This window comes from Hemiscyllium ocellatum, chromosome 34 (genome assembly GCF_020745735.1).
Source record: "Hemiscyllium ocellatum isolate sHemOce1 chromosome 34, sHemOce1.pat.X.cur, whole genome shotgun sequence".
NCBI lineage: Eukaryota > Metazoa > Chordata > Chondrichthyes > Orectolobiformes > Hemiscylliidae > Hemiscyllium > Hemiscyllium ocellatum.
The window spans coordinates 17,063,508-17,207,686 of NC_083434.1; the positions used below are offsets into that span (position 1 = coordinate 17,063,508).

The 144,179-nt window shown below is 40.1% G+C and overlaps 1 protein-coding gene across 2 annotated transcripts; it reads left to right on the forward strand.

Annotated features, from left to right (window-relative positions):
- Nucleotides 1-2,876: 2,876 nt before the first annotated feature.
- anln (anillin, actin binding protein) lies at nucleotides 2,877-103,058 on the forward strand. Of its 2 annotated transcripts, none has more exons than XM_060850058.1 (24): nucleotides 2,877-3,017; nucleotides 16,831-16,978; nucleotides 21,607-21,849; nucleotides 29,929-30,269; nucleotides 32,643-32,874; nucleotides 34,655-34,848; nucleotides 38,593-38,694; nucleotides 39,750-39,936; nucleotides 46,067-46,201; nucleotides 55,919-56,175; nucleotides 60,186-60,343; nucleotides 64,396-64,540; nucleotides 64,853-64,988; nucleotides 65,797-65,985; nucleotides 66,267-66,393; nucleotides 67,732-67,780; nucleotides 68,151-68,207; nucleotides 76,648-76,683; nucleotides 81,236-81,257; nucleotides 84,654-84,766; nucleotides 88,733-88,819; nucleotides 97,325-97,432; nucleotides 99,233-99,405; nucleotides 101,512-103,058. In XM_060850058.1, exons 1-24 carry the CDS (start codon nucleotides 3,000-3,002, stop codon nucleotides 101,654-101,656), a joined length of 3,402 nt encoding a protein of 1,133 aa, XP_060706041.1. In that variant the 5' UTR covers nucleotides 2,877-2,999; the 3' UTR covers nucleotides 101,657-103,058. The 2 variants fall into 2 exon arrangements, with proteins under 2 accessions (XP_060706041.1, XP_060706042.1); XM_060850059.1 differs by lacking the exon at nucleotides 2,877-3,017 and adding an exon at nucleotides 4,348-4,363.
- The last annotated feature ends 41,121 nt before the right edge of the window (nucleotides 103,059-144,179 follow it).

Below are 144,179 nucleotides of genomic sequence, written 5' to 3' on the forward strand. Positions count from 1 at the left end.
AATGCATCTCATGGCGGGTATGGATAGGATAAATAGACAAAGTCTTTTCCCTGGGGTGGGGAAATCTAGAACTAGAGGGTATAGATTTAGGGTGAGAGGGGAAAGATATAAAAGAGACCTAAGGGGTAACTTTTTCACACAGGGGGTGGTACATGTATGGAATGAGCTGCCAGAGGAAGTGGTGGAGGCTAGTGCAATTGCAATATTTAAAAGGCATCTGGATGGGTATACGAATAGGAAAGGTTTGGAGGGATATGGGCCGGGTGTTGGCAGGTGGGATTAGATTGGGTTGGGATATCTGGTTTGCATGGACAATGTTTAAGAAGGGCGGTAAGGACAAGCCAGGCAACTATAGACCTGTGAGCCTGACATTGGGGGTGGGCAAGTTGTTGGAGGGAATCCTAAGGGACAGGATGTACATGTATTTGGAAAGGCAAGGACTGATTAGGGATTGTCAACATGGCTTTGTGCATGGGATATCATGTCTCACAAGCTTGATTGAGTTTTTTGAGGAAGTAACATAGAGGATAGAGGATTGATGAAGGCAGAGTGAAGATGTGATCTATATTTACTTCAGTAAGGCATTCGACAAGTTTCCCCATGGAAGACTGATTAGCAAGGTTAGATCTCAGGGAATACAGGGAGAACTAGCTATTTGGATACAGAACTGGATCAAAGGTAGAAGGCAGAGGGAGGTGGTGGAGGGTTGTTTTTCAGACTGGAGGCCTGTGACCAGTGGAGTGCCACAAGGATCGGTGCTGGGTCCTCTACTTTTTGTCATTTACATAAATGATTTGGACGCGAGCGTAAGAGGAACAGTTAGTAAGTTTGCAGATGACACCAAAATTGGAGGTGTAATGGACCGGGAAGAGGATTATCTCAGATTACACCAGGATTTTGACCAGATGGGCCAATGGGCTGAGAAGTGGCAAAAGGAGTTTAATTCAGATAAATGCAAGGTGCTGCATTTTGGGAAAACAAATCTTAGCAGGACTTATACACTTAATGGTAAGGTCCTAGGGAGTGTTGTTGAACAAAGAGACCTTGGAGTGCAGGTTTAAAGCTCCTTGAAAGTGGAGTCACAGGTAGCTAGGATAGTGAAGAAGGCTTTTGTTATGCTTTCTTTTATTGGTCAGAGTATTGAGTACAGGAGTTGGGAGGTCATGTTGCGGTTGAACAGAACATTGGTTTGGCAGCTTTTGGAATATTGCGTGCAATTCTGGTCTCCTTCCTATCGGAAAGATGTTGTGAAACGTGAAAGGGTTCAGAGATTTACAAGGATGTTGCCAGGGTTGAAGGATTTGTGCTATAGGGAGAGACTGGACAGGCTGGGACTGTTTTCCATGGAGCGTCGGAGGCTGAGGGGTGACTTTATAGAGGTTTGCAAAATTATGAGGGGCATGGATTGGGTAAATAGGCAGTCTTTTCTCTGAGGTTGGGGAGTCCAGAACTAGAGGGTATGGGTTTAGGGTGAGAACGGAAAGATATAAAAGAGACCTACGAGACAACTTTTTCATGCAGAAGGTGGTATGTGTATGGAATGAGCTGCCAGAGAAAGTGGTGGAGGCTGGTACAGTTGCAACATTTAAGAGGCAGTTGGATGGGTATATAAATAGGAAGGTTTGGAGGGATATGGGCCGGGTGCTGGCAGGTGAGACTAGATTGGATTGGAGTATCTGGTCGACATGGACAAGTTGGATTGAAGGGTCTGTTTCCATGCTGTACATCCTTATGGCTCTAAGTTGGACCGAAGGGTCTGTGTCCGTGCTATACATCTCAATGACTATATCGTGATTCTTCCTTTACAAAGGCACATTTGATGAAGGCCTGGGCAAAACTCAAGGCATAAAGGAATTTATCTGATAAGAAGGGCCTTTGTCAGCCTGAAACTTATTGGTCTTATGATATCAAGGGTTATCCTTTGCCAAATGTTGCAAACTGGCATTTAGTCATTCCTCAGCACATCGCTGGACCTCAAATTTGGGCAGCCAAAACTGAGGCACAACTGGGAAAGGTCACTGTCTAGGGTTTTAAAACCATTTCACACCAAGGCGCTAAAATTTGTAGAATCCCTTAAATTGTATGTTTGAAATTGAACACTCTTGATTTTAAAATGTACATTCCAAGTGTTTTGAAGTATCCCTGAACAGAACATTGTGCATGGAGAAAAGTTTTTCTATTTCGCTTTCAGTGAATTTCAATTTGAAACGTAGGTAGTATGCCTTGACACGAAATACACATTAAAATTATTTCATTCACATTGAAACACCGAACAGTCGAACGTGCTGTCTGAAGCCAAATGTTTAGTTTCTGTAATTTTCAAGTCTAGAAGTTTTGCAACGTACTTTTACAAACTTTATGAACGAATCAGATTTTTGGAAAACACCGACCAGCCATTTACAGACAGACTCTCACCTCAATAATGAGATTTTTAACTCAATAATAAAGGGTGGGAATGGAAACACACAATCTACACCATGTTGCAGACCAAAAAATAAACATGCACCCCGCCCCCTCCAAATCGCAGCATCCCACAAAAAAATATAGCGTTAATATTTGGAAACGTAATGAGAAGATTGCAAACACAAGCCAAAGGGCGTTGGACGTGAACATTTTCTTCTTTGACACTGATAAGACAATCCATTAGCTCTGAGCCCGCCTTGTCCGAAACATTTCCGGGTGGGGGAGGGGAATGGGCAGCTCTCGATATTTGATTGGTTACTTGGTCTGTTCATCAAGCTGCAAGCTGCGTCGTTTGCCGTTTTCAATTGGTTTCTATTATTGTTCGTCAAGTGACGTCCGGCCTGACCGTTGTCACACGGCCTCATGCCATTTCCCCCAGTCTCGCGATCCCAGCCTGTACCGTTGGCGGCGCCGAATTTGAAATTTTGAATGCAGTTGGGCGCAGTTCGAGATCGTGGAGGTAGCAGCACGAGAAGAGCTTGAAGAAGCAGGTTGTTTGACACGGGCTGATTTGGCTGGCGTGTCACTCGGAAAGCATGGACCCGTTCACTGAGGTAAGGGGCTCCCTGTCAGGAGGCTCGGGTGTCGAAAGGGGGAGTTTCGGCGGTTGTAATTCAGGGGAGAACGAGAGCATGAGGAGTGTGTGCAAGTTGTCCAGGTCACCCTAATCATGTCAGATCTGTTATTCATCGAGGTTCAGCTGTTGCTGCTGTACCCTGCTCCCGGGATCTTCCAAGGTTCAGCATCCAAAGAGCGACTTTCCGTCATAACTCGCTGCACTTTGTTTCCACGCTGCCACTTGTGTTTTTGGTTACGTGTAAAAGATTACGGGCGAGGACTCTCTCCACACCACCCCCAAATTTTCTGATGAGAGGTCGAGAGTCCTAAAACGTTAATACAGTTGAAATTAATAAACGCTGCCCTAGTTGCTGAGTTTTATTTCCAGCATTTTTGTTGTTAAAATCAAAATTGTTATCTTTCAATTATGCAGGATGGTATCCTTTACCCCCTCAAAAGGAATTTTGTCCTATTAACCAAACAGTAAAAGCAAACTTTCTCTTGGTTTTAAGATAACCAGTAAGCCCAGCGGGCGAGACAGTTATGTCAACTCAATTTTGTTTTCGTTAATTTTGCTTCAGCTCTCTCCCCTCTTCCCTTGTTTTGAAAGGCTTTCAGAATGATACGTGGCACATTTCAGAATTATGTGATACCTGCTCGCTCTATTATTACGAATCCAATGTAACGCGATTGACGAATTGGCATTGTTTCTACAGCGCGAAACTTTGTGCGTTGGCTGTAAACGCGATTCCAACACCAACACTTCAACCACTGTTTCTAAAGCGCGATTTTCTATAACGCGGGGTTGTACAAGAACGAACCATCGTGTCATAGGAGAACTGAAGTTCTGATATGTAGTATCAGAGGGAGTGATTATTGCTTGGCAATGTTGCTCCTTTGTAACTTGGACGAGTGAGTTGCCTTTGATGATTAGGTGTACCTGTAATCAGAACTGAACACCCTTAATCCTGTTTTTCTCTTGTCTCAGATGCTGACTGAGCTACCAGTTTCGAACATTTGCTGTAATTGTTCTGATCTCTCTTATTTGTTATTCTTCTAAACCACCTCGATTTGAAATGCTACTTGAGTTTATACGTAATCTGTTTGGAATGCTTTCCACTGAGTTCACATTCCTCCAACATCCACTCTGTGCCCGCCTTTTTATAACGCAGAAAAGAAATAAGGAACTATTCAGATAAAATGCGTGACTATTTCTAATTAGGACTTGGGGACAACATCTTTTAATTCTGTAAACTAAAAGTATTAATTTGTTTAAAGCTTCATAGAAATTAAATTAAAACTTAAACTTGATTTTGCAACTGATCAGCTGATGTGCTGTACAGTAAGTAGCTGCTTGTGAGATTGTCATAATTTCCTTACATGGATAGAGGGTAAATATGGGATCACAATTTGGTTTATACTTGGGGTCAAACAGAAACTTCAGTAATGCCTTGTGTCTGTGTATGACTGGGATCTTATCCAGAAGAGGTAATTTGAAACAAAAAAAATTGTTGAGACTATTCTACATTACAATTTTTAACTGACTCACTGATACTGTAGGAAAGAGAAGCTAGTTTGAACATAAACAGTTTATTTGATTGCCAATCTGATAGTGTACCGGTTTTTAATTTAGTGCTAGACATGCGGCATGTATTAGAGCAATTAAAAACTAAAATACAGATATCTGAAAAGGTAGAAAAGTGCTTCAATCAATTTTGACAATAGACATTTCGCTCTACTCTGGCTATGTTTATTCTTCCAAATGTTTTCTAAACAAAATAGAAAAAGCAAATCAGCTATCTTATTGCTTGCATATAAAAGATAGTATTTTCAGTTAAATTTTGTTTCCTTTGTTCACTTTATTTGTACAACAATGATTTGCAATACAACAATCATTTTATTAATTGGCAGCTATGGGATCAGGAGTGTACCGGTTGATCAAATATTTCATTTGATCAAGGGGTTCACATAATCAATGCAAAAATATACATGACATAATGAAAATGTAATGCAGGGGTATACACATCACTGTTTTAATGAAACATTTTTTTCAATTAAATGCTAACCCTACGGCAATTCTTTCAACTTGAGTTTACTGTATGTAGCAATAAAATCTACAATTCTGATGTAAAGCTACAAATTAAATCATGTTTGCTATGCATTTATGTTAGCCCATCCTAACAATTGGTCTCAAAGTTTGTAATGTTTTAAACTTAAACACCTAGAAACATGTGAAGTTTCTCATCTGTAGCTGTATCTACAGTGAAACTTAATTTTGAGGAATAGTTAAGAAAGTGTACCTGTCATTTTGAATACGTTGTGGCAGGACATGTAATAAGTCAAACATATATTTATTTCTGAAGAAAAAATATTTTTGTTGGAGGTAGAGCTTTCTGCTGAAATCATATAATGTTCCACTTTAAGCCTTCATAATTTTCAAACTTTGTGTGATATAAAGGAGAAGCAAAACTGACAAGTTTCCTCAAAATTAGATTGGGGGAAACAGAACCAGCTAACAACTTTAAACTAACAACTATTTTCTCTTGAGAGTCGTGTTCCAGTATTTTGTTTGAGGCTTAGTGCTTTGGTACCAGTGGTTAGATTAGCAGGCTGTTACTAGTGGGGTACAATAAGAGTCAAGGCTTGAGTTCCAGCTATTCACAAGCTATTATCAATAATTTGGATGCTGGGACCAAGTATTTCCAAGTTTGCAGATGACATGCAACTAAGTGGGAATGTATATTGCAAGGATAAACCAGAGGCTTCCAAGAGGATTTCAACAGTCTGTGTGAGTGATGGGACACGTAGAAGTTGGAATATGAATATGAATACATGTGAGGTCATCAGTTGATGACAACCTGAGGTGCAGGTTATTTCTTAAATGATAAGGGACTGGGAAGTGATCATGTCTAAAAGGACTTGAACATCCTTTTTCTTCAGTTACTGAAAGGTAATATGCCATGCAGTAAACAATTAGAAAGCTTAAAATTGTGTTGTCTTTGATAGCAAGAGGATTTGAGTAAAGAGCAAAGTTATTTTGCTTCAGTAATGCTATAGTTGTTGTGAATGCTTCTCATGTATTGCATACATTTTTGGCTCTCGCTGTTTTGAAGTCATGGACAGGGTAATAGCGTTGGGGAACTTCCTCCTGACTGACTGCAGTGGTGCAAGAAAGCAACTTGCCACCACTTTCCCAAGGGTAAATGGGGATGGTCAATAATTAGTCTCAGCAGCGATACTTACATTCTGGGAATGAATATTTAAAAAGGTAAATGCAGAAAGGATGTTTCTCTAACTTTGAGTCTGCAGTATAAGGGGGAAACCATTTAGGACTGAGGTGAGGAGGGATTTCTTCACTCAGATGATGGTGAATCATTGGAATTATCTAACCGGAGTGCAGTGGAAACTCTGATCAATAAAGTTCAAGACTAAGATCAATGGAATTCTAGTTAGAATTGACATCAAAAGATATGGGGATAATTTGGGAAAATAGTATTGAAGTAGGTGATCAGCCACAATCTTGAATGGCTGAGCAGGTTTGAGGGCTGAATGGCCCAGTCCTGCTCCTTTATTGCTGTCTATAAAGAAAAGTTGCCTAGGTGTTAACTATGAATTATCTCTTTTTTTTTAAACTTCTGATTATTTCTGCCACTTGTAACCCAGTGATAAACGGCTCAAAATACTTTCCACAGGTACAACCCAATTGAGAAAAAACAAAAATGTACTTGAAAAACATACAACAATCATAAGAATAATATGGACATTTTACATGCCTTTTGCAGTATTGAATTCCTGATGAAACTTATTTGTGTTTTTATGCACAACACTTTAAAAAATAATAATTTAACAAGTATTTGGGAGAAAAATATATAATATATCTGTCCTGGAATGCTATATATCCATTCCTGCAGAATGATCATTATTATTCTTTCATCTCCCTGCCTCTGTTGAATATTTTTAATCTAAAATTGACTCTAAAAACCAAGAACCCTTTAACTCTAGCAAATTAAATATACTACTTTTTAATCTACCCTGAATTTAAACTGAGACCTGACCATATGTTATATCAAAGCATATGTTATATCAAAGCATATCAAAGCATTTCCTATTATTTCCATCCATTGCTATTTCTTGTAAACTGGCTGTTAATAGCACTGCAAATTTTTTGTTTCCTGAGAGTTTCATTGTCCAGATGTACAGAATAGATATACTTTCTGATAAGTAAATATTTTAGGCTTTGAGAAATACCTCTTGTCAGGGCTTTTGCAACTATAGGACTGTAGCTAGCAGGTTTTCCCCTTGTCTAAGACCAGGTCATTACTGGATACTTTTGTACAGAAATATTTTACTACTTTACATGTATATATTACTTCTATAAGCTTCTTGTAAACCATTCAATAGGTTTAATTTTATTTCCACTGCACAAATTTAGTACTAATTTATCTGCTCCTCATCAAATTCTATTCTTGTGTTTCCCTTCCAAAAATGTACATGGTTCAATGAGTGCTGGTTGTGCTCAACTGCTGTAATTTGCTATTCTATTCAATCTTTGTTTCAATGAATTCTAGCTGAAGCTTTCTGGCTTCACCTGAAATCTATGATTTCTATGTAAGTCCAGCAGATAGAGGGGGAGCATTTGTTTGTTTTAACGTTTTTTTTTAAATTAACAAAATGGCATTGAGCCCAATTATAACGGTCATCCTGCCATACTTGGACTGCCATCACAATCAGGGGTCAGACTTGTAGTCTACATGGTTTATCTATATTTTGGCTTTCCTGAATTATGTTGTAATATCAGTGAGTTGTAATTTTTATAATTTGTTTTCACTTTCCTCTTTCTGTTCTAACGTTTTGGGTAAAGAAGCAGTAATTTCGTTTCAAAACATCTTGTATTTCCAGTAATAGTATCTTTTGATATATAATTGTGAATTAAAGGCCACCTAAAAAAACTAAGATACTACTTCAATCTTTAAGGGGCAGGAGACACTGCTGCAAATGAAACATTTCAATTCATACATATCTCTCACCTAGTAGTTTGAATTAATGGGACAGTGCGTCAGTTTCTCCAATAGAATTTGAACTTTGAGTCACATGCCAAATTGTGCATATTTGAGAAATGAGATTCAGCTGCTTAAATGAAATATTCTGCTGCAATGCTGATTAGTAGACTTGGTATGTGTTTCAAGATATACAAATTCTATGAAGGCAGCTGATTGTTAACTGCCAAATTGCACAGTTGGAAAGTTTCAAATATCAGCTTGGACGTTTCAGAAGTGATTTTATCTATACTTTGTACCTTTTGAGAGTGTAAGAGTCATTAATTTTTTTTTGTAGATATTTTTATTGAAATTTAACATTTTTGCAAATTTACAAAAATAAACAAAACTCTCAAATACAAACATTGATGTACAATTAAATCATATATACAATAGTCATAATTTAACAAAGAAAAGAGAAAGAAAACAAAAAAAAAAGAAACGAAAAAAGAAAGAAAAAAAAACTCAACTTTCTACTAATCTAACCTATAACTAACCAGAGTGTATACCTAAGTCTCTTACATGCTCGGAATGTATAAACATCAAATATAATAAAACCCGTATTCGCGCAGGATTCCTCTCCCAAGGGGCCCCGGAGCAGCCCGGTCTGAAATCTTCACTAAATAAAAGCCCTTGTTAGGATAGCCGAAATATCTGCATTTATATAATTCAAAAAGGGCTGCCATATTTTATAAAATAATTCAGTCTTTCGGTGCACCATATTTGTGAGGAAGTCAAGGGGGATATATTCCATAATTAATCTGTGCCAATTTGAAAGTCCAGGGGGGCCCTCAGCCACCCAGTTCACCAAAATATTTTTCCTTGCACAGAAAGAGAGAATAGAAAATAGTCTCTTCCCATGCATATCCAGAGATGAGAGGTTCGAAAAGCCCAAAAGGAGAGATACAGGGTCCACCCTAATTTCCGTTCCTAAAATTTCTGTCAGGGTATTTGCCACTTTAGTCCAGTATCTGCGGATTTTCTGACAAGTCCACAGACAATGTACAAGAGTACCCACCTCTATTTTGCATTTGGGACACATTGGAGATGCTCCTGCCTTAAATTTTGCCAGTCGAGCCGGAGCTATATGGGCCCTATGAAGTATCTTTAGTTGGATAGCCTGAGTTCTGTTACAGATAGCAATTCTTCTAGCATTTTCCCAAATGTCATTCCACATATCCTCAGAGATTTCTAGCCCCAAGTCCTGCTCCCATGTTTTAAGCAGGTCATCCATGTCTCCTGAGACTCCATCATGTAGCAAATGGTATATAGTACTAACGGAGGATGCCCCCGCTGGTCGTAAGACATTACGTTCTCTGTCTGATTTATAAAGACTATCTATTAATGTAGTCTTCCTCTGTATATAATCTCGAACTTGGAAGTATCGAAAGAGATCCCCATTAGGTATTCCGAATTTCAGACGCAGCTGCTCAAAGGACATCAGGATCCCATCTTTAAATAGGTCCCCTAAGCATGAGATGCCCCTGGATCTCCAGAGTTTAAAGGTGGCATCTGTAATCCCCGGTTGGAATCCCCATGCGCCTACTATTGGTGCATGGGGGGATGTTTTATGTGAGTTACCCTCATTTTGCCGCATTATATTCCAGGCCTTAATTGTGTTTAATATTATGGGATTTTTACAGTGGTCTGTAATGATTTTCCTCTTATCTGAAAATAAAAGGTTAATAAGTGGGTATTTTACTTGGGAGGCTTCGATATCCAGCCAAATTGATTGTGGATCAGATGAAACCCAATCAGCTATGTAACTTAGTAGGGAGCTTAACTGATATTTCCTAAAGTCTGGGAAGTCCAGTCCTCCCCTTGCCTGTGGAAGCTGTAGCTTCTTCAGCTTAATAAGGGGCCGTCTATGGTTCCAAATAAAGGAGCCCAACCAGCCATATAATTTACGTAGGGCTAGCCTTGGCAGCATCAGCGGGAGCATTCTCATAGGATATAAGAGACGGGGCAGAACATTCATTTTAATTAATGCTATTCTCCCTAGCCAGGAAATCGGAAGGTCTCTCCATCGCTGGAGGTCCTGCCTTATCCTTTCCATTAATTGTACAAAATTAGCCCTATACAGCTGATCAAATACTGGCGTGATAAAAATACCTAAATATAAGAAGCCCTCCAGGGACCAACGGAAGGGAAAAGGGGATCCGTCCATTAAGTGGGGTATCATAGCCAGACCACCCATTGGCATGGCTTCCGATTTTGAAAAATTAATTTTATAGCCTGAGAATGCACTAAATGTATTAATAACTTGAATTAGACGAGGCACTGACATTAAAGGATTACTGAGGAATAAGAGAACGTCATCTGCATAGAGGGTAATTTTGTGTTTACCTGTACCAATCCTCGGGGCCGTTATATTAGGATCAGTCCGGATGGCTTCTGCTAATGGTTCGATTATCAGTGTAAACAACAATGGTGAGAGAGGACATCCTTGACGGCAGCCCCTACCCACACTGAAGCCATCCGATCTTAACCCATTAGTAATAACAGCTGCTTTGGGGTCATTATACAATGTTGAAACCCATTTGGTAAACACCTGTCCAACGCCAAACCTTTCCAATGTGTAAAATAAATATGACCATTCAACCCTATCGAATGCCTTTTCCGCATCCAATGAAATTACTACTCCTGGTATCTTTCCCTGATGACAGGCTTGGATCATATTCAAGACCCTTCTGATATTATTGGATGATCTGCGGCCCTTAATAAATCCCGTCTGGTCCTCCTTTATAATATATGGCAGTACCCTTTCTAGTCTTAGTGCTAACATTTTTGAGAGAATTTTAAAGTCTACATTTAGTAAGGATATTGGTCTGTAAGATGCACAATCTTCTGGGTCTTTTCCTTTTTTGAGGATAAGAGAAATATTTGCTTCTTTCAGCGTGGGCGGGAGACAGACCTGACTATGAGCAAAATTATACATATCCATAAGTGGGTCAACCAATATTCCTGTAAATTCTTTATAGAATTCAGCTTGAAAACCATCCGGGCCCGGTGCTTTTCCGCTCTGAAGTTGCCTAATTGCCTCAAGTATTTCTTGGACTGTTAAAGGGGTATTTAGGGCCGACACCTGTTCCGGAGTCAGGCCCGGGAAGGTCAAATTTTTTAAAAATGACTGCATCCTCCTAATCCTATCTTCACAATCCTGCGATCTATATAGTTCAGAATAAAATTCTTTAAAGGTCGCATTGATCTTTTTATGATCATGAGTCAGGGTACCTATACTTTCCTTGATGGTCGGAATAGTTTGAGGGGCTTTCTTTTTCTTTGCAAGAAATGCTAAGTATCTACCCGGTTTGTCGCCATATTCATATAATCTTTGTTTCGCAAATAATATTTCCCTTTTAGCCGTTTGAGTAAGCGCGGTGTTTAAAGCTGTCCTAAGAGCTGTAATCCTCTGCAATTTTGTGATAGAAGGTCTATCAGCGTATGTTGTTTCGGCTGCTTTTAGACGAGCTTCGAGCAGACGCTGTTGCTCTCCCTTCATTTTCCTCTGGGTCGTTGAATAGGAGATGATCAAACCTCGTGCATAAGCTTTGATGGTCTCCCACATCATTGACGGATTGCTAGCCGTACCAGTATTAATTTCTAAAAAAGTTTTAAGTTCTTGGGAGAAGTACTTTAAAAATTTGCTATCTTTTATCAGGAAGGGGTCCATACGCCAATGCCGAGCAGATGTCCCATTGTTCTTTACCTTAGTTTCCATGTATACAGCGGCATGGTCAGAGATTGCTATAGTACCTATTTTACAGGTTGCTATAGAGTTTAGAAAAATCGATGGGGCAAAAAACATATCAATTCTTGTGTGACATTTATGTGGATTAGAGTAGAAAGAAAAATCTCTACCCTGTGGATGGAGACATCTCCATACATCTACCAATCCTAATTCTTTATTCAGGTCCGCCAGTTGTCTAGATCTGGGAGACACTCCAGCGGCACTCTTGGGAATCCTGTCTATTTCCGGATCCATAATACAATTAAAGTCTCCCCCTATAATTGTATGACGGGCACCAAAGGCCATCAGTTTTGAAAAAGCTTCCGTTATGAATTTAAAGGGGTGTGCCGGGGGGCAGTATACATTTAAGATCCCATATTCCTCTCCATTTATGAGGGCTTTAATCAAAATATATCGTCCAGATTCGTCTTTTATCTGATTTAGAATTTTCAAAGGTAAGTTCTTCCGGACAAGGATAACGACTCCCCTGCTTTTTGAATTAAAAGAGGAAAAAAAGGCCTGATCAAATCCGCCCTGTCGTAATTTTAAGTGTTCTTTATCCGACAGGTGTGTCTCCTGTAGGAGAGCTATATCAACTCTCTCCTTCTTAAGATTTGATAATATTTTCTTCCTTTTAACTGGCGAATTACTCCCCCTGACATTCCAGGTGCACCACTTAACCGACTGTTCAGCCATAATCATCTGGACAGATCCGAGACCCCTCGGGAGGGGAAACCCTATCTAGAACATCCCGAGCATGGAGCATACAAGATTTACAAAAGTAAAGATTCTCTGATACACTCAAAACAATATAACAAAAAACTCTTTCTAAGTATAAAAAATATAAAACATTCCGAATTGGAGATTTTCTCCCTTGTTCCCAGGGAGCGTCACTTCCTCTCCCACAGTCCATCTTACCCTCTTCCAACCAGTGCCCCACCCTTGACCCAGGTGTTCCTCAATAAAATGAGGAGAATTCAAATATAATATAAAGCTAGAGTTAACAGTGAACACCCCACCCCCACCCACACCCACATCTAAATATATTTGGGAATATTAATACCATATATAACTATAAGATTACAATCTCAACACGTAATACTTAAATATAATACCACAAAATAACAGGGGAAAGAAAAACAACCCCGCTCCTAAAAACAAAAGTAAAATAAAATAAGGTAACCACCTCCCCCCATCAACATTAACCAAACACCCCAACATATATATATACATACACACATAGGGGGAAAGATAAGAAAAGATGAAGGGATGTAAACCAAAATAATGGGAAAGGCAGACCAGCGTCCACAATCTCTTACAGTTTATTTAAGAGAGTCCAAGAATTCCTTAGCCTTCTCCGGTGATCCGAAGTTATATATGGATCCTTCGTGGCTAAGGCGTAGCGTCGCTGGATATCGTAAGGAGTACTGGATATTTAAGTCCCTTAAACGCTTCTTCGCCTCATCGAATGCCTTCCTCTTTCGGACCAAAGCTGGGGAGAAGTCCTGGAACAGCATGATCCTGGATCCTTTGTGGGTCATAGCTTGGGGATCTTTTCCCAGATTTCTTGAGGCTTCCAGGAGCATCTGCCTCTCCCTATAGCTCTGCAGCTGGAACAGGACCGGGCGTGGGCGCTGGGTTGAGCCGGGCCCACGTACTGTGACCCGGTAGGCCCATTCTACCCTTACCTGGCCTGATCCAGCAGGCAGATTTAAAAGTTGTGGCAGCCAATGCTCTAAGAATGCTGTCAGCTGACCTCCCTCTTCCTGCTCGAGCAGGCCCAACAACCGAATATTTTTTCTACGACATCGATTTTCGAGGTCATCAATGTGGTTTTCTAGGTTCTGGACTCGATTCTCGAGAAAACGGATGTGGTCGGCTGTTGATTTTATCCCAGTCTCTGAGGCTGCGGCCTTCGACTCCACCTCTCTGACTCGGCACTCCAATTCCTGAATGTCTCTGCCCTGCTTCTGCAGCTCGGCTGATAGTGCTTCTCTGCTCTGCCGAGACTCATCGATAAAAGCATCAATCTTCGCCTCCCACCTGGCAAACATCTCCTCAAAGCTCATCTTCATTGGTAAATCTCCTGAAGTAGCTGAAGACACCTTTGTTGCAGCTGAAGAGGGAGAGGGTGGGGGAGGGGTCCCTGCTTTCTTAGAGCCGCCTGTTCCCTTCCCTTTACTCATTTTCCAGCTAGTATTAGACTATTTAAATGTACTAATAGGTAACTACTTAAGGTTAACAACTATTATAAATGGTTTAGTGAGTGTGGTGGGGGTGGATAGCCCACTTTTCCCAAGTTTTGGGTAGAGCACTGTGGACTCAGTCTTGCTGGGTCGCCGCCATCTTGGATCCCCCGTAAGAGTCATTAATAAAGGATTAGTAACTAGTAACAGGTTCATGAAAAGCATCTTTACACCAATATTGCAGACAATGTGGAGCTTGCTAACACACTGGAAATGACTAAGTGAATTAAAAAAGTACGTGAGGGAGAAAATATTGGGTATATTGATAAAATGCTCAGAAACGGTAACATACAACTAACTAATTTAATGAGCCTCTCTGACCATTTTTCTTTGCTGACAAGTTCGTCATTAGATTCTTGGGATTGCCTGAAGTTAATTTTTCCAAATTTTTTTAGGACACGAAAACAATTTTAGTACATGAAGAGTTTCAAATATAACAGGTTGTTATCAAATAGATTCTAAGCCAGTTAGATAATATACCTTTTTAAGATGGTCATGTGATATTATGACAACTAACATTACAACTACCTGTATTCTGTAGTGCCACTAGACTGGTAATCTAGTGGTTCTGAGCACATGGATTAGAATCCACCTTGGCAAATGGTGAAACTTGAATTCAATAAAAAGCTAGCCTGTTGATGACTGTGAAATCATTATTGTTTGTTGTAAATATCCATCAGTCTGACTAATGTTGCTTAGTGAAGGAATAAATCAGCTATTCTTATCTGGTTTGGACTGCATATGACTCCAGATCTACTGTTTAGGAAGAGGGAAACCGAAACCTATTATGTAAAAAATGTTGCTAATAGTCTACATTTGACCTTGTACTGTGATTTCAGGGAGCTTTAAAGCCATGCTTTAAGAGCCTTCCAATTAGTCTGCCAAGCTCAGCCCTCGACACCTGAAATATCTGTTTTTTTGAAAATTATCTAACTGAAATTCAAGTTTGCTGATGTTGGCAATCCTGGGTTTCTTAGACAGTTGTTTCATGACCAGATGAAGAGTAGGACTCTAGGCTGAATTGGCAGTCTTTCTCAGACCCTCCATCTGTAGTTCTTTTAAAAAGAAGTTATTAGATGGTAAGAAGCCTATGTTTTGCAAGAAAGAAAACTACTGGGCCCAACTCTGAGGAAGTGATCAATTAGTCACCTCTGTGCAGCTGTGACTCTCTTGAAATGGTATTTAATGTCTTTTGGATTAATCAAAACTACCTGACTGCCTGTGCATGTGTGGATGGAGGGGCAAAGCAACACCTCCACATTTTGTGTATTTTTAATAAACACTATATTTACTCCTTTTTGCTGTGGGTTCATTTTCAGAAATTGGAGCTCAAAACCTTGGTTTTGGTGAGCACCTTTTTTTTGATTAGATTACGTACAGTGTGGAAACAGGCCCTTCGGCCGAACATGTCTATACCGACCCGCCGAAGTGCAACCCACCCTACATTTACCCCTTTTAGCATGGCCAATTCACCTAACCTGTACATCTTTGGACTGTGGGAGGAAACCGGAGCACCCGGAGGAAACCCACGCAGACACAGGGAGAATGTTCAAACTCCACATAGTCAGTCGCCTGAGTTGGGAATTGAACCCGGGTCTCCAGCGCTGTGAGGCAGCGGTGCTAACCACTGTGCCACCGTGCCACCCATGGTTTGCCTTTCATGGGATTTTAAAGAAAGGAAAATGTGTAAATCAAACAATATCTTGTTGTCTTGGGCTTAACTGGAGAAAAGTAACCATAATTTGAATTCACCTCCACTCCAAGTTTCAGTAAGATCCTGGGATGATCTTCTATTTCAAGTCCCTGAACCTACTCTATCACCATTATTTGTCGTCTTTTTTTTAATCTATCATTCTGTTATAAGTATGTTCAGTGAACATCCATGTCCTCCTGAGTGGCAAATATCAAATGCTGCCAAGTACTGTTTTTATGTCTTATTTTGAACTTTACTATTATCCTTTCCGTATCCCTCATTTTATTACTATGATTTGTGAGATGTGATTTGATTTGACTATTTTCAGCATTTTTAATCTGGCAGAGTTTTTCTATTTTGTTCTAAATTCAGAGACAGAATGTTTTGTTTTATTTTCTACAATAAAACTTCTTGTGATAAAGCAAACTTGCTTTTATGAATATAAGTTGATGTGCGTTAGCAGATCGACAGGAGCTGGAAGTTCTAGATGATATTTTTCATTGGACCATGCATGTATCCATTGTTCCCACTTAGCCTTTTTGTTGTTTTGGTGCCAACATGATACAATAAAAACAACATTGAAGGCAGCCAGATATGCTGTTGCATTTCAAAAGCAAATACTTTATATATTGGAAATTTAAACTTTGAAAGCAAAATATGCAGGAACTATTCAGTTTGCTAGAGATCTGTGGCATGATAATATAACTTGATGACCTTTTCATCTGAGATTACTTTTCACTTATTTTCACTGCTATAACTACTTGTAATATAAATAACATCGATAATGAAATTACTATATTTTGGAGAATTTACTAATACTCACCAAGCTATAGTAAATAAGTGACTTGACCAATGATGTGATTTTATACTTGTAATTCCTGATGTGCTTGAAAATGGTTTTTCAAACCCATATTCATGCTTTAGCCAAGCACATCTTGACTTTAGAAATAATGCAGTTTTTGTGCTTCACTTGTCTTTCCTCAATAAAAGCTTATTGTTTTAATTGAATGAAGTGATGCAATTTTTTGCTCAGTGTTTACATTATGTAATCTGTCATTTTTATACAAGACTGTGGACAATACCAAGAATTGTTACCTATTCTAGAAATTACTTGAGCGAACTCGGGCTCGGCGAGAGAATCTGCAGAAGAAGATGGCTGAGAGGCCCACAGCAGCTGCTCGACAAATTGTAAAAAGATCCAGGGAACCTTTGTCTGAGGCTAGCAATCAACCATTGGAAGTTACTGAGGAAGGTAAAAGATTTCTTACTGTGTTTGGTTCTGACCAAAAAATGTTCTATAGTACACAAGTGAATAGAAACAGTAATCTTCTATTATGAAGAAGCAATAATATTTCTTGTTGAGCTAGGTGTCCTACATACCTGGTGTTTGTGAATGCTTATCTAGCCAAATATCTAAAATTTAAAATCTAAACTAAAACGTGATATTTGAAGATGTTTTCCATATAATATGCATGCCATTGCCTAAACTGCTGAAAGATGGCTTAATTTTAATGCATTTGAATTGAGGTAGTATTAATCACCACCTGATATTTATATATGTAATTATGAAAATGTTGATTTAATATTGAAGTTGTGATGTGTGAAGGAAGTCTTACTAAAGGGCTGACCATTTAATCTTAAAAGGACTAATTTTACCTAAATAAAGGAACAATTGAACACATTGGGGTAGAGTTCCAGCAAAATTGGTCTATTCAGGACAAAGTTGGCTGAGCCAGCTCAAAACATCACTACGTTAAGTAGAATAGGAAGTCATTAGAGGGCAAAATGCCGGCAACTGGGGTTAGGTCACATTTGGGATGTCTGTTCAGTGCAAATGATTCTATAAATTATGCCAATAACTCTTGTGTTCAAACTTCTGCGATCTTTGCTGTTTCATGGCATGGTAGATCTGGCCAATTATCCATGTCATCATTGAATTTCCACCATTTCTGCATATGAAAAGTTACATTTTTTAAGAACCTGTTGAATTGAGGCACCATCAGAAGTAGCTCGGCTCTTATAGATTTCCCATCTTGACAATTACAGTTATAAACCTGTGAATGGTTGTGTAGTTAAACCATTTTTGATGATATTAACTGTGGCTGCTCACAGGTTGAGTACTGCATACTAATCAATTTAATTTTTAATGATAAACTATTTCTTTAGGGTGTAGCTTTGCTCACTGATGTGTAGGTTTGATATCCAGATGTTTCATTACCTGGCTAGCTAACATCATCAGTGGTGACCTCCAAGTGAAGTAAAGCTGTTGTCTCCTGCTTTTTATTTATATGTTCGTCCTGGATGGGGTTCCTGGGGTTTGTGGTGATGTCATTTCCTGTTCGTTTTCTGAGGGGTTGATAGATGGTATCTAGATCTATGTGTTTGTTTATGGTGTTATGTTTGGAGTGCCAGGCCTCTAGGAATTCTCTGGCATGTCTTTGCTTAGCCTGTCCCAGGATAGATGTGTTGTCCCAGTCGAATTGGTGGGTTTTTTTTCATCCGTGTGTAGGGCTACGAGGGAGAGAGGGTAGTGCCTTTTTGTGGCTAGCTAGTGTTCGTGTATCCTGATGGCTAACTTTCTTCCTGTTTGTCCTATGTAGCGTTTGTGGCAGTCTTTGCATGGAATTTTGTAGATGACGTTGGTTTTGTCCATGGGTTGTACTGGGTCTTTTAAGTTTGTTAGTTTTTGTTTGAGAGTGTTGGTAGGTTTGTGTGTTACTAAGATTCTGAGGGGTCTTGTAGTCTGGCTGTCATTTCTGAAACTTCTTTGATTATTGTAAGGTGGTTAGGGTTTCTGGCTGTGTTTGGTCTGCTTGTCGAGGTTTGTTCTTGAGGAATCTGCGGACCGTATTTTTTTGAGTATCCGTTCTTCTCGAATACGTTGTATAGGTGGTTTTCCTCTGTTTTCCGAAGTTCGTTTGTGCTGCAGTGTGTGGTGGCTTGTTGGAATAGTGTTCTGATACAGCTTTGTTTGTGTGTTGGTATGGTTGCTGGTGTAGTTAAGTATTTGGTCAGTGTTTATCGGTTTTCTGTATACGCAGGTTTGTAGTTCTCCGTTGTCCTTTCTTTTGACTGTGAGTCCAGGAATGTGAGTTTGTTGTCGGTTTCTTCCTCCTTGGTGAACTTTATGCCTGTGAGGGTGGTGTTGATGATGATAAATGTCTCTTCTATTTTGTTTCGTTTCGTGATGACAAGGTGTCATCTATGGGGCGGACCCAGATTTTCGGTTTGATGGTTGGTAGGGCTGTTCTAGTCTTTGCATTACCACTTCTGCTATGAATCCTGATAGCGGAGAACCCATGGGTGTGCCTTTGGTTTGTTTGTAGATTATGTTGTTGAAGGTGAAGTGGATGGTGAGGCACAGCTCCACTAGCTTCATGATTTTATTTTAATGAAAATATTAAGCTACAATCTAATTAAGGCACTCGTATAATGATTACACCCAAGTGTAATTGAGGCAGGCTGTTCAATGATACTTCGCTAGGGAATAAGAGGAACGTTGTAAAGGAGGGCTGTTGACATGCTGTGGTACTCTTCCCTGCTGCTGAGCAAGAAGACCTGGATTCAAGAGTCACCCAATCTAGAAGTATGTCTTAACAACATATCTGGATAAAATGCTTAAAATATCTTGGTGGAACACTTTAATTTAGGGCTGTTGAGATGCATTAATTAGATAGTGTCTCTACCTCTGGGCCAGAAGGCCTGGCTTCGAATCCCAGAGGTATGTGATATCATGACTGAACAGGTTGGTTAAAAATACAATGTTGAGTATGCAAGACAAGTAAGAAGCAAAGTAAGATTTTTTAAAAAATTGTAAATGAATTAATAAGCAAATTGAAAATGATTTAGTGAGAAAATAACCTCCATAAATCCTGTAAGTAAAAAGTGAATGGTGTTTTAAGATACATGCAAGAATATGTCACAGGGTGATGAAAGAAAGAGCAATCTCTTTCTTTTGTTTTTTTTTGTCTAGCAACCGAGATGAGGTATAACATATGAAGATAGTCACTGATAAGAATCTTCAAAGATATAAACATTCTGGACATTCACAAGAAAAGACCTGATAACATACCCTCCTCAAATAACAATGTTATGATGTTGATCCAACTGAGAAGGAAGCTTGAAAGAACTAAGAATAGAAGTTTTTTAAAAAAATATCACAGATTACTTAAGGAAATGAGGAAAGAAACCTTGATGTATTAATAGTAAATTGAGGCATTTGGTAAGTTACCAATGTTGGGGAAAATAGGTTTTTGTAGTACTTTTTTATTAAACAGGATGATGAATGAGCCACTAGTAATTTTAAGGACTGTTAGTTTTATTTTACTTCCATCTTAAGTAATCAAACTGGTTTTGAGTCATAAACCTAAAGGTTAACAATACAAGTATAACTTGATGGATAGTTTCCAAGATGAGTTCAGAAGGGAAAAGGTCCCCTCTGAACAAGCTCCATCACAGCTTTGATATAGTAGTGAGCTGTGGTAGATGTGATATTGTACTTAGACTTCAAAACATATTTTTCCAGGTTCTAAATGAAAGATGATTACTTCAGGCTAATGCAATGGGTTATTGGGGTATATACTTTGTGTTGATCAGAAATCAATTGACAAGTAAAGAACAGTTTGCACTCACTGCAGTAGTTGAGTCAGTGGAAGGAAAGTTGCAGGAGTCCTCTGGTTTAGTTTTGAACCACTACTGTTGCCAGTTTATATTGGACTTAGAAACCCAAGGCAATGTGATCATCAAAACTCCTAATTGTCATTTTGGATTTAACAATACAACCTATTGTACCACATGCAGATGTATCGGATAAAATTATGCCTCTAAAGCTCTGAGCCAATTGACTGAATGATCTGCTTGTCTTTTTTTCCATTTTTAAGTGGAAATTCTGATGTGCTGGATGCTCAGTGGCATAACATGTTGATGCAGTGTACTGCAGCATAGTAGAATGTACATTTAGTTAAATAGTGTATTTAAATGTAATGTCTAACCATTGATTAACTTTATCTGATCTTTTCAGATAAAATGAATCAGTGGTTAGGTATTAGATTTAAATATGATGTTTTCAAGAAATATCAGAAGAATAGAGATTTCTGGAGCAAAAAGTTGGAAGAGTTTAAAGCAATTAAGAAGGCAGAACGGAATGGATAGAAGTAAACTGTTCCCAGTCCATGATGTATCAAGAGTGAGAGGCCATGGTTACAACATAAAATGTAATATATTTAGAACAGAAAATAGGAACAACTTTCTTTGAACCAAAAGTTATTGGGATATGGAATTCACTTTAAAGGTCAATGTCAACACTTAATGATCCAAATTGGACAGATGAGTGAAGATGCATGTGTTAAAGGAAAATGGAATCAGGATAGGTGACACTGGTTACAGCTGTATGATGGCATGGACGGTAAAGTGGACAGCTCTCCCACAGGGTGAGACAATCCTTTGGGCAAATTTGAAGGTGGGAGAAGGTAGTCTGGTAAAGTAGTTTAGGGAGAGAATCCTAGAAGGAAAAGTCACAAAAACAAGATTGGCCTTTGGATGAAAAGCAGGAATCAAGCATGATTTTGAGCACTGAGTTCAATTGAGGCATTCAGGAGAGCTCTGATTATGATTATTTTGATTTTTTTTTAAAGTGCAAGAGTTTGGCAATAAAGCAGGAGATTGGCACTAGGAAATGGTGCTTAGTTAACCCATTTTTGCAGGCAAAATGGGCCAAATGGCACCTTTTATGGGCTGTAATCTAATCTTGTGATTAAAAGTTAACTCAATTTTAAATATATATCCTCTCCTCTTGTTGCATTTCCCAATTGATGGTATTTATTCTCCTTTAAGTGGCAGAGTTCTTCACTTTTTTAAAATTTTGTTTTTTTTTTAATGTAGTAAAAATGTCAACCAAGCCTTCTCCATCCAAACGACGCTGTTCAGATAAAATGGAAACTCCCATCCCTGAGGCAGAGAATGAAGAGCTGGAAATTCCTCTTTTACAACATCCTCCAAGTCAACCTGTTACATTAATTGGGGTTCAGGACCAGCAAAGTGTGAATCAGAATACACTTCCAGTATCCTCTGTGAAGAATCGAATGCAAGCATTGGTCGAACAACGACTCCAATGGGACAGTTATGGTATGGCCTAATTACACATTATATTTCACATATATTTCGATGTGATTTACTTTTTTGGAGAACAACTATCCCTTTCTGAATATTCCAGCAACAAGTGGCATGTTATCAACTTTAGTGTTGCATAATCTTCTGGCTGCCTCACTTATTCAAACAAAATATAGAAATAATTATAGACCAGTGAGCCTTACTTCTGTTGGAGGGAAGGTTTTGGAAAGGATTATAAGAGGATTTATAATCACCTAATAAGCAATAATTTGATTTCAGATAGTCAACATGGTTTTGTCAAGGGCAGGTCATGTCTCACAAACCTCATTGAGATTTTTGAGAAGGTGACCAAGCATGTCGATGAGGGTAGGCCTGTTGATGTGGTATATGTGGACTTTTCAGTAAAGCTTTTGATATGGTTCCACATGGTAGGCTGTTGGAGAAAATGCAGAGGCATGGGATTGAGAGTGATTTTAGCAGTTTGGATTACAAACTGGCTTTCTGAAGGAAGGCAGGAATGGTGGTTGATGGAAAATGTTCATCCTGGAGTCCGGTTACTAGTGGTGTGCCACAAGGATGTGTTTTGGGACCACTGCTGTTTGTCATTTTTATAAAGGACTTAGACGCAGGCATTGGTGGATGGATTAGTAAATTTGCAGATGATGCTAAAGTCGGTGGAGTAGTGGACAGTTTGGAAGAATGTTACAGGTTGCAGGGGGACTTGGATAAACTGCAGAATTGGGCTGAGAGGTGCATCTAAATGTGAGGTGATGCACTTTGGGAAGGATAACAGGAAGGCAGAGTACTGAGTCAATGGAAAGATTCTTAGTCGTGTGAATGTGTAGAGGGATCTGGGAGTCCATGTACATAGATCCCTGAAAGTTGCCACCCAGGTTGATAGTGCTGTTAAGAAGGCATAAGGTGTGTTAGTTTTCACTGGTAGAGGGATTGAGTTCCAGAGGTGCAATATCATGCTGCAAATATACAAAATGCTTGTGTGGCTGCACTTGGAATATTGTGTACAGTTCTGGTCACCATATTGCAAGAAGGATGTGGAAGCTTTGGAAAAGGTGCAGAGGAGATTTACCAGGATGTTGCTTGGCCTGGAGGGAAGGTCTTATGAGGAAAGGCTGCAAGACTTGGGTCTGTTCTCATTGGAAAGAAGAAGGCTAAGAGGGGATTTGATAGAGACATACAAGATGACCAGAGGATTAAATAGGGTAGACAGTAAAAGGCTTTTTCTTCGGATGATGTCAGCTTATATGAGGGGCATAACTATAAATTGAGAGGTGATAGATTTAAGACCGATGTCAGAGGCAGGTTCTTTACTCAGGGAGTGGTAAGGTTGTGGAATGCCCTACGTGCCAATGTAGTTAACTCAGCCACATTATGGAGAATTTAACAATGCTTGGATAAGCACGTGGATGATGATGGGATAGTGTAGGTGGACGAGCTGAGAATTATTCGCAGGTTGGCTCAACATTGAGGGCTAATTTTCTGCCATCCCTCCCACCCCGATTAATTCCATGATGGATGTTCAATGAACATTTGTCTCTTCTAGTTACCAGTTAAGGCCTTTAAGTGGGAAATTAATGGTAGTATTAATCCAGTGAATGATGAGTCATGACATCGTCTTATAATGAACTGTGATAAGTATGGGTAAGGGAGCTGTTGAGAGTGACATTGTTGACTCCTCTTCCTTACAATCCCCAACACTTAACCTCTTTTCTCTGTCACTTGCATCTAGCCTCGCATCCAGCTATAATCCTTCGCTTTCAGTGAATGTCATATCTGCAGCAGTCACTGCTTAACCGTGACACTGGTTTCAATAGAGCTGCCAGCAGCAATGCTTTGCAAGGTCATGGAAGGTCATTGTATTATTCTGATTGCTATCCTTTCTCTCAAAGAAATAAACCAAAGAAATCAATGGATTACTTAATATTAAAAATAAAGTCAATTGCTTTCCTTTAAAGCTCCATTAGCCAGACTGTGCTGATTATATTTCAAGCTCTTAAGGGAATAGAAAAGAGAATGCTTAATGTTTCACAAGCTTTTGTATAGGTAAAGAACTTGCCTATTGGTGTGACTTGATCATGTTTGAACGAAGGGGAAAATAAAAACTTGCATTGATAATGTATTTTCCGTGACCTTAGGACATCACAATGCCTTTTATCAGCTGAAATATTCTTTTGTGGTTTAGTCTAAATAGAAATGTAGGAAATGAGAATTTGCATACAACAAGGTACTATAACTAATAGAAATCTTTTTCGACATTAGTTGAGGGATAAGTTTTGGGTGCGTTACCAGAATAATTCCTTTTCCTTTATTTTGAAAACTGGATGTTTTACATCCCTTGTGGACTGAAAAGGATGTTTTTTATTGTCTTATGAAAAACCAGACCTCTGACTGTCCTTCAATTAGGTCTTGTGACACAGTGTTAGTGTCCCTACCTCTGATCCAGAAGCTCCATGTTCATATCCTACTTGATGACCACAAAAGGTGTCATAATGTGGCAAATGGGTTAATTTTCAATTCTTCGATTTCCTCCAATATGCTTATGGCAGGTCTTAAACGGAAAAAAATCCTGATCATCCAGAATGGTGTAGTAACTACAGTGGAAAAGTTTCCATGCTAAAAGATCACACATTTTCTTTATTCTAAGCAACTGGCACGTGCGACTTCATCACTTCACCGATATGCTAACCCTGGAAGATGCATTCAAGATTTTGAAATAGGGCCGTCCATAAAGCCCTGCGTACTTATAATTTATGTCATTGAAGGATTATTGTTTCAAAATATACATCTTAAACTCTACAAATATGAGAACAAGAAAATTGATGCAAGTTTATGATTTGAGTGAAACTGCATGACTGTTTATTGTGAAAGATACACAAGTGACAAATGAGTCCAAAGCAAAAGTATGACCCAGCCTTATTTTCAAAGATAGTAATTATTAATTTTTGACAGCAGAGGGCAGTGTCCATAATTGCAACTATGAACTGAATAACAGTTTTCACTTGAAAGTTCTCTCATAGAATCATACAACACGGAAACAGACCTTTCTGTCTAACCATTCCATGCTGAACGTAATCCCAAACTAAACTAGTCCCACTTGCCTACTCCTGGCTCATATCCCTCCAAACCTTTCCTATTCATGTACTTGCCCAACTGTCTTTTAAAAATTGTAATTGAACCCACATCCTCCACTTCCTCCGGAAGCTCATTCCACATTTGAACCAACCTCTGTGTAAAAATTTGCCCCTTTTAAATCTCTCTCCTCTCACCTTAAATGCTCCCCACCCCATTGTTGAAATCCCCCATCCTAGGTAAAAGAAAACTATCATTAACTTTAGCTATACCCCTCATTATTTTATACATTTCTGTATAGTTGCCTCTCAACCTCCTCCGCTCCAGTGAAAAACGTCCCAGCCTTTCTTTATAACTCAAACCTTCCATACCCAGAATTATCCTGGCAAATGTCTTTTGAAACCTCTCCAGCTTAATACTATCCTTCCTTCTGATAACTGGGCGACCAGATCTGGATGTTGGATAGTGATTGAAATCTCCTGAGTGAATAGAAACTTTGAGAGATGAGTGAGGGGGGAGGTGGGGGGAAGGGGGAAGAGGAGGTGTGGGAAGTGAGAAAGTTGCACTCCAATGTAAAAAGCTTGCAAGGACAGTTTAAAGGAGAGTTTTACATTTGAAAGAGCACAATCTGATGAACAACAATTGCTTGACTGTAAGGGGAGAACTGGGCACTGTAATCCCCCACTTCACTATTATTGTCCAGGTGGGGGATTAACCCATGTGCAGTGAAGATTCCAGGAGCAGCAAGCATGCTTCAAAATGAGTCATCAAGCGGATTAATCTATAATGCAAGACTGCTTGCATCCTAAGCAGTAGAGCTAGCATGAGATCTTGTAGTTAACAGTTTTGTAACTACCCTTTGCAGTCCTGTCACATATCGCTGTGTATTGTGATAATAAAGTGTCTAAATGGAGGAGGTTTCACTTGCGAAGAAATAACCTGCTTGCTAATATTCTGTTTGAGTTCCATTAGGGCCATTCAGATCTTAATCTCATTGCAACTTTAATTCAGACAATGACAAAAGAGTTGAACTTTGGAGCAGTGGTTAGAGTGCCTTCAATGTTAAGGCATAATTTGATTAAGTATGACATTAAGGAACCACAGAAAAATAGTCACTGGGGGAAAGCTCTCCATTGGTTGGAGTCATAAGTAACCGAAGTTAAGATAACTACGGTTGTTGCATAACAATTGTGTCAGTCTCAGTAAATCACTGCAGGATATATTGGAAATTTTCTAATAAACCTGTTCAGAGATGTTACTCCACATTTCTGCAGCAGCTGTGACTTGAACCTGGACCTCCTACCTCAAAGGTTACAGACACCACTGTATCACAATAACTCAAATATCTTTGTTGTATTTTTGATCGACTTCAGCCTTGGACTGGTAAATAGCATATAACATCGCCTTGCCCTTGTAAATAACATTCTTCGCCAAGACCGAGTCCAACCACTCACCTTGATCTTTAATGACTTAGCTTTATTGTAATGTACTCAAATGGGTACAGTGAAAAGTTTATAAGTCGCCACTTACACCGCCACTTACAAGTTACCTAGGTACAGCTTCAGTTACAGATTATTTACAGTGTAACAATGTCATCAACATTGCGCCAATCTTTGGGTACAAAGTACCTAGATACAATCCTCAACCACAGATGAGAGAAATGAAGAAAATAGTTGTAGCTGTACACTTTATAACTTTGGGCCAGAAAAACAAGAAGCAAGTTGAAAAGACAGGCATCACAGTCTCTCTCCAAGGGCTGTCTGCAGCAGACCAGTTTAGGAGTCCTCCATGTAGTCTGACCGCTGGCTGTGGCCACTCTATCCTTAGCTGTTGCGGCCGCGCCCTGCTCAGAGCCACTTGTCACTGGCATCCCCACTTTGGGGTCAGATGTCTGATGCCAAGAGAAGGGAGGGTCAAAGAAATGGGCTGGGTGGATGAGCTCTAGTTGGAGCGTCCTACCATGCAGTCATCTTGCGTTCAATGAAGTTGTCCTCATTGAATCCCACTAATAACATTCTCTGGGATAGCATTGATCAGAAACTGAATTGGAGCCAACAATACAAATAATTTGCAACCTAACTCCCCAAAGTATGTCCAATATACATATTACAAGTTAGGTTTGAGATGGAATATTCTTTACTTGCCTTGATGACTACAGCTACAACAATTCTTGAAGCTTGACACAACTCCCAGAACCAAGCTATCCATGAGAAATGGTGACAGAATTGTGCCTTTTGGCTTATCAAATTTGCTCCAGTGTTCAATGAGATCATAGCTGATCTTTCCTGCTTTATCCCAAAACCCTTGGTTCCCTTACTGATTAGAAATCAAACTATCTCAGCCATGTATATGCTTGGCAACCCAGTCTCGACAGGCATTACCCTCCGAGAGAAAATATTTCTGCTCCTCTGTCTTAAATAGGTGACTCCCACAATGACAGTGTATTCTCTGGTCCTTGACTGTCCCACAAGGGGAAACAACACTCTTTCTACCATCTTTACTCAGTGACAGCAGTGTGTACCATCTACAAGATGTATTGCAGCAACTCACCAAGGCTCCTTTGGCACTTTCCAATTCACAACCTGTACCATCACATGGGAAAGTAACCAACTACAAGCAACATGCTGTCTTGATTTGAATTTTTTTTTGCTGTCTCCTCACTGTCATTGGATCAAAGTCATCAAACTCACTTCCTGAAAGCACAATTGGTGTATCTAGTTCATATTTTCTCCAGTGATTCCAGAAGGTGGCTTGCAGACATGGCCTCTGTTAATGGTCTGGAGACAGAGTTTTAAATCTCTGCAGAAGGTGGGTAAATAAATCTGAAATTGGAAGCTAATTTCAGCCCACATACAAGGATATATGGCATTTGTGATTTACAAATGTCTGAATTGCAAATGCTTGTATCTGGAATGCAATCCCATACAGGTGTCTAATTTTAAAGATCTGACATACAAGTGTTTCCTATATTTAAGAATGGCTGTTCTATGTTGTTCTGCATTGTTCTGAGTTGCATACAAACTGACTTGTGAACAGGCTCAAGAATGGAATCCATTCACAATTTATATTTAAAACCTGAATTTACAACACCAGCAGTAAAAACTTTGATTTGGAGAGCACGTTCAATATAGCAAAACATCCCAATTCATTTCAAAGTCAGGAATCAAATACTATCCTGAAGTAAGATAATAATAATAATTTGAAGCATTTTGAATGTGTTGGTTAAGAGGTAAATTTTCAGGAGACTTTCAAAGATGCATTTGTTGACTTGGAGCAAGGTCAAGTTCTTAAGGGTCTGCTAAAAGCTTTGGCATCTGGCAGCGCAGAAGGGCATTCACTGCATAAACCAGGGTTAGAAGAGCAGTGGCATAGAACTGCTGTCCACAGGAGATCATAGGAATTCATGGAAGTGAGAGAATATAGAGACTGGAAACTGCAGTTAAGATTTTGAAGACATACGCTAGGGCCAGTAGCATGTATTCCCAATAGGGTTTGGTGAGGACAAATGATGGGCTATGTGATGCTTTATGTATATGTGATGTTTTTTGTTAGTTTAATGTAAGATATGACCATTGTTTGTGAGGCAAGTTCGTATTGTCTGTCCATCGGTCGACCATGAGAATATGGTGGTAAACCATCTTGAACCTCTGTAGTGAAGAGAGTGATGTGTATCCAAATCGAAATCCAAGTAATTTTGGAGTATGACTTATTTGGGAATTTGGTACTGCCTCAGTAACCTGGGGAGTAGAATTCTGGTTATCATTAGAACCCATGTGGGGTCAAATTTACTCAGCTGCTGAAGAGGACTATACCAAAGTTGATTCTGGAACTGAAATGCAAAAAGCTAGATTTAGTGGGTGAAGGTATGACGTGCAAATTGACATAGTCTTTATTTCACTCCTGAAATATCAACTGGGTATGGAGTTTGAATATTAATTTAGTTCCAAAAAACAGTACAAGCAAAATTTCTATACTTTGATTGTTGCGAGAACTAATAACAAGTTGGTTGCTTGCAGAGGCCCACATAGAAGGTTTAACTTTTGAACTCCATCAAATCTGACTTATCATGTTTAAAGCATGTATGTAATAAGTTCAGTGATTCTGCACCCTCCTTTCAACCCCTGAAGCACAATTGTTAACGTAATATAGTTTGATAAGTTAGTTTCCTTTGCCTGTATTGAGTACTTTGGCAGCCTGAGAAATAGCGACAATTGGATTTTAATTAGAGTGAAAATGGTGTTTTGAAACTGTGTTTTCAACTGGGTTAATTTTACTTGCATTCATGCAATTTTTGGAAAAGATGGTGCCTTTGTGAGAAGCAGATGAAATTTTAAAAATCAATGAACAAAGCTTAACTAAAGGCTAGCATATGTACATCTATATTTCTTAGCTACTTGGTGAGGTAGAACAGATTTCAAACTGTTGAATTGTTTGCTGGTTTATCTGTATGGTGTAATTTCTGGATTGGGTAATCTTTTGAAGTTTATACTGTACAAAGTGATTAATAATAAAATGCTGGCTTGACAGGGCAGAATACCCTGGAGATGCTGGCGCTGTAATGGTTAAAGGATAATTACTAAGAGAATATTTACAGCTTAAAGCGTAGCAGCTCCTTGAAATGACAAGTCTCTGTGGAACAAAAGAAATTACTTTAAATTGCAAATATTTCCTGACCTAGAAGGCTTAGCATTCATTGAATAGATGTGGTTTATATGAGAAACATTCCTTTTTTTTTTAAATTTTAGACACTGGTAGCATGCTGGTCATACAAGTGTGCTGTCAATAGCCTTTTTAAAACATTTCAGTGTAATGTGAGAAAAAAATATTTTTGAATAGTTTATTATATTATTTATTATACTAACTCTTTAATGCTAGAATATTTTAACATTTGTTAAATGCTTATTGTAAGCACTACTGTTTAAATAAACCTGCATCTATTATAAAATTAAATTTGAACATCTAATGTAATTTCTTTTTGCCTTTGTTTGTGTTTCTTTTCTTAAACAGGTAATGATATTGATCCACCTGTATTGCCTGCACATTCATGGAAACCGGCGTCCCCACCACCTCTGCAGACAGTGAGCACTGTCGAGTCTAAAACTCCAGCTGGAAGGAGAGAACGTTTTGCAAACCTTGCTGCAACAATTAGCTCCTGGGACGATGACTTGAGCCATCCGACGATAAAGCAAAACAAACCGCCAGGACAGCCTGGTACTGCTTGTTTACCAGTTGTTTCCGCAGCAAACAGAGCTGCAGACTGCAGTAGCAGTGTTAAACAGCAAGATATAACGAATCCTCAAAGAACTGTAGAAAGCACCGTTAATAAAGCTATCGTTACAGTGTCACAGGTAGGTGAAGATATTAAACAAAAGACTCAAAATTACTAATAATGAACTGTTTCTCATCCTTTTTATTATTTTGAATATATTCTAATTTGCTAATCCTGTGTAGTTTCCCATTAACTGTTATCCTGTAAAATCAAAGTACATATTTCTACCTTTTAAGAAAAGATACAGGCTTATTAGCTAATGTCCTCATGAGAATTTTTATAGACAGTTTATTTTTTTTGAATACCACTGGTATGTTGTGTTATTTTCTTGGTCAGGGAACATCTTATAGTTTGTTTCTTCTCTGCCCCCTTCAAATTTCTACCACGACTGTCATGCCTCCTGCTGAAGCACGATTTCATTGGTATAAAAACAGAAGATACTGGAAATATACAGCAGGTCAGGCAACAAAGATCAACCAAGTTAATGTTTTAAGTCAGTGACCCTTCTAAAGAAATTAGTTGCTGCAAATGGCCTTCCAGCCCACTGCCTAAAATAGTCTTTTTCTTTTGAAGTATGTATCCCTAGCAAATGAGCGTAGAGTGTCTTTAAGTAGGGTTGGGTTACCCACTTTATTGAAACTGAAATTATCCTCTCCAAAATACTGACCGGAAACATTAGATAGTGATCAAGGTTGACGTTTGAGTTTTTAAATTTAATAGTTTATTTGTGACTGCCACGTTTAAGTTCATAACTTGAATGTGGTCTGTTGTTATCATGCTAGGGCTGGTTTCCATGGTGACTTCAGTGAATCAGATACTAGTAGACTGCGAGTATAATCTTAAAAGTGCAGAATGACTTAGAATGTTGGTGCAGATTATTGGATATCTGATACTTTCTAAAAATGTATTCATTCATGGGATGTGAATGGCTAGATTGTCATTTATTACCCATCTCTAATTGCTCTTGAGAAAGTGTTGCAGAGTACTGTTCTGCCCGTGGTGCTCTTAAGGATAGTATTCCAGAATTTTGACCCAGTACCCAGAAAGAATGGTAATACTGTTCCAAGTCAGGATGGTGTATCTATTGAGCAAAGATATTCCAATCTATCTGCTGCCCTGGGTTTGGAAGGTACTGCCTAAGGTACCTTGGTGAGTTGCTGCAGTGCATCTTGTAATGCTGCTACAATATAACAGTGGTGGCATGATAGCTGATGTTAATCAGTGAAGTAATGCCATTGAATTTCAAGAGAGGATGGTTAGATTTTCTCTTCTACAAGTCAATAATAATCTCAAGAATGTAGAATGAATGTTACTTATCACTTAAGTCAAGATCCATATGGACATTTGTGTCAGTATCTGAGGAAATTATGGTGAACATTGTACAATCATCCTTCTGGACTTTGATGGAGGAAAAATCATTCATGAAGGTGGTTGGGTCTTGGACACTGCTCCTGAGAATCGGCTACAATGATATCCTGGAAATGAGATGATTGACCTTCAATAATCACAATTATCAGACCATGGAGTTATCCCTATTTCTCTTTGACTTCAGTTTCTTGATGCTATACCCAGTAATGCTTGCCTCACCCCTTAAAAACAGCTCTCTTGTCTATGTTTAGTCAAAGACTGTAGTAAGATCAGGAGGCAAATGATCCTGCAGAATCCAAACTGCCTCAGGGAGTAAGTCATTGTGGAGCAAGTACAACTAGATAGAAGGAATTGTCAACGATACTATCAATTTGCTGATGAGAGTAGATTGATGGATGATAATTGGCTGCGTTAAATTAATCATTCTTTTAGTCAATGGGGCGTATCTGGGAAACTTTCCAAATTGCCACGGAGATACATATTGTAGCTGCACTGGAACAGCTTACTTAACGTCATAGCTAATCCTGGAGTACGTATCTTTAGGATTATTGCTGAAATTTCTTTAAGGGCCCATGACTGTTGCAGAAGCCAGTGCCTTTAGCTTTTTCTTGATATTATGTGATGATTATGAACACTTCAACCCTGTCTTTTCCACTGATGTATGGTGCTCCTCTTTTTCTGTTGGAGTCTTTTTCTGTTAATTGTCCCGTTCATTGTGATGTATAAGTTTGGAAAGTGCGGTACAAGTTCAGGTTGCTATATGGTCAGTTCCTGGTCTGAAGCAAAGCACTGGTGCCTTTCTTTTTTAGAAAAAAATATTAGGTTTTTGGCTGAGGTCTGGCACATTGAGTTTAATTAGAGCAGATCTCCAGAGATTTTTGTGATGTGGGAAACGTAAGTGAAAAAGAAAATCAATTTATTGACAAACCCATATTAAAAAGTTACAACCATTTATTTGGGCACAATTGCAATTTAAAGTTTGTTTTGTAAATCAAGTTTGAAGAAAGATTCTGATAGGTTTGCATTTCAGATTGTGCATTTACATAAATTCTGCTGACTTATTCTGATTAATCTGTTTTATCAGGGAGTAGATAATTTGCCCAAAGAGCTCAGTCCAAAGATAATTGAGGAGCCCAAGTCACCAGTACCTGAAAAGACACTTGCCCAAGAAAAAGTCCAGCTTAGTCCAAAGAAAACTGAAGCCAAATCAATATCAGCAAAAGGGGCAATTACTCCGCATCAGATCCAGTATAAAAATCAACAAACCAAACTGTCAGCATCCCAGGTTCAATCTAGAGACACTCTCACTACTCCAGGTAAGCTTCACAAGAATTATTACGATGTAGATGAGCAGGACAATGTTGATGGAGCAAATCTCTCCAGTTATTTTAACCTTATTTTAACCCTTTTTTGGCACTTGAGTACTTAAAATAGGTTTCTGCTACTTAACTGATCTTAACATTCCCCATCTGCAGAAAACCATTTAAATTGCCCCAGTTGCTCTCCTGCATTTTTTTCAGCACAGCTGGAGATCACATCTAGGATCTGCCAATCCATTGAACATTGAATAGAAACTTTGCTTGCAGTCATTTTGGTCTGGGCCAAACTGGCTATTGGAGAAAGATAGACTTAGTGCCTTATTTAATTCAAGTTCTTTATTCGTATAGTTCCATGCATTGATAAATTCAGGATTGATACTGCAAATTTCTCATAATAAATGAACAATCATTTGTTTAAAAAATGCATGACTTGTAATCTCAATGCTTTTCTTTCTAAAACAAAAAAATGATTCCTGCACTTGTTGTTAAATTATCCCTTATCAAAATTGTTATTGCTGTGGAAAACAATGTTTGAGACAAACCAAACATTTGGGAGATTGCATGTACTTGGACAATTGAGCCTCTCATTTTAATGTACAACACAGTACAGGCCCTTTCGCCCTTGATGTTGCGCCGATCTGTGGAGCCTACCTAACGGTTTCAAACTTTTGTTTATCCAATGACCATTTAAATGACCTTAAAGTTGGTGAGTCTACTCCTGTTGCAAGCAGTGCATTCCATGACCCTACTACTCTGAAGAAACTACCTCTAACATCTGTCCTATTTCTATCACCCCTCAATTTAAAGCTATGTCCCCTTGTGCTAGCCATCACCATCCAAGGAAAAAGGCTCTTGCTGTCTACCCTATCTAACCCTCTGATTATCTTATATGTCTCAATTAAGTCACTTCTCAACCACCTTCTCTCTAATGAAAACAACCTCAAATCCCTCAGCCTTTCCTCATAAGACCTTTCCTCTTTACCAGGCAACTAGTAGATCTTCTCTGCACCCTTTCCAAACCTTCCACATCTTTCCTGTAATGCAGTGATCAGAACTGTACGCAATATTCCAAGTGTGGCCACACCAGAGCTTTGTACAGCTGCAGCATGACCTCCTGGTTCCGACATTTAATCCCTCTACCAATAAAAGCTAGTACGTCATATGCCTTAACAACCCAATCAACCTGGATGGCGACAAACAGCAGTGGCCCCAAAACAGATACACCTCTAGTATCTGAACTCCAGGATTAACATTTCCCTCAACCACCAACCTTTTGTCTTTCAGCAAACCAATTTCTGATCCACACTGCTAAATCCCCCTCAATCCCATGCCTCTGTATTTTGTGCAATAGCCTACCATGGGGAACCTTATCGAACACTTTACTGAAATCCATATAAGTCAAATCAGCTGCTTTACCCCTATCCACTTGCTATGACCTACCCCCTCAAAACCGTGTTGATTATCCCTAGTCAACTTATTTCTCTCTCGATGATTATAAATCCTATCTCATATAACCTTTTCCAACTCTTTGCCCACAAACGAAGTAAGGGTGACTGGTCTATAATTACCAGAGTTGTCTCTCCTCCCCTTCTTGAACAAGGGGACAAAATTTGATATCCTCCAGTCTTCAGACACTATTCCTGAAGACAATGACAACAAAAAGATCAAAGCCAAATGCTCTGCAATTGAATTGAATTGAATTAACGTGTTGAATTTGACGTTTTATTTGTCTTTTTATTTTGTGGTGATTTTTTTATAATCCTCAAATATGTAACAGGTGGTACAGGGGTCAAGTCTTTTCTGGAACGTTTTGGTGAGCGATGCCAACAACACGTTGTATCAAACTCTGCTCCATCCACTCCTGGACAGAGAACTCTTAACGTTACACCCAACACAAAAGCAATCCAGGATCGACTTTTTAAACAGCAGGAACCTTCTACAACAGCAAATTTAACTCAGCAACGTAAACAGGTCTGAACTTAAATTTTATCCATAGATTATTTCTGAGCTTTTAAGTACATGGGCATGTTTTGATGTGCCTTTAATGCTTTTTAGAAAGAAAGGTTTGCATTTATGTACTATCTTTCATGACTGGGAAATACCAAAGAACCATGCAGCCAATGAAGATTTTTCAATTGTTGTCACTGTTGCGTAGGATCCTACAAGCATCAATGTGATAAGATGTAGTTAATCTAATTTATATTAGCAATGTTACATGAAGAATATGAAAGGGCTGGGATGGCTGTGAAAACTACCTTCTGTCTCCTTGACTTAGAACAATGGGCTTTGTTTCATCCACCTGAGAGAGCAGATGAGGCCTTGTAATTGAATGTCATCTGAAACATATCTTAACAGTGCAGCAGAAACTGCGGTATGGTACTAAGGAACTGTGTATGGGTTTCTGGGTTGTCACCTGAGCAGATAGTAAGATATATCAACAGAGTCCACAATGTCTTAGTATCCAAATAGGACCACTTAATAGAATAAAATGCCTTTAGGTACTTCCCAGTGGTGTTATAAAAGAAAAAATGGGCTTCTGGTTACATGGTGATATTAGGGCAGAATCTTTGTTAAAGAGAGAGATTTTTAAGGAGCTGGAGAGGTGACAAGGTATGAAGGTGCGTGACAAGATAATTAGTGATCTGGTACAGTGAGGCTGTGATAGGATTTGAAATTTAAGGGTGAAAATTTGAAATTTGACACATTGGTTCCTGGTTAAACAATGCTGGTCAGCAAGCATAGGGTTAATAAATTGAATAGGGCTTGGTTTAAATTAAAATACTGGAGGCCTTTTACAAGTGTAGAATGTGGCAGACCAGCGAGGATAGTATTGGGATGGTCAAGCATAGAGATAATAAAGACATGAAGGAATAAGTGAGGATTTTAACTACAGATGAAACTGAGACGGGCAAAGGTGAGAAACTTTAAAGGTAGATAATAGGACTTTGACTAGAGGAAATAAAAGATGCCCACAATCAATCTTTCCACCATAGTGACAAAGAAATCCATGAGCTTCCCAAACCTATTATTAAACATGAAGGTGGAGGAGTAGCTGAAAGGGTTTTGAGATATAGGTTTGTAGTGGAGAAAGAAAGAGGACGTTATCGTTTGCATTTCAGACTCATCCGATAGAGCGGTTTTAGCAGATGTGTTGAGATCCCATTGTGCTTTGTGACCCAGCCAAATGTGAATGTTTAAGATGTTTTCTGACATGACTAATAAAGCAGACTCAAGATAAGGGGGAGCTGAGATAAGGGGACATCCAGGTTAACAGTTTTATTGTGAGTTAGGGTATTAACTGTTAAGCTGAGGTGTGTATGAGAAAATCGTTCACTACTGAAATATTATGCTGAAGGGAAGGCCAATGGCAAGACAGTTGGAATTTTGAAGTTGTAGTTGTAAGTGAGTGGGGGAATAGTTTACTTTTCAAAAAAAATACACAAAAAGATATAGAGTTCAGGATGGAGAGTGCCAAATGTGCATTACAGACATGACCTTCTCTCTGTTTGGTATCACCATGTGAGATGGTAGGAAAATCAAGAGAGTGGCTCTGAATATGGGTTACAAAGTTTACGTGAAGAGAAAAATTTAGGGATAATAAAGGGGCACTGAAGACAGATGGAAAATTTGATGAGTTGAAATAGAGGTTGAAGTTACTGGGTATGAGAAGTCATTTCATGCTAATCAATGAAGATATGAGAGAATTCGTATAGGAGCAGCAGTCGGCCATTCAATCTTTCAAAATTTAGGCGATATTCAGAAAAACAATGGCCAATTTTATTACCCGATTCCAATTTCCCTTGATGTCTTTAATATCAGGAAATCTATCTCTGTTTTGAACTTTACCCATGACCAAGACTTTGTGGTTGGGAATTCCAAAGATTCACCAATCACTGAGAGAAGAAATTCTTCCTCATCTCAGCCCTAAATGGCCAACCCTTTATTGTGAGACTGTCTTCTGTGATTCTAGGTACCCAGTCAGGGGAAATATCATTCCTGTATCTATCCCGTTGAGCCCTGTAAAAATTTGTATGCTCCAGTGAGAAGAGATGAGGGAGGCCCAAAGTGTTTTTAGAGGAATATAGTTGGGTTGAATGAGTTGGCAAAAACGTAGTGCGTGGAATATAATGTGGGGAAGTGTCAGATTATGCATTTAGCAGGATGAATAGAGGAGCTGAATATTATTTAAAGTGAGAAAGACTGCAGGAAATGTGGAATAGAGGGGATTTGGGAGTCCTCGTCTATGAATCACAAAAAGAATTTGCATCCAAATTCAGGGTAATAGAAAGATTAGCCTTTGATATTCCGTTTGCTTTGAAATAAAGTAGGGAGGTTTTATTAAATCTGTGCAAGGCACCAATTAGTCCAGAGCCGGAATACTGTGAACATTTTAGGCCCCTGTTCTAAGAAAAGATATACTGGCTTTGGAGGTAGTCAGAAAAGTGGTGATCTGTCGTACGGAGGGACTGTCTTATGAGAGAAGGCTGAATTCATTGGAACATAGAAAACTGAGAAGTGACCTTATTGAAATATACTGAATTCTTAGAGGACTTTATTGAGTAAATGCAGAAAGGTTGTTTCCCCTTGTGGTAGTCTAGGACTAGAGTGCATTATGTCTGGATAAGGGGTCTCCTATTCAAGACCAAAATGGGGAGGGATGATTTCTTATCAAAGGTTTATGAATCTATCGAATTCTTGACCACAGAGGGCTGGATCATTAAGTACATTCAAGGTTGAGATAGGCAGATTTTTAAAAATCAGTTAGCTAATCAAGGATGATGAGAAAGAGGCAAAAAAGTTGAATTGATGGTTATCAGATCAAACATGATCTCACTAAATGGTGGAGCAGACTCAATGGGTTGAATTATTGATTTAAAAATCTGTCTATTTTAGCCTTGAATATACTGATTCAGCCTCCACAGGTTCACTATCTTCAAACAAGAAATTCCTCTTTACCTTTGTCTTGGGGGACATGACAGGTTGCCCACTTAAGAATCTAAATTTAAAAAGGTTGCCTCTTATTTTTCTAAATGCCATTGAATACAGTCCCAACCTATACAACCTCTATCATAAGATAGTAACATTATCATTGGTTGAAATCTATGCTTAAATTATTACTTAAGCTTTTTAATAAGCATCTTTAATGCTATAAGTAATGACCAAACAAAATGTTCCAGATGTCAACACGTGTCTGATTGACCATTTTATGCCTTCAGCTTCTCATGTTGATAAATCAGCTCTGTAGGCAATTACTTCTGCCAATAGAGCTGGTTTGTAAAAGATGAGAAGTTAAGAGTGTGTGAAGGTCACTCATACATGTCTTGAGTTTCAGAATATTTTGTTTAGTTTCTCCTTCTAGTAATAAAAATGATTAAACAGCTTAAGTAGATATGTAAGCAATGTGAGCTTATTTCCATAGTCTAAGTTGGGAATTTAAGGCAGAAGTTGATAGAACTGTGATGCAGAGTACTGTCAATAGCTTGGGTTCAATTCTCGCCCTGCTTGAGGTTACCGTGAAAGACTCCATCTCAACCCCTCCCCTCGCTTAAGTCATGGCAGCTTAATCTGGATGCCACCACCAGTTGTTTTTAATGAGAGTATAGCCCTGTGTTCTGGTAGAACTATGGTGGTTTTTACTTTTCTTAAATATGCCTCTTATTGAGTCAGGATAGCCCCTTTTGTTTTTGTAATTTTGTTGTTGCAATTGTGTTTCAGGAACGTGAAAAAGAATTGGCTAATATTCGCAATCGTTTTCAGAGGGGTAACTTGTGGAGTACTGATAAGGAAAAAGAAAATAACTTGGAGAAGCATTCCGAGGTATTTCTCCTTGAATTATTTTGTTAAATCATGACTGTAGAAGCCTGCAATTGAGAATTACTCTTAATATTGTTCTTTTCACTACTTTACTTCTCCAAGAAAATTAAAAGCTAAACCTCATAACACCCAACATGGTTTGAAGTAAGTAGGAAGAGTTTGTAAGCTGTTGAAAAGGGGCTAATTTTTAAATAACCCAGCGTGAGTTCAACTGAGGCATTCACATAAAGCAATTTAGTTTATCACATCCAGGTACTTTAAACCAAACTCCTCTTGGGTAACTACTGTATTGTAATTAAACGTTTATATGGATATTTGTTTTCAATATGGCAATTGGTTAAAGTGATTACTATCTCAAGAAATTTGTATATTTTTAAAAGCTTTTTCAAATTCAAGAGTAGGCCTCCATCTTTTAGGTTTTAATAAATCGATGCACGTATTTTTTCTGCTATGCTAGGGGCAGCATGGTGGCTCAGTGGTTAGCACTGCTGCCTCAGCACCAGGGTCCCAGGTTCGATGTGGAGTTTGCACATTCTCCCCGTGTCTGCGTGGGTTTCGTCCAGGTGCTCCGATTTCCTCTCAAAATCCAAAGATGTGCAGGTTAGGTGAATTGGCCATGCTAAATTGCCCATAGTGGGCAATCAGACAGAGGGAAATGGGTCGGTGTGGACTGGTTGGGCCAAAGGGCCTGTTTCCACACTGTAGGGAATCTCAAAAATAATGACACATTTCATCTGATGAGAAGTTTGGTTAAAATGGTGGGTTTCAAGAAGTGGCTTGGAGGAAGAGAGGCTGAGAGATGTAGTGAGGTAATTTCAGGACTTGGGGAGTTGAAGCGAGATACAACAGTAGCGGATATATCATAAGCAAGAGGCTTCGTCGTTATGCAGGATTAACAGATAGACCATTTCATGTCCATGGCTATTTAGTTCCTCACAACAATGATTCGAGTTTTTGGATGTCGTCATGTACCTCTGGCAATAGGAATAATCTTGTATTTCAGAAAGTAGAAATGTACAAAGCAAAATAATCACCTCTTTTTTTCAATTTTAAAATAGGACTGCAGTGATTCTTTCCCTAGGACCTCTGAGCAAGGGAATCCAAAAGTTCACAGATCCCAGATGAGTGCTGCACAGCACCCACCTCAGTCAGCAATGCAACAAAATCCAAAATCGTCAGTGAACTGTGCATTAATGGAAGCACTTGAACCATCATCTACAAAAATATCTAACTCTGCTTATGCAGGTATGGTGGTCTAATTCAATGAAATTAGTGGTGCATGAATAGTTTATTGTTTGAAATTGCCTGTGAAAACTATTAGTTATAAGAAACCAGGATTTATGTCACAAGTTCAACCTCAAAATCTGGGGAAAGAATGAATGCACAATTTGGTAATTATATACAGTTTGGCCAACACTCATCCATTCTGGCTAATATCCTGTAATGACTGTCATTCCCTTCCATTGACATTTTTACTGGCATCTGATACCTCCTAGCTATCAGTCACCTACAATGATCAAGGAGCATAGAACTTACGATCATAGGCCCTCCAGATGTGCAACCATTCATAAAATCACATCTGATTTGATTGTGGTTTCAATTCCACTTTCTTGCTTACCCATGTAGCCCTTTGCTATCAAAAATCTAACCAAATCCACCTTGAATAAATTCAGTAGTTTGCACTGTACAGTGCAGTAAATGCTATCACTTTTATATTTAACTCCCATTGCAATATACCCCAACATTCTATTTACCTTCCTGATCACTTGCTTCACCTGCATACTAGCCCTTTGTCGTTCCTGCAGCAGGAAATCCAAATTCTTTTGTACCAGAGTTATGCACCCCACTCGATATAGTGTACTAATTTTGTATTCCTGCCAAAGTGGACAAATTCACATTCTCACATTGTATTCCTACCTGTTAAATTTTTGTGCAGTTACTTATCCTATGTAATTTTGGAGACACTCTACTTTTTCTTGACAACTTACTTTCTGGCCTACCTCATAGTTGTTGGCAGGCTACAATTACTATAAATAGTGAAAAAAGTTGGAGACCCAGCAATGATCTCTTGGTAAATAGCGTGAGCGTTATTACGGAGAGCTTTATTATGAGCTTTACTGTGCAGGCAACAAAGTTACAGGGCTTTTGAATCTGCCCAAAACAGTTAATGATGCCATACTTTAGTTACAAGGTTAGGCTCTTAAAGTGACAGTTAATCATACTAGTGCAAGTACACAACATATTTCCCCACATCTACTTGTTAACTAACTAATCCTTTAATCATGCTAATGTGTCATCCCCTGCACCACAAACTCTTATTTTATGTACTTTTGAGGCACTTAATCACATCCTTTTGAAATTATAAGCACTCCACATTCACAGATTCTGTTTGTTACTTGTTCAAAGAGCTCTCCTAAATTAATGCAGCATGCTTTCCCTTTCACAAAGCCATATTGCATCTCCGTGATTGCATTGTGATTTTTGTTTTCTGTAGGTATCCCAGTGTAACTACTTTAATAATAGATTCTAGCAATCATCCCCATGATGGATTTTAGGTTAACTAGTCTGTGCTGTCTGTTTTCTATCTCCCTCTTTTCTGAAATAAATGTTTTGGATAGACCCTAGCAACTTTAAAGTTGCCCAGGTGTTGGGACTGGATGAGATGCAACCAAAGATTTTGAAGGAAGTGAAAGTGGAAGTTGCAGGGTCACTGACCACAATCTTTCAGTCTTCCCTAGATTCTGCAGAAGTGCCAGAAGACAGGAAACGCAAACAGTTGCCTTATTCAAGAATAGTTGTAAGGATAAGCCTCGCAATTGTTGACCTGTCAGTTTGAATTCAGTGGTGGTGAAGCTTCTGGAGACAATTATTCAGAATGGAATTAGTTGTTACATTAGGAATATGCATGTCTAAATGGGAGATCATTTTTAACCAACTTGCATTTTTTTGAGAAGTTAACAGGAAGGATTGATGAAGGTGACACTGTTGATGTGGTGTCTAAGGTGTTTGATGTAGTGTCACAAAACAGTTTGAGGAAAGTTGTAGATCATTGAATAAAACATAGCAACATGGATTCAAAATTTGCTGTGGTAGGAAACCGTAATGATCAATGAATATTTTTTGGGCTGGAGGAAGGTTTGCAATTGAGTTCCTCAGGGATCAGTATTGGGACCCTTTCATCAGGATGTTCAAAACTATCTGCAGCCATGTCCTATAGAATTGTACCATTTAGCTTCTCGTGCCATTGTTCGTTGCCTTTCCCAATTTCATCGCTTTTATTTGCCAGCATTAAACAAAGTTCCTCACTTCTTGGTATAGGAACCCAGCAACTCAGATTGACTAGTCTGTTTCCTGTTATTTTAAGGCTCCTCCTGGTATGGTACTATTTGTAAACATGCAGAATTTTGTTTTTCCACACCCAAGTCATCTGTGTTTAATTTAAACAACAAGATTCCAACACTGATCACAGAGGGACTTCACTAGTTGTTCTGTTTCATGTGCTAGATGTTTAATCATCCTTTTGATTCTTCTGCTTCAACCACCTATCAAGATTATTCAAATCTTTACCCTCTTATTCATTTTCTTTTCATATTGAGATTTGAGAATATCAATAAATTAGTTTTATAAGTGCATAAAATTTCTTCAAACATTTTAACAGAAAATTGCATTCACCTGCAGCAACAACTTTTAATTTGTTTGAACTTCACGCTTCAGACAATCTTTTTTAATTATGTGGGACATGGCATCGCTGGCAGACAAGCATTTATTGCACGTCCCTAGTTGCCTTCCTGAACTGCTGTAGTACACTTACTGTAGGTTGACCCACAGTGTCCCTGGAAGGATTTTTAGGATTTTGACAGAGTGACAGTAGAGGAGTGGCAGTATATTTCCTAATCAGTACGTGAGTGACTTGGAGGGAAACTTGCAGATAGTGGTGTGCCATGTATCTGCTGTCTTTGTTCTTCTAGATGGGGGTGGTAGTGGGTTTGGAAGATACTGTCTAAGGATCTTTGGTGAATTTCTGTAGTGTATCTTGCTACTATATTGCTACTTAGTGTCAGTGACGGAGGGAATGGATGCTTGTGGATGTGGTGCCAATCAAGCGGGATGCTGTGACCCTGATTGTGTCAAGCTCCTCGAGTGTTTTTTGGAGCTGCACCCTTCCAGGCCGGTGGGGAGTGTTCCATCACACTTGTGCCTTGTAGGTGATGGACAAGCTTTGGGAGTCTCCTGCCCGAAGCATCGATTCTCCTGCTCCTCGGATGCTGCCTGACCTGCTGGGCATTTCCAGTACCATTCTAATTTTGCCTCTAATCTCCAGCATCTGCAGTCCTCACTTTCACCCTTTTGGGAGTCTGGTGATGAGTTACTAGCCTTTGAACTACTCTTGTAACCACTGTCTTTATGTGGTGAGTCCAGTTGAGTTTTTAGTCAATGTTAACTCCAAGGATAATTGGGCTTCAGTAGTGATGACACCATTGAATGTCAAGGGGATTGGTTGATTATTTCTTGTTGGATATGGTTATCGACTGGTGTTTGTGTGGTGCAAATGTTAATTCCACTTTTCAGCCCCAAGCTTGGATGTTGTCCAGATCGTCTTGCATTTGAACGTGAACTCCTTCATTATCTGAGGAATTGTCGAATGGTGCTGGACATTGTGCAATCATCAGCAAGTATCCCCAATATTGACTGTATGATGGAAGGAAAGCCATTGAAGCAGCTTAAGATTTTGGGCTTGGGATACTGCCCTGAGGAACTCCTGCACAGATGTCATGGTGCTGAAATGACTGCCTCCAACAGTTACAACCATCCTCCTATGTGTCACCTATGACTCTAACCAGCAGATTTTGCTAAGGCTCCTCAATGCCACAATCAATGAAATGTGCCTGTGATGTCAAGGGCTGTCACTCTCACCTGCACTCTGGAATTTGGTTCTTTTGTCCATATTTGAATCAAGGCTATAATGAGGTCAGCAGCTGCGTTGTCCTGGCAAAACCAAGACGAGGCATCACCGAGCAGGTTGTTGCTGAGCAGGTGCTGCGTGATAGCATTGTTGATGATACTATCCAATACTGATGATTGAGAGTAGACCAAAGGGGCAGTAATTGGCTGGGTTGGATTTGTTCTGCTTTTTGTGTACAGGATATACCTGGGCAGTTTTCCACATTGTCGGATGGATGCCAGTGATGTAAGCGCATTGGAATAGCTTGGCTAGAGGAGTGGCAAGTTCTGAAATACAAGTTTTCAGCACTGTTTTTGCCAGAATGTTGTCAGGACCCGTTATCTTTGCAGTTTTCATTTGTCTTGATGTCACGTAGAGTGAATTGAATTGGCTGAAGACTGGAATCTGTGGGAGAGGCCGAGATGAATCACCCCCTCAGTGCTTCAGGCTGAAGATTGTAGTGATTGTTTCAGCCTTATCTTTTGCACTGGAGTTTTGGCCTTTTCCATCGTCAAAGGTAGGGATATTTGCGAAGGCTTCTCTTCTAGTGAATTGTTTATTTGTCCACTAATATTCATGACTGGATGTGGCAGGTCTGGAGAGTTTAGATCTGATCCATTGATTGTGGAATTCCTTAGCTTTGTCCATCCCTTGCTGCTTGTGCTGTTTGGCATGCAAGTCCTCTTGTTTGGTGGTTTCACAAGGTTGACACCTCATTTGTAGGTATGCCTGGTACTGCTCCTGATATACCCTCCTGCCTTTGAACCAGGGTTGATTCCATGGCTTAAAAAAAAACCAAAGAACTGCAGATGTTGGAAATCAGAATCAAAAGCAGCAACTGCTGGAAAAATCAACATGTCTGGCAGCATCTGTGGTGAAAAAGAGTAAATGCTTTAGATCAAGTGACCGCGCTTCAGAAATGTGCTCTCCACAGATGCTACCAGACCTGCTGAGCTGATCTCCTGGCTTGATGGTGGTTGAGCAAGGGATCTGCCAGGTCATGAGTTTGAAAATTGTGCTGGAATAATTTCTGCTGCTGTTGGTGGTCCATTGCACCTCATGGATGTCTAGTTTTGACTTGCTAGATTTGTTTGAAGTTTGTCACATTTAACAAGGTGATACTGCTATACAACATGGAGGGAGGGCATTCTGTGTGAAGGTGGGAATTTGTCTTCACAATGACTCTGCAGTAGTCATTCTTATCATGGACAGGTGTATCTGAAGCTGGTAAAGATGTTTGTCCCTCTTATTGGTTCCCTCAATACCTCCTGCAGACCTAGTGTCTCAGCTATGTCCTCTAGGACCCAACCAGCTTGATCAGTAGTGCTGCTGCTGAGCCACTCTTGGTGGAGGACATTGAAGTCCCACACCCAGAGTACGCTTTGCACCCTTGCCAACCTCAGTGCTTCCTCCAAGCCTTGGACACTATGGACGAGTACTGATTCATCAGCTAAAGGAGGATGGTACTTGGTAGTCAGCAGAAGGTTTCTTTGCCCTTGTTTAACCTGAAGTCATGAAACTTCATGGAGTCTGGTGTCGATGTTGAGGATTCCCAAGGCAATTCCCTGCCAACTGTATACCGCTGTGCTGCTACCAATTCCACCATTTGCCATGGCAGGATTCGAATCCAAATCCCCAGAATGTTTGTTGAGTTTGAGTTAATATTCTAGTGATGATGCCACTATCTTGTTCAAGATAAAACTAGATTTATGAGCTTGCAAGGTAGACTACATCAGAATGTAGAAGCAATTCCCCTTGTAACTAGTGATTTTGACGCTTATAATCTGTATATTCAAAAATAAATGTGAAATCAATGCATCTAGACTTGGAAACCTTTTTAAGCAATCCAAATTGTGCAAAAACAGAATTAGCTTTTTGTGTTGTTATAAAGAATGATAAAACTTTGTATGCACACAATATTAAGTATCACATTCACCAGTCTTTGAGAAGTACTCTGTCAAGAAATGGTAATCTGCTCCTTGAAATAAGGAGCCATACTTTCTCGTGCTTCAGTAGCAAAGCAATGGATTCATACAACAGAGTAGAAGGTTATTCACCCCATCAAGGCTAAGCCACCCTTTTGGAGGAGCTATCTAATGAGCCACACTTTCCTATATCTGTATTTATTTTTTTCTCTTTCAAGTTCAGTTTCCATTTGAAAGTTAGTGCATTCCAGATTTTAACAAATAGCATTTGCAAAAGGATCTCCTGCATTATCCGGTTCTTTTGCCAATTACCTTGAATCTGAAATTGTTTCCCCCATCTTGTTTGCTATGGATAGTTTGTGAAGTCAGACAACAAGGTGGGGTGGGAAAAATCAGTCGAACTTGTTACTTGACTTAGCTGAACCTCTGGATTTTACTGATATTTAAACTAGCTAGAGGTTTTGTGCCTGTATTTGGATTTCAGTACATTTTTGTTTAATTTTAATAGTTGCTTCTTGTGGACAAAATTCGAAGGAGGTTTCAAATAGTCCTTTAAAAAAGGTTACTTTCGTCTCTGAACAACTGAATGTCACAGAGAATGCGCCAAGGAATGGAGAAAAGGGTGATGATGAAAGAAATACTGGTGAGTTTATACCATCTGTGTTTCTTCATATCGTGATAGTACTTTGTCTGCTGATTACAAGGGGAAGGTTTCTTCCTATTACCCTGTTTGTGCTCCTCATAATTTCATACATCTCAATCATGTCCTCCCTCAGTCGCCTGTGCTCCAAAGAAAACAAACTTGGTTTATCTAATTTTTGCTTTGTGACTAAAACCGTACAGCCGAGGCAGCATTCTGGTAAATTTCCTCTGCACCCGCTTCACGAGCATCATAATATGGGAACTTTAGTAGTATAATGATGCAGCAGCTGATGACTTAAAACACATCTGGAATCTATAATGTAGATTTCAGAATTGCACGCAAGACTCCAAATGGTTTCGTTAGAGTGAGATAGTGCAAGAAAAAAACACTTACAAACTGCTTTTCACAACTTGTGTCCCAAATGCTTTACCGTGTGAGAATTTTTTTTACTATATGTGGCAGCCCATGCGTACACTATAAGGTTCCATGAACAGCACTGGGATAATGATCACTTGATCTTTTTTAGGTTGGCTGAGTGCTACATATTAGGTAGGACACCAGAACTGCATTGCAGTTGCATGGTTCCATGGATTTTACCTCCAACACTTCCCAAGTAGTTCATCTTTCTCTGTGTTTATTATATGCAAATTTTGTGCCACGTAAAAATAGTTTACCACTGGACCACACTTGAGTGGAATTTTTCTGTTTTTATTCATGGAATGTGAGTGTCTTGGCTGGGCTAATTTTTAATGCCTATCCCTATTTCTCCTTGATCTCTGGCTTGCTATGGGCATTTTAGAAGGCAGATAAGAGTCAACCACATTGCTCTGGGTCTGGAGTTGCATGTAGGAAAGACCAGAAAAGGATGATTCATTCCTTTCCTAAGGAGCTTTGGCGGTTATAAATTTCACCATCTGCCCTGGTGGAATTTGAACCTATGACCCCAAACATTAACTTTTTCTGGATTACTTGCCCAATTACGACAATGCCGCTACCACCCCTTTATAATTGATCTTAGCTACTCAATTTGTTTCTGCCAAGCAGTCAAATCATCGTCTTGAATTAGGAGGGAAGTTAAATAAGTTGAACATTGTTGCCTAAAACTGAAATCTTAATCCATATTTTTAATATTATACATTAAAATTAACTCCGTATTTAGTAAGGCAGGTAAACAGGACCGAAAGACTGAAGTTAACCAGTTATTAATGTGTTTTAATGGACCCCAACTGTTTTCCTTTAATATTAGAAGATGGTTTGATGGTTGTTTAATTTCTTTTATATTAAAGCTGCTAAATGAGCATGGTAATATAGGAACTTTAGTATAATGATGCAGCAGCTGATTAATTTAAATAATGCTCCTGTCTCCTCAGCCTTTCCCTTTTTGGAAATGTTGACTCATTTACTTTACACTAATTTTTCCTAAGTAGCTATTGTTTTACATATGAACCTTGAGTGTAGAAAAAAAACAATAACTCAACCATATCAGGTTGGTTGACATCCTTAAATGCATATACTGTAGTCCTCTTGGGATAGAATTTGGGAATGGAGACTTTGAATTCCCCAGCCTCTCCCAAATCTACACCCATCTCACTCAACTGTAGAACAGTAGTAATGTTATAGGGCTAGCAAAATTTGATCTAATCGTAGCAGTTGGAGAAATTCAATTATTTATTTGATTACCTAATCTGGCATAAATTTTACTCTTCTATAATTACCAGATTGTTGTAAAAATCCAACTACATAACCAATGAGAAGAAGTCTGCTCTCCGTGGCTGATTTAGCTTTCACATGGGTCTGCACCCACAATATGGCTCCCTCTTAATTGCTTTATGAAGTGACCTAGTGATCTGCTATCAAAATCAAATAATAAAACAAGGTGGACCACCCAGCATTGACACAAGTTCCGCAAGTGGCGAAGTCGCTACAAAATCTTTGTAAAATTGAGATTTGACCAAAAATTGAGAACCAGTTACAGACAGCCAAACAGTCCTCCACGAATTGACTTTAGATCTAACCTCTGCCATGTCCAGTCATGAATAGTGGTAGACAATCTGACAATTAACTAGACAAGGTTGCAAAAAGTAACCTCATCCACAGTGATTTGCGAATCTAATACATCAGTGATAAAGGCAAAGCTGAAATACTGAATAGATGTGTCAACTCTGTCTCATTTTGAGGTCCACCGTATTCTTGCAGTATTCAGTCAAGTGTTGCAGACGTTTCATCCCCTGTCTAAATGACATCCTCAGTGCTTGGGAGCCTCCTGAGAAGCACTTCTGTGATCTTTCCTCTGGCATTTGTCAGAGGAAAGATCACAGCAGCGTTTCACAGGAGGCTCCCAAGCACTGAGGATGTCACCTAGACAGGGGACGAAACGTCTGCAACACAAATTCCCAGCTCGGCGAACAGAACCACGACAACGAGCACCCGAGCTACAAATCTTCTCCCAAACTTTGAGTATTCAGTCAAATCTATTCGTGCCACCTGATATCCTCTACCGTCTGCTTTTTTTGTTTTGATATAGCAAATAATTTTGAACTATGGATCCTCACTATAACAGTGAAGATTGAAATCAAGAACTAGATATGTCCTTAGATAAGGTGTACATTACAACTACAACCCAGGCAACTTTCCAAATCTGTCCTCCCTGGGGAAAAAAAAAGACAAATCTGTCGATCATAAGCAGAATCAATACAATCCAATCCAATCCAACCACTGTCCCTTAAGTCTACTCTTGATCGGTTTGATGGAAGGTATTGTTGATATGATATCAAGGAGCACTTACTCAACAATAACCTGCTCACTGTTGCTCAGTTTGGCTTCTGCCAGAGCCAAACAACTGCAGACCATATTATGGACTTGGTCCAAATATGAAAAAAAGGCTGAATTCAAGAAGTGAGCTGAAAACACCTTGGTAGAGGGAGCCATTCAAGTGGGGAAAGGTAATAGGAGCATAGTTATGGTCATGGACCGTGCAATTAAGAGATTGAAGCTGTTCTCCACAGCTGAGTGGGAGTCCTGTCGGTTATCTTGCTTGCCTGGTGTCGGGATTAAAGACATCTCCTTGGAGCTGGAAAAGAACTTCGAAAGGACAGGAAGGGAATTGAGTAGTCATTGTCCAAGTTGGTAGTCATGACATTAGTTGGTCAAGAAAGGTGGTTTTGCAATAAGGCTTTGAACAGTCAGGAGCCAAATTAAAAATCGGAACTCTCCAATGTAATTTCTGTGTTACTACTTGAGCCATGGGCAAACTGAAAGAGTTAATTATATAGCTCAGGTTGCTGTTGGTGGAATGTCTTTCAGTTCATAAGGCACTGGCACCAGTACGAGGATAGAAATGAGCTGGTTTGGTGGGATGGTCTTCACTTCAATAATGTTGAGACCCATGACATGGCAAATCAAATAACTAGGCTTGTAGAAAAACCTTTAAACTAATTTGGGTGGGGGGATGGTGTTGAAGGTTTGGAAGAGGGGAAATGTAGGTTCGCAAAACAAGAGGATTTGGCAGAATTGCAGGGCAATTATTTTGATAAAGATACCCAAAGTGGGAGAGGAAGGACAGAGATTGCAAACTTCGAAAAACCGCAGTAAGTAGGTCAATAGGAGAAATAATAGTTAAAATGACTCTTTTCTTGAATGTGCACAGTAGTTGGAACGTAGTACTTGGAACAAAGTAGATGAATTAATGTCACCATTAATAAGACCATAAGATTTTGGAGCATAATTAGGCCATTCAGACCATCAAGTCTTCTCCACAATTGGATCATGACTGATAAGTTTCCCCACCCCATTATCCTGCACTCTCCCATAACTCTAGATTCCCTTACTAATCAAGGACCTATCTATTTCTATCTTAAAGATACTTAATGACTTAGTATGGCAGAAGGCTGCGGAATCCAAGGTGCACAGATTAACTAACCTCTGGCTGAAGAAATTCCTCATTTCAGTTCTATAGGGTCATGCCTTCATTCTGAGGCAATGCCCTTGGGTCCTAGTCTCTCCAAGTCGATATAGCAACTTAACGAATGAGCTGTTCCAATACCAAAAGCACTCCTTGACAAATGATAAATTCAAACTCAGCTTCTTATAGGCAGGAGAGATTGCAGAGAGGAGAAGAGTCAGGCAGGAAACATTTGTTGAAAGTGTGGTGCTGGAAAAGCACAGCAAGTCAGGCAGCATCTGAGGAGCAAGATAAAATAAGTTTTAGGCATAAACCCTGATGAAGGGCTTATGCCCAAAGCATTGATTCTGCTGCTCCTTGGATGCTGCCTGACCTGCTGTGCTTTTCTAACATCACAATCTCGACTCTGCAGTCCTCACTTTCTCCGAAGAAACATCTGTTGAAGCACGTAGCCTTTTTTGCAGTAATAGCTTCTCAACAGTTACCAACAGCTTCTGACTACATGCTAAAACAAATCAAACTGGGAAAAAAAAACCTGAACTGGGAGAATTTATTTAAAGTAAGCTCTTTCCAAGACATGTCAGCATATCGGGAATATTGTGCGGAATTCTGGTGTCCCTCGTATAGGAAGGATGTTGTGAACCTTGAAAGGGTTCAGAACAGATTTACAAGTATGTTGACAGGGTTGGAGGGTTTGAGCTATCTGGATAGGCTGAGGCTGTTTCCCTGGAGCGTCAGAGGCTGAGAGGTGACCTTTTGGATTATAAAATCATAAGGGGCATGGGTAGGGTAAATAGACACTGTCTATTCCCTGGGGTGGGGGAGTCCAGAAGTAGAGGGCATAGGTTAGGGTGAGAGGGGCAAGATTTAAAAGGGATCTGAGGGGCAACTTCTTCACGTAAAGAGTGGTGCGTGTGTGGAAAGAGCTGTCAGAGGAAGTGATGGAGGATGGTACAATTACAATATTTACAATAAGCCAGAGGATTAGAAACCTTTGAAAAACAGACATAAGGCAACTCAAAACAAAATGAGGAAGAAAATAAACTTTGAAGGTAAACGTGTAAATAATATCAAAATGAACAGGAAGAGCTCCTTCAAATGTATAAAAAGGAAGAGAGAAGCCAAAGTGAGTGTAGGGCTCTTAGAAAATGAAGTTGAGGAAATAATAATAACAGGGAACCGGGAAATGGTAGAATTGAATAAGTGCTTTGCATCAGTCTTTACAGTAGAAGACATTAAGAGCATCTGTAAATTGTTAAACATTCAACGGGGAAAAAGCAGGAGAGGAAATAAATACAATGACTATCACTAGAGTAAACTTGCTGGGCAAGCTAATAGGTCTAAAGATTGATGGGTCCCCTGAACCTGATGGAATGCATCCTAGGATATAAAGGAGGTGGCTATAGAAATAGTGGCCAGTTCCCTTGATTTTCCCCTGATATTGGAAAAATATTAGTCATTATAAAAGATGTAACAGAGCGTTTAGAAATGCATAATATAATTGTAACTTCATGAAGGGGAAATCATGTCAGACAAGTTTACTAGAATTCTTTTAGGTAAGAAGTAAAATGGATTTTCAGAAAGTGTTTAAACTACCACATATTATGCTACTTTGTAAGATAAGAGCCCAAGGTGCTGTGGATAGTATATTAGCGTAGATACAGAATTGGTTAACTAATAGAGTGGGAAATAGACACTAGTTTTAGAATTGGATCCAGTTTCAAGTGGTGTGCGACAGGAATCAGTGCTGGGATCACAATTATTTACAATGTATATTAACTCGAATGAGGTAAATGAATGTACTCCAGCCAAGTTTGCAGATCACACAAAACTGAGTGGGAACATGAGTGGCAAGGATGACAATCTGCAGAGGGATGTACCTGCAGACAGTTAAGTGAGCAGGCAAAAACCTGGATGATGGAATAGAATGTGGGGAAATGTGAGAATATACACCTTGGCAGGAAGAATACAGGAGGTGAATATCTTTTAAATGGAAAAAGACTACAGAAGAGGGATTTGGGGGTCCAATCCCATGCGTCACAAAATGGAATGTTGGCCTTTATTTCAGAGTCAGAAGTCACACATCAGGTGAACCTGATACGAGCAGCACTTAGAAAGCTTGTAATTTCAATTAAACCTATTGGACTATAACCTGGTGCCACGTGACTTCGGACTTTGTCCAACTCTGGCATCTCCACATCACTATTTCAGAGGGAATGGAATATAAATGTTTTGCTATAGAAGGCACAAGTCAGACCTCAGCTAAGATGGTGTGAACAATATTGGACACCTTATCTAGGAAAGGTGTATTGGAATTTGGAGCAGTCCAGAGAACGTTCAGTAGGCTGATACCAGTATGGAGGGACTATCTTATGAACAGAGGTTGAATAGATTGGGCTGTAGTTGTTGGAATATTAGAACAATGAGAAGGCATGTAGATCTAGATGGCATAATCTCAGAATAAGCGCAGTCATATTTGACAGAAGAAGACTCATTCTCTCTGGGTTGTGAATTGTTCAAATTCTTAACTACAGAGGCTATTTAGCCGGGTCATGAAGTATATTCAAATCTAAGATAAATTTGGACTCCCTTATTGATTTTAAAATATGTGACAAAAAGGCAGGGCAACGGAGTTGAGGACTATCTGATCTGCCATGATCTGAGTAAATGGCAGAGCAAACTCGATTGGCTGAATCACCTACTTCTTCACCTATATCACCTTGTCTTAAACTGGCTGTCTTTGATACTAAGAACCCTAGCAAAATTAAGTCACAAGGAATAGGTAAGGGTTGATGATGGTGGTGTTTGGGGGTGGACAGAGTTCCTGTCCAGTCATAGGAAACTTACCTAGCACAAAGGATGTTTGGCTGTGGTTGTTAGATACTAATCATCTCAATCCCAGCACAGCATTGCCAGAGTTCTTCAGAATTGTGTTTGAGGGCAAACATTCTTCCACTCCTTCAAAAATTATCTTCTCTCCAACGTAATATCAAAAAAAAAGATACTCACTGATGATTGCACAGTATTCAGGACCACTTGTAATTCCTCAGAGGCGGAGGTAATCAATGTCAGCATGCAATAAAGACCTAAGTAAAGGTCTAATAAAGTCTCTAGCTGATATGTGGCAAGTAACATTGCATCACACAAGCATTTGTAATCATCTTCAGTGAGAAATGCATTGAATGACCTCTCCTGGACAAGTGCCAGGCAATGACTATCTCAAGCAAGTAATAATCTAAATATATCGCCTTAAGGCTCAGCAGTATTACCCATCACTGAAGATGCAACCATCAACATCATCCAGTCCACAAATGGACCAGTCATATTAATGCTATAGTTGTAATAGCAGTTCAGAGGTTGAGGTCTCTGGGATTTCTGATTTCCCCCAAAGCCTATTGACCATCTACATGATGCAATTTAGGGAAGTGATGGAATACTGTTTGCCCAGAGGAGCAGCAGTGCTGAGAATCTTCACATTAGACAAGATAACCAGATTGGGAGTTTGTGCAGTTGTGTATCTGCATAAACTCCCAATCTGGCTACTTTGTCTTGTACACTGTTTGTGTACCTGCACCATATGGATTACAGCAGTTCTGGATGGCAACTCAACAGCACCTTGTCAAAGACCATTCGAAATACTGACCTTCCCAGTGATGGTCACATCCCAAGAATGAATTTAAATTCTCTGCCTAACCCCTCTACTTCTCTCTCCTTGTAAGATGCTTTTTAAAACATAGTTCTGGCTAAACTATTGGTCGTCCTGATATAGTTATTGATCTTGCTCTTTCTAAGTGACCTGTAATATTTTATTATGTTTATGAATTGTCAATTCTTAAACAAAAATGTAAAACTGTTGCATTAGAATTTTTGAATACTTGTGTAGCAAGCTATGCAATTCAAATACATGCCTTAATATATATTTGATAGAACACTGAACTGTACAGCACGGAACGGGTCCTTTGGCTCATGATGTCATGAAAAATGAGGCCAGATTAAACTAATCCATTCTGGCTGCCCTTGGTCCATATCCCTCCATTCCTTGCATATCTAAACACCCCTATTGTATCTACCTGCACTACCAACCCTGACAGCCTGATCCAGACTCCTTCCTTTTTTTTGTATAAAAACAATTCACCCCTCACATGTCCTTTGAACCTTCCCCTTCTAACCTTAAATGCATGCTCCCTATTTTTAGGCACTTCAATATCAGGAAAAAGATTCTGACTGTCCACCATATCTATGCATTTCATAATTTTATAGACTTTTACTAAATCTCCCCTCAGCCTCTGCCACTCCAAAGACAACAATCCTAATTTTTCATGCCTCTCCTTATAGTTCATACCCTCTTATCCAGGAAACTACCAATAAACCTCTTCTGCACCTTTTCTTAAAGCCTCCACATCCTTGCTGTGACGTGGTGACCAGAATTGATCATAATACTCAATGTAGCCTAATTGAATTTTTATAAAGCTGCAACATGACATCCTGATTCTTGTACTCCGTTCCCCAATCAATAAAGGCAAGCATGCCATACACTACCTTTACTATCCTATCTACCTGTTTGGCCACTTTCAGGGAGCTATGGACTTGAACCCCAAGATCCCTCTGCATCAAGTATGTTTAGGGCCCTGTCACTAACTCTATACTTTTCCTTAAGCTCTGATCTCCCAAAGTGCAGCATCATGTGCTTACCTGGATTAAACTCCATCTGCCATTTCTCTGCCCATATCTGCAAATGATCTATATCCTGCTATATCCTTTGACAACCTACTGCACTATCCATAACTCCGCTGATCTTTGTATTGTCTACAAACTTATTAACCCATCAATTTACATTTTTATCCAAGTTCCTGATTGTCCCTAATTAGGCCATGCTTTTCCAAATTCATGTTAATCCTATCCCTAAGAATTCTGTCCAATAGCTTCCCAACCACTGATGTGAGACTCGCCATTCTTTAGTTTCTTGGATCATCTTCATTTCCTTCCTTGAATAGAGGAACAACATTAGCTATTCACCAGTCCTCTGGGACCTCTCCAGAAGCTAGCAAGGATACAAAGATCTTGGTCAATGCCCCTGCAATCTCCTCTCTTACCTCTCTGAATAAACTTGGGTTCGATGCCATTGGGCCCTGGGGACTTATCCACCTTATTGCTGTTCAAGAGACCCAACACACCTTCTTTCTTGATCTCACAACACCCTAGCATATTGGCATGCTCCACACAAATCTCACTATCCTCTATATCCTTCTCCTGGGTAAATATTGACGCAAAGTTCTCATTTAGGATCTTGCAAACATTCTCTGCTTCCAAGCACACATTCCCTCTTTTATCCTTGTGGTCCTACCTTCTTCTTAGCTATCCTGTTGTTTTAATGTATGTATAGAATGCCTTGGGATTGTCTTTAACCCTACCTGTCAAGGTCATTTCATGGCTCCTCTTTGTTCTCCTAATTCCCTGCTTGAGTTCTTTATTGATTTCTTTAAAGTCCTCATGAACCTTATGTGGCCCCTGGAGCTCAGAAGTGGATGATAGTATAGTTTGGCCAACCATTGCTTCATCTTTGGTTGTAAGTTTTTTGAATTTAATCAAATTGGTAGAAAAAGAAAGTATGTTTGTTGGTCGTAAAGTGGTAACACTGGCAACCGTACTCCAATCATAATGTTAGCTGGTGTAGTAGGTAATAAAATATATGGTTTTCTGGAAATCACTGAAGCATTTGTTGGAGTAGGATAGAGGTGTTTGTGTGTATCATGTAATTTGATGTTTGAAAACCAAGATTGAATAACAATTAATTTGAATTGATGTGTTTCTGGCAGATAAAGCTGAAGCGGCATGTGTAGTTGAGATGAACGTTGACAATGATGAAGAAATTAACAGTTTGGAGGTCATTAATGAATTATTTGATGGGGTATTGGAAGAAGAAGAATATGGGGATGAAGAATCGGATGAAAGAAAAGACTGCAAAAATGAAATCGAAAGTGAAATGGAGGAGAAAAATGATGAACTGAACATATCCTCAATGTCACTACTTGCTCCATTGGTAGAAACAGTTGATGCTGTCACAAACCCAGAGGTGAGATTTAGATTTGTAGGATTCTGTCTCTTTATGGATCTGGGATTTTTTTTTAAATCCCCATCTCTTCAGGCAAATTTGTAAGCTCATCAAAGTAAGCAATGTTATTGGTGAAAACTGAAACAAGCTTTGTCTAGTTAGGTATTTGTTGCCTTCATGTGAGTACTCGATACTGCTTAATTATGTCATTGCTACACTCCAAACCACACCACACCACCCCTCACCACCCCAGTCCAAAAAAAGACACTATGCTGTGTCCTAATAATGTAACTTGGCTGTAGTTGTGGAAGAGCACTGCTGAATGCAACAATGTAACATTTCCAAGTTCGCATTAAAAGACTTGTGAATACTAAAAATGTGTGCAACAAAAATTAAGAAAATTTGTTAGACGTTTGTTTGCAATGGTGCTTTGACAAAGCTAAGCAATTGACCACATTTACCTGGCCTTCCCCTTATGTTTTGAATCTTTCTTTGCCACGTATTTATCAACTACTTCTCTGAAAGATATGCTTCCATCACACTTCTTCATGACATGACAGTCTAACAGACCTTTTTCTTTATTTTTTGCAAATAACCTTAAATTCATGTTTGCAGTTGCTAATTCCCCAACTGGTATAGATAATTTCTGATATACCTCATCAAAACCTCATAAGCATATCAAACAACTTTTATTAGATCCCTAGTTTCTCCAATCTTTATAATTTCAAAAGTAAGTTACTCTGGCCACTTACTTTCCTGTCAGCTTTCCTGTCATAGCAGTGCATTTGATTAAATCCTAAATTGGGTTTAAACCCTGCTTCAGTAATTTAGCTCAAGATCTATGTTGATACTCCAATGCCGCATTGTCAGAGGTGCTGTCTTATGTTTGAAAAATTAAACCAAAGCCTCATTGTACATTTTGGGATATTTTTAAAAAAGGCAACACGTTTTTCAAAGAATCACCAAATTTTCCTAATTACAGTACTAATGTTAATTTACCAATCAATCCGACCACACATTATTTGGTCATTTTGCTTATTGCAGAAGCACAAACTTGATATAGGCGAAAGTGAGTACTGCAGATACTGAAGTTCAGAATCAAGAGTGTGGTGCTGGTAAAGCACAACAGGCCTAGTAGCATCGGAAGAGCAGGAAAATTGACGTTTCGGACAAAAGCTCTTAATCGGGAATCTTTCTGATTCCTGATGAAGGGCTTTTGCCTGAAATTTCGATTTTCCTGCTCCTCGGATGCTGCCTGACCTGTTGTGCTTTTCCAGCACCACACTCTCGACAACAAACTTGATATGTTATCTGCATTGCTATTGACCAAAATTACACATAGTACTAAATTTCCTTATATTGCCACTTTCATTGTACCCTGAAGGTGGCAACGCAGGTCAATAGAGTGGTCAAGAAGGCATACGGCATTCTTTCCTTCATTGGGCGGGGCATTGAGCATTTGAGTTGGCAGGTCATGTTACATTGTATAAGACTTTGGTTCAGCTACATTTGGAATACTGTGTACCGTTCTGGTCGCCACATTACCAGAAGGATGTGGATGTTTTGGAGAGGTTCACCAAGATGTTGCCTAGTATGGAGGGTGCTAGCTATGAAGAGAGGTTGAGTAGATTAGAACTATTTTCATTAGAAAGATTGAGGTTGAGGGGGGAGAACCTGATTGAGGTCTAAAAAATCATGGTAAGTATGGACAGGGTAGATAGAAGAAGCTTTTTCCCAGACAGGGGGACACCATTACTAGGGGTCACGAGTTCAAAGCGAGAGGGGAAATGTTTAAAGGAGCAATGCGTGGAAATTTCGTTACGCAGAGGGTGATGGGTGCCTGGAACATATTGCCAGCGGAGGTGTGTCATTTAAGATTAGAATTAGAATTAAAATCCCTCCAGTGTGAAAACAGGCCCTTCGGCCCAACAAGTCCACACTGTTCTTCCAAAGAGCAACCCACCCAAACCCATTCCCCACTCTAGGTTATTAGCCAGGAGTAAATATATGCTATGGGCAATTTAGCATGGCTAATTAACCTAACCTGCACATCTTTGGATTGTGGGAGGAAACTGGAGCACCTGGAAGAAACCCACACAAACACAGGGAGAACGTGCACACTCCACGCAGACAATCGCCCAAGGCTGCAATCAAACCCGGGTCCCTGGTACTGTGAGGTAGCAGCGCTAACCACTGAGTCAACGTGTAGCCCTGATGTTTCTAGACAGATACGTGAATGGGCAGGGAGCAGAGAGATACAGATCCTTAGAAAATAGGTGACAGATTTCGATAGAGGATCTCGATCGGCACAGGCTTGGAGGGCTGTAATTTTCTTTGTTTTTTTTTGTTCCTGGTTTTATTTTTTTTGTTTTTATTTCAATCCACCACACCATTCCACTCCATTCTCAATCACTTTGTGTTTGAAACGCACTTGAGGGTTTGATCTCTTTAGCATACTATCTTAATTTATATGAAAACTAGTTTAAAACTTCATCTTCTTGATGTCCTTACACAACAATTAGATTTTTCAGCTTTAAACACTTAGTTTCAAGTACTGGTGGGTCCTGTAAAATAAATCTTATACAGAAGAACCTCGATTGTCTGAGCGAGATGAGAAGGGAGTATTTTGTTTGGAGAACTGATTGTTTGGATAACTTTTTTTATGGGACCTTGAGATCCTGTTCGGATAATCCGAAATTTGGATAATTAATGTTCAGCTAATCGAGGTTGTTCTTGTACTTCAGTCTTTTCTGAGTGGAAGTGGTGTAATGTATTAAATCTAACATTTTAAGAAATGGTCTTAATGAAACCAGATGTGTTTGTAATCTGAGGAATGCAAAATATAAGGTCACCTCATGATCATAGAGTCAGAGACTCTCTGATTGTGACCCATGTTTCTGGGTTTCCCGGTCTTCAGAAACATCCTTCCTGTGTGTATCTTTTCTAATCCTGTTAGGATTTCATAGGTTTCAGTAGGACTCTTCACATCTCACCCTCAACACCATATTATTCTTAACTCCTCCTTTGCATATAATCTTAACCAGTCCAATCTCTCCTCACATGTCAGTCCTAACATTTCAAGAATCAATCTTGTAAACCTTCATTGCACTTCCTCCTTGGCTAAAGCTATTTTCCTATACCACTTTCCAACTTTTATTGTTTCCTTTAGGTTTTCCCTCTTACTAGACCCTATGTTCCCCAATTTTTTTTTTTAATTTTTTTTTTGGAAGTTGTTGGTGAAGACAGAGACAAAGTATGTTTTTTTTGGTGGTCTGCCATATCTTTTATCCCTATTGTATCTTCCCCTGTTTCTGACTGTAAGGTCTTTTGGTTTTTACTAATCCTTTTCTCTTTGTATACCTAAAGAAGCTTCTACAGTCTATGTTCCCTGCAAGCTTAATACTATATTCTATTTTTCCTTACTTAATCCATTCCATTGTCCTCCTTTGCCAAAAGGAACCTACTCCCATTCCTCAGATCTGCTTCTTTTGGCTGATCTTGTTGTGGTTCTGTTCGCCGAGCTGGAAGTTTTTGCTGCAAACGTTTCGTTCCCTGGCTAGGGAACATCATCAGTGCTATTGGAGCCTCCTTTTGCAGGAAAAACTTCAAGCTCGGCGAACAGAACCACAACAAAGGACACCTGAGCTACAAATCTTCAACCAGACTTTAAACACTTATGGCTGATCTTCCTTGAACCTTAATGCTATCCCTAATTTCCCTATTAGCCACGGTTGGGCCACATTTCCCAATTCATTGTTTGCCATTGCCGAGCCACTGTCATTCCTTTTTAAATCATGTTTCCCAATTTATTTTATAATATTATGACTTTGTTTCTCTAAACTGCTGTTACATGATTTGAACAAATGTGCTAATCTGTTCTTTGATATTATTATGAAGTTTTACTCTAAAAATTACTTAATGCAATAATTGCCCTTTTGTCAAATTTAAAGGAATCTTTCTCTCACTGCAATTTAAAAACATAGCTTTTTGAAAAAAGTTTACAATGGTTTTATTTTACTGTTTTTGTACAGAAATCTGTTTCTACAAATATTGCAACGAATCCTGCAACACAGGACAACTTAATTTCAAACAAAACGAAGATGGACAAATTACAACAAGAACATATAACCAGAACAGAGTCTTCTAGCAGTGTGGGGTCATCAACGGGTGGCCATAGCTTATTATACAGGTATCACAAGCATATTGTGGCTGTCTCAGTTGTCCAGATGGTTGGTTTGCGATGCAGAGTGATGCCAGAGTGTACATGCTCAATTCCTGTACCTGCTGAGGTCACCAGTTCCACTCATTCCTGTATATCCAGGTCCCTCCTTTCATCCCCATCTGAACATCCAACATTGACACCTAATGTTAATATTTTAAAAATTAATTCATGAATGTGGGCTTCACTAGGTGGGCCAGCATTCATTGCTCTTGAGTAGATATTGGCTTCTTGAACTGCTGCAGTTCATTTGGCGCAGGTACACCCACAGTGTTGATACAGAGGGAGTTCCAAGATTTTTTTTTTAAAAGATATTTTTATTAGAAATTTAATATTTTGACAGATTTACAAAAATAAACAGAACTTTCAAGCACAAACATTAATATAAAAATAGATCTTAAATATATAATCATCAAAATTCAAAGGAATGATACTAAAGAAGAAAGAAAAACAATGAAACTCAGTTAACTACTAATCTAATCCACAATTATCCAGAGTGTATAGTTGAGTCACTTACATCCTTCAAACAAGAGAAAATGTTCTCTAATACACTCATAACAGTATAATAAAAAGGAAACTATTTCCAAACAATAAGAACAAAAAAAATAAAACATGTTTGAATGGAGATCCTCCCCCTTGTTCTCAGGGGGCCTTACTTCCTTTCTAAAGGTCCACCATATCCTCTCCCAAACAGTGTCCCACCCTTGACCCAGGCGCTCCTTAATAGGATTTAGATATAATACCGAGCTAGAGTTAACAGTGAGCGCCCCACCCCCACCCCTCCCCACCCATACCTGAGTATATCTGATAGCATCAATGCCACGTACAAACACACATAACTATAAAATTACAACTCCAACAGATTACAGTTAAGTATAATAACATAAAATAGCAAAGGAAGACAACCCTGCTCCCAGAAGCAAAAGTAAAGTAAAGTATCCACTTCTCCCCACGGAGTGTGGAAGAGGCAAGCCAACATAAATTGTCTCTTACGATTTATTTAAACGAGTCTAAAAGTTCCTTAGCCTCTTCTGGTGATCTAAAATTATACTCGGATCCTTCGTGGGTAAAGCGTAACGTCGCTGGGTAGCGTAAGGTGTATTGAATATCTAAGTTCCTTAGACATTTCTTCACCTCATCAAACGCCTTCCTCCTTCGTGCCAAAGCCGGGGAGAAGTCCTGAAATAACATAATCTTGGATCCTTCATGGATCATGGCTTTAGGATCCTTTCCAAGCTTTCTGGAGGCGTCCAGGAGTATCTGCCTCTCCCTATAACTCTGCAGCCGGAACAGGACCGGGCGTGGGCGCTGGTTTGGGCCAGATCCGCGTACTGCGACCCGGTAGGCCCACTCCACCCTTACCCGGTCAGTTTCAGCCCCCAGGTTTAAAAGCTGGGGCAGCCATCGCTCCAGAAATACTGCTAACTGTCCTTTCCCTTCTTGTTCAGGGAGGCCCAGAAGACGGATATTCTTTCTCCGATTTCTATTATCCAGGTCATCCATGTAGATTTCAAAGGCCCTGACTCTCTGCTCCAGAGCTCGCACCTGTTCTGCAGCTGTTTGTGCTGCAGCCTCGGAGGTCGTGGCCTTTAGCTCCGCCCCCTCCACTCGGCCCTGTAATTCCTCGAGAGCTTGGCTGTGTTTCTGCAGCTTTTCTTCCAATGCATTCCATCTCTGTCTGGATTCTGCGATGAAATTGACGAGTGTCGTTTCCAGCCTGGCAATCATCTGTTCAAGGCCTGTTTTTACATCAGCTGCAGCCGGAGGAGGAGAGGAGGGTGGGGGAGGGGTCTTTGTTTTCTGAGAGCTGCGGGATCCCTTTGGTTTACTCATTATCCACTTAATATTAAACTGCTTAAATATAATAGTAAGCAGCTAATTAAGGTTAGAAACTTTTTTTGGGTGGTTTGGTAAGTGTGGTGGGGGTGAGTAACTCACTTTACCCAGGTTTTGGGAAGAGCACTGTAAACTCAGACTTGCTGAGTCGCCACCATCTTGGATCTCCGTTCCAAGATTTTGACCCTGCGACAATGAAGGAATGAAAATACATCTCGACGTCAGGATAGTGTTTGACTTGTGGGGAAACTTGCTAGCGATGGCGTTCCCATTTAGCGACTGTCCTTGTCCTTTGAGATGATGGGGATTTGAAAGGTACTGTCTAAAGAATCTTGGTATATTTCTGTCATGCTTCCTGTAGATGGCTTGCAGTGCTGTTCCTGAACGTGGTGTTGGAGCGAGTGAATAGAATGTGGTACCAATCAAGCCGGCAGCTTTATCCTGAATAGTGTCAACTTTCTTGAATATTGGTTGGCTTGCACTTACCTAGGCAAGTGTATTCCAAACCACTCCTGATGTATGCTTTGTTGATAGTGGGCAAGCAGTAGGGAGTTACTGGAGTTACTTTCTGTTGTGGTTCTGTTCGCCGAGCTGGGAGTTTTTGTTGCAAACATTTCGTCCCCTTTCTAGGTGACATCCTCAGTGCTTGGGAGCCTCCTCTGAAGCGCTTCTGTCATGTTTCCTTCGGCATTTATAGTGGCTTGTCTCTGCCGCTTCCAGTTGTCAGTTGCTGTCCGCTGCAGTGGCCGGTATATAGGGTCCAGGTTGATGTTTGTTGATAGATTCAGTGGATGAGTGCCATGCCTCTAGGAATTCCCTGGCTGTTCTCTGTTTGGCTTGCGCTATAATAGTGGTGTTGTCCCAGTTGAATTCATGTTGTTTGTCGTCTGTGTGTGTGGCTACTAAGGATAGCTGGTCGTGTCGTTTCGTGGCTAGTTGGTGTTCGTGGATGCAGGTTGTTAGCTGTCTTCCTCTTTGTCCTATGTAGTGTTTTGTGCAGTCCTTGCATGGGATTTTGTACACTACGTTGGTTTTGCTCATGCTGAGTTGTTGTCTGAGAGTGGCTGTTGGTTTGTGTGCTGTTAGGAGTCCTAGTGGTCACAGCAGTCTGGCTGTCAGTTTGGAAATGCTCCTGATGTATGGTAGTGTGGCTAGTCCTTTCGGTTGCGGCATGTCCTCGTTCCGTTGTCTTTCCCTTAGGCATCTGTTGATGAAATTGTGTGGGTATCTGTTTTTGGTGAATGTTTCTGTTTTTATTAATTTTTCTAAATTTTCAGCTGACCAAGGTGCAACTTAGTCTACCCCACCCCCATACTGCAGTAAAGGCTGACAGCAAGGAAGTGCAAATAAAGCGAAGTGAATTATTACCTGTCAACCTGAAAACCCCCTCAGTATGACCTCTCACCTAGCCAGCCAACCTAGTCTTTCAGTTTCATCTAAGCAAATACTTCCCATGTATCTTCCACGTAGTTGACTCTCAAATGTTCCACATAGTTCAGGAAATGTTGGCTTAAATCCCCCATCAGTTTAGGGAATAAATGAAGTTGCAAAGATGACGGTTCCATGGTGGTTTCTGTAAATTCACCATTTTTCATCTATAATTGGGATGAGATCATATCAGTTTCTAGCCTAATGCAACATTGCTTTGCTCTTAACATGACCCACAAAAAGCCCCACCTCTACCAGCCAGAACCGTGGCAAATAAAATGTACCCTAAGGCTCTGGGTGGAATTCTGTGCAAATGAAATGTCAAATTTTAACAATCTAATTTGAGTTGCATTTAAACAGAAGAACAATGGACAATGGCATTTTTTGAAATCCAGAATATCTCTTCCAACAATGTGCTTTTTTTTAAAGAAAAGTCCTTCTTGACAATGAATCTTACTAAGTCAGAATCATGAAGTAGGAAAGCAATGTCTTTGGGGAGAGATTGAGAAATAAAAGGTAAAAGAAATAATTTTACTTGTGCGAGGCAAATTGTTCTAACAAATAGAAAGCAACATGGTTGAGAATGTAAAGAAAATAGTGAATTTATAACTAGCCAATTATTCTGCAATTTATCTAATATAGCTCTAGATTTTCAATTCCTGTTGGGCACTGATCCAGGGGAAGTCCTTTTAAAGTTTAAGTTTAATCAGTTTTGTGTTGTAATTTCACCTGTTTCTTCCCCCCCCCCCCCTTCACAGTATTGACGCCTACAGGTCCCAAAGACTTAATACCGAACGCCCTTCAGTGAAACAAGTCATTGTTCGTAAAGAGGATGTTTCTCAAAGACTTGAGGAAAAGAATAGTGCAACTCCAGGTTCAGTTACTATTAAACAGAAGATGAAGGTAATGACTTCAATGCAAGAGGACGATAGCATGCTGGACATTACATCAACCTGATTGCCTTCACAATTATGCACTTTGAATTAAGAGCATTAAATTTCAGGGATGTGGAAAGAAATGGAGTTTCATTTGTATTTGTCAAAAGAACAAACAGAACATGGTTTTAAGTCACATGGTACACATTGTTTGAATTTAGTTTTTATTCTGGGAGCAGACAGCTTGTTTTGCATTAGCCCATGTTGTAAAATCCTCTGATTTGATTTTATGTACTATTTTTCTCTTATGTATTAATTGGTTTCACTTTATCATTTCAAGACTCTGAACAATGAGATAAACATCCAGCAGAGTGTTATCCACCAGGCAAGCCAGGCTTTAAACTGTTGTACAGATGAAGATCATGGGAAAGGATCTCAGCAAGAAGCTGAGGCTGAGCGGTTACTACTGATTGCCAGTAAGAAACACTTAAGTTGCAATATATTTATGAATGTACAATTTGCTCCAGTACAAAATGTGTTTGGAAAAATAATGAATATTTAAACATGTGAATGCTCACTACTGACGGTTCTGTTTTTCTCCGGCTTCCTGTTTTTGAATTTTTCCAAAATGTGTAATTCAAACATATTAAAGTCCATTAAATGCTAAAATTTAAATACTTGTGTGCCTCTGATCAATTGTGCTGTTATCCAAATGGCTCTGAATAATCAACATAGCATTGAAATTGCAATTTTCAATTTGATTATTCTTATTAGAATGATGTGGTCAGGTCAACCTGTGATTTTTCTCCCTCTCTCTCCTAGCCAGCACAAACATACAGAATCCCAAGTCTGTGAAGGGCTTTTGTATAAAATAATGTTAGGTTAAACAATTACTGTATGTGGCTTTTGTTTGACGAGCACTGATGTCTATGAAATAAACTTCACGTGCTTTTCATTATAATAATGCTATGAGTTCTCAAATGGAAAATGACTGAGAGACATGTTCCTTCAAAAAAGTAGTGCCAGATTTGCATTACTCCAGGGTTAAGCTTAACTAACTTGAATAACCAGTATGTATAATAATTTCCTTAAATTAAGTTGTACATATTCCCTTAAAATGTTACATCAAGCTTAGGTGGAAACTGAATTTAAATTGACAACTATCGCACTGAAGTCTTGAGTAAAATAAGCATGACATTTTACAATATAAAACATCTTTGCACAATATAACGAATAAGGTACCCAAAGAACTTGTGAAATGTTATCTTTTGTTTTTGCGCATAGGTGAAAAGAGGTTGGCACTTCTTACTGAACTGAATAAGCTGAAGAATGAAGGGGTGCCTGCAAGTAAAAGAGGAGGCCATATGGAGAAAGCATCTAATGAATATGCTCCGTCAAGGGGCTGTGTTGCACTTTCAGAAATTCGCCTTCCTTTGAAGGCTGATTTCATCTGTTCAACAGCTCACAAAACTGGTAAGCCTCATTTTAAATACAGAGCAATAAAATTTGTGTTCTACCGTAAAGCTGAAACAGCTACATTTTGTAGTTGATTTTTAATTTGTTTAGCGTTTCAGCTTTTTGTAAGAGTATTTGAATTAGTTATACATGAATTATTTGAAGGATCTACTTATCATTTAAATAAAGTCCAAAACTTATTTGCAAATAAAATTTGCAAGTGCCAATAGTCAAACTGTATTTATATCAGAAAGCTTTTAATTACATATATGGCTCATTGAATTATTGATCTCTTACAGATGCTGCCAGTTATTATTTCTTTATACTGATTAAAGCGGGAGCTTTAAATATGGTTGCCACTCCACTGGCCACCACCCAGATTGCACTAAGTGGTGATGCTATTAGTTTCCCCACAAAATTTACACTGTAAGTAACAAATATAGAAATGATATCCAAAGTCTGCTTTTAATTTGCATACTTACAGGCTGTCTCAAACTATTTAGCATGTTGTGTTAGCAACTTATTTGCATTCAGGTAGTCTATACCTAGTACAGGTACAGTGTGCCTAGTACAGGAGCACTGTTACCTCCATATTGCAATTTATACCATTACCGGTTACTTGTTAAATGATTACACTGCTCCTTTAATATCATATTCCAATTATGTGTTTCAGTTGTTGTAATGAAGGGATTAATTGTTGGCTCATACCAAGAGGAATCTGAAAAGCAGGGAAACAAATGTATATTTTCCTGGAGGTAGAAGTTCATGAGTTTAAATGCTGCTCCAGAACTTGAGAAATAACCTGGACCACTGATCCTTGGGTGTAGTTTATGGGTGAGGGTGTTCCAGGTGGTTCACAAGCTGGTCCGAAATACAAGCTACTGACATCGTGCTCAAGATCATAACTAGAGTCCTAAGTTCCACTCATACAACATATACTCAGGCATAATAGGGGGAAGAAACAACAAAGTAAGTTTATAACAAGATTTATGTCATAGTTATGTCAATATTTAACTATGAGATGAAGTTTTTAATTCTTGTCATCTGAAAACTAAGAGGATAGTCAGAAATATTTTAATTAATGGGATTTCCTACCTCGTCAGCTGAAGAGTTGGCAGCGAAAGCATTCCGTGAACACTCAGCAGTCACATACCAAGCTGGAGTATAAATTTTCATTACTCACCTGCAAATGATCCACCTCTAAGAAATGATCACCAATGTCCATGGGTAGTGGAAAGTAATCATGTGACTTTGAAGTAAGTGAGCCCTTGCCTGACGTGCCCTGCCAGATTTCTGCCCTTGAATGGCCAATAATTGTCTGCTTAATGGCCTCAGTTGGACCTTGCTTACCAACTGTAAATTTGCAGTTTGGGGAAGGGCAGTGAGAAGACCACGGCACTTTCTCAAATGACCTACAAACCCACTGAGTTGGGAGAAAAACTTCTTCCGAAGGAACCAGCAGAGTGTGAGGGCCAGCATAAGACTAAAGATTTCCATCATCTCGTTGTTGTTTCAGCAAAAATAGTGCAATTCTTCCCACAAGTTCTGAGGTTTTTTTACAGTGGCAGATAGAATAGAACTAGTAGGTAGTCAGGTCTTTTGCCTGACTTACCTGAGTGGACCACTAAAGGAATGTTTCAAAAACTCTTCACTGTTTCTTCAGTACTTCACTGATCTATTTCATGATTCTGTGTTTAGAAAGGTTGAACTTTGTTTTGTATTTTTGCTTGGGTTAAGTAAACTTAAACTTTTCTTTTATTTTAGGCAGGATGTCTCGAATGATTTTGAAATTGAAATAGAAGTTTATAGTTTGGTAAGTATGCAAAAAAATTAATGCGCAGATATAATGGTGGCACAGTGGTTAGCACTACTGCCTCACAGCACCTGAGACCTGGGTTCAATTCCCGACTCAGGCGACTGACTCTGTGGAGTTTGCACGTTCTCCCCGTGTCAGCGTGGGTTTCCTCCGGGTGCTCCGGTTTCCTCCCACAGTCCAAAGATGTGCGGGTCAGGTGAATTGGCCATGCTAAATTGCCCGTAGTGTTAGGTAAGGGGTAAATGTAGGGGTATGGGTGGGTTTCGGGTCAGTGTGGACTTGTTGGGCCGAAGGGCCTGTTTCCACACTGTAAATCTAATCTAATAATATTGTATTAACTCATGAATATTATCATTCTCACTTTTAGACACAAAACCGAGAGAGCAGTACTACAGACAAGAAGAAGAAACCTAGTAAATCTAAGGTAAAGAGCAAGATCTACTGAAGTATTGCTTCATTCAATGATTTTCTAATTCATCAGCTACTGGTTGAAGAAAAGTTACTCAATGCAATCGAATTGGTAAACTTTACCTCAAACCAGTACACCGAGGCTTCCCTTAATATAAAACTACAAAGTAACTTCCAAGAGGCATGACTTTGATCTGGTACACAATACCAGAGGATCATCTTTCCTTTACCAAAATTCCGAGTCACTAACTCAACAATATTTTGAAACTATTCAGTTATCATACTGTTAATTTGTACAGATGTGTTGAGAGAGCATAAAATACTGCTCTGAGGATAAAATGAAACTGCTATTCAAAGACTTTTTAAAATTATTCCTTTTTCTCCAAAAAGAACTCTCTGAATTTCTTTCTAATATGTTACCTTTTGAAAAGCCTTTTGTCAATGAGTAGTTTTAATTTTTAAAAATCTTTAATCTCTTTGTTTCAGCACAGAATGATTTCCACAATACTTCAAAAATAATTTTATTTAGATTAATATGAAGCTTAATTTTTTGATGGCATCAATTCCCTTCAACAATTGAACTGTTCTTGAAACCAGGTTATAAACTGATAAACATTACAAGTTGCTCTATGTTTTCTATATTTGCTAAGAACAACTAGCTGGCTAAATATATTTTCTTTTTGTAGTTTCTGTGCAAAATGTCTGCACTTCATCTGGGAGTGTTTCATTACTTCCGAGAACTGATTTGCTCTTTGGTATGATTCGCATTTTCAATCTAACAATACTTCCCTGCTCATACTTGAATAACAAAACTCCAATTCTGATTTTCCTTAATTTCTAACTGGCCTTCATTTGGGATGTGTTTTGAATTTCACTTCCAGACCTGCATTACATGTGGAGTAAATGAGTATGTGTGATTCACATACATTTTATTGATTCTACATTGTTGTAAAATGACCATTGCCGCCTTGTCTGATCCTTAAATTGTCCTACTCATGATTATGGGAATAAGCAACGAACCAGAAGAAGCTATTGGCTGTAGTTAGTGCTAACTGATTGGACAAAGTTTTCCTGATGTTTCACTTACTCCTTCCTCTTTCAAGTGCAGATAGCAGAGTTGATTTGCTTACTTCTAGCACACCTTGGATTTTAACAATTTGGGACAAATCTGTGAGGTCTGGTTGTAGAACCTTGCAAGCTAGTCTTAATGTTCTTGGGTTACTTATTGTGGATAGGCAAAAAACAAATCAGCAAGCTTGGTTGTCAGGTATTGCAATATGATCACTTGAGGATGTTTGCACAGAACAGCGTACATAGAATACAAGGTTATGATAAACATTGGTTAAATCTCAGCTGGAATATTGTGTATTGTTCTGAGTGCCACACTATCAAAAGGATGCAAATGCTGCGGAGAGTGTGCAGGTGATGTTTTTGAGAATGGTTCCAGGGATGAGACCGTTCAATTATGAGGAAAGAATGGAAATGTTAGTACTGTTTCCTATGGAGAGGAGAAGGCTAAGAGGAGATTTTATAGCAGTTTTCAAAATCGTGAGGGGCCTGGAAGACTGGATGGGGAGAAACTGTTTCCACACATAAATGGATCAAGAGCCAGAGAGAATGGTTTTTAATAGTTCGCAAAATAAGCAAATGGCAAAGTGAGAAAAATGTTTCTGTACAGAAAGTAGTTAGGTGTGGAACACGCTGTCTAAAAGTGTTGTGGAGGCAGCATGCAGAGCTGTGGGGAAAAGACAGGACATTTGGCAATAAATTATCTTAGATATCCACTACATTCATGTTGGGCTGAATGGCCTCTCCACACCATAGTGATTCTGTGATCACATTTCTGACTTGTTCCATGGATGATGGATAGGTTTTAATGAGTTCGGAGGTGAATTACTTGCCACAAAATTCTGAGCGGAGTAAGTGAGAACTGCAGGTGCTGGAGATCAGAGTTGAGAGTGTGTTGCTGGGAAAGCACAGCAAGTCAGGCAGCATCCGAGGAGCAGGAGAATCAACGTTTCGGGCATAAGCCTCCTTCCTGATGAAGCGCTTCATCTGGGCTGAGGCCGGAGTGAGGTAAATGGGAGTGGGTGGGGTTGGGGAGTGGGAGAAGAAGGTCCCTGAGAAAGCAATTATGTAGATGAAGGTGAAGGAGAAGGTGATAGGTCAGAGAGGGGAATGATGGACTGGTCTGGAGGCCAATGTCGAGTTGGAGGCTTGGGACTGGGGTAATGTAGGGGGAAGGGAAATGAGGAAGCTGTTGAAATCCACACTTATTCTGTGTAATTGCAGGGTCCCAATGAGGAATATGAGGCGTTCTTCCTCCAAGCGTCGGATGGTAACTGTTTGTTTGGTGGTGGAGGCGGCCCCAGACCTGTATGTCTTTGATGGAGTGGGAGGGGGAATTAAAGTGTTCAGCCACAGCGTGGTGGGGTTGATGGGTGAGGGTGTCTTAGTGATGTTCTCTGAAACTAACAGCAGAGGAGACTACACTGGGTGCAACAGATGCAATACATTGGTAGAAGTATGGGTAAATTTTTAACGGATGTGGAAGGATCCCTTGGAGCCTTGGACGGAGGAGGGGGTTGTGGTGTGGGCGCAGGTTTTGCACTTCCTGCGGTGGCAGGGAAAGGCCCCAGGCATGGGGTGTGGGCTGTTGACCTGACTAGGGAGTTGTGGAGGGAATGGTCTCTCTGGAACGCTAATAGAGGTAGGGAGAGAAATATATCTCTGGTGGTGGGATCTGTTTGGAAGTGGCAGAGGATAATGCGATGTCTGCGAAGGTTGATGGGATGGAAGGTGAGGACCTGGGGGAGGGTTCTGTCCTTGTTGCATTGGGAGGCGTTGGGGTCAGGGGCAGGGGTGCGTGAAGTGAAGGAGGTGCACTGGACGGCATCGTAAACCACGTGGGAAGGGAAGTTGCGATCATGGAAGAAGGAAGCCATCTGGGGATTTATGAGGTGGAATTTTATCATCCTGGGAGCAGATGCGGCGGAGGAATTGGGAATAAGGGATGGTGTTTGTACAGGAGGTAGGGTGGGAGGAGGTGTAGTCTAGGTAGCTGTGAGAGTCGGTGGGCTTGTAGTATATGTCTGTCATTAATTGGTCTCCAGAGACATTGATGGAGAGGTCCAGAAGAGGAGAGGGGTTGTCCGAGATGGTCTGGGTGAATTTGAGGTTGGGGTGGATGATGTTGGTGAAGTTGATGAACTGTTCAACCTCCTCGTGGGGAGCACGTGGTGTTGCCAGTACCCACATGGGACCCAGCTATGTCTGCCTGTTTGACGGATGCGTGGAACAGTCCACCTTCCGCAGTTACACTGGCACTACTCCCCACCTGTTCCTCCGCTACATCGATGATTATGTCAGCGCTGCCTCATGCTTCTATGAGGAGGTTGATCAGTTCATCAACTTTACCAACATCTTCTACCCTGACCTCAAATTCACCTGGACCATTTCAAACATGTACCTTCCCTTCTTGGACTTCTCCATCACAGTGTCTGGTGACTGACTAACCACATACATGTACTACAAGTCCGCTGACTCCCACAGCTATCTAGACTACACCTTCTCCCACACTATCTCCTGTAAAAACGTCATCTCTCATTCTCAATTCCTCCGCATCCGCTGCATTTGCTCCCAGAATGACCAATTCCATCTCAAAGTCCCAGATGGTTACCTCCTTCCATGATCGCAATCTCCCTTCCCACATGGTGGTTAATGCCTTCCAGCGCATTTCCTCCGCTTCATGCACCACCCTCCAACCCCACCCTTCTCAAAGCAACAACAACAGAACCTACCCCGATCCTCACCTTCCACCCCGCATACATCACGTCATCCTCTGCCACCTCCAAACTGATACCACCACCAAAGATATATTTCCTTCCGTACTCCTATCAGCGTCTGGAGAGACCGTTCCCTCCGTGACTTCCTCGTCAGGTGCACGACCCCCACCAGCCCACACCGAGCTCCTGCATCCTTTCCCTGCCACCACAGGAAATGCAAAACCTGTGTCCACGTGACTCCTTTTCCCTCTGTCCGAGGCCCCAAGGGATCCTTCCTCATCCATCAAAAATTTACCTGTACCTCTACCAATGTCACCTACAGCATCTGGTGCACCCAGTGTCGTCTCCTCTACATCGTGGAGACAGGACGCCTTCTTGCAGATCGTTTCAGAGAACATCTCTGGGACACCCGCAAGCACCAACCTCACCACCCCATGGCTGAACACTTCAACTCCCCTCCCACTCGGTCAAGGACATGCAGATCCTGGGTTGCCTCCGCCCTCAAACTGTCACCACGTGACATGTGGAGGAAGAACACCTCATATTCTGCCTTGGGACCCTGCAACCACATGGGATAAAATGGACTTCAACAGCTTCCTCATTTCCCCTCCCCCTACACTATCCCAGTCCCAAGCCTCTAACTTGGCACTGCCCTCCAAACCTGTCCATCAGCCTCCCTCTGACCTATTACCGTCTCCCACATCTTCATCCACCTATAACTTTCTAACCTACCATTCACCTCCACACCACCCCCCCCCCCCGCCCCCCCCCCCCCCCAACCAAAATACACAATAAAATAACTAACGTTGCAGTCAGAAATTAATTATGCTAGCCGGTACTTGTACTGGTGATAATATCAATTAAATATGCCTCAAATGTCAACAAGATTGCTAATGACAATAGTGCAGATGCTGAAAATCTGAAAATGAAAACGAAGTGTTAGAGGTACTTGGGACGCCAGCGTCTGTTCAGAGAAAAAGAGACTTAAGTTTTGCAGTCTTTCATCCAGAAGTTAGATGTGCAATATGTTTGAAGCAAGAATAGATGTGGGAGAGAAGATGAAGAAATACACTGGATGGCCAAATGCAGATTGCAGTCACTTAAAGCATTTCTGTTTGGTTAGTGTTTTAGTTCACTTATTGGTCTTTGTTTCTCTGCTATATTCCCTCCCCGAGTTCTCTATCATCGGCCTTGTACCAAATTTCAATGAAGCTTAACTTAAACTCATGGGACACAAGGTTGCTATTCTCTGGATGAAGAAATTTCTACTCTTCTCATTCTTGAATGGTTTACTATTCTTAGACTGAGATCACTGGCTCTAGACTCCCTGGTCATCAGCAATATCCTTCCTGCATTTACCCTGTCCCATCCTGTTAGAATTTTGTTGGTTTCTATGAGATCACCCTCGTTCTTCTAAATTCATGTGAATATAGTCCTAATAGACTCAGTTTTTCTTCATATGTCAGTCCTCCATCCCAGGAATCATTAATGTAAATCTTAGTTGCACTCCCTTCATAGCCATGGCATCTTTCCTCTGATAAGGAGACCAAAACTGTAGACAACATTCCAGCTGTGGTCACACCAAAGCCCTAAACAATTGCAGTGAGTCACTGCTACAGCATATTAATTGGCTTTTTCATCATCCCTGCTTTTGGTGTCTGGTGTATAAGGTCTCATTGCACCTCCCCCTTCCATAATCTATCACCATTTAGATAACTAACTACCTTCCTATTATGCTACCACACATTTATCTACTTTATCGGCCATGCATTTGCCCACTCACTCAACTTGTTCATCTCACAGAAGCATTTCTGTATCCTCCTCACAGTTCACTCTCCCATCTGACTTGTGTCATCTGTAAATATGGAGATGTAGCATTTAGTTCCCTCATATAAATCATTAATATATATTGTGAATAAGTGGTGTCCAAGCACTGATCCCTAATGGGTACCTCTCTAGTGAATACTTGTCCCTCAGAAAAAGACCCAGTTATTCTTAGTATTTGTTTCCTGTCTACCAACCAGTTCTTCATTCACATCAGTGCACTACCTCCTAGACCATGTGTTTTAATTTTACATGCTAATTTCTTGTGTGGGACCTTATTGAAACCCCTGGAAGCCCAACCAAACCAAGTGTGCTGGCTCTCCCTTATCAACTCCGCTAGTTACGTTCTCGTAAAATTCCAGTAGATTTGCCAAGCAGCATTTTCCTTCTGAAAACCAAATCTGACTCTTCAATCCTGTTACTGTTTCTAAGTGTTCAGCTATGAGTGTTTTTAACAGACTCTAGCATTTTTCTCACCGCCAATATTTGGCTGACCAGTTGATAAATAATGAGGTTGCATTAGTTACCTTCAAATCCATAGGAACTGTTCCAAATCTTGAAAAATGATCACTGATGCATCCACTATTTCCAGTGCCATCTCCATAACCGATATTCCAGAGTACTTATCAGTGCCTGGGGATTTATTGACCTTTTGATCCCATCAATGCCCCAACAGTGTTTCCCCACTAATTTCCCTGATTTCCTTCCATTCATCCCTCTCACTGAACCCTGTATTCCCCAGCATTTTTGATACGTTGTGACATCATTTGTGAAAACAGAACCAAAGTATGTATTTAGTAGATCAGCCATTTCCCATGATAAATTCCCTGTTTCTGACTAAGGGATTTACATTTGTCTTCACCAGTTCCTTTTCTCCATCTGGCTATAGAAACCTTTACAGTTTTTATGTTCCCCTTAAACTTACTCTCACACTTTACTTTCCATTTCTTAATTGATGCATTTGTCATCCTTTGCTGAATTCTAAACTGCTTCCACTTCTCAGATCTGTGGTTATTTTATTTGTATATCTCTTCCTTCGATTGCATACTTTGGAGGTGCAGGTGTTGGACTGGGGTACTTAGATTGCATACATTCTTTGGTTTCCCTCCTAGCCTATGGTTTGGCCACCTTTCCTATTTTACTTCTACACTAGGTAGGAATGACGAATTGTTGTACTTTACCCATGATCTTTGAATATTTGCCATTGCCCATCCATTGTCATCCTTTTTAGGTAACATTTCTCAATCTATCATAACCAACCTGCGCCTCATACTATTGTAGTTTCCTCCATTTTAGATTCATGGCCCTCGTCTCAGAATCAACTATATCACCTTCCATTTTGTTGAGGAATTTTATCATATTGTGGTCACTCATCCCCAAAAGGCCTTTTGTGGCTAGATTTTTGTTGGAGTATCTAAAACCTGTGTTTGTAGTTTAAAAATGAAGGATTGCCTCTTAAGATGCAGAAGAAGAATTTTTTTCCTTTGAGCAGGCTGGTAGACTTTAGAACTCTCTCAAAACTTAGTGCATGTGGAATCTTTGTACGTTTAAGTCAGCTGTGGATAGATTCTTGACCAGCATAGAGGTGAAAGGTTATTGAGGATATACAGGAATGTGGTTTGGAGGTTAAAAGTCTGATCAACCATAATGTTATTGAAGGGCGGAGTAAGCTTGAAGGGTTGAGTGGCCCATTCCTGTTTCTACTTATATTCCTATTGCTTTTAGATTAGATTACCTACAGTATGGAAACAGGGCCTTCAGCCCAACAAGTCCACACCGACCCTCCAAAGAGTAACCCATCCAGACCCGTTCCCCTAACACTACGGGCAATTTAGCATGGCTAATTCACCGGACCTGCACATCTTGGGATTGTGGAAGGAAACCCACACTGACACTGGGAGAATGTGCAAACTCCACACAGACAGTCGACTGAGGTGGGAATTGAACCCAGGTCCCTGGTGCTGTGAGCCAGTGGTGCTAACCACTGAGCCACTGTGCCACCCATGCAGCAGCTGTTAATGATGATTCAATTTTCTCATGTACAGCTCCTCTAGATTCCCACTACCATCCCCTTTTGCATTTCACCATCCTCCTTCTTCATTTAATCTCACTAGCTTTCAATCCTATCACAGATCATCCCTTTTATTCTTCTTCTACTCCCAAACTTTCCTTGTCTTTATACTTGTTTAAAAACTAACATGTCTAAATTTTTCTGATTCTGGTGAAAATTATTCGTCAGCAACATTATCTCTTGTTTCCCTGTCCATTGTGCTTCTACATTTGTGTTTTCTATGTTTAAATTAATACTACGTAGACTTAAAAGGCCTAAAGTAATTTTTTAAAATGTTAAGCTTGTAATTAAATAAATGCTGTTGGAACTTTAGCCACTCAACTAACTAGTTGTTGTGTTTTGGGCTGTAAGGTCATAGGTAAGGGGAAAGGGGATTGAATTGCTAACATTTTACTTTTATTATGATGTAACTTTATTAATGAACACAGGCAGAATAGTTTCTGCTAATTGATGTGCTTCAGACATGTTTATCCAGGGTGCATAACTAGAAGGCAGTTCCATTGTTCAATACAACAATTTAGCTTCCCATTAAAGATTTATGTACTCCAGTGTAATATTTAACATCTACTTGCTGGATTTTGCTGACTGGAAAAAGGTTGATTAGTTCTGTTCCTTCTGAAGCAGGGAAAATAACATTTTAGCAAACTTTTTTGAATAGTGATAGAAATTTTCATTTTGTTAAACTCAGGTGACTTACTGGTTGCATGAAGGTATCAAAAAGATAATTTTAACACTGTGGTTGCCTCTTTCAATGACTAAGTCTTTTTTCTTCTTAGGCCATTACTCCAAAGAGGTTGTTGACTTCAATCACAGTAAGTAAATTGAGTATATTACCACACAGCAATAAATAATCTGCTACTGATGGTATACTTTTGTTGAGATTTTATGTCTTCCAGTGAAACTTTGATCATTTAATTAAATAATAACTTTATCACTGAATTTACATTTTTGAAATGCTAGACACTGAATATTTTGTATCTTAGCGCTATAAGATGCATCTTTATGGATTTGTATATCTTACTGAATTCAGGCAATATTTCTGATTTAGTGTTAGCATAGGATATGCAGTCCAACCAGCCCATGCTTGCATTTATGCACAATTTCTCCATTGTCTTTCAAATCTGTCAACGTAACCCTCCAGTCCCTTCACTCAGAGACTTGTCTTGCCCTAAATCCATCCTCAATCTTTGTTTCATCCACCTTGTGATAGCAAGTTCCAATTTCTCACTACTCTATTGAACACCACTTGAAGAAAGCACTGAGTGTTACAGGGATGCAGAGTATTCTCCAGGTGGGGATATCAACATCCTCACCAAGAATGGCTTGGTAGCGCCAACAGTAATCTAGCCAGCCAGGTCCTAAAGGATGTAGCTGCTAGAATGGGTCTGCAGTAAGTGGTGATGAAACCAACAAGAAGGAAAAAAGTAATTGATGTCATCCTCACCCATCTGCCTCCTGCAGATGCATAATCCGTGACAGCATCAGTAGAAATGACCACTGAATATTCCTTCACTTTGAGAATATTTTAAATGATGCTTTTGGCATTATCACTATGATAAACTGGATAGACGTCAAACAGATCTAGCAACTGAAGGTTGGACATCCATGAAGCACTGAGCAATCAGTAGCAGCAGAACTGAGCTGTACTTCAAAACACTAACTTCATTGCTCAACACATCCCACTCTGCCATCAAGCTAGGGGATCAGCCCTGGTTCGATGAAAGAATGCAAGAAGCAGCACTTATGTCTAAAAATGAGGTGTCAATCTGGTGAAGCTACAATGTAGAACACTGTGTGCCAACCAGTATAAGCAATTCGACAGCCAATGTGTCAGATCTAAGCTCTGCAGTTCTGCATCATCCAGTCACGAATGTTGGTGGACAATTAAACAACTGACTGGAGGGGGAGTCTTCACAAACATTCATATCCTTGATGGGAGAGCAGAGTATACTAGTATAAAAGATGAAAAACATCATAACATCTAGCATCTTCCTCTAACTAGTATGTAGTTGTGATTATCAGAAACCCTACACTGTCTTTCCTTTTCCCCCTTTCAACCTACTTTACCATTACCCTTAAGCTAGGGATCCAACCTTGATCAATGAAGGATGCAGGCGGGCTTGCCAGACACAGCACCAGACATACCTAAGAGTGAGGTGTCAAGTTGGTAATATAACCATGAAGGACTGTTTGAATGTCAAGGAAAAGCAACATGCAATAAACAGGGTAAAAACAAGGACTGCAGATGCTGGAAACCAGAGTCTAGATTAGAGTGGTGCTGGAAAAGCACAGCAGGTCAGGCAGCCTCCGAGGAGCAGGAAAATCGACGTTTCTGGCAAAAGTCCTTTTTCAGGAATAGAGGCAGGGTGCCTGCAGTGGAGAGATAAATGAGAGGGAGGTGGGGGTGGGGAGAAAGTAGCATAGAGTACAATAGGTGAATAAGGGTGGGGATGGAGGTGATCGGTCAGAGAGGAGGGTGGAGTGGATAGGTGGAAAGAAAGATAGGCAAGTAGGACAAGTCACGGGGACAGTGCTGAGCTGGGGTGAGGTGGGGAAAGGGGAAATGAGGAAACTGGTGAAATCCACGTTGATGCCATGGAGTTGAAGTGTTCCGAGACGAAAGATGAGGCGTTCTTCCTCCAGGTGTTGGGTGGTGAGGGAGCGGCGGTAGAGGAGGCCCAGTACCTGCATGTCCTCGGCAGAGTGGGAGGGGGAGTTGAAATGTTGGGCTACAGGGCGGAGGGGTTGATTGGTGCGGGTGTCCAGGAGATGTTCCCTAAGGCGCTCTGCTAGGAGGCGTCCAGTCTCCCCAATGTAGAGGAGACCGCATCGGGAGCAACGGATTCCATAAATGATATTGGTGGATGTGCAGGTGAAACTTTGGTTGTGGAAGGCTCCTTTGGGGCCTTGGATGGAGGTGAGGGAGGAGGTGTGGGTGCAGGTTTTGCATTTTCTGCAGTGGCAGGGGAGGATGCCAGGGAGGGAGGGTGGATTGTAAGGGGGTGTGGACCTGACCAGGTAGTCACGGAGGGGACGGTCTTGGCGGAATGGGGAAATGGGTGGGGAGGGAAATATATCCCTGGTGGTGGAGTCCGTTTGGAGGTGGCGGAAATGTCGTCTGATGTGGTTTATGCAATAAACAGGTCTAAGTGACACATAACCAACAAGTCACATTTAAGTTCTGCAGTCCTGCCTTGAATAGTGGTGAGCAATTCAACTACTGACTGGAAGAGGAGGCTCAATAAGTATTCCCATACTTACACTGACTTGGAATTATATTGCCACTTCTTAACTGTGCTGAGTCCAAATCTCGGAACTTCTTTCCTGATAGCTCTCTAGTTCTATTTACACTCCTAGGGCTACAGTAGTTATAGAAAGCAGTTCATCGCCACTTTCTCAAGGGCAGTCATGGATGGGCAGTAAATATTGGCCTAGTCAGAGAATGAAGTCTTCTGTCACTATACCCTTTTTTAACAAATTTCAATCTCTTCTAAACTTTGTTTTTCAATATATGATGAGGTCCATCTATAAGCGTGTTTTTTTAAAAATTCACTTTAAGCTTGTTTAGTTTTTTTAATGTTTCATTTTTTGTTAAATGCAGTTATCCGATTCCTAACCAATTCTCTTGTTTTCCTGCGAACCACTGAAGTGTAATAATTGATAACATCCTGCTCCATAATTAAGTGACCCCATTTCCAATTTGACATTAATTTTATTAGTATGTTCTGGTAAAATATTTTACGATTTATGTTTCTTAAACATTTAATTTCACAGTTTCTCTTTGCCTTCCTAATTTTTCGATGTCCTTTGTACCTCTTCATTTTCTATTATTGACAAAGCATGATAAGTGTTCTTAAAGAGCAATGATTGGTGGAATAGTTTGAAGAAGAATTTTTGTTCAACCACGTGCTTATGTGGTTGCTTTCAAGACATCGTGACACACCAAAGTATTATTTACTAATAAAGTGCTTTTGAAGGCAGTCGCTGCTATAAGAAATGGCAACCAATTTACATAAAGCAAGCTTCCACAAATAAAAATCTGAACTTCTGATCTGACACTGCACACCATTCAGTATTTGCTAAGATGCTGGAAGGGCCTTTTTAATTTGCACCCTCAAATTGCTAACATCCATGTGAACCACAGCACTGTCTTAAATGGACTTTTAATAATGGAGTTAAATTCCATACATGGTTGCACTTGTCCCATAAATTACTTCTCCTGTAATGTAGGGTCATCATTACATATGCCGAGATATTATGGTTGAATCAGGACAAAAAAAAACATGGTTCAATTGTAAGATGAAACCCTCCTATGACTCATGTTTTGTCGACATTTTCAGAATAAAATATTTGAAAATTGAGTAGAAATTGAATAATTGCTCTTGAAAATGTCCAACTGAATTGTGACAAATATATTCTGTAAAATCCCTTCAATACTTCAATCTGAAAGTATGATTAGATTTCTATTTGGAGCACTTGTCTGTTGATGAGTACATCTTTCCAGTTGTTGTATTGTCAGTGCGCTTCCTCTGTTTTTACATATCTTATTTATCGTCCTGATGCATTGATTTCTCTAACACCATATTATGCTGTGACATTTATTGATTTATCCTTCTCCATCATCTTTTGCATTGTTGTGATTGAAATGTTTCTTCTCTCACTTACTCTATCACTCAAAGAATGAGTCTGCAAAATGACAGACTGCAAGATCATGTTACTTGGTGTGTAGGGAAGGAGCTCTGGAATTAGTGGTTTGCACGAATGTGCCTGAGCCTTAGTTGGAGGTTTAAAATGTCAGTATGCAGTACATCTACCTCAACAATCCAGTGGCCTCAGGTCCAGTCTTTGCTGGAGCATAGAATTTACGAGGCCATGGAAATCAAGTGTTAACTTTAACATGAGAGCTTAAACGCATTTTAAAAACAGTACAATGTAAAGCAATGTAAAAAGCAGTCATTTTACAGAATATAGATAATCTCTTTGTGTCAGTGCAATTCCAGAAGGTTGCAAGAATTTGGGAAACTGGAAGTACTGCAAGGTTCATGCCAGCAGAACATGTTGGACCAGAGGTTGCCAGACCAGAGTGTCAGATTAGGGAAATACAATTAATATTGAACAATCCTGCTAGCCTTAACTATCTGTCAGGGAGCAACTTGGCAAGACCCATGTTTGAGAATTAGTTCTCACTTAATGAGACAAGGAGAACCTTTGAAATGAATGGTTTTCTTTTATGTAGCATAAAGCATTACACAACTTGTATAGTTGTACTTTATTCATTATTTTAGATTCGAAAATGTTTTTGCATATGGATTTTATGCATAATAATTAATGCTAATTCTTGATCTTATTGTTCATTTCAAACAGAAAAGCAACTTGCATACACCAGGTAAGTTGATTGACAATTTATTATAAACTGATGTGATTTAGTTTCTTTTGCTAATTTAACTTGACTGACCCAAATATCTCAAATATCTGCATCTGTGAATTTCTAATTGTGTTTTTCTAATACGAAAGGAAATCTTGGCCAACATTTTTTTTTCATGATGTGCTATCATGGAATTGAAACCCGCTTACTGATGCTCAGTTTGGGTTTCACATGGTGGAACAGGTGTAGTGAGAGTGACTGCCCTTCAAAGCAGATCGCATTTGACTAAATATGACATTAAGAATCCCTAGCAAAACTGGATTAAGTGAGAACGGGGAGTCAAAAGTAGAGATATTTGCTAATGATTGTACAATCTTCAGCATGATTTGCAATCTTCAGATACTGAAGTAGTCAATGTCTTTATGCAGCAAAACCTAGATAACATTCAGGCTTAAACTTATACGTAGCAATGATGTTCTCTAACAGCAATAATCTAATAATTTCCCATAACATTACAATATTACCATCTCTGAATCCTCCACTATCAACATTATGAGGCTTACAATTGGCTAGAAATTGAACTAGACCAGTTAATTAATACTTGGTTAATAGAGCAGGTCAGAGGAGAAAATCTCTGTAGTAACTCACTTTGAGACTCTCAGTATCTCTATCAGGCATAAATCAGGACTATAATGGAACATGGGATATTCTCCAGTTACCTGGATGAGTGCAGTCACAAGAACATTGTCTATGACAAACAAACCTATTTGATTGCTTTGGTAGCAGAGGAATTGATTGCCATAGGGGCAGCAGTGTGTACAATATAGAAAATGCACTGCAATTCATCAAAGGTCCTTCAACAGCATCTATCCAACCTTGATCGCCATACTTGGAGTGACAAAGATAGGAGTTAGATGGGAGGTACTATCACCTACAAAACACACTCCATCGTGATTTGAAATAATATCACTGTTCTTTTAGTGTTGCTGGGTAACAATCCTGAACTCCTCTGTGGGTGTATCTGTATTGCATGAACCGCAGGCATCCAGAAAGTGTTCACTGCAACCTTGTCAAAGGCAATTAGAAAATATGTGCTGGTTTTGCCATAAAGGAAGATGGGGTGACATGTTGATAATGTCACTGGACTAGTAATCCAAAACCCAGACTAATATTTTATAACCCATTGAGTCAGTTCCATCATTCAGTGAGATGATGGCTGACCTGATAATCCTCAGCTCCATTTTCCTGTCTTCTCATAATCCTTGATTCCCATACTGAATAAAAATTTGTCTATCTCAGCCTTGAGTATACTTAATGACTCAGCTTCAACAGTTCTTTGATGTAAAGAATTCCACAAATTTACTACTCCCAAGAGAAGAAATTCCTTCCTAACCTTAAAAGCTAACATCTTAAAAGCAACTCTGAGATCAAGCTGTCTGGTCCTCGACTCTTCACCCAAGGGAAAACATTTTCTGAAGAATCACTAGACTTGAAATGTTAACTTTATTTTCTCTACACATTTACTGTCAGACTTGCTGAATTTCTCCAGTATTTCCAGCATTCATAGCTTTTTTTTTATATCTTAGCCTTTCAAATTCTTGAATACTTCAGTAAGGTTGCCTCTCATTCTTCAAAAAACAAAAGAACAGCAGATGCTGAATATCTGAAACAAAAATAGAAATTGCTGGAAAATCTTAATAGGGCTGGCAGCATCTGTGGAGAGAAATCAGAGTTAACATTTCTGATCCTGTGGCCCTTCTTCGCCCCCACCTTAATAGATTTTGGGCATGAAAAAAACTCCCCTTCCTTCACTATCATGCCCATTTCTTTGGACAAGAATCCTCTCCCTGTTCCACAAACCCCTTCACCCATCTCCAACACTCTCCCTCTATCCTTCTAACTGTATTCAATCAGTTCTGGAGAATGGTTCTGATTTCTCTCCACTGATTCCAGATTTTTCGAGCAATTTCTGTTATTAAAACCTTTTATAAGAAGCTAACATTTTCCCGGTAGCAGATGAAAAGCTAACTGGCCCATAGTTACTTGCTTTTATTATCTCCTTCACTTTTTAAATGTTTTACATGAGTAGTTTACAATCCTCTGGGACTTTTCCATAATCTAAGGATTCTTGGAAGATTACTACCAGTGTATCTACTATCTCTATAGCAGTGTTTAATATCCAGGATGCATCCCATCTGATCCAGGTGATTTATCAATCTTTCACCCCATTAGTTTCCTGAGTTTTTTTTCTTGTGTTAGCTATTGTGTTTTTTTTTCTTCACCTATTGCCCTGTGAATATTTAGTATTATTTGAATTTTTTTTGTCTCTTACTGTGAAGACTGCTGCAAAGTATTAATTTAACTTCTCTGCCATTTTCTGGTTCCCCATTATTATTTCCCCAGGCTCAATCTCTAAGCAGTCTATATTCACTTTTTGTTTAAAGAAGCCCTTGCCATTTATCTTGCTCTATCTATTTGCAAGTTTTACTCTCAACGCTTTATCATCTTTAACTTTTTTTTGGTAGCTGGTTATTCAATTTAATTAAAATCTGAAATGTAAAGCTTGTCCTGGTGATGATGACTAAATCAACTCTCACCTATTTTTGTCAAAACCCATCCGACACTCAAATGTTGTTTTAGGAACTGAAATCTGCCATTCTTGTCTATTCTGGCCTCATGTGACTTCCAGATTCTCAGCAGTGTGATTAACCCTTAACTGCTTTTGCCAATGGTCTTAAAACCTTTCAGTTAAAGGATTACATTTTTGAGCAAAATAAGAAGGTATGTGCAAATATAATTCTGCAAATGCAAAATCATCCCATAAACTGTGTGTGAGAGTGTGAGTGAGAGAGATGGAGTATAAGCCTGTGTGAGGGATGAAGATACAGACAGACTCCACCTCATACCTTTAGTGCATTGTCAGAGCTGAGATGTCACCTTTTTGTTTTAAAACCTTGTTATCTCGAAGGTCACTTACAAGAGGATCTGGGATTTATATAGTAATGAATCAAAACCTGCAACCCATTCTAAAAGATGGAAGACTTAACGATCCAGGCTTGTCCAATATATCGTTTCAGTTGTACGATTCTATTTGTTTGCTATAAATTCTGTGTCCTATGATCTTATACTCCACAGCAACTTGATGAGGGAACAGCTAGTGCTTCCAAATTAACCTGTTGGACTATAACGTGGTATTGTGATTTTTAACTTTGTCTGCCCCAGTCCAACACTGACTCCTCTACATCAAATTAAGCCTAGTATTTTGTTTAGATTCATATGGAACCAGGAGGAACAGGACTGCTGCTTCTTGCTTCACGCCACATGATTGGCTTTCACCTGTTGTCTTTCACTAGTAATTTCCTAAAGGTGCCTGGAAATTTCTTTAAATATTTCTCAATGTTCTGTTTTCATTTGTAGCTTTGGCAAGTCCTGGAGGTCCCAATGCAGTGCGTACCAGTAATTTCACCATGGTTGGATCTCACAAGTTCACACTGTCTTCAGTAGGAGACACAAAATTCCAACTAGAGAAGGTTAGCAAACTTGAGTATTACTTTTTTATGCTTTTGTTTTCTTCTGCCTGATCTTGTACAGTTTTAGCAAATCCTATATTTCCTTTGTTTAAAATGCTTTGTGATTTCTTTGTGTTATGGATAATGGGGAGAGGTGAATTGAACTAGTTTTATTTTTCTCCTCTTCTGTCTGTTGGCAGAGGAATTTTTAGATGTTTTTCCTTTTGAAATGGGCCTTAGTGTGTTCTGGCCATAGCCCTCGTGAGATCTGAGTTTTAGTTAATGTGTGAAAATGTGATTTGTACATTTAAACTTGGGGGTGGTTGTTGCAACTCATACATCTGCAGAAGCACATAAGGAAGAAAATTTGGAGGCAGTAGCCTTGAGATAATGTCACTGGGATGTTTTTAGTTCCTGTAATTTGGTGGCTATCGCATTTGCGGTAAGGCTCTTATGGTGCGGTGGTGGTGGTGTCCCTACTACTGTAAGGTTAAAATCCCGTCTGCTCCAGAGGTGTGTAATAACACATCTGAATAGTTCGATTGCAAATATCTACAAGGCCAAAGAAAAGAATGTTACAATTGGGAATAATTTAAAACATAAAATACCATAAAATTGAACATTAATTCACTTCTTTTTTTAATAAGTCCAGAAAATTATTTGCCTTAAGCTGATCCTACAGAATCCCCTCTTGGAGTATGTGGAGGTGTAGCAGTGAACAGAGAACATTACAGTGCAGTACAGGCCCTTTGGCCCTCGATGTTGCACTGAACCATGAAACCAATCTGATGTCCATCTAACCTACACTATCACGCCCCTACTATTCTGAGTAAAGAAACTACTTCTGACATCTATCCTATATCTATTACAATCTATATGCAGTTGGTCCACCTTTTAGGCAAATTTTGGATTAGTTTTGGATACCAGGTTTCAGAGATATTGTGACTAATGACTGGCTTGGCTAAACCTGAAGTCTGGTTTTCTATAGAAAGAATCTTTCAGGCTGTGATGTTAGGAGTAGATAAGCTCTTCCCAGATCAAAGCCATGCAGACCAGAACAAAAAAGTTAAATTTCTAGTTTCTAAAAAATGTTGGTCATGTGGCAGGATTCCTAGATGCAGTCGTTTCTGTTTCTTGCTGCGAGGAACTTCACAGAAATTGTGATTGACTGACATCAGCCATATTTTAGCTCAGTAAATTTGTTTGAAATTTAAACAAGAGCATAATGTTTTAAAAACAATTTATGGTCTCTCTTCATACCATGCATGACACTGTGATTATGCCTCACTCCTATAAAGTCGTAGTTTACCTGTTGAATCGTGTGCATTTAATTTGAAATTCTATAGGACAGAAAATTTTAAGTTCATTAGCATATCTTGGAATATGTTACACTGACGGAAAACATTCCTTTATTGGTCCTAGATAACCTTTCTCATACTACTCTGATGATTTCTAGTTTTGTCCTTTATAATTCTTAGAGATGTATTTTCAACTTAAAGCTTTATCAAGTAACTATCATTTAAAAAGTTGAAACATATCAATGTTCATATAGTAGTTTTATTCTGATATCCTGTTTAATCGTTCGAATGATATCAACCATGTATCTGAACTTGGTAGATTACGTTAAATCAGGAATGAAACATTTAGTTAGATCATGACTGGCCTGTAGAACTTACCTGCCTCAGGTCCAGATCACCCCACTGGGCATACCATATATCATTCTGTTGTAATAAATTACGTAGGAAAGCGAGAACTAGTTTAGGCCACTCATCCTTGGGTTAAAACTAATTTGTGTATTACCTCTGTGTTAGCTGTGACTTGATTGATAACACTCTAACCATTGATGATCCAGGGTTCTAGACTCCTTGAGGACTTGAGCACAAAAAAAAACTGGGAATTCTACATGTTGGAGGCTTTATCTTTCAGATGAGGCATTAAACTGGGACCCTGTCAGCCCTCAGGGCCATAAACTATCCCATATAAATACCTTGTAGAAAAGCATAAAGGTTATCCTTTATTCATAATTATCTCTCAATTAATATTGCATATATAAATTTTCTGCTTGTTATTACTTCACAGTTGTGGCAGCTTACTGAACAAACTAGCTGATTTGCAAATCTCCAAAGTTAGTGGCAAAATTACAATTCACCAAAAGATACACTTTCTTGACTGCAAGGCACTTTAAGATACCCTTTGTGAAAGGCTCTGTGCATACATACCTTTTCATCTACTTACATTGGGTTTGCAAATCTTAGATTAAAAATAAAGATAATATATCTCAAATTAGATGTAAAACATACATTTAATATTATTTAAGGTATGGATGAGTATTCTTTTTTAAGTAGATTTCTCATTGGCATGCTCTAATTGCTGTTATCAAAGTAAACTCATTCTATTTTTTAAATATTGTCGCAGCTTGATAAATGTCTTGCATGTAACTTGTTTTATTCACACCTTTAATTTATACAATATTTCATCTGGGTTTCTGTGAAAAATGCTTCAATAAAAGGCTGCTATATTTGTCTCACTCATGGATCATCCCTTGCTAGTAGTCAGTTTGTTGACACTTGCTGCACATTACACTCCTTGTAATCAGTAACATAGCTGTTATTGTTCGCTGTATTTGATGTCACTGTAATGTTTTTAATAAGTGAACTGTTGCACAAGCTATTAAATATTTTGAACCACTTGCTAAAAGATATGCATTAATGAGGACAGTAAGCTTGACTAAAATGATCAAAAATGCAAAATATCTGTACTCTTGACTATAATTGCAATTCAAAATACGGACCGAGAATGATTAGGTGACCAGCCACTGTCGTAAATTGTTTTTCAACTTTTTGGGGGTTGGGAATCATTGTAGAGATGACAATGTAAGGTATGCGCTACACACACTTAAATATCAAAGTAAAGCAGCATGTAATGAAATTTTTAACTTAAGAACTACTCCATAGATTCTGTTTGGTATCTATGTATGACTTGTAAAATTTATCCAAACAATCACCTAATTCACCATTTTTTTAAAAAATGTGTTGTCTTGACAATTTTCATAACACAGATTCTTTGCAGTGCTCAAATGAAGTATTTCAGTCTGCACAATAGTAACTTGTGCATTTTGTTTTGTTGTTTGGCATAAATTATTTATCCTTATCATTGAACGCCGAATCTGGCGTCACTAATAACTTGCTGCTTTGAACACTTAAAACAACATCCATTGAAACAAATGAAATATTAATTTATTTCTGTACTTGATCCAAAATATAAATTTGATAACTCCTTGTTAGAACTTTTTGTCTGAAACTTGTTATTGTACGAGAATTTGAATGAGAATTTGAACTTAAAACATTAATATACGAATAATTTATTTGGCTCAACACCTCAACAGCACTTCTTTGTGTAGCTTTGATTTTTTTTAAGGCTCTGGAAAGCGCATCTCTACAATGCAAGGCATGTGCTACACACTTAAATATCAAAGTAAAGCAGCATGTAATGAAATTTTTAACTCAAGAACTACTGAACAGAGATTATGTTAAATAAAATCATGCAGCTATCTGAACTCATAGAGGATTTGGTATGACTAAACTGCTACTCAATTCGCGAACGAATTGTACCAATTTCATAATAACTCAAGCCTCTATGTGCAGCTTAACATTAAGATGAATAAAGCCTTCATACTGTTATTTGTGAGGTCTTTGTAAGACCACTTGGCAGTCAGTGTGCTGCAAAACACAAATATTTTGGTGCTTGTCAGTGACTATTAACCTCAATTGGGAGGTTAATAAGCATCAAAACAGTGCTGAATACTTCTGACCTTGTCTACTAAAATGTGATGAAAGTCTCTGTCACTTTGCTAGCTTTCAAATTACAATTCTATTATGTGAAATAAATCAACAGACTGATGTAATGTGTATCAGATCTCTAGATCTAGTTAGTGTACTGACTAAAGTATTAATCAAATCTAACATACAGTTCTTTTGTTCTTCATAGGTTCCTTTCTTGTCTCCTCTTGAAGGTCATATTTATGTAAAACTGCAGTGCCAGGTTGGTTCTACAATTGAAGAACGTGGTTTTTTGGTAAGATTTCTTTTATAGTTCAAAGCTAACAGTAGAAATAATCTCTTCTAATTGCTCTTGTTTTTGAAAATTAGTAAATAATCTGTCTAGGAAGGCGAAACAAGTTTGTTCTTAAGTACATTTACACATTCTTGTGCCATTACAACTGTTTAATAGCCAATTAGTTCTATTGTTGCAAGTCATTGATCTTTCTGCACGTTCTTATGGGAGAGGTTGAAGACTGAATGCATATTTGCGTCCCCCTTTTTTAAAAAAAAATGTGGTAGCTACACCTAGATTAACAAGCTGACTGGAGAAGAAACTGGAAGTGTAGATTGCTAAAGTATGTTTCCTTACAGAGTCTGGAAGTTGCCTTCCAATGCTCATGCATATTTAATAGTGGAGCTTTGGAACTGGTTCCCTCACTTGTAACAGTGGCATGATTTTAAGTATCCACAGAGCCACATAGCACACCTTTTTGAAGTCCTTCCTACAGACATAAGGGAACAGCATTTTACTCAAATGGATATGCCAGCAGTTGGTCAGGCTGTAGCAACTGTGAAGGGTGAAAGTCTGTCTCGCATGCTGAACCAGAAAGGATCCTTACCACGGTGTCTATACCTATGCCATGGTAGATCATGGAATTTTATTGAACATTTCTGCCTTGTCCACATTGAAATTGTGGGCTTGACTTTGATCCCTCCCTTCTGAATTAAACCATTTTTATTATTGCTGGAAACAAATTAGTCAAAGCTTTTTCACAAGGATACTAATTCAGGGGCAAACCAATATTTAGAGTCCCAGAGATGTACAGCATGGAAACAGACCCTTCAGTTCAACCTGTCCATGCTGACCAGATATGCCAACCCGAACTAGTCCTACCTGCAAGCACCTGGCCCATATCCCTCCAAACCCTTCCTATTCGTATACCCATCCAAATGCCTCTTAAATGTTGCAATTGTACCAGCTTCCACCACTTCCTCTGGCAGCTTATTCCATACACGTACCACCCTCTGTTTGAAAAGGTTGCTCCTTAGGTCTCTTTTATAACTTTCCCCTCTCATCCTAAACCTATGCCCTCTAGTTCTAGACTCCCTGATCCTAGGAAAAAGACTTTACCTATTTACCCTATCCATGCTCTTCATAATTTTGTAAATTTCTATAAGATCCAACCCTCAGCCTCTCCAGGGAAAACAACCCCAGCCTGTTCAGCCTTTCCCAATAGCTCAAATCCTCCAACCCTGGCAAAATCCTTGTAAACCTTTTCTGAATCCTTTCAAATTTCACATCTTTCCGAAAGGAAGGAGACCAGAATTACACGCAATATTCCAACAGTGGCCTAACTGATGTCCTGTACAGCTGCAACATGACCTCCCAACTCCTGTTCTCAATACTCTGACCAATAAAGGAAAGCATACCAAACGCCGCCTTCACTATCCTATCTACCTGAGACTCCACTTTCAAGGAGCTATGAACCTGCACTCCAAGGTCTCTTTGTTCAACAACACTCCCTAGGACCTTACCAGTAAGTGTATAAGTCCTGCTAAGATTTGTTTTCCCAAAATGCAGCACTTCGCATTTATGTTGTGGTTCTGTTCGCCGAGCTGGGAATTTGTGTTGCAGACGATTTGTCCCCTGTCTAGGTGACATCCTGAGTGCTTGGGAGCCTCCTGTGAAGCACTTCTGTGTTGATTCCTCCGGCATTTATACTGGTTTGCCTCTGCTGCTTCCGGTTGTCCGTTCCATTCCAGCTGTCCGCTGCAGTGGCTGGTATATTGGGTCCAGGTCAATGTGTTTGTTGATAGAATCTGTAGATGAGTGCCATGCCTCTAGGAATTCCCTGGCTGTTCTGTTTGGCTTGTCCTATAATAGTAGTGTTGTCCCAGTTGAATTCATGTTGCTTGTCATCTGTGTGTGTGGCTACTAAGGATAGCTGGTCGTGTCGTTTCGTGGCTAGTTGGTGTTCATGGATACGGATTATTAGCTGTCTTCCTGTTTGTCCTATGTAGTGTTCTGTGCAGTCCTTGCACAGAACCACTATAAATGCCAGAGGAAACAACACAGAAGCGCTTCACAGGAGGCTCCCAAGTACTGAGGATGTCATGTAGACAGGGGACGAAACGTCTGCAACACAAATTCCCAGCTCGGCGGACAGAGCCACAAAAACGAGCACCCGAGGTACAAATCTTCTCACAAACTTTGAACTTCGAATTTATCTGAATTAAACTCTATCTGCCACTTCTCAGCCCATTGGCCCATCTGGTCCAGATCCTATTGTAATCTGAGGTAACCCTCTTCGCTGTTGACTACACCTCCAACTTTGATATTATCTGCAAACTTACTAACGGTACCTCTTATGCTCACATCCAAATCATTTATGTAAATGACAAATAATAGAGGACTCAGCACTGATCCTTGTGGCTCTCCACTAGTCACAGGCCTCCAGTCGGAAAAACAATCCTCCACCACCACCCTCTGTCTTCTACCTTTTTGAGCCAGTTCTGTATCCACATGGCTAGTTCTCCCTGTATTCCGTGAGATCTAACCTTACTACTCAGTCTCCCATGGGGAACCTTGTCAAATGCCTTACTGAAGTCTATATAGATCACATCTACCACTCTGCCCTCATCAGTCCTCTTTGTTACTTCTCAAAAAACTCAATTGAGTTTGTGAGACGTGATTTCCCACGCATAAAGCCATGTTGACTATCCCTAATCAATCCTTGCCTTTCCAAATACATGTACATCCTGCCCCTCCGGATTCCCCCTCACAGCTTGCCCACCATCGACATCAGGCTCACTGGTCTATAGTTCCCTGGGTTGTCCTTACCACCCTTCTTAAAGAGTTGCACCACGTTAGCCAACCTCTAGTCTTTCGGCACCTCACCTATGATTATTGATGATACAAATATGTCAACAAGAGGCCCAGCAATCACTTCCCTAGCTTCCCACAGAGTTCTCGGGTACTCCTGATCAGGTCCTGGGGATTTATCCACCTTTTACCCGTTTCAAGACATCCAGCACTTCCTCCTCAGTAATATGGACATTCTGCAAGATGTCACCATCGATTTCCCTGCAGTCTATATCTTCCTTATCCTTTTCCACAGTAAATACTGATGCAAAGTGCTCATTTAATATCCCCATTTTCTGTGGCTTCACACAAAGGCTGCCTTGCTTAACTTTGAGGGGCCCTATTCTCTCCCTAGTTTCCTTTTGTCCTTAATGTTCTTGTAAAAGCTCTTTGGATTCTCCTTAATTCTATTTGCCAAAGCTATCTCATGTCCCCTTTTTTGTCCTCCTGAATTCCCTCTTAAGTATGCTCCTACTTCCTTTCTACTCTTCTAAGGATACATCTTAAACTGCATAGGAAGTGAGTGATGATCGATTGGCAAGTGGACTCTTGCAGAGGTATTGCCATGGAGAGTGCAACCAATAATGCTGATTGATAGTTAAGGGCCAAGCTTTTGTTTCAATTTTTAAATTGGATAAGAAGACTCTGGTTAGGCCATTGTTTTGGGAGTGAGATAGGAGCTAGGAGTGGTGTTGATTACTGCAAGTAAGTACTTGCCTGTACTTAACATGCAGTTTCACATGAGTTTTCCTAGATGCTGTCAGCACTGGTGCTGACTGTCTCAGGGTAAACCAAGGTTAAAACAGGAACCAAGATTGGGAGTTGGTCCCCTAATTTTGCATATGCATCTATCCAAATCTCACTTTCAGATGTGGACAAAGAGTACCTTTTGTTTGTCTATTATCAAGATGACATCCTGAATGATGTGTTGGCACAAGCAAAGGATGCTACTTCTGTCCCTGGCATCATTTAAATTACCCAAACAGATGCTATTAATTCCAATTTTCACCACCTGAATCAGGAAAATGTGCCAGGCTGTGAAATATTGGCCAAATAATTTGAAAGTTTCCTGATAATTGAATAATCTATCCAGCTCCATGGATAGAATTTGAGGAAAGTGTTTTATCTGTTGGCATTGGCCCACCATTCTTCATGGATCTTGTAATGTTGTTTCTAGTGTATTTGGACATGTATCAGGAATTCTTTGTACTTCAATCTAACAGCACCATCTAGTGGAATTTTAAATGACCTGATTAAAACATAATGAGTCCTGCAATCCAGTTAGCTAATTAACCTGATGATGTCCAACTGTAGCCAATCTTATGACAATTGTCGAGGAATCTAACTTCTCTGTGTTGCTGACAAATCTTTACCAGAATCTACGCAACCACTTCGTGCAATATTTCAATCGGGATCTACTTCCAAAGTTCTGAAAGCTTTGGAGCCAAGAGGCTAAAAACAGAAAATAGACTTCTTCATATTTGTTGACCTGACCAAGAATTTGGCTTAATTAGCATGGGGGCCTTTTAGAAGTTAATGAAGAAATGTGGTTGTCCTGAGAAACTTATCACCTTGACCTGGCTGTTCCAATTCAATATGCTTCTCATGTTCTAGATGATGGTTTGTCTGCTGTCCAATGCACGGTAACTAATGGAGTTAACTTCCATCAACGCACTTCTACAAGTTTTCTGTGCCATACTTGCAGCTGCCTTCTTAATGGTAATCCTGACATTAAAAATCTGATATTACACGGACAGGAAGCTGCTCAGTTTGATAACTCCAGGAAAAGATTAATGTCTCGAAGGACATACTTTGTGATTTCCTGTTTGCCAATGACTGCCTTAGCTGTTGGTTCCCAGCAAAATAAAAACAGATTAAATTTTGTCGAAGTCTGAAACCTGCATGTCGTGAGATATGGTGAGAAATCTGATGGGTGTATGAAAAGGAAGGATTTAGAGGGATATGGGCCAATTGTGGGCAAATGGTACTAGATTTATTTAGCTTATCTGGTCGGCATGGATGAGTTAGACCCAAGGGTCTGATTCTGGCAGAATCAAGTGAGAAGTCCAGCTAGGCCTTATTTCGACTTTAGGTACAAATTGCTGCACTTTTTAACTAAGCTCTAGGCATTGAGGTGCAATTGTGGCAAGTTGCATATTAAGGAGAATTATTGCTTGTACGAACTGTACATCTCACCTCATTAATATTCCCGTTCTATCACCCACTGCGAGCAAACGAGACACCTAGAATTCTCAACATGGAATTCAGACCAAGTACCTCACAACTTCAACTCACCACTGGCTGTTAACAATCTCTGTTTTGGTCACCATGCAACAGCATCTCAAGTCATGATATATGGGCACAGTGACATGCACCTCTTGTCCACCAATATTAGCATCTGATAATTGCCAACCCCTCAGAATCTTAATGGAACCCCTCTAATCCACTTGCAGGACATTTTAGGAAGTGTCATGTAGGGTGCACTGAAAACCAGCATTTAATTGCTGCTGCATAGCCACTTTGCTCTGAGACAAATACACTGTTCATAGAGTAGACCTGGCTATTTCTTGCGGCGACTTGTTTGCTCCCTTAAAACATGGTCCGTCCCTTGCTTATTAGCACAGTTACATGGCCAGGCAGCTTGCGTTTCTGGTCAGCTTTCAGTCAAAAAAGAGGATGATTTTGTGTGGCATTGTGCTGTATCAGTCTCATGCTTGCACCATGTGCCAACAGCTTGTGTGGCAAGCAGCAAGCAAACAGCCGTGTCTCAAAGTCTTGGGGAAATAGCCCTTAAAGTCCATGGGGGCTTCAGTCAGTCAGGATGTCCTGGCGCAGCAAGTTAAGAGCAATCTGCAATTCTCCTCCAAGGGATTGGTTATGGTCAGGTGTCTGGCTGGTATGTTCATGGACGGGGAGCCTGGGAGGTGTTCATTTTGCTTCCATATCCTCTCAATAATCACATTGATATCAATGTTTACCATGGATCATAGAATCCCTACAGTATAGATAGAGGCCATTCAGCCCAATGAGTCTGCACTGACCCTCCGAAGAACATCCCAACTGCACCCTATCCTGTAAACCTGAATTTACCATGGCTAATCCACCTAACATGTACATCTTTAGACTGTGGGAGGAGACCAGACCACATGGAGGAATATGCAAACTCCATACAGCCAGTCAGTCAAAGCTAGAATTGAACCCTTGAGCCTGGCGCTGAAACACAGCAGTTCCAGCCACCTTGCCACCCAAAATAAGATCACCGCCCATTCTTTGAAACTCTAGATAATACTGGCCCAATTTTGCCTCACCTTTCTTCAAAAGATGATCTTGTCATCTGAAACAAGCCAGGTCATCCTTAGTAGCACAATCTCAATGGTAATAACATCCAACCTGAGAAAAGAATACCAAAACTGTACTCATAGTATTTAATTCTAACTAAATTTCTATATAATTGAAGCAAGCTTTCACTAATCCTGAACTCAAATTCTTTTGTGATAAAGACTCCCATTTAATAATCATATGCCACCATTCCCACCATCTCCAGCAGGATGCCACCACCAAACACACATTCCTCTCTTGTCAGCATTCGACCTGGACTGTTCCTTTTGGGCACCCTTGTATATTTCACCTTCACTCCCAACACCACTCCACAACCTCTGCTATATGATGTTAGATGTCAGTGACATAGTTGCATTTAGGATGAGAGAGAAGCCCAAACAAATAGTTATATTGCAAACCCATGAATATTTATGGAAACATAAGCATCGATTTCCATCTGTGTCCCCTCAAATGTTTATTACTTCCTCTCCAAATACCTCTTGGTGTGGTCTCAGGCAGGAGAGCACCCCTTGGCTTCGGAGGTTTAGTCATGTGACTCTAGGTGGGCAGGGTAGGGATGCTGTTGATTCTGGTTTTTGTGTCTGGACAGCTGAGAGTCTTCCTGCCAGGAAAAAGGATCTTCCTAGACTTGGTGAGTGGCTGATAGTGTGGGTTGGAGTGCCTAGCTGTCTCTGGAATGCCTTGGCAGAAGACCTCCTGAGGTACCTCTGTATGGTTTCTTCTACGACTGGGTACCTTCTGGCACCACTTGGTCTCCAGGGGCTGCCTGGAGTGAGGGTCAAATTTCCTGTTCCCTTATGGCCATGACTGCAGTCATGAGGGCCAATGGCTGAGGCAATAAAATGAATGCTTGCGTTTGGGATGTAGTCGCATCTTCATAGCATAACTGCAGTTGTGCAGCCTCTGGACTGAGCAGATGCCTGATCTCTGGCCATCCTCTGAGTGCTGGTGTGTGGGTATTTCTTCCTTGGCTAGCTATTGCGCTGTGCGATGTTCTCCAGCTTGTAATCCTAAATGTTCTGAACCTGACATTCCCACTGAGTGGCACTATCTGAGTTGATGGAAGGGTGCAAGAGGCTGACACTTCCACTGAGGATCCTGACTATTCTCCTTGGGACTTGAGTGGTTTTCTGGTGGAGCAGTCCATTTCTTCACTGGGGTTGTGAGCATCCTGCTGGACATCTGCAAGACTATAGAAAGAAGTGGTGTTGTGGCCAGTGTTTAGAAGTGGTATCTAATAATGACTGACAGCAGGTTTACTGTGAAACTGGTCCTTTCTTGGTAGCTGAAACATGTACATTTCAGCATTCCCCAAAAGCCATTCTGGGCTTCTCCTGCAAGGATTAGGATAGGCTCCTTAAAGGTGGGACCACTGATATTGGGCAACCCTCCCCTTTGGGCCTGTTCTAGGTGGTTCCTCCTGTAGTGGGAGAGATTGAGGGATTGAATAAGGTAAAAGTAGCTGTCATTTATTTTAGTGCTGGTGCAAATGGCCAAAAGGTGATGACATCCCAGACCAGTGAGTACGCAGCACTGAGCTTGGTGGTGTGGGGAAATGGGGGAAAATGAGAGCATGTGAGGGAAGATACTGCATGCATTTGAGCGTGGAAGACTATTTAGCTTGGCGTGAGGTGGGTGCAGTAGAGTGTGGCTCACAGAGGAGGTCATTGACTGTGGTATTGCTGGCTGTTCCTCTGGACTGTAGATACAGCACTGGCTCAAACGGTAACCACTGACTGGCTTCTAGGTTCTGGTGGTATGACCTTGTCTGCTGGTCCTCTAGGAAAAGGCTGGCCCTCCTCTGACCACCCAATGCATCTTCCTAGACTTGGTGGGACAGGTGGTGGGGGTTGGAGGGCCTAACGGTCTCTGGAATGCCTTGGCAAAAGACCTCTGAGGGACCTCTGTGTATAGTTTCTTCTCCAGCTGCGTACCTTCTGGCACCATCCGGTCTCCTCAAGGTCCCTGTTGGAGAATCACAGTGCCATTTTATCCTTCCATGACAACTTCAGAATGAACAACTGTCGAAGATCAGAACAAAATTTAAGTACACAAGTTTTGTTCATTTTTCATACTGAAATGCTACACTTTACAAATTGAACAGTCCTGTACTCCTCATCAAAACTTTGAAATCTTCAGGTTTAACTTTTGTATTCTGCTTCTTTAGATGGAAAGAAAACCAAATCAATTTTTTGTCTGCTGGGCATAGCTCTCGAAAAACTAAATGGCTAATACAAAAAATAACAGAAAATATAAAACTTATAGCATGTTGACTGTAAAATTTGATAAGTGTGTAATAAACAGAGTGGTAAACCCAACACATTTCTTTCATTGCAGACCATGTTTGATGATGTGAGTGGTTTTGGAGCTTGGCATCGACGTTGGTGTGTCTTATCAGGAAACTGCATCTCATATTGGACCTATCCAGATGATGAGAAATGCAAGGTTTGTAGATACACAAGAACTATTGCCATAATGTTAGAAAATAATAACTGAAGTGCAGAATCAACAATGCAAATCCACTATTCCTTTTGCTATTTGTATTTTTTGTGAAATGCATACATTAGTAGCCTTTCTCTGTGCTTGAACTAGCTAACCTTTAATGCTTAGCATAATTTACAGCTAACCTGGATATTATCTAGGAGGCGATACACACCTTTTAATTAAATGCTCAGAGTGAGGAGGCTAATAGCTTGGCAATCTGCACAAAGGAGGTTTTTAAATTTAAATAAAAGGAGAGATATTTAAATCCAAGATCCACAACATTTCCAAACTTGTACCCTTTCTGTACTGAGTCTTATCTGCAACAGGGTTCAGGTCTTTTGGATGGTGCAGCATGTTACTGACACCAGTTGAAAGCACTTTATCATCTGCAGTTTCTTTCAGCTAATTCCACCATGAAGTTGGCTTCTGATATTCAGTCTGCACAGACTAGCCCTAATCTCGTTGAGTGGCAGAAAAGGCTTGAGGGTCAGAATCACCCACCTGCTGTTTCTGCTGTCAAGTGGACCAATATCAGCATTTCCGAGATTGATTATAATATATGATGATTAACTGGGCTAGGAGAATGCATTCTGCTTACTTGCAGATTTGTTGACCACAACGTTTTCTCAATTCCCAAGTTGTGTACTTCAAGGACTTCTCAACACATTTCTATAGGATGTTTGCACAAAGTACCTTTCATTGTTTCTTTGGAAAATCTGTTTACCCTTTTAGCTTTCCATGTTTATTTTCTCAAATTCTGCAAAATTCATAAACTATTTATTAAACTTGGTTCTTGTGTGTGCTCATAAAACTGAAATAGTGCCAACAAAATAGTGTTGTCACTGATTCAAAGGCTGAATGGCTGCCTATATGTGTTTTAACCATTTTTAAAAAATCTAATATCTATGCTTTGTTGCTTGCTGTTTTGGTACAATTTAATATACTGTTAGTGCAAGGTTTGTTTTAAGTGATAAAGAAGCATAGTGCTGAATGAAATAGATGCAATTTAAAGGAAATCAGTTTTGGAAGTTTTATAACTTTTCCTATTTGCTGCACGTGAGATCATGGCTTCTCATTGGGTTGCACAAAAGGAACATTTGCCAGACATCACTTCTAGTTATCAGTTTACTTTTATTCTCTGAATATATCCCTTGCTGTCTTGAGATTATTTCCGTTTGTACTGGAGTCATTTCAGATTTGAGCATTTTCCAAATTAATTTGTATGCGAAGTTTGCAAGTTGATTTACATATGTATGATAGAATTAGGGATAACAATGCCTCCTCCCATCCCTAATTTCCTTCCCTGGATCATTGGTGGCCTGGCCTTCAGGTGCCCATACCTGGAATGATCACAGTGGGCCTTCAACATCTCTATGCCTCTTTTCTTGTTTAAGATTCTACTTAAAATATGATTCTATGGCCAAGCTTTTGATTACCTACCCTAATATTTCCAAAGTGAGTGAGGTCAAATGTTATTTGATTTGTCCAACATTGTTGCCCTGGTTTGGATAATCGATATATCTTATGTCCGCTGATGGCCTAAATTGTATATGGTGAATTTGTAGAATCATATGATATTGAGAAGACTGTTCAGCATATTATATATCACATGGTTATTTGGCAGAGCTATTCAATTAGCCCCACTCCTTGTTTCAATGAAGCTTGGCAAATTTCTTTCACTTTCTGATTTTGCTTGAAGATTTGCTGAATATGAAAAGTGTATATATGGAGATGTTATTAATTTACTGTTTTTCCCTTCAGAACCCACTTGGCCGTTTGAACCTGGCTAACTGCACGAGCAGGAAAATTGAACCAGCTAATCGTGAGTTTTGTGCTCGACCCTACACTTTGGAACTTGTCACTGTTAGACCTCAACGAGAAGATGACAGAGAGACTCTTGTCAGTCAGTGCAAGAATACTCTTTGTGTCACCAAGTAAGCAACAGGGTCTTGAATACTTTTTGATAGGGGGAGTTGTATCTGCAATTTCAGTGCCCTGATCATGTCCGGCTAGCCTCTGTGACGCATTGTTAGAATGATACCTGAACTTTAAGGGTTAAATTATACAAATTGCATAAAAATAGTTTATATTCCCTTAAGTTAGTATGTTGAATAGTGATCTACTCCAGATACTGAAAACTAAGAGGAACTTTGATTGGGAATATGCCAATAAGAGAAGGCGATGGCCAAGTAATATTATCACTGGAGTATTAATCCAGAGACCCAGGTAATGTTCTAGGGATTCTGGTTCAAGTCCTGTCACAGCAGATGGTGGAATCTGAATTCAGTAAAAATCTAGAATTCAGACTCTAATGATGACCATGAATCCATTGTTGTTTGTTGGAAAATCCATCTGGTTCATTTAAAGTTCTTTAGGGAAGGAAACTGTCATCCTTACCTTTTCTGGCCTCTGTGACTCCAGACCGCAATGTGGTTAACTCTTAAATGCCATCTGGCCAATTAGAAATGGGCAACATGTGCTGTTGACTAGCCAGTGACTCCCTCATCCCATAAATGAACCTTTTTTTAAAAGACTACTTTTTTTTTCTGCCAGGGGAATGCAGAATAAAAGGGTATAAGCAGAAAGGTAGAGCTAGGCAATTGATGGAAGTCCAAGTGCACTTTTTCTCACAGTGCATTGTAGAAATCCGGAATTGTCTTCATCAAAACATTGCAGCAATTAAAGCAATCATGACTGTGATCATAACATTTATGTTAGGTAAGCATGTCAAGTGATCTGATGGTACAATGGGTTGGTAGAGTTGAGATACAGATTAACTGTGATCCAACTGAATGGCAGAGCAGCCTACTTTTATTCTGTTTTTTTACTGACTTCTCTTGAGGTCACAATTCAACCAGATTTAGTTGAGCGCATCTCTCAGGAATACTGTACTGAGACATGGCAATGTTTCCACTTCTTGGCGCTCAGTTTCTGATTTCAGTCATGTTACTGTTTACCATGAAATTCCCCACAGGAAAATGCAAAGGAAATTGGCCTAGTTGTTCATTTAAACCTATTTTAGTCGGTCTCATTTAGTTGTGATATGTAAGCTGGGCTAGCCCTGATTGTTCTGCAACATTTGCTTGTGAGATATATGTACCTGACGGGAAACTGAAACTGGATAATCTGATTTGGCATGTATGCTGAGACAAAATCAAAGAAATTTGGTCCTGATAGGATTGGGGGTGTGTGACTAAACCTCAGTTCAGTTTAGATTCTTTGCCAGAGAATTTATTCCAGGTCCCTCTGATTGCAATAGTTAAATTCCAGGCATCATACTTTAGTGTGCCATGCACTCCACTAGTGTTTTTTTTTTGTTTTCATTCTCTGTTTATGTTTGAGAAATGATTAAATTTATTATCCATATTCAATTGACTATGACTTTGGTTAAATATTTTCCCCACATTGACTTTTTATAATCAGAAGTGAAAAGACTTCTGGCTAGGGTCAGGGAAAATTAATTAGATTGGCACAGGGGAGAGGAACAAAACCAAACTGAAATGTGATTGGATATAAACTTGTTTGAATTGGATTTTAGGAATCTAACAATAATGAAAAGATTTACAAGGATGCCATGAGGATTGGAGTGTTTGAGCTATAGGGAGAGGCTGAGGGGTAATCTTAGAGATTTATAAAATCATGCGTGGCATGGATTAAATAGATTAAATAGACAAGTCTTTTTCATGGGTTGGGGAAGTCCAGAACATAGGTTTAGGATGAAAGGGAAAGATTTAAAAGGGATGTAAGGGGCAACTTTTTCATGGAAAGGATGATGCGTGTATGAAATGAGCTGCCAGAGAAGATGGTGGAGGCTAATACAAATACAACATTTAAAAGATATCTGAATGGGTACATGAATAAGAAGGATTTAGAGGGATTTGGGCCATGTGCTGGCAAATATGACTAGATTAATTTAAGATATGAGGTCAGCATGGAAGAGTTGGACCAAAGGGCTTGTTTCTATGCTGTATATCTCTATGACACTATGTACTGTTTAATGTTTTCCAATGAGTCAGTTAACCCCTTTCCATCTATTCCAGGAACTGGTTGTCTGCTGATACCAAAGATGAACGCAACCTCTGGATGCAGAAGCTCAATCGGGTTCTAGTTGATCTGCGAACTTGGCAACCAGATGCTTGCTACAGACCTCACATCCTTTTGAAGGAGATTGAACACCATTATTAGCTAGTTTTATTTACCATCAAAGTCCATAAGTGACTAAAACATTGAGCATTGAACAAGTGCAAGTATTTGTGGCATTTTGTACATTTAAATGTTCCTGAACAACCAGCACACTGGCAATAATCATTGTATGTAATGCCTGAAAAGAATCTAGAAACAGAAAAGATAGTCTTTGATTGATAATTAACATTATTAGAGAAGGTAGAACTTTGGAAGACTATAATTATATTGTGTAACATTTTATACAATAGCTATTGCCTTGAGCTTATTGATTTACACCTGTTCTTTTGCAGTTGAAAAGATGCAACAGCTAAAAGCTCAGTATCTGATCATGTGTAAGAATGGCTGTAACCTTCATGGCTGGGATTTTATTTGATAAATGTCGCTTTGAAGTAATTAAGCAATTACAAATAGTAACTACTTGCAAATAAGAGGAACTGTTGTTATAAACCATGTTGATTTTAAAAAAAGTTAATTGTGTGGTTCTCCATGTGTCAGCACTTTTTAAAAATATTGGACATATCTCAGTCCCTCAAAGGAATCAGTTTCCATCTGGTATCTCACCAACAATTCACAATGTTTGTACGTAAGTGCAATTGACCGAGAAGTGAATATGATTGTACTGAGCCCTCTAAAGGGTTCTGCATGTTACCAGGCTGTTTTGGCTGTTACACTATGTATCTTAAAATTGTTGGCCTATCTCATGGACTAATTTCAGAAAATGTCAATTTGAAATATCTGAATCTTTGTTTCTATTGTTTGAAACACCAGAATTTTAGAGGTACCAGAACGCACTATGCAATAACTTTATACATATATTTTAAATTATGCTGCTATTATATTACCTGCTTAATGCTTGGAGGCTGTCACATTTTACTTCAGCAAATAGCATTTTAATATGTACGCAAAATTTATATGGACTGTTCTTGAGAGACGTATTGAAACTTCAATTGTAATTTTTTTGTGTCAACATCATTGTGAATAATTTAATAATCCTACTTGATATTTTCGGGGCTAACTTTTTGTTCCTGTTGTGTATTAAATTAGCCTTTACCGTAATATGTGCACTCCAGTTATAACAATTTAAAGACAGGATGTTTTGATAATGCTGATACTGGTATGCAATGATTTTGAACACGAGCTGTTGATGCCATTGTAAAACACATTGGAAAACATTGACATCATAGTTATTGTCCAAGCTATAGTTTATACTACTATGAAATGTATGTCAAATAAATATTGTAATATCACACTAACAAACTTGTAAAGTATTAAATGCAAAGTTATGCTATTTTTATTTCCAGTCATGTTTGTATCTTTCTCCATTTTCTATCCTGTCATGTCTATCTTTAATCAGGCAATGTTATCTAGTTCCATTTTGTAATGTTTTATTGTATTATTACAGGGCCATCTTTGCACAAAAAATAAACTGCTTCAAAACACAGCCGTCTGAAAGATATTGTGTTTGTGGATTGTTTACTAGTTAATAACTTGTGTATACACAGCACCTTTAACATAGTAGACATATCAGAAACATGTTTTGCAGGATTGTTTCTTTTGCTGCTATGTGAAATGGGAGGCATTTCCAGGGGTGAGGCCGTGACAGCTGAAGGCATTGATAGCCAAAGTTGCAGATGGTGGAAATATATTAAAACTTCTGTTCCATTTGAAAACAGATTTCAAGTTGACAAACTAGTCCTCTCTTTGGGCAATCCCTTGAGACTAAGGTTGAATCTCTTCCACTCTGGATTTGAATCCATACATAAATAAACAAGCCAATGTTGGATCCACATAAACAGCCACAAATTGACAGGTGGTGTATGAAGCGCTCTGGTTTTCACATGCTCCGATTCCTGTTTGTGTATTGCCTTTACCTTGGCCTGTCAGACAAGCTTGACTCCAGTTTGCAAGCATGTTGGCTCTATGGTGGATTTTTTGGTGCGATTCTTGATTTGCTGCTACTTATGCCATGTTTCTGTGAGCAATCAAATTGGAGGGGAATTTGCCAAAATACCTCTAGGTTAAAGAAAGAATATATGAAGGTTTCTGCTGCTTTGCCATTTTTTGGATTTGTCTTGTGAAAATCATGTCCACTAGGCCTCTTGAGCGATTAAATCCACTTTGTGAATCCATTAGAAGTTCTAGCGTCATTGGGAGGTGGTAGTTGAGGAGAAAGTTTGTAATGAATTAAATTTGGTGGATGTAATTGGCTGGTGATAATTATCTGGACTTTTAATCCAGAAACCAACCTAACATTCTGGTGCCCCAGGTTAAATCCCATCACAGCAGATGGAGTTTGAATTTTTTAAAAAATCCACGTTTAGGATTCTAATGACCATGAAACGGGCTGTTGATTGAAAAGTCCATCTGGTTCATGAATGCCATTCAGGGAAGGAAACCTACTGTCCTTACCTGGTCTGGCCTACATGTGACTCAACCACCCTCTGAAATGGCTGAGTAAGCCACTCAATTGTTATGAAAGCTCAATAACAAAATCAAATCAGATGGCACCAACCTAAGCACTGAGGATGACAATGGCAAAACAGCTCTGTGGACCCTACAAAGTCCTCATTGATATCCAGAGGATAGTGCCAACATTGGGAGAACTGTCTCCCAGAATAATCAAGTAACAACCTGTCATTGTTTGTTTGGTCATATTGTGCCTCAGACACCACCGTTCCATCCCGCGATAGATCCTCTCCTATCGGCAGGACAGACTCAGCAAATGTGGCACAGAGGTATAGTCAGGCAAACAACACTTGGAGGAAGCACTGAGGGGGGCAAGAATGCCAAATGTATTTAGTGAGGGATTGCAATGTCCGCTTTCAAGTGTGGGTTGATAACTACTACTGAATAAGCTGTTCGGGTCCTAAAGGACATAGCTGCAAGATTAGGTCTGTGGTAGATGGTGAAGGAACCAACAAGAGGGAAAACTGTACGTGATGAAATAACCTCTCGAGTCTACCAGCTTCAGCTGCATCTGAGCAGACAGTAAGAGTGACCACTGTACAGTTATGGAGACTAAGTCCCACTTTCACATTGAGCATACCCTCCATCGTGTTGTGTGGTGTTTATCACTATGCTAAATGGGGCAGGCTTTGAACAGATCCAGCAATTCAAAGCTGGGTGTCATGTGGCACTGTGGGATAGCAAAAGCAGCAGAATCATACTCTAGCACAATTTGCAACATCATGCAAAGCATATCCCCAACTCAATCATTACTATCAAAACGGGATCAACCCTCATTCAATGAAGAGTGGAGGAGGGCATGCCAGGAGCAATACTAGGCATGCCTAACCGTGAGGTGTTAACCTAGTGAAGCTGCCACCCAGGGCTACCGCCATGCTAAACAGCATAAGCAGCAAGTAATAGAGCTAAGTGATCAACCAATGCATCATATCTTAGATCTATAGTCCTGTCACATCCAGTTGTGAATGTTGGTGAACAATTAAAAACTTATTGGAGGAGGCGGTTCTACAAATAGGTAAAAACCTATGAAAGGCTTTTGCCCGAAACATCGATTTTCCTGCTCCTTGAATGTTGCCTGACCTGCTGTGCTTTTCCAGCACCACTCTAACCTAGGTTCTACAAATATCCCATCCTCAATGATGAAAGAGCATTTTACAGTGTGAAAAGCTGAATCATAGCTCCTACCATCAGCTAGAAATGCTATGTGGATGATCCACTTTGGCCTCCTCTGGTGGTCCCTAGTTTCACATATGCTAATCTTCAGCCAATTTGATCCAATTTGATACTAAGTAACTCTGGAGGCGCTGGATATTGCTAAGACAATGGACCTTGATAACATTCTGGCAATATTACTGACCAGAGGTCCAATGGGAAGGTAAATTTAAAGCGTATAAACTTACCTTGTGTATAGGTGGAGCATACGCTGTGCAGCAGACATTGAACTGCTGAGTAAGTAAGGCTTTATATTTGGGCGGTTGCTTTACCTGAAACACTACTCGGGTAGTGTAACCCACCTGTTGTCCTCCTCTAACCAAAGAAAAGGTTTCTGTGAGGCAGATTAAGTAAACTAGTTTTTTCAGTTTTCAATAGACTCGTTGGGAAGTTAGAATAGTTGGAGTGGAGGTTAGGGCAGTTGAATGTTCTTCCTGTAGAATGTGGGAGGTAAGAGTCACCACAAGTGTCCTTACTGACTGCATCTGCAGGAAGTGCACCCAACTCTAGCTCCTCAAACCGCATTAGGGAACTGGAGCTGGATGAACTTTGGATCATTCAGGAGGCGGAGGGAGTTATTGAGAGGAATTACAGGGAAGCAGTCACGCCTCAGGTACAAGAAGAAGGTAGATGGGTTACCGTCAGGGGACAGAAAGGGAACCAGCAGGCAGTGTAGGGATCCCCTGTGGCTGTTCCCCTCAACAACAAGTATACTGTTTTGGATATTGTTAGGGGTGATGACTTACTGGGAGTAAGCAATGGGACGCAAGTCTCTTACAGAGACTGTCCCTGTTGCTCAGATCAGAAGGGGGGGAGGTGAGCAGAGCATTAGTCATTGGGGATTCTATAGTTAGGGGGACAGATATGAGGTTTTGTGCGAATGAAAGATTGCCTCCTAGGTGTCAGGATTCATGATGTCTCTGATCAGATTTTTGGGATCCCTGAGGAGGAGGGGGAGCAGCCCCAAGTCATGGTCCATGTAGACACCAATGACATAGGTAGGAAGAGAGATGGGAATTTAAGGCAAAATTCAGGGAGCTAGGATGGAAGCTTAGAGCTAGGACAAAAAGAGTTGTTATCTTTGGTTTGTAGCCTGTGCCACGTGCTAGCGAGACGAGGAAAAGGGGAGAGAGGGGAGTTGAACTTATGGCTACAGAGATGGTACAAGCGGAAGGGTTTTGGTTTCTTGGATAATTGGGGCTCTTTCTAAGGGAGGTGGGACCTCTGGATAAACACAATGGTCTTCACCTGAACCAGATGGGTACCAATACCTTGTGGGGGGGGGGGGAGATTTGCTAATGCTCTTCAGGTAGGTTTAAACTAATTTGGCAGGGGGATGGGAACCTAAATTGTAGCTCGAGTACACAGGTTGAGAGTAGTGAGGTCCAAAATAAAGTTTCAAGGTTACAAAAGGGCACCAGCAAGCAAGAAGTTGGTTTGAAGTGTGTCTATTGCAATGCCAGGAGCATCCAGAATAAGGTGTGTGAATTTGCAGCATGGGTTGGTACCTGAGACTTTGATGTTTTGGCCATTTCGGAGACATGGGTAGAGCAGGGACACAAATGGTTGTTGTAGGTTCCGGGATTTAGATGTTTCAGTAAGAACAGAGAAGAATGTAAAAGGCAGAGGGGGTGGGGAATGGGACAAGGTGTGGCATTGTTAATCAAGGACAGTATTACGGTTGTAGAAAGGACATTTGAGGACTCATCTACTGAGGTAGTATGGGCTGAGGTTAGAAACAGGAAAGGAGAGGTCACCCTGTTGGGAGTTGTCTATAGGCTCCAAATAGTTCCAGAGATGTAGAGGAAAGAATAGCAAACATGGAGTGAGAGTGACATGGTAGTGGTTGTGTGTGTCTTTAACATTCCAAATCTTGAGTGAGAATACAATAGTTCAAACACTTTGGACAAAACCTGACCCATCTAATGTGTGCAGGAGGGTTTCCTGACACAGTATGTAGACAGGCCAACAAAAGGCGAGGCCACATTAGATTTAGTATTGGGTAATATTCTTCCTGGAGAATGTGGAAGATAAGATTTGGAGGCAGGTGGGCACTTTGGTGATAGTGACCACAATTCGGTTATGTTTACTTTAATGATGGAAAGGGATAGGTATATACCGCAAGGCAAGTGTTATATGGGGGAAAAGCAATTATGATGTGATTAAGCAAGATTTAGGATGCATAGGATGGGGAAGGAAAATGCAGGGGATGGGCACAATTGAAATGTGGAGCTACTGCGTGTCCTTGATAAGTGTGTACCTGTCAGGCAGAGAGAAAGTTGTCGAGTGCGGGAGCCCTGGTTTACTAACCAAGTTGAACCTTTCGTCAAGAGGAAGAAAAAGACTTACGTTAGGATGAGATGTGAAGGCTTAGCTAGGGCTGTTGAGAGTTACAAGGTAGCCAGGAAAGACCTAAAGAGAGAACTAAGAAGGACCAGGAGGGGACATGAGAATGCCGTTGGCGGATAGGATCAAGGAAAACTCTAAAGCTTTTTATAGAAATATCAGGAATAAAAGAATAACTAGAGTAAGATTAAGGCTAATCAAGATAGTCATGGGAAGTTGTACTTGGAGTCAGAGGACATAGGGGAAGCACTAAATGAATATTTTTTGTCAGTATTCACACTATAAAAAGACAATGTTGTTGAGGGGAATACTGAGATATAGGCTATTGGACTAGATAGGATTGAAGTTCACAAGGAGGAGATGTTAGCAACTCTGGAAAATGTAAAAATAGATAAATCCCCTGGGCTGGATGGGATTTATCCTAGGATTCTCTGGGAAGTCAGGGAGGAGACTGCCAAGCCTTTGGCTTTGATGATTATGCCATTATTGTCTATGGGAATAGTGCCAGAAGGATAGCAAATGTTGTTCCCTTGTTCAAGAAGGGGACTAGAGATAACCCTGGTAATTATAGACCAGTGAGCCCTACTTCAGTTGCGGGTAAACTGTTGGAAAAGGTGATAGGAGATAGGATTTATAATCATCTAGAAAGGAATAAGTTGGTTAAGGATAGTCAACACAGTTCTATGAAGGGTAGGTCGTGCCTCACAAACCTTATTAAGTTCTTTGAGAAAGTTGCCAAACAGGTGGATGTGGGTAAAGCAGTTGATGTGGTGTATCTGGATTTCAGTAAGGCATTTCATAAGATTCCTCATGGTAGGCTATTGCACAAAATACGGAGGCATGGATTGAGAGTGATTTAGCAGTTTGGATCAGAAATTGGCTAGTTGAAAGAAGAGAGAGGGTATTGGTTGATGTGAAATGTTCATCCTGGAGTTCAGTTACTAGTGGTGTACCGCAAGGACCTATTTTGGATCCACTGCTGTTTGTCATTTTTATAAATGACCTGGATGAGGGTGTAGAAGGATGCGTTAGAAGATTTGCGGATGACAATCAAGTTGGTGGCGTTGTGGATAGTGCTGAAGGATGTTGTAGGTTGCAGAGGGGCATAGATAAGCTGCAGAGCTGGGCAGAGAGGTGGCAAATGGAGTTTAATACAGAAAAGTGTGAGGTAATTCACTTTGGCAGGAGTTACAAGAATACAGATTACTAGGCTAATGGTAAGATTCTTGGTAGTGTAGATGAGCAGAGTGATCTTGGTGTCCAGGTATATAGATCCCTGGAAGTTGCCACCCAGGTTGATAGGGTTGTTAAGAAGGCATATGGTGTGTTAGCTTTTATTAGTAAAGGGATTGGGTTTCAGAGCCACACAGTCGTGTTGCAGCTGTACAAAACTCTGGTGCAACTGCACTTGGAATATTGAGTACAGTTCTGTTCACTGCATTATAGGAAGGATGTGGAAGCTTTGAAAAGGGTTCAGAGGAGATATATTAGGATATTGCCTGGTAAGAAGGGAAGGTCTTATGAGGAAAGACTGAGGGACCTGAGGCTGTTTTCATTAGAGAGAAGGTTGAGAGGTGACTTAATTGAGACATATAAGATAATCAGAGGGTTAGATGGGGTGGACAGTGAGAGCCTTTTTCCTCAGATGATGATGGCTAGCATAAGGGGACATAGTTTTAAATTGAGGGATGATAGATATAGGACAGATGTCAGAGGTAGTTTCTTTTCTCAGAGAGTAGTTGGTGCATGGAATGCCCTGCCTGCAACAGTAGTAGAGTCGCCAACTTTAAGGGCATTTAAATGGTCATTGGATAATCATATGGACAAAAATTGAATAGTGTAGGTTAGATGGGTTTCAGATTGGTTTCACAGGTTGGCACTTCGAGAGCTAAAGGGCCTGTACTGCGCTGTAATGTTCTATGTTCTATGGCTGCAGTTGTTGAAGGTCAGTTATCTTAGTCCCAGGACATCTCTGCAGAAGGTCCTCAGGGTAGTGTCTTAGGCCCAACTATCTTTTGTCGTTCAATCAATATCCTTCCCTCTGTCTTGAGGTCAGAATTGGAGATGTTTGCCAATGATTACACAATGTTCAACATGATTCACGACTCCAGATATTGAAGCAGTCGGTGGTTAAATGCAACAAGACTACTAAAAAGTGGCAACTAACATTTGTGCCACACAAATGCTAGGCAGTGATCACCTCCAATAAACAATACTAACCACTGCACCCATAACATACAGTAGTGTTACAGCCACTGAATTCCATTCTATAACACCCTGGGGTTATCATTGATCTGAAATTTAATTGGACTCTTCATGTAAATACAGTGACTACAAGAGCAGGTCAGAGGCTAGGAATACTGTAGCAAGTAACTCAGCTCATGACTCCCCAGAATCTGTCCACTATCCAGAAAGCATCAGGTAAGTGTGATGGAATGTTCCTCATTTGCCTGGATGGGTGTAGCTCTGACAACTCTCAAGAAGCTTGACACCAACAAGAGCAAATCTGCCTGCTTACTTGGTACCAAATCCACAAGCATCCACTCCCTCCTCCACCAATGTTCATTAGCAACAGTGTGTACTATCAACACAGTGTACTGCAGAAATTCACCAAAGGTCCTTAGCCACTCCAATCCCACAACCATTTCCATCTAGAAGGACAAAGGCAGCAAGTAAATGTGAGCACCATCACCTGCAAGTTCCCCTCTAAGCTACTCACCATCCTGACTTGTAAATATATCGACACTCCTTCACTGTCACTGGGTCAAGTTCCTGGAAATCCCCCTCAAGGTATGTGGCTCTACCTATAGTGTTGAGCATGCTGCGCTGGAAAAGCACAGCAGGTCAGGCAGCATCTGAGGAATAGGAGAATCAACATTTTGGGCATGAGTCCTTCATAAGGAATGAAGCTTGTGGATCAAGGCAGAGAGATAAATGGGAGGGGGTGGGGTTGGGGGGGGTGAAGGTGGGGTAGAAAGTGATAGGTCAGAGGGAGCAGTTATGGATTGCAGTAGTTCAAGAAGGCAGCTCACCACCACTGCAAGGGCAACTGGGGAGAGGCAAATGCTGACCCTGGCGTACACAGGAGGATCGCCCCTCTAATTGCCTCAATCAGTCTAATCCTTGAAGCTGGTCACAGTTATGGTGTCTCTAAGATGCAATGGAATGCTTCTCCTCCTTCCAGATGGTCATGTTTTGTGGCAAGAGTACTCCACCGCTGTATTTTGGTGAATGTTCAATCTCTTCTGGCAGCATTGTTGGTTCTTTGATGTAAGGCAGCCTTTTCAACCTCCTGTTAGGCTAGGTTATAGCTGAGGCAGTGGTAGATAACATGCTGTCGGATATGGCTGAGGTTACCCTGTTGAGAACTGAGTAATGGTTAGGATGCTTAAAATACCACTGACAAGTGCTCACTGTCTCTCTGTTTTTGAGTTCCACTTAGCTTCTTAGCCTCTAGTGGAAGAGATCCTTGGGTGCTTGAGCCACAGATGGTCATGACTGCACTGATGAATCCGCGCATGTCATGGCTGTCAGTTACTGAATTTTCTGCATGTTTTCTGTCCACCTTTTATTAATTAGGTCACAGATGTTTTATTGGACGCCAGCCATCATTTGTCTGTAGACTTGACTTTCTTTTCGACGGTGCTAGTTCGTCCAGTTCAGAAAAGCCTTGCATTTGTAATTTGGTAGCCCTTGGACGTGCTGGTCATACTTGTCAAACTAATCTTGATGTTTTTTGATTGAGAAACAGGGCAGAACTTGCCTAGCCTCTGAACAGCATGGATAATAGTGAGAAAATTGGAAAAATGCAACAGGAATTAAAATGAAATTCTTGATGTCAAGAAAAAGAGCCCGATTTTCCACTTGAGGTTAAAACAGCTCGATGAAAATTACACTAGAAAGGAGTAAGAGGTCCATTTGCATAGATTAACATCTTATTACATAATCTTGCTTAATTTGTATGCAGGTTGCTACTTTCCCCAGGTATCAGTGAGAACTAAACTGTCACTTCCTGACTTGAATGTCAAAGTGACTATCTGACAGCTGGAGTCTTCTCTGAGCATCCATTGTTGCCAGCAATTCTAAATATTTCAGGCCATGTTCCATATAAGGTGCCCACCTGCAATCTTTTTTCACAGAAATATATTCAGCCCCAGTACATCATCATGGCACTTCTCGATTGACTTGTTAAACAGTTCAGCACTTCAATACTGAACTTTGGATATAAGGATAAATGGAGAGAGACCAAGTTCCTTTTCCCATTGTCACCTTGCTGTAGATGCTGACATTAATTGACAATGGTCTTTTCCCAAAGGTGGGGCATTTCAAATCTATGGGGCATGTTTTTGAGGTTAAACGAGAAGGACATGAAGGACAACTTCTTTTATACACTGGTTTCTGTGCGGAAGGAACCGTCAGAGCAAGTGGCAGATGCAGGTATGGTTACAACATGTAAAAGGCAGTGGGATAAGGTCATGAATATGTTTGGAGTGATATGAGCAGATGCAGGCAGGTGGGACTAGTTTCGTTTGGGAAAATGGTTGGCATAGACTGATTGGACTGATGCGTCTGTTTCCATGTGGTATAACTATGACTATTGGCTACAATGATGGAACATACTTCTGTATTCATTTCTGGCTGTCACTGAATATTTAAAAGGGACCTAAGGAGTAACTTTTTCATACCACCCTCTGCATGAAAAAATTACTCCTTTGGTCCCTTTTAAATCTTTCCTCTCTCACCCTAAACTTATGCCTTCTAGTTTTAGACTTCGCTAAACTGGAGAAAAGAGTTTGTCTATTTACCCTATCCATGCCCCTCAAGATTTTATAAATTTCCAGAAAGCTACCCCTCAGCCTCCTATGCACCAGGGAAAAAAAAGCCTCACTCTATTCAACCTGTCCTATCGCTTAAACACTCCAACAGTGGCTTCAGCCTTGCAAATCTTTTTTGAACCCTTTCAAGTTTCACAACATCCCTCCTAAAGCTGAGAAACCAGAATTGAATGCAATATTCCAAAAGTGGCCTAACAATATCCTGTACAGCCACAACATGATCTCCCAACTCATCTACTCAATGCTCTGACCAACAAAGGAAAGCATACCAAATGTCTTCGTCACTATCCTATCAACTTGTGACTCCACTTTCAAGGAGCTATGAACCTGCTCTCCGAGGTCTCTTTGTTCAGCAACACTCCCCAGGACCTTACCCTTAAGTGTATAAGTCCTGCTAAGATTTGCTTTCCCAAAATGCAGTACCTCACATTTATCTGAATTGAACTCTATCTGTTACTCCACAGCCTACGGCCCATCTGATCAAGGTCCCACTGTGCTCTGAGGTAACCATATTCACTGAAACTACACCTCCAATTTTGGTGTCATCTGAAAAATTACTAACCATACCTCCTATGTTCACATCCAAATCATTTATATAAATGGCAAAAAGCAGTGGACCCAGCACCGAACCTTGTAGAACTCCACTGGTCACAGGCTTCCAGTCTGAAAAGCAGCCCTCCACCACCACCCCCCTCACCTACCTTCGAACCAGTTCTGTATCCAAATGGCTAGTCTTTCCTGTAGTCCATGTGATCTAACGTTGCTAACCAAACTACAAAGTGGAAGCTTGTTGAACGCCTTACTGAAGTCTATATACAGGGCAACCTCGATTATCTGAATGAGAAGGGCAGGCACTATTTCATTTGGATAATCAATTATTTGGTTAATCGATTAAATGCCTTTGCTGTGGGGCTCAGGGTTTTGAAAGTGTGCTCCATGTTCAGGAGACTGCAGCAACAGTGCACGAGACCCCGCCCCCCCAACCCCCCCACCCCCCCCCCAACTGTCCCACACCTCCTCTGTCCCCAATACCACCCTCTGCCACCCCCTATCCAACACCATCCCCCTTCCTGCCCCCCAACCATCCAACACCTCCCCCCCATCCCCGGCCAACACCGCCCAGCAACGAACAACATCGCCACCCCCCCCCGCCCGTCCCATTCTCGTCTGGTACTGCCCCGCACCCACCCGCCCATCCCCATCCCCATCCAACACTGTCCCCGCCCCCTGTCTGGGGCAGCTGGACTGGACACCAACAACAAGACTGCTGCTGCTGCTGCTGCCTTTTTGGGGGTAAGTCTCCAAATAGCAAGAGGGCCCATAAAATACACTGTCCTTCAGCTGCTCTGTTCTTACTACTGTCATTAATAACCTTGTACTTCACATTATACTCCATCTGCTGTCTGGTTACCCATTCACTTAGCCCATCTATATCTCCTTATAGCCTCTTTGTGCTCTGCTCACGTTTTACGTTTCCAGTTAAGCATGAGTTCGATCCCCCTCCTCACCTAGAGTGATCAGATAAGACTCAAATTTCTTTGTTCACTAGTTTATTTGAACATATGCAAGGGGGAATCACATGTATCCAAGGATGACATACGAGCTCCGCTGATTGGTTATTGTTACTATTCTAAGTTTACAATGATTGTAGCTCTTCCAACTGCCAATTGACACACACACACACACACACACACACACACACACACACACACACACACACACACACACACACACACACACACACACAACTTTTTGACAGGTTCCACCTCTGCCCTATACAGGACAGTGTTGGTCAGATTATCTGGGGAAGTGGGGTGCGGTTTAGGGTATACCCTTATGTAGAGCTCAAAGGAAAGTGTGTGGAGAGAGAGAGGACTGGACATCAGTTATTTCGAGATGGTGTCTGTTTAATCACTGTAAACAAAAGACGAGATCACTGATGGAAACATGTCTTTGATGTAATATTTCTATCAGGACCTCAAGCTCTCCTTCAGATCATCCGATTTTCGGGATATTTGGTATTTGGATAATCGAAGTTCCTCTGTAGATCACATCCACAACTTTGCCTTTATCAATCGTCTCTGTTACTTCTTCAAAAAACTCAATCAAATTAGTGAGACATGATTTCCCATGCACAAAGCCGTGTTGACTATCTCTAATCAGTCCTTGCCTTTCCAAATACATGTACATCCTGACTCTCAGGATCCTGTCCAACAACTTGCCCACCACTGATGTCAGGCTCACCAGTCTTTGGTTTCATGATTTTTTCATTACTACCTTTCTTAAATAATGGCACCATATTAGCCAATGTCCAGTTTTCTGGAACCTTACCTGTGGCCATTGATTATACAAATATCTCAGCAAGAAGCCCAGCAAACAGTTCCCTTGCTTCCCAAAATGTTCTACGGTACTGTGGCAACAGTCAAATGCATACATACTGAAGCCAGCATTGTATTAACTTCATTGATGAACTCTTCCATCCTTCAGTCCAGTTTGCCATATGTCTCCATCAAACCTCCTCGCTGCTCCTGTATCTGTTTGTGCACTTTCACCATTTGTGCATTATTCATTGATGGTGGCCTTTCCTGCCTGGGCTGAGCAAGTGCCTGACCTCCATATGTCCTGAGCTCTGCTGACCCAAGCTGTTTCTTCTTGGGCCAACTGCAGTGATGTGTCAATGATGTGGTCACCAGAATAAACTCCTGACTCTAATTTGGCTTAAGGAACCATCGAGGTAGAAGTGTTTGAGCTGGTGGAGGGTGCAGGAGAAAGCCAGGCTGGTGCTTCCTCTGAGGGATTGTTAGCTTCTCCTGAGGATTGGCAGCTGAGAAGGCTGTTTGGGTGATGCTGGTGCCTGCAGAAGACCAGAGGGGCAATGAGTTGCACAGTAGCGAAGGAAGCTTGAGCTTCCTGAGAGTACATTCACAGAGGTGGTCATTAAGGAGCAGCACATTACAATTAATGTTATTTGATTGCTGGGATGTGGAGGGTTCAGCAACCCCACATGAGAGATCTTGATCCTGTCCTGCTAATGCAAGAATTCTCTCATACGATGTGAGGAGATAAATGTCAGCCACCCCACCACTGTTCTTGCCCTCTCAGCCCTATTTTGGGCAGTTTTTTTCCGGAACATGACAAACGGAGGGATTGAGGGAGATGAAAATAGCTGGTACTGCTGTCAATGGTGGTGCAGTTGCAGGAAAGGAGGTGCGTGTCCTGAATGAGCGAGTAGGAAACATAGAGGGCAGGATGGGTTGGTATAGAACAAAGAACTGTGGACGGTAGAGATCTGACAAAAGCAACAGTGCTGGCAAGATGGGTTACTAGATTGGGTGTATTGTGGTGGATGACAATTATTGAGTAGAAGTGCTCCACGCAGTAGTGAGAGTGGTAGACTCTGAGTTTTGATGGGAGCTGGGTGCAGTAGTCATATTAAAGTGTGAGGCAGCAGAGACAAGATGACACTTTATTTTGTGAACTGCAAAAGCCACATTCCTCTGGACCATGGAAACAGCACTGACCCAGATATCAGCTTCAGACCATTCTTAGAGGGACTGATGCCATCGTTATTTCAGCTGGTCCTGGGTAAAAAGGACAACCCTCCACTTTACCATCCCATCCAGGCTCTGGTCAGCAAATTGCCCAGCTAATCTGCCTGAATTGGGCATCGCCTTTAGAATTGTGCAGCCAAACACTGAAGGACAATGCCTGACTTTTCATGTTTGAAATGGTGCATGGCTGGGTTTAGTTATGTCACTAATGATATGAACCCTGGAAGGTCCTGACCTGGGATTGGCTGCTACATTGGCAGAAACAACATTGGTGTGCTAGGCCCGACAATGAAAGATGGTGCACAAGGAACAATGATTTTGATATTGGTTGGGTCCAATGCAGGCGTAACGAAGTGGCGGTGAAAGGGTTATGAACTCTCTTTAAACTGTATAGGATCCTAGAGTTATACAACAAAGAAAGAGACCCTTTGGTCCAACACCAGTCAGACATCTTAATCTGACCTAGTCCCATTTGCCAACATTTGGCCCATATCCCTCCAAGCCCTTTCTAGTTATATACCCAACCAGATGTCTTTTAAATGTTGTAATTGTATCTTTTCCTTTGGCAGCTTGTTACATACACACATCACCCTCTGCATACAAGAGTTATCCCTCAGGTCCTTTATAAATCTTTCCCCTCTTACCTTAAATCTATGGCCTCTAGTTTTGGACTCCCCCACCCTAGGACTCCCCCTTTGGTTATTCAATCTGTCCTTGCTCCTCATGACTTTATCTAAACCTCTATAATGTCACCCCTCAGCCTCCAGTGCTCCGGGGAAAGAAACCTCCCAGCATATTCAGTCTCTCCTTTCACTCCAACGTTCCAGTCCTGGCAACATCCTTTTCTGCACCCTCGCAAGTTTAACAACATCCTTCCTATGGAAGAGTGACTAGAATCGTGTGCAGTATTCTGAAAGTCCTGTACAGCTGCAACATGAAATCCAAACTCCTACATTCAATGTTCTGACCAATGAAGGCAAGCATGCCAAATATCTCCTTCACCATCCTGTTTACCTGCAACTCTACTTTCAAAGGACCTGCACCCCTAGGTGTCTTTGTTCAGCAACACTCCCCAGGACCCTACCTATAGCTATATAAATCTTACCCTGGTTTGTCTGACCAAAATGCAACACCTCACATTTATCTCAATTAAGCTCCATCTGCCACTCCTTGGCCCATCTAATCAAGCTCCCAATGTACTCTGAGATAATCTTCACTGACCACAAACCACCTATTTTGGTGTCATCTGCAAGCTTACTAACCATACCTCCTATTCTCACATCCAGGTCATTTGTAGAAATGACCATTTTAAAATTATTCTCAAACCATTCAAAACGGCACTTAAATATGGTTACCATAGAAATTTTCACCGTAAAATATGTGTGACAATAAAATTATTGATTAATTCATTCATAAAACTTCCTTCCTAAATGACATTAATGACCCAGTTAGGTCTTTACAACAATTGATAATTTCATGGTTAGCATTTCAAAGATTAACTTTATATTCCACATTTCTGAGTTGAATTCAAATTCCTTCAACTGATATGCTTAAAGTTGCACCAAGATCATCAGCCTGGGTTTAAGGGTAACTGGCCCAATGACATTACAACAACTCTTCCCCACAAGAGCATAAATTAGATTGGGGTCACTAGGATTGTTCAGACACATAGGTGGGAGGGTTTGCTATAACCATTTATTCCTCATTCCTAATTGCCCTTGCGAAGTCAGTGATAAACTGTCTTCTTGAACTGCTGCAGTCCATTTGTTACAGGAAGCTACATAATATTGTTAGGCAAAGAATCCCAGAATTATGATATCAGTGATTTTGAAGGAACACTGATATATCTCCAAGTCTGAATGACAAATGGTTTGATGGTAGTGGAGGGAGTGAATGTTTCTGGATAGTGGCAGATAAAATGTGCCGTTTCATCTTTGATGGTATCAAGCTTCTTACATGTTGTTAGATCTGCACTCATTCAGGCAGGTGGGAAGTATTCCACCTGAATTGTGCCTTGAAAATGATGGGCAAATATTAAGGAGTCAGGACGTGAGTTGGAGATGAGAGATCTCCAATAACCACACTGTCTGCCTTTATGCCAGTCTCCAACCAGATTTCTCCCTGTTTTCAATGGATTCCTTTTATGTAGGCTCCATGATGTCACATTTGGTCAATTGGGGCCTCATACTAATGTCCATCTCGTCTTCCCTCTGGAATTCAGCTCTTTTGTCTGTGTAACCAAGGCTGTAATGTGGCCTGGAGCTGGGTTGAGGGTGTTCCTCAGTGGAACTAAGATTGCCTGATCCAGAAAGCCCCCACTCCATCAAAGCCAGCAAGGACACTCATCAAGTAGACATCCATGTGGTAAAAGAGTAAAGTAACGGTGTCAGTGAGACAAGTGTTTAATTGATCACTCATTGCACAATTTCCCTTTGGGTGGGTGAGCATTCTCCAATCTCACCACTATCCATAAAATGCCTCGGAAAATAGAAATTGACCTCCAGATTTTCGACCCTGAACCTGTTTCCTAACCTGCTCCTGCAGGTCATTTAGAATTCACACATGGTGTGTTTGACTATTGTGTCAATAACTTGTTGACATTTGATTGTCCTACCAGATACTTTGCTACAAGATCCCACTGTTTGGTCTGGAAGCAAAATGGACAATATCCAGTAGTGGGCTAGGAACGGATAGAAGATTTCAAAGTGTTTCTCCTGATCTGGCCTCAGAGTAGATAAGTTTCTCAGAGTGTGTTATTTCTGTAATGTATTGGGATACTTTAACAAAGCACAGGGAAACTGGTAAATATCTCCAACTGCCACTCTAACCCCTCACCTGCTCTATCCCCTCATCCACATACCTGATACAGTTACTTTTTATCCATAAATTTTCAAAGACTTTGGGAACATTTAAACCTTGTGCTTACCTGATTATGGCAGTTCATGTTTTTAAAGGGGTCATGGTCTGGAATCCCTTGAAAATCTTACACTGAGGTTGGATTCCAAATACAGGGATACTCCATATTTCTTGACCTAGTTTGGAAAACTGGGCCAGAAATGTGACGAGTCTGTCAGGAAATAAAGAAACAATACGGTAGATTGTCAATCTAACAGTGATTGCCATTTTTCAGAAGTTTTTGACTTTTATCTCTACTCCTTTCTGCATTGATGCTAACAGTTCTTTCTATTTTGAGCATTTTCTGTTATATTTGCTTTGTGCAAATCATACCTGTCCTCCTGCAAATATTCCATTGCCTTGCTGCATTTCTCACTCTTTATTAAGTTTTCTGAAATAGTTAACATTTCCAACACAGATTAAAATTGGATAAAAGAGATGCAGAAATAGTATATGGAAACTGATCACATTAATATAGGTTATTTTAATTTAAATTTTACTCTAAATGCTTCTATTTTTTTACCTGATACATTATGTCAGAATCTCTGATGTGAATACAATGTTTAAAATCTGTCCAATAAACAATACAAAACAAAAAGACCCACTTCTTTGGCTACCAAGCTATTCTTATCAAGGATGGACCTTTCCTGTTGGGTAAACACTGAGAAGATTCTTTCAATTGTAGGGGCCAGAAATGTAAGAGTCATTAATATATCAAAACTTTGGGGAAAATTTAAAATGTGAAGTCCCTGATTACATGGAATTGCTATGACAAATATCCATTTAAGGTGAATCTAGGGAGATACACAAGAGAACAAGAATTGAAAGATAGTGAGACCAAATAGGATTGGATTGACTCATGGACTATAACCACTGCCAGACAAAGCAGCTGAGTAGAATGGCTGTGTTTGAATTTTAAATATTCCGTACTGTAAGTACTTGCAGTGCTTATTTGTCCAGCGGGTGGCAGGCTGATCACCTATCAAATTCAATGGAAGGTTTCTTTTCAGCTTTCAAAATGTATCTTGGAGGTTCATATAATCACTTTAAACAGAGAGTTTTATCTTCTTTCTCTAACCTTTAGTTTATCAGTAACTGTGCACCATTCTCACAGCTGAATTTCACATCAACATATAGTTAGCAAACTGGGTCAAGTTCATTACAGTATATTGAAGATGTTAATACCATTGCCTACAACTGTGGCTCAAGCACTGATCCTCACACCCCTCCACTCCTTACACCCTGCCTTCCTAAAAATAGCTGTTTATTTGTATCTGAGGTTTGCACTATTGTTTCACTTTACTGGCCTAAACATTGCCAGATTTTAATGAAATCTATTATGCATGTTCTCCATTATATCCACTATTCTTTACCTTCAGCTGACAGAAATAGATAAACTCAATCAAGCAGATTGCAGATGACAGCTATCAGCATGTATCTCTACCTATGATTCTTTGGAATTGCAATAATTGATACTAAAACTAACCTTTCATGGAGTGCAGGTGAATTTTTTTGTTTGTAAGGAATGTCCATCACTGGATAGTTGCTGAGGAAGGAAATTCCCTGAGAAACTAATTTTAGGACGAGTGATCACAAGCAGATTGTCTTGCACATGCCATTGAAACAATATGAAGCAAATGAACTGTTTAACATTTTGTAAAAGGATAATGTGTGATGCATACTAAAATACTGCATACATAGTTCAGTAAGAAAAACAGTTATACACCTGAGAAAAAAAATACTTTAGATGAAGCTTTCAGACCTTTCAATTTTATGTTCTAAACAATTACACCAAATTCACTACTTGTATTTATGTTTGTAGAACTCAAAAGCAATAATGATTCATTAAAACATAAAGTCTGGGGAAAAAGGATGCCATTATTCATTTGGAAAGATGGCCTATATAGAAATCCTTAATGTAAATATTTATTGCTAAAAAGAGAGAGATGTTACTAAATCTTTTTGTTTAGTTCTCATCAGGACAAATAAAAGAATGTTAAATTTCAAACAGTCACAAAACAATTTATACTACATAACAAAGGAATGCTGTTTGTTGACAAGTTGGCTCTAATTATCTAAGGCATTGTTAAATAAGAATTTGGATGGCTTCCCAATTATAATCACTTTAATTCATTGTTGATTTGTTTTAATTCCTTCAGATCTGAACAAGACTTTTGATATGAAAAGTGGGACAAGACCTTCAGTTGACACATTCAGAAAAAGTTTCTTCAAACAGAGAAAACTTATTGATGTAGTTAAAATTTAGCCTCAGCCTGAATATCTGGGTGTAAGCATTCATATAGATGAGGTCTCTTAATTCTAATTTGCAGAGCACATATTTGTAATTGAAACCAATATACTTCCTCCTTTCTCATTAGGACAAATTCTAATTGTGATTAACTTTTAACACAGAAGGAAAAATATGCACTTCCCATCCAAAATTAAACCAAGATCTTTTGTGACTTCCAATCAGTGCTCAAGATGAAAACTTGTTATCTCTTCATCAATAGATATTCTTATCTGATACAATGAACAGTGGGCATTCTATGGTGATAGGATTTCTTTATTTTGAGTTTCATTTTATTAACGCTTTCTCTGATTTCTTTTCAGAAGTGAGGGAGTAAATTGTAAAGCTGGTTAGGTAGTCTGAACGGTCTTGCCAATATTGTGAAACTGATTCGACAAATGATTCCAAACTTCCAACATGAACACAAATTCTAATTCCTACATTTTCTCCTGTGGAATGCTATCTCCTGAGCTTGTACCATCTTTTCCACTGTTACCAGTAACTAACCTATCATTCTTATCTATGACTGAACTAACCTTTGCATGTGCTTTCCACATAGAGTTACAGTGGAATCAGAACCCAGAAGTGATGTAAGTACAGGCCAAGGTTACATAGAGGTAGATAAGAATGTGTATATACTGGTGCACAACTGCAAACAACTGCAGAATTCCACTTTGTCACTTGTGTGAAGAATTTATTTGTCTGTAACATACATCTTTTTGGATTTATTGAAAAACTTGGTGATGTTGCTTTTGTTCTAGTTAACAATAATAAAAAGAAACAAATTGACAGTTGTTGGTGATTGAATAAGACATTTACTCTTGCAGTGAGATTCTTGAAGTAATGGGTCTTGAATTCTAGTGCACTTCTCCTACCACAGTCGGAACATTGGCCAAACATTTACCACTATGCTGTTTTAGTTCAACAAAATTTGAATGGAAAACAATCATCAAGTGACATACATCTTAGAATGAGTTATTTGATCAACATGTGAATGATGTGATGCAGAGTTAACGGACAAGCTGAAGAATCCTGCTTTTCTCAAGTCATCCAAATTTGAATATCTTGTTTCCTCATAAGCTGGATAGGTTCATTAGATTTGAAAATGCATTGCTGGTTAAAGCACAGCAGGTCAGGCAGCATCCAAGGAATAGGAAATTCGACGTTTCGGGCATAAGCCCTCCTTGGATGCTGCCTGACCTGCTGTGCTTTAACCAGCAACGCATTTTCAACTGTGATCTCCAGCATCTGCAGACCTCATTTTTTACCCGTAGGTTCATTAGATGTTGTTTTATACAAATATGACGACTTTCTGGAACTGCTGCTTCCAGAATGTTTTATGTGGCTGGCAAGAAATCGATCAAACCTAGCAATGTTAAGGATGCTGTTGTTATGTAACAAGTTAAACTTTTCATTGTTTCCCCTAAAATCTAGTCTGCATTCTGCTAATGTGCACAAAACTGCAAAAATATGTTCCACTTACAAGCTTACAGTACAATTGTTCTTTTCCAACTGTTCCTCCAGGTGTGGATTCAAGGTTAATCCGTGTTGCCTCATCAAATATGAAAACAAAGCTTTTCTGTGATACTCAAGAGTTCTCAAGATTTTGAATTCCACCAGGATTTGCCATGTCATTAAATTTAACGTCAGCCAATGCCATTGATGTTGCTGAGAAGAGTGCAGAAACAAAACAGTGAACACAATTGATTGTAGAAAAGTGTACCCGCCATTCTCAACTTTCATTGAAAACAAAAGGTCTTTTGAGCAATAGCAATTCAATTGTTTTTGGAATAACAATTCAATTTCTCAGATGGTCCGTTCCAATGTTGACACATTGAGGGAGCTTTCTGTACTCAGGAGGATATATTATCATCGTCAAGGTACTCCGGACACGAAGAATATTACACTTGGTGTATCTATTTTCTTTAGCTGAGATTTAAGACTCTGTAACATTCTCAGATGTATTTTTTGTATTTATCATGCATCTCTGTAGAAGAGGTAAATGCAAGGGTTCCTGTGGGGCTGACTGACTCTTGAGTATGAGGTCCCTTCTTTATTGTAATGACATTACTTATAATGTTTGGTAATTATTTTGGCTACCCTTCAACCTGTTTGCTTCTTTCTTCCCTTCTGACATCCACTTCCAAAATTTATCCTAATTTCAACATGTTTCTTTGTAATATTCAGAGAAGTAAACAACAGACAATTTTTAAACCGTTAATCCTTGGTTATTACAAGTAAACTAGAAGTAAAAGATCCAATATATCCAACATTCTAGTTACACCTTCTTAGTCTATAAGAATAAATGCAATTTTTAAAAGGAAAATGGATCCAACCACAACAGGGGTTATTGCCACTGTGGCCAGGGTGCTAATAAGGTGCAGAGAAATTGAGAAGAAACAGACACATTGTCATCCAATGTGGAGACTATCAGAAATAGAGCAGTCCTTAGTGATGTAAGCAGTCAGCATTCACATCACACACAAATAATGGGTTAGCATAGTCCTCCATACAGCGGGACATGAAGGACTCCAACAAGGAGGGCCATGCAATGTCTGGATATGGTCCTTTGACATTGAGGACCTTATTCCAACACATGCAATTACTGTCATGTAAGCACAGTAGTAGACTGTAAGTGCTGGATGATTACTGATATCTTGCTGCTCACCTCATCCACCACATCACCCAGAAAGCCATTTAAAGGTCTTGTTATATTACTCACAGCTCAAGGTGAGAGGGAATCAGGTCTTGTTCACCCTATGAGATTCTGGATTGTCTTTGTGAATTGTGGCTTATGGATAAATATATATATATCTATTGAAAAAGAATTTTTAAAAATATTACTAACAAACCAAAACAATACAATTCAAAACAGTAAGAAGAAAAAGCACAGAACTGCACTTATGTACAAATATGCATGTATGTATATAAGAAAAAAAAGGACCAACTAAATACACAAATAAATAAATAATAGCTAACAGCTAGCTAATAAATAATAATACGGCTCAGCAAGACAAAATAATAGCTCTCGGCTATCGAGAGCATTAATTTATACATATTCACATGTTTGTAGTTCTTCCTCTCTGGGTGATAGATTCATTAAATGCAATCATTATGGCTATATAAAAGCCCTTATTAGTGTGGCAGACAAATCTGTGTCCAGGTAATCCAAAAAGCCCCACCACATCTTATAGAAATTCTCAGTTTTATGGTGCGCCATACTTGTAAGAAAATCCAAAGGGATATGCTCCATGATTAGCTTACACCAGCCCAACAAACCTGGGAGATTTCCAGTCACACAACCAGAAGAATGTTTTTTTCTTGCACAAGAAGTAAGGATATTGAAAAGTTTTTTAAAAATGCATACCTAAAGGAAGTACACTAGCCAGGCCAAGAAGAAGAGATTCCGGGTCCATCTCCACTTCTGATCCCCACGATTCTCTCTATCTCACCCACCACAGCGCTCCAGTATGTCCGGAGCTTGTGGCAGGACCAGAGACAATGAGTGAGAGTGCCTGTACTCACTTTACACTTAGGACACTTTAAAGATACTCCCACTTTAAATTTTGAGAGACAATCCAGAGCCAAGTGGACCCTGTGGGAAATTTTCAATTGCAAGGCATGTGTCCTATTGCAAATCAAGATCTTTCTTGTATTTTCTCAAATATTCTCCCATGAATGAGTGGAGATCTGAGCGCCCAGATCTGTCTCCCACACTTTACAAAGTCACTGGGTCTCATCTGAGGAGTGCCACCTCCTCTAACAGGGGGTAAAGAGTGCTGACAGAAAGTGTGTTCTTAGCACTAAGCACCCTCCTCTCTATGTTGGAACTATAGGAATCTGTTAGAAGTGTAGTTCTTTTTTGAATGATGTCCCTGATTTGGTAAAAACAGAAGAGGTCCCTGCTAGGTAGCTCGTACTTCTAAGCTAACTGATCAAAAGACATCATTGTGTTCCACATCAAATAGACAAGACACACCCCTAGCAGCCCAGAGTTTGAACCCAGAGTCTATCATCCCCAGTTGAAAACCTAGCATGGCAAGGTGTAAGAAAGGATGTTTTGGCAATATTGCCTTCCCTCAGCTGAATTGCCCTCCATGCTTTAACAGTATTGATAACGATTGGGTTATGGCAATTTTCCCTAACTGTCCTCATTTTGTCTAGATACAGCAAACGAGTAAGGCGGGCACCCTGCCTGAGAAGTTTTGATATCTAACCATATTAAAAGAGGGTCCCCACGGGTCCAGTCACTTGCATAAGGTAACAGCGAGTTTAATTGATAGTTTTTAATATCCAGGATGTCTACTTCCCCCAGTCTGTACGGTAGCTGTAATTTAGTTAATTTAATAAGGGGCCACTTATGATGCCAGATGAAAGAGCTGAACCAGCCATTCGGTCTCCTGAATGTTTGCCTAGTGAAGATCAAAGGGAGCATTTGCATAGGGTACAATAGATGGGAGAGAATATTCATTTTAATGAGGGTCATCCGACCTAACCAAGAAATCGGAAACACCTCCCATCTTCGAAGATCTTGTTTGATTCTGTCGAATAAATGGACAAAATCAACTTTAAACAGCCGATCAAAAATAGGAGTAATGAAAATACCAAAGTAAAGAAAAGTTTGTGAGAAGATTTGTAGCTCGGGTGCTCGTTGTTGTGGTTCTGTTCGCCGAGCTATGAATTTGTGTAGCAGACATTTCGTCCCCTGTCTAGGTAAAGTCCTCAGTGCTTGGGGGCCTCTTGTGAAGCGCTTCTGTGCTGTTTCCTCCAGCATTTATAGTGATTTGTCTCTGCCGCTTCCGGTTGTCAGTTCCAGCTGTCCGCTGCAGTGGCCGGTATATTGGGTCCAGGTCAACAGGTGGCCCCCAAGCACTGGGATGTCACGTAGACAGGGGACGAAATGTTTGCAACACAAATTCCCAGCTCGGCAAATAGAACCACAACAAAGTAAAGAAAACCCCCCTGTGACCACTTAAAGGGAAATCGAGATTCGACCTTGAAACCAGGCATTTTCGGGAGACCACCCAAAGGTATGGCCTCCAATTTTGTAAAGTTGTTCTTGTAACCCGAAAAAAGCGCCAAACAAATTGATACATTGTATCAGATGAGGCACAGAAACTGCTGGCTTTGACAAAAAGGTAAGGACCTGATCTGCATGCAATGTAATCTTGTGTGACTTTGACCCCACTTCTGGAGCAGATATGTTGGGGTCCCTATGAATGTCCTCTGCCAGTGGCTCAATCACCAATGTAGAAAACAATGGTGATCGGGGACAGCCCTGTTGACTGTCCCCAAGGATATTAAAATTGTTTGACGGCACACTATTGGTGAGAACCGCAGAAAGAGGGTCACAATAAAGAAGCTTTACCCATCTGACAAAGGCTACATCCAAGCCAAACTGCTCTAAAGTATAAAAAAGGTACAGCCACTCAACCCGATCAAATGCCTTCTCTATATCTAGAGAGATCACTAATCCCTGTATAGATTGTTGTTGACATGCTTGGATCACATTGAGTAACCTCCTGGCATTATTAAGCGATCTCCAGCCCTTTATAAAGCCTCTCTGGTCCTCTTTAATCATGGAAGGCAACATAGTTTCTAGTCTTAGTGCAAGAATCTTAGCTAGAATTTTGAGGTCAACATTCCAAAGTGAGATGGGCCTATAGGAAGCACAGTCCTCCACGGTCTTCCTGTTTTTAAGAAGAGAAGAGATATTAGTCTTAGTCTCTCTTAAGGTTGGCGGAAGGCGATCACCACTGTATGAATCATTAAACATGTTGAGCATCAGTATGACAGTATGTTCATAAATTCTTTATAAAAGTCACTTGGAAGTTCGTCAGAACCAGGCGCCTTTCCATTCCTTTCTCACTCTCCTGCACCTCTTGCATTGACAATGGGACATTAAGGAAAGACTCTTTTTCAGGGGTTACACCCAGAAAATCCAAATTCTTGAGAAAAAAACTCCATCCTAATCCATCCATCCTCACAACTTTCAGACTGATATAATTCAGAGTAACATCTCTGAAACGCCGCATTAATCCTTTTAGAATCACAGGTTAGGTTTCCAGCACCTTCCCTGATCGAGGTGCTGGCTTGAGGGGCACTCTTTTTCCTGGCAAGATACTCACCATCCTTGCCCAGTTTATCACCATGCTCAAACAGCCTCTGTTTTGCAAAAGTAAGCTCCTGCTTAGCTGTCTGTGTGAGCATGGAGTTCAGTGTGGACCGAAGCGCGATGATCCTCTTTAGCTTAGACAATGAGGGCCTATTAAAGTAGGCCTTTTCAGCTGCCTTCAGCCATGTTTCGAGCAAACATTGCTGCTTACCCTTCTACCATTTCTTACTGGCAGAGTAGGAAATAACTAATCCCCTGGCATTAGCTTCAGGTGTTTCCCAGAAAATGGATGGATTACTGGCTGAGTCATAGAGTCATAGAGATGTACAGCATGGGAACAGACCCTTCAGTCCAACCCGTCCATGCCGACCAGATATCCCAACCCAATCTAGTCCCACCTGCCAGCACCCGGCCCATTTCCTTCCAAACCCTTCCTATTCATATACCCATCCAAATGCCTCTTAAATGTTGCAATTGTACCAGCCTCCACCACTTCCACTGGCAGCTCATTCCATATCAGTACCACCCTCTGTGTGAAAAAGTTGCCCCTTAGGTCTCTTTTATATCTTTCCCCTCTCACCCTAAACCTATGCTCTCTAGTTCTGGACTCCCCGACACCAGGGAAAAGACTTTGCCTATTACCCTATCCATGCCCCTCATAATTTTGTAAACCTCTATAAGGTCACCCTCAGCCTCCGGTGCTTCAGGGAAAACAGCCCCAGCCTGTTCAGCCTCTCTCTATAGCTCAAATCCTCCAACCTCGGAACATCCTTGTAGATCTTTTTTGAACCCTTTTAAGTTTCACAACATCTTTCCAATAGGAAGGAGACCAGAATTGCATGCAATATTCCAACAGTGGCCTAACCAATGTCCTGTACAACTGCAACATGACCTCCCACATTCCTTTACTCAATACTCTGACCAATAAAAGAAAGCGTACCAAATACCTTCTTCACTATCCTATCTACCTGAGACTCCACTTTCAAGGAGCTATGAATCTGCACTCCAAGGTGTCTTTGTTCAGTAACACTCTCCCTAGGACCTTACCATTAAGTATATAAGTCCTGCTAAGATTTGCTTTCCCAAAAAGCAGCACCTCACGTTTTTCTAATTTAATTTTAGGAAAGCCCTGAAATCACTGGAGAAACACTCGACAAACTTACTATCCTTAAAGATGAAGGGATCCATTCGCCATTGTCCCGAACTTGCTATAGTGTCCCTACTCTTGACCAATAAGTGCACTGAAGGGTGATCACAGATAGTAATACTGCCAAATGTACAGGACACCACAAAGTCCAACTGTGATGCAAGAGTGAAAAAGAGATTAATCCTGGCTACTTGTGTGGATTCAAGAAAAACATAAAATCCCTGCCTGTAGGGTGGTGATGCGTCCAGACATCCACCAACTCTAATTCAACACAAATCCTGTAATTGCTTAGATTGTAAAGAAGGCATCGGGAGTCCTTTGGGCACTCTGTCTACTATGGGATCAATAAGACAATTAAACCACCCCCCGCCATAATTATATCCACAGAAGGAAAATCAACAGAATATAAAAATCACATAAACTAAAACAGCTACAACTAACACACCTGCAAAATTTTCAAAAACTATGTACAACAAAAACCAAAAACCAAAACCACCAGTAGACAGGCATCTAGCCATCCCAACCTCCTTCAACTCCTCCTGGCCACGTCACAAACACAGGTAGAAAAAGAAGAGATGAAAAAGAATAGCAATGCAAACAAAGGAGTTTAAAGTAAATGCCCAACACATCCCCTGGTATAGCTTAACTTAGAAGCTAAAAGTGAATACTCTGTCCGTCTCAAAGTATAATTTAACTCAAATTATTATCAACAAGACTTCTTTTAAGAAGGACAAACCCAAACAATGCTATCTTCTGTACCTATTAAATCGTCGAGTCTAAGTTAACATGTCCACAAAGCTTCTTGCTTTCTCTGGCATGTCAAGTGAGTGTATGGAACCATTAAGCCGAAGCCATCGCCAGATACCTTAGAGAGTACTGGATCCCAAACTCTCTCAATTTTTTCTTGATGCCATTGTAGGATGTCCTTTTCCAGATCACTGCCACTGAGTAGTCCTGAAAAACATGACCCTGGAGCTCTCAAAAAACCCTCAGATCCTTCCCCTGGGTTCTGGAAGCTTCCATGATTCTCTGTTTGTCTCTATACTTGAGGAAACACACGAGGATGGGTCAAGGGTGTTGGTCCAGACCTGGTCTTCGCGCCATGACCCGGTGAGCTCTTTCAATCTTCATTCTTCCCATTTCTGCCTCCATGCTAAGGCATTCCGGCAGCCACTTCTTGAAAAATTCCACTGGATGTTCATCTTCCTTCCACTCCGGCAGACGGAAGAAAAGATTCTTCCTCCTGCCCCTGTTCTCAAGATCGTCAACCTGATCTAGTAAATCACGGACCTGTTTTTCCAGGGCTTGAATCTGGTCCTTATATGAGTTGATCTTGGCTTCCACCACAGTGATTCGGCATTCCACCTTGTCCGACCTTTTCTGGAGGTCTTCAAGCTGCAGTTCATGTTTCTGAAGCAGAGATTGGGGCCAGCTTTTCCTCAATCTGCTTCCCCATCACCTTGTGAGAGTTTGTGAGCTCTGCGACCAAGGCTTGGTGAGTAAGTTGGTCCACCATGTCAGTGGGTTGGGCCACAGCCCTGACCTTGGGCGAACTTCCTCTTTATTTCGGCATTTCTTCACAACAGGAATGAAGGTGGCATGGTGGCACAGTGGTTAGCACTACTGTCTCAGAGCGCCAGAGACCCGGGTTCAATTCCCGACTCAGGAATTTGCACATTCTCCCCGTGTCTGCCCGGGCTTCCTCCAGGTGCTCCGGTTTCCTCCCACAATCCAAAGATGCGCAGGTCAGGTGAATTGGCCATGCTAAATTGCCCGTAGTGTTAGGTAAGGAGTAAATTTATGGGTGGGTTGCACTTCAGCAGGTCGGTGTGGACTTGTCGGGCCGAAGGGCCTGTTTCCATACTGTAAGTAATCTAATCTTAAAAAAAGGTAAGCAAGACTCTAAGGTTCTATGACACTTTCAAAGTCTTAGTTTGTAAAATAGCTTGACTGAGGTGGGCTACGTCTCTGCCTTACCTGTGTTGTAGTGTGGAACGCAGCAAAGCGATCCGTCAAGATTGCCACCATCTTGGATCCCGCAGATGAGACATTTAAAGTTTCCTATAATTCCTTCTGCTTCATAGAAATTAGTGATCAATCTGTAATAATTATCAAGGTTGTTTGTGCAAGGCTTTTTATCATACACAGTTGGACATTTCACATGCAGGGTACTATGAGTACAGATATCATCAATCTGCACTATGTAAATTCCCCATTAATGCATTGCTCTTTGAAGTCACTTTCCACTTTGAGTGCACAATCATTGTTCACGCGAGGATGGAAGGCAACACAGGACACACTTGGCATAGTGAGTCACAAACTCAGCTTGGTAGCCACTCAAACCTTCATGTTCCTTTTCTCTTTGTATTCCCTATTGGCCCAATCAATACTGAGTTTCCAACCTTCCTACCCAACTGTTTCATTTACATTCACATTTCCGAACTCTCCCCTGATCCCTGGCCCTGCAACACAGTCATGTCAACCATCAATGCCAGAGTGATTGTGACCATCAATGACTCCCCCTCCTGCAGTACTGAATGTCCACAAAAGAACCAGTGTCTCCTACCAGTATATGTTGAGTTGCCATCCTTCTCATTAATTGGCCCCTCTGTACCCAAGGATGCAGGCTCCGATCTCCGGAATTGACTTCCCTAACTTTGCTACCACAGCAGTGGTGCCTGGTAACTCTCTTGGCTCTCATGAGCTGATTTCCAGAACTGACCTGGCCTGCCCACCTAGACAATTGGGAGAATTGGAAATTACATGTCATTGAGGTGAGATTAGGTACTAGCGGCATGCTAATGCATGCAGGTAGGCTTCGTGCTGCTCACTAGTGAGATTCTTGGAGAAAGTGAGGACCGCAGATGCTGGAGATTAGAGTCAAGAGTGTGGTGCTGGAAAAGCACAGCAGGTCAGGCAGCATCCGAGGAGCAGGAGAATCGACGTTTTGGGCATAAGCCTCATTCCTGATGAAGGGCTTATACCTGAAACGTCGATTCTCCTGCTCCTCGGATGCTGCCTGACCTGCTGTGCTTTTCCAGCAACACACTCTTGACTAGTCAGATTCTTGTTTCACCATTTATAATATGGCTACAGAACTGAACATTTTCTATGGATGTCAAGAACCTCATTTCTTCTGATCTCATCTTATTTTCCCACCAGGCTTACCTTTGCCCATGTCATTCAGGGCTGGGAAGGTTTAGCCCTCCAAGTTTAATTGCTAACATTAGGTATCTGGAATAAATATTTAATAAAGAAAGGTGAACTAATTAATCTTATATATTTTATATACATTTTGGGTTTTTTTTCATCATAAATACCTAAACCATAAAGAGAAAGATTGTAAAAATGAAGAGATTCTTCTCCCAAACCCCACTCGCTCCAAACCACTACATTTCCCAGCACATTAAGTTATTTCAATGTAATATATTATATTTTTCTGCAGTTATCCAAGTATGTTTGGAAAATACTAATTATTTTTCACAAGCCAATTTAAATAAAATTTCCAGTTTCCAGGGAGATGTTTCACACATTTCTTTCCAAAGCCTTTCACTTGAGAGGTGAATGGACTTGAATGTGTGGCTGGGGAACTCGTGCAGGAAGCAAGGATTTAAATTCTTGGATCACTGGGGTATGTTGTGGGGATAACTGAGACGTGGCTTCAAGTGGATAGGGCGTGGGAAATGGATATTCAAGGCTATACGTGCTATTGTAAGGACAGACTGATGGGCAGAGGGGATGGGTGGCCCAGTTGGTAAGGAATGATATTCAGTCCCTTGTGCAGGGGCACCTAGAATCAGGGGATGTAGAGTCAGTATGGATAGAGTTGAGAAATTCTAAGAAAGACCCTAATGGGAGTTATTACCCAAAAGTAGCCTGGATGTAGTGTGTAAGTTGAATAAGGAGCTGAAACTGGCCTGTTGCAAAGATATTACTACAGTTGTTATGGGGGATTTCAACATGCAGGTAGACTGGGAGAATCAGGATGGTGCTGGACCTCAAGAAAGGGAGTTTGTGGAATGCCTCCGAGATGGATTCTTAGAACAGCTGGTGCTGGAGCCTACCAGGGAGAAAGCAATTCTGGATCTGGTATTGTGCAACGAACCAGATTTGATCAGGGATCTCGAAGTAAAGGAGCCATTAGGAGGTAGTGACCACAATACAATAAGCTTCAATCTGCAGTTTGAAAGGGAGAGGGTAGAATCGGAAGTGATAATATTTCAGTTGAATAAGGGGAACTATGGAGCTATGAGGGAGGAGCTGGCCAAAGTTCAATGGTTCAATATCCTAGCAGGGATGGCAGTGGAACAACAATGGCAGATATTTCTGGGTATAATGCAAAAGATGCAGGATCAGTTCATTCCAAAAAGGAAGAAAGATCCTAAGGGGAGGCATGGGTGGCCGTGGCTGACGAGGGAAGTTAAGGACCATATAAAGACAAAAGGGAAAAAGTATAACATAGCAAAGATGAGTGGGAAATCAGAGGACTGGGAAGCTTTTAAAGAACAACAAAGGTAAACTGGCCAAAAATATAAAGGAGGATAGTAAAAGCTTTTTTAGGTATGTGAAAAGAAAAAAAAATGGTTAAGACTAAAATTGGGCCCTTGAAGACAGAAATGGGTGAATTTATTACGGGGAACAAAGAAATGGCAGAAGAGTTGAATTGGTACTTTAGATCTGTCTTCACTGGGGAAGACACAAGCAACCTCCCAGATGTAATAGTGGCTGAAGGACCTGAACTAAAGGGAATTTATATTAGGCAGGAAATTGTGTTGGAGAGACTGTTAGGTCTGAAGGCTGATAAGTCCCCGGGACCTGATGGTCTGCATCCCAGGGTACTGAAGGAGGTGGCTCTAGAAATTGTGGATGCATTGGTGATCATTTTCCAATGTTCTATAGATTCAGGATCAGTTCCTGCGAATTGTAGGGTGGCTAATGTTGTCCCACTTTATAAGAAAGGAGGGAGAGCGAAAACAGAATTATCGACCAGTTAGTCTGACCTCAGTGATGGGAAAAATGCTGGAGTCAATTATAAAGGACTAAATTACGACACATCTGGATAGCAGTAACAGGATAGGTCAGAGTCAGTATAGATTTATGAAGGGGAAATCATGCTTGACTAATCTTCTGGAATTTTTTGAGGATGTAACTCTGAAGGTGGACAAGGGAGATCCAGTGGATGTAGTGTACCTGGACTTTCAGAAAGCCTTTGATAAAGTCCCACATAGGAGGTTAGTGAGCAAAATTAGGGCGCATGGTATTAGGGGCAAAATACTGACATGGATTGAAAATTGGTTGGCTGACAGGAAACAAAGAGTAGTGATAAACAGCTCCCTTTCGGAATGGCAGATGGTGACCAGTGGTGTGCCGCAGGGATCAGTGCTGGGACTGCAGCTTTTTACAACATTCATTAATGATATTGATGAAGGTATTAAAAGTAATATTAGCAAATTTGCTGATGACACAAAGCTGGGTGGCAGGGTGAAATGTGAGGAGGATATTAGGAGAACACAGAGTGACCTGGACAGGCTAGGTGAGTGGACGGATGCATGGCAAATGCAGTTTAATGTGGATAAATATGTGGTTCTCCACTTTGGTGGCAAGAACAGGAAGGCAGATTACTACCTAAATGGAGTCAAGGGGCAGTACAATGAGATCTAGGTGTTCTTGTACATCAGGGAGAAAGTGAGGACTGCAGATGCTAGAGATCAGAGCTGAAAATGTGTTGCTGGAAAAGCGCAGCAGGTCAGCCAGTATCCAAGGAGCAGAAGAATCGACGTTTCAGGCATGAGCCCTTCTTCATTCCTGAGTCAATGAAAGCAAGCATGCAGGTACAGCAGGCAGTGAAGAAAGCTAATAGCATGCTGGCCTTCATAACAAGAGAAATTGAGTATAGAAGCAAAGATGTCCTTCTGCAGCTGTACAGGGCCCTGGTGAGACCACATCTGAAATATTGTGTGCAGTTTTGGTCTCCAAATTTGAGGAAAGACATTCTGGCTATTGAGGGAGTGCAGTGTAGGTTCATGAGGTCAATTCCCGGAATGGCGAGACTATCTTACACTGAAAGATTGGAGCGACTGGGCTTATATACGCTTGAGTTTAGAAGGCTGAGAGGGGATCTGATTGAGACGTATAAGAATATTAAAGGATTGGACATTCTGGATGCAGGAAGCATGTTTCTGCTGATGAGTGATTCCCGAACAAGAGGACACAGTTTAAAAATAATGGGTAGGCCACTTAGAACAGAGTTGAGGAGAAACTTCTTCACCCAGAGAGTGGTGGGTGTACAGAATGCTCTGCCTCAGAAGGCTGTGGAGGCCAAGTCTCTGGATACTTTCAAGAAAGAGTTGGATAGAGCTCTTAAGAATAGTGGAATCAAGGGTTATGGGGATAAGGCAGGAACAGGATACTGATTGAGGATGATCAGTCATGATCATAATGAATGGTGGTGCTGGCTCGAAGGGCAGAATGGCCTACTCCTGCACCTATTGTTAATTGTCTATTGTGAAATACTCCTACCCCTATACTTCCACACCCTGCCTTGCACATGGTTTATTGTAGGCATTGTCATGAAGATCCACAAGTTATTAAACACAATCATTTTACATGCGCTGCAAAATGATTCTACCACAAAGTGGCATGCAAGCACTAGACCCAAAAGCACTTTTGTTGAGCAGGTTGATGCTTACATCATTAGCATTTTGAGTTAATTTCATTATTCCACTCATTTGGGTTTGCAGAACTGTGGGGATGGTGGTGCAGTGGAAAGGGAAATCAGATTAAACTGTTGCATGAAAATTACAAAATATACATGGTGCATTGTGTGGGAGCACTGAGTACGTTGTATGGAAGTATTAAAAGACATTATTCAGAATTCATATTTTGCTAATAACTGGATTGCAAAATTTTCTTGATTCATATGTTTTCCAGAATTTGTAGATCAAACAAATGTTTGGGACCAATCAAAAATGATGACATAACTTATCCATGTATCAACAGCTTCCATATTTTAATTTGTTTCTGAATCCAAAGAGGTTTAACTCACCAGAATTATATAGGGGCTGGGCCAAAAAGTTAAACCAGAACATTAGTGGCAACAGTGGGTCATTTACATAAGGGAAATAAAGCATTCATACCGATGTGGTCAATGAGGAATTTCTGACGTTGGAATTTGGGCAAGTGAATCCAAAGAAAAGGTATTTATTTAGTGCCGCAGCATGCTTTTTAGAAATATTTGAACACAGCCCATTATGATGAATTACTGCATTGGCTGGCTGTTTTATGTAAATAAAAGCTGGAGTGAAGCTTTGAGGGTTTGACCTTGAATCTAATCTGCTGTGTGCATGATCTGTGAATGCTTAATGCCGAGTCAGGATGCCAAAGCTGAAAGGCATTTCGTTGACGTCCCTTGCATTAACAAATACAAATGGGTTTCGAAGAAACAAAACATATGAAGAGACGAGACAAGACAATTATAAATTTGATATTAGATTTAATCACATTTAATTTCTATAGTTCATCAAAACAGCTTCCATGGAACAAAGAGTGATATTTGTTCAAAAGATAAAGTCAACAACAAATTGCATTCTATACGCTATCTTTAAAGTTAAATTAATTCATAGGTGCTTCAAAGGAATGTCAGGAAATATTGGCCAATGAACCATATGTTAAAAGACAGATAACCAGAGGCTTGGTGGCACAGTGGTTAGCGCTGCTGCCTCACAGCGCCAGAGACCCGGGTTCAATTCCCGCCTCAGGCGACTGACTGTGTGGAGTTTGCACGTTCTCCCTGTGTCTGCGTGGGTTTCCTCCGGGTGCTCCGGTTTCCTTCCACAGTCCAAAGATGTGCGGGTCAGGTGAATTGGCCATGCTAAATTGCCCGTAATGTTAAGTAAGGGGTAAATGTAGGGGTATAGGTGGGTTGCGCTTCGGCGGGTCAGTGTGGACTTGTTGGGCCGAAGGGCCTGTTTCCACACTGTAAGTAATCTAATTTAATCTAATAAGTTTGAAGGAGCCAGATAATGGAGGAGAGGGAGAGAGATTTTGTTGGGGGGGTGGGGGGGATGATTTCAGAGGCAGCTAAAGACATAGCCATCAATAGCAAAACAAAGAAAATTGTGGGTTCACGGGAGACTAGAAGGGTTATAGGTTGGAGGAAATTTGTTGGACAGGAAGGATGAAGCATTGGTGGATGTGAAAACAAGGATTAGAATTTTAAATCTCTGGTGGTGGAATATGAACTTTCAGTTGCTGGATTACTAATCCAGTAACATATGCTAGCATCATCACAATATGTCTGAAGGTGCGCTTATTTCTGAGTAAAAGTATCATTAATCTTTAAACCAACAAACAAATAGACCAGTTAATTAAACATTTAGTGAAGACGTATATGTAAACATGAAATCTCTAGAAAATTTAGTATGTTTTTTCAGCCGTTATTTATGAGACAAAGTCACCAAAGTCCTAATCTCTCATTTGAGAGACAGTGAGATGGTAGTTTGACCTGAGGTCACTATATCATGAAAAAGGAGAAAGACTGAGACGGAGAGTTCTTCATGATAACCTTAGCCAGTTTGGGAATTGAATCCACACTGTTATTGTTACTCTGCATTGCAAATGAGCCAACTGAGCTAACTGACTCCCAGTCTTATTTATGCTACCTTTAGAACAAGCTGTTAGATAGAAATTGAATTAACTTAATGAACAGCCTTTTGCTGGAAAAATAAAACCCTTTATATATGTGAGTCAGTCAGCAAATTTCTAATATAATTTTAAGTAATGATATTTCCGATATATGAGGTATGAAATGAATTGCAAATCTTCAGTTTGCTTTGCATAAATTAACCTCCCCACTACTTGTAAATGCATATTGGATGTTCTCAATAATTTCCTCTTAAACTCACCACAGAAAGTTAAGACTAGCAATTAAGAGAGTAAACGACCTATAAATCATGTGATTAATGTTATTGCACTGTCAACCAAACTCTCCAGCTGAGGAAGGGTAAAACTGAAACCATAAATTGTCATTCCTTCAGATTGTGGGTTGTTCTCAGAGACTTTAAAAATCTCTAATTTTATATATTCCTATTCTTTCCCATGTTTTGCCCTGTATTTACCCTCTCCATAGATGCTGCCAGATCTGTTGAGTTTCTCTGCACTTGCTGGTTTTAATTTAGGTCTCCAGCATTTGTAAAAGTTTGCTCTATTTTAGGTCTTTGCCGACCTGATGAAACAGGCGGGATATTCTTTGGTAGCTATAATTGTTTGAATAGTCAGACTACATTATTCCGGAGTTGAAAATGACAGGCAGGTGCTCTTTTCTGACAGGTGTTGCGAAAGGAAATGAAAAACAAAGCCAAGGGAAAGATTAACTGTATATCTAAAAAGAAAAGAATCATATATATTTAGGTCTGAATCTGTCCTACCACTTAATATTTTTCATTATAAATTATATTATGCTGATTTCTCAGTAATCAATCCAAGATTATCTGTTTACTGTATATATGCTTTTCACAGTGAAATCCAGTATTAGTAGCTGATAAATATGTAGAGATTGCATAATCTCCTCTGAAAACATTGAAATAATTCAACCTGACAAATACATTTTGTACAAAAACCTATTTAACTTCAACAGTGTTACACTGAAGGTGTGAATTATTCAATTTGACGTGCTCTCTAATATCACAGCAAATATTAATCTGAAGCCTCAATGAACAGAAATAAAGTGACCCTATTAATGTATAAAATATTGATTTCCATCTGTAAGATTGTGTGAATAGGGAACAAAAATATAACTACTCAATTAGTTACTGATATTGAGTGAAATTACTTTCAGATTAACATGAATAAATTGCTTTGTTGGTAACCTCTGCCTTGTGCAGCATTGTGAATAAACTGGCATAACGTTTATTCAGCATCTTGTCAAGCATCTTTCATGATATTGGAATGAAAATCAATACACAACAAAGATAGCTTCATGCTTTAACCCTTCCATTCTGGGAGTTTTTTGCAGCTCATTATGTACGTTGGCTGCAAACTATCACAGCTCTAAAACAGGGGAAGCATTTCTGTAACTTTCCTGAGCAAAAATAAATTATAGCAATCAAAGAATATCCCTCCTGTTTCATCAGGGCAGCAGTGGCTGACGAGATCTCTGTCACCTTAATTACTCATATATATATATATATAGTTAAGGTTCTTCCATGGTCACATTTTAAATGCAGCCCTGTCGTAAACATGGACAAAATTCTATGAATTCCCAACAGGAGCTAAAATGAACTCAATGAAAATCGAGGTGAAGATTCTCTGCTGGTTGGAGTCATGTGTACCACAAAGGGGGACAGTTGTTGGATTTTGAAGTCAGTTATCTCAGCCCTAGGAGATTGCTGTGGTGGTTCTGGATCCAGCCATCTTTAACTACTTCATCAGAAGTTGTCCTTAAACCATCATGAGAGAGGATATTCATTAATTTTGCGCTGTATTCATTACCAGTCACAGCTGTTCAGAAACTGTAGCACCCCACGTTCACATGCAGCATGGCATTCATGTGTGGGCTGATAAAATAACAAACATTATATCATACCTCAAAAGGGCCATACAACAATCACCTCTAACAGAATCTGCGTCTTCTCTGATATTCAATGGCATTGCCATCACTTAATCCTCCAGCATCAACATCCTGGAGTTTACCATTGATTGGAAATCTGATTGGAGTCGCATATAGATACTGATACTATAGGAACAAGTGAGAGACTGGGAATTCCTTGGGGATTGACCATCTTTCTGACTCCTGAAAACTTGCCCACCATCTACAAGGCACAGATCAGGATTGTGATACAATGCAACTCCAATAACACCGAAGAAGCTTGACACCATTCAACCTGCTTGGCAGAACTCAATCCACTCCCTTAGACTTTCCTTCCCTCCACCTCCAGCATTCAGGAGTGCTTCATAAGAACATAAGAACTAAAAGCAGGAGTAGGTTATCTGGCCCTTTGAGCCCGCTCTGCTATTCAAAAAGATCATAGCTGATCTTTTCATTGCCTCAGCTCCACTTACCCGCCCTTTCACCATAATGCTTAATTCCTTTACTGTTCGAAACATTATCTATCTTAGCTTTAAAAACATTCAACGAGGTAGCCTCAACTACTTCACTAGGTAGGGAATTCCAGATTCACAACCTTCTGGATGAAGAGGTTCCTCCTTAATTCAATCCTACATCTGCTCTCTCTAATTTTAAGGTTATGCCCTCTTGTCCTAGTTTCACCCACCAGTGGAAATATTCTCTCTACTTCTAGCTTATCTATTCTCTTCATAATTTTATATGTTTCTATAAGATCCCCCCTCAGTCTTCTAAATTCCAATGGATATAATCCCAGTCTACTCAGTCTCTCCTCATAAGCCAATGCCGTCAACTCTAGAATCAACCTAGTGAACCTCCTCTGCATCTTCTCCAGAGCCAGTACATCCTTTCTCAAGTAAGGAGACCAAAACTGCACACAGTACTCCAGGTGTAGCCTCACCAGCATCTAAGCAGATAACCTCTCTGCTTTTAGCAACGAAGGACAAAATTCCATTTGCCTTTTTAATTACCTGTTGCACTTGCAGACCAACCTTCTGTGATTCATGTACAAGGACACCCAGGTCCCACTGCATAGCAGCATGCTGCCATTTGTTACCATTCAAATAATAGTCCTTTTTACTGTTACTCCTACCAAAATGATTGACATCATATTTATTAACATTACACTCCATCTGCCAGACCTTTGCCCATTCATTTAAACTATTTATGTTCCTCTGCAAAGTTTCGCAATCTTCTGCACACTTTCCTCTACCACTCATCTTAGTGTCATCTGCAAACTTTGACACACTATGTTTTCCCCAACTCCAAATCATCTATGTAAATTGTGAATAATTGCGATCCCAACACCACTAGTCACTGATTGCCAACCAGAAAAGCATTAATTTAATTCCACTCTTTGCTTCCTGGTAGTTAACTAATTCTCTAGCCATGCTAAGGCATTACCCATAATACCATGCATTTTTACCTTATGCAGCAGCCTTTTGTGCAGCATCTTGTTGAATGCCTTTTGGAAATCTAGATCCACCACGTCTACTGGGTCCCTATTGTCCACTGTGCTCGTATAAAATTTCAATACCTCAACAATACTCTGTTGACAGCACCTTCTAAACCCTCAACCTCTACCATCTAGAAACCATAGTTAGTAGATGCATAGGTTCACCAGCTCAACTACATGTTCTCCTTTGATTTGTAGCTAGCCCCCACTGTCACTCAACCAAAATCACAATCCTGCTTTTCTACCAGGACTGTGCGTGTAGCATGGCTTTCAGTTGTTCAAGAAAACAGCTTACTATTACCTTTTCAAGAACAACAATGAATGAGTAACAAATGCTGGCCTTGTCAGAGATGCTCACATCCCATGAACGAATGAAAAAAAATACTCTTCTGAGATCAAAGCACTCTAGTTTCACTATTCCTCTCTCTCAAGACAACATAGGCGTAGGCTGCTTGGCTCTTGCAATTCATTTGGATCATGGTTCATCTAGTTGTGATCATAACACCACTTTCCTTTCTGCTCCACTCATAACCCCTGACTTCCTTGACTATGAATAGTCTATCTAATTTAGTCTTGAATAAATTCAGTGATTCTGCCTCCACTGTTTTCTAGGATGGAGAATTACACAGACTAACAACTCCCAGTGACAACAAGTTTTTTTTCATTTCTGTCTTGGAAGTAAGACCAAGTGTCTCCTAGTTCTAGTTTCTCCTACAAGAAGAAACATCCTCAAGGAATCCATTCTGTCAAGTCACTTCAATGTCTTACATGCTGCAACAAGGTCATCTCTCATTCTTTTAAATTTCAGTGGGTGAAGGCTGAACCTGTTCAACTTGTCTTCATAGATAAGCCCTTCAACCCCAGGACTGAGCCAAACAAACCTTCTTCAATTTGCTTCTAATGCAACTACTGAGTCCTTTTTCAAATAAAGAAATTGTACATAGTACTCCAGACTAGGTCTCACCAAGGCCTTTTCCAACTGCAGTAAAATTTCCCTACTCTTACATTCCACACCCCTTGCAATAAATGACTCTAACTTACATTGTCCTTCCTAAACATCTGTTAAACATTCTTGTTATTCATATACAAGTACACTCAAATTTCTCTGTACCTTTCAGCTCAGAAATCTTTCTTATTGAAATAATATGCTACTTTACTATTCTTCCTGCCAAAATGAACAAGTTCACATGATCCACATTTCCCCATGCATCTATTGTTATTGTTGGTTTTGATGGTAGAGGTCAACAGGTTTGGAAGATGCTGATGGAGGACTTTGAGAATTACTGTAGATGTTATAGATGAGATCTTGAAATGTTTTTGAACATCAAGAGGCAACGGTTAGATTCCTTGTTGTTGCAGATGTTCATTACCTGACACTTGCATGGCAAGCATGTTATTTTTCACTCATCAGATCAAGCCTGGATGGTGTCCAAATCTTGTTGCACATCTTATAGAATATGAAATATTGTAAATTATATTGTATACTTGCAACCATCAGGGAATATACCCCCTTCTGACATTTAAATGGAGGGAAGGTCATTGATGAAGCAGCTGAAGGTGTTTGGGTTAAGGACACTACCCTGAGGAACTCCTTTGCAGATGTTCTGGAGCTGAGATGACTGACCTCTAACAACTTCAATCCTTTCCTATGTGCCAGGTTTGATTCCAGCCAGCAGAAACTTTTTCTCCTGATTCCCAGAGTGTTCAGTTTTGCTAGGGCTTCTTGATGCCACACCCAGTCAAATGTGGCCTTGATGTCAAAGAAAGCCATCCTCATCTCACCTCTGGAGATGAGCTCTTTTCTCTATGTTTGGACCAAGTCTGTAATGAGGTCAGGCACTAAGTGTCCAAACTAATCAGTGGTGAGCAGCTTATTCCTTGCAAGCCCCGCTAGATATCACTGCCTTTGGTCTTATCCACCACTTTGCCATTTATCAAGAATAGACTGATAGGGTGGTAATCAGTTGGGTTGGATTTATCCTTTATACGGCATTCATTTCAATTTGATACTATCCTTACTTTTTACTTTTAGCACCCTTTTCAATGAATCTTTCCCACTGAGAAAAATCTTTGCTGAGTAATTAAATATCCTCAATTGCATTTCTACTGTTCTAACTTACAACTTAGTTTCTAAACTCATGTTAGTGAGCTCAACTTTTGTGTCATGAAAATTATCTTTATTTAAGTTTAAAATATTAATCTTAAAACTGCACTTCCTATCTTCAAACAGATGGTGAAATTCTACCATGTTATGGTCATTGGTGCCTGGAGACTCCTTTACTATGAGATTATGAATTAATCATAGCTCATTATTAATAGATTTGGAACAGTTTGCTTCCTGGGTGTCTCTAAAATATACTGCTTTAAGAAATTATTCTGGGTACAAGATATGAGCTAATTTTGTATGCCATCTTTGTCAATCTAGTTTCTCCAATCTACATAGAGTCATGGAGTCATAGAATCATAAAGCACAGAAATAGACCCTTCGGTCCAACCAGTCCATGCTGACCATAATCCCAAACTAAACTAGTCCCACCTGCCTGCTCTTGGTTCAAATATTTCTTTTCAAGTAATTGTTCAAACATCTATTAAATGTTGTAATGGTATGTGTATCCACTACTTCCCCCTGCAAGTTCACTCCAGCCTCAAACCACTCTCTGTGTAATAAAAGTTGTCTCTCATGTCCTTTATAAATCTTTCTTCTCTCACCTTAAGCATATGCCCCCAGTCTTGAAATCCGCCACCCTAGGGAAAAGTCACCTGCCAATCACCTTGAACAATGTGGACACAAACCAGAAAGGTTGGATGAATTGTGTCAGGTGACCAGTGATGAGTTTCTTGCCAGGTAATAAGTCCCACTTTCCAACTAAATGTTGAAAGATCAGACAAGATTTGCATTAGTGAGCAGCGAGAGGTCTATTTGCACACAATAACATCCTCATAATGATGTCAACCTGTCTCAATGATCCCTAATTTGCCCATCTGCAGGACAGAAACTTCACTGTAACAGTTCCCAAAATGACAGTCAGAGCTTTTCCTCATCACATATTTCTCTTGACCTCCATCACTCAACAACAGCCCATAACATGCTCCATGTGCAGCATCCATACAGATCCCCCATTTCAGTTAGACATCCAGACCCCCTTCGGAAAAGCAGGCAAAATTACCCTCTATCCAACATGTCCAGGAGAAAGAAAACCCATTCAGGGCAGCCATCACTTAGCAGCACCTGATCAGGGGAGATTCCAGCAGTAGTCAGTTCTTCCCTCAAATGGAGCATGGGAGAATACAATGAACAGGCCACTACAAGGGCGTGGTCTCTAGGGAATGAACTTGGGAAGATAGTGTGAGAAAACTCATTAGGGCTTGTGGACAGACACCCAACATGAAACTCACGAAAGTTGACAATGAACCAAATTTGACAAAATCTTGCTCGTAATGATTAGAGTACCAAAAAAACTTGAAACATTAACTCTTTCTCTTCACAGAAGCTGCCAGATCTGTTGAGTTTCTTCAGCACTTCCTAATTTTATTTCAGATTTTCAGCATCTTGCTTTTCCTTTAGTAAATATTCTACTATTCTATTGCTCCA

What these genes read in the sequence shown, in the direction of transcription:
- anln (XM_060850058.1), top strand. An exon ending in ATTGGAAGTTACTGAGGAAG is followed by an intron (nt 16,979 to 21,606) that starts GTAAAAGATTTC and finishes TTTTTAATGTAG; the next exon opens with TAAAAATGTCAACCAAGCCT. An exon ending in AGAAACCTAGTAAATCTAAG is followed by an intron (nt 68,208 to 76,647) that starts GTAAAGAGCAAG and finishes TTTTCTTCTTAG; the next exon opens with GCCATTACTCCAAAGAGGTT.